The sequence below is a fragment of the Cyprinodon tularosa genome, unplaced genomic scaffold, assembly GCF_016077235.1.
Source record: "Cyprinodon tularosa strain WSP-4 unplaced genomic scaffold, ASM1607723v1 ctg504, whole genome shotgun sequence".
In the NCBI taxonomy this organism is placed as follows: domain Eukaryota; kingdom Metazoa; phylum Chordata; class Actinopteri; order Cyprinodontiformes; family Cyprinodontidae; genus Cyprinodon; species Cyprinodon tularosa.
Window position 1 is genome coordinate 319,370 of NW_024039235.1, and position 137,496 is coordinate 456,865.

The 137,496-nt window shown below is 39.2% G+C and overlaps 2 protein-coding genes and 1 long non-coding RNA gene across 10 annotated transcripts; 1 reads left to right on the forward strand and 2 right to left on the reverse strand.

Annotated features, from left to right (window-relative positions):
• The first annotated feature begins 455 nt into the window (after positions 1-455).
• Positions 456-26,750, forward strand: LOC119795233 (protein arginine N-methyltransferase 8-B). 6 transcript variants are annotated; one of them, XM_038303118.1, is made up of 11 exons: positions 456-997; positions 1,194-1,283; positions 6,889-7,134; positions 9,703-9,858; positions 13,615-13,678; positions 14,670-14,812; positions 15,107-15,194; positions 16,325-16,440; positions 20,834-20,984; positions 24,302-24,423; positions 24,850-26,750. In XM_038303118.1, exons 2-11 carry the CDS (start codon positions 1,215-1,217, stop codon positions 24,931-24,933), a joined length of 1,239 nt encoding a protein of 412 aa, XP_038159046.1. In that variant the 5' UTR covers positions 456-997; positions 1,194-1,214; the 3' UTR covers positions 24,934-26,750. The 6 variants fall into 6 exon arrangements, with proteins under 6 accessions (XP_038159046.1, XP_038159047.1, XP_038159048.1 ...); XM_038303119.1 differs by having other exon boundaries at positions 1,209-1,283; XM_038303120.1 differs by having other exon boundaries at positions 457-997; positions 6,892-7,134.
• A 924-nt stretch (positions 26,751-27,674) lies between these two features.
• On the reverse strand, positions 27,675-47,499 carry cracr2aa (calcium release activated channel regulator 2Aa). 3 transcript variants are annotated; one of them, XM_038303115.1, is made up of 19 exons: positions 47,389-47,499; positions 46,891-46,958; positions 43,790-44,197; positions 41,164-41,275; positions 40,885-41,071; positions 37,616-37,762; positions 37,377-37,467; positions 37,172-37,267; positions 36,628-36,815; positions 36,100-36,171; positions 35,536-35,581; positions 35,361-35,443; positions 34,943-35,270; positions 34,693-34,825; positions 32,692-32,773; positions 32,395-32,509; positions 32,092-32,193; positions 31,843-31,919; positions 27,675-28,099 (listed from the first exon to the last, which is right to left on the reverse strand). In XM_038303115.1, the coding sequence occupies exons 3-19, from the start codon at positions 44,012-44,014 to the stop codon at positions 28,015-28,017; spliced, it is 2,169 nt and encodes a 722-aa protein (XP_038159043.1). In that variant the 5' UTR covers positions 44,015-44,197; positions 46,891-46,958; positions 47,389-47,499; the 3' UTR covers positions 27,675-28,014. The 3 variants fall into 3 exon arrangements, with proteins under 3 accessions (XP_038159043.1, XP_038159044.1, XP_038159045.1); XM_038303116.1 differs by having other exon boundaries at positions 46,865-46,958; XM_038303117.1 differs by lacking the exon at positions 46,891-46,958 and having other exon boundaries at positions 47,389-47,481.
• Positions 47,500-133,318: 85,819 nt separating this feature from the next.
• Positions 133,319-134,277, reverse strand: LOC119795230. The gene is made up of 3 exons (XR_005282307.1): positions 134,188-134,277; positions 134,029-134,111; positions 133,319-133,485 (listed from the first exon to the last, which is right to left on the reverse strand). It is a non-coding gene; the product is annotated as an uncharacterized LOC119795230 (long non-coding RNA).
• Positions 134,278-137,496: the final 3,219 nt, after the last annotated feature.

The window sequence follows — 137,496 nt, forward strand, 5'->3', positions numbered from 1 at the left end:
AACAGTGTGTTTGTGCAAGCAGCCATATACAAAATTTAAACAAATGATATGATAAAACACAGTGTAAAGTTCTGCCCCCATGGGTTAATAATCAATAAACAGCTGTGGACATTTTTTGCAGTAATGGATATGTGAAAAATAGCAGCAACATCAGAGATGATCAAAATGACAGCAGCATATTGTTTAAGTGACAAAGAGAAACTGGGCAAGAATCAGCATGAATGTAACACGTTATTGAGGTTGTTGGGAACAGTGATGGCTGTAAAGTCTTACAGCTGCTGGAAAGAAGGATATGTGATCATGCTCCCTGGTGCATTTAGGGTGCAGCAGTCTGTTACCAGGCTAAATTGGAAGTATAAATAGATTGACAGGGCTCACCTGATGTGAACAAATTTAACACAAGTTCCTTTGAGACAACCGCCTTCTCTTCCTCTCCCACTTGTGGGTGTGTGTGAGAGATATAGAGGGAGACAGAGGGAGATAGAGAGGAGATGTAAATGTGGACCCAGTGCAACTTTCTGCACCCACCGATGGAGAGGCTGATCATCTGGAGCAGATATTCAGATAGACTCTGTTTCATTAAATATGACATTAACTGTGACGCGAGCTGATAAGAAATTCTCCGACTAATTTCTGTACGCAGTGACTAATTTTCTTTTCTCCGCTCTCCATGAAGCAGCAGCGACAAGGACTATTTTTAGACACAATGTAGCGGTGCAGGAATCAATCAAACTGGAGAAGAAACATCCTGTTGGTGTGAATCTGCTGCTTTATTTTATTTTTTTTTTAATGTTTTTTGGGGAAGATTTCAGTGTGCGCTCTGCGGGCCATGGGACAGGATGCTGCTGCTCTGTCACTGCGCCCGTTTCTCTTCAAACTTTTGCTCCTTGGAATCCACCACACTTTATAGAAACGGTGTTAAGCTTAATGGGACTTCTTTGACTTTTCTTTTTCCAGCTGGCATTTTGACGTCAAGTCACCGTTGAATCAACATCAGGTAGTGACATTGAATAACCGCTGAATGTTCTTTAGATTTTGCAGAACTAATCAATGTAAACTTTATTTGCCTTTTTCAAAATAATAACGCACGTTCAGAGCATTGCCGTTTTGGAAATAACAGATAGGTATTTATCTGTGAGGAACTAAGAAGACTAAGAGTGGGAAGCTGAAAGGCTTTTCTTTCAACTTTTAAGTTTACATTTGTGCAGGCTCTGATGGGAATTAAGCATTCGTCGCGCTGCATGCTCCTAGGGAGAAAAATGGCGGAGACTGAGCGTAGTGAGGTGAGTGCACACCGTGAATTTGAAAATCCTTACAAATGTTGCAGAGCTCCGTTTGCTAATTCAAACCGGAAAGTTAAATGCAGCAAGAGTCCTGCGGTATATCCTAGGTGTTGCAACAGTCTAATCATTGAGGGCTGACTGTCCGGGATCAGACTGGCTGCAGACTGACTCTCCCTCCGCAAAAATCTTAATAAAGGCATGTTCTGCTAGTCTTGGCAGATTTTAAATAAATTGTCACATTATTTGCATATTTAAGATGCTTTGCAGTGGTTTCAGTAATTTAAAATGAATGTCGTATTTCTATAAAACCTTGCTGTTGTAGCTATACCTTATAACGTAGGACATTAGCAGAACAGGGTTCTACTTCAATCTGCTGGGAAATGCGTGCGCTGTCCAAGGTCCTGCGGTACTTTGCGGTCCAGTCAAGGGGATTGCTGTTAGTCATGGAGTAGCTCCTGAGGAGGGTGGCAGATCTAAAAGCCATCTAAGTAAAAGTATAGATGTTTTACAAACAGCAGAATTGACCTCCAGAGAAACTGATCAAGTGTATTTCACCCCTCTTCTAAAATATGCTGGCACAGCTCATTTAAAGATAATCTATAATGTGACCTTCGGCGAGTGGTGTTATCTGGATGTGAACCACCCTTTGCTTAGAGTCAGTCTTATGTAGCTTGTAATTCCCCCCTCCTATGAAATTATCTTAAACAGTATAACTGCTCTTGATGGCAGTCACATGCTTGTGATATGATATTCAGCCCTAACTAGTTTAAGAAGGAGGTGGTCTTTACTGTCACAACTGTTTAGTGTTAGGTTTCTGTTTCTGTTATGTTTTTCTTTTGCTCCTTGATTTCTAGTGTTTAGTTTTCTTTTCACCATGTTTCTTTATCCTAGTTATTTGATTATTATTTTGTTGTTGTTTTCTTATTAGTTCCTGTCTTCCAGGTTTTCCATTCTGTCATGAAATTGTGTTTGTTGCAGAGGACCCAAATGCAGTGACGAGTTGGCAGAGGTGAATTTAAGTGGTTTAATAAGGTTCACAGGCACTGAGGCAGGAGGTTCACAGGCACTGAGGCAGGAATAAAAAAATCCAACAAAAAATAACTCACGAACCAGAACCTAGGAGACATCAGGGGAAAACCAAAGTCTAGGAACCAGGAAGAGACGAGGAAGGCAGACAGACGATAGACCAGGGGTTAGACGAGAGGTTAGACAAGGATCCAGCAAACAAGAACTGAAGAGGGAGGGCTTTTAAAGGGGACAGAGACAGGGAGAGGGCTAATGAGGGAATTGAAAACAGGTGAGGGCTGAACAGAAAACAGAGCAAGAGAAAGAGGACACACGAGGGCAGCAGAGGATAACAAATGAAAAGCTGGAAGACAGGAACTAATAAGAAAACAACAACAAAATAATAATCAAATAACTAGGATAAAGAAACATGGTGAAAAGAAAACTAAACACTAGAAAACAAGGAGCAAATGAAAAACATAACAGAAACAAAAACCTAACATTTAGTGTCTGTATGCAGAAAGGAAAGTTGTTTTAGTCTTTACGAAAATACTTTTTGTCCAAATGTGCTCTTACCTGCTTTGGGCATATCTGTTTAGAAGGTCTGTCTAATTTCAAATATTGATTATTCTCCCAAACAACAATAAACTACAATTAGAACAGTTATACTTTTGGAATTTATTTTATTTGGCTTAAAAATAATAAAGGTACCATACTTTCCGGATTATAAGCCATTACTTTTCCCCCCATGATTTAAAACGTGGTTTATACAAAGCTCGAAATCAAAGAAGGAGCTAATTTTCATTCAGCACAAAAGCAGCAGGCATTACAAAGAACAGATGTCTTGAAATTCATACATTTTAACTTTAATATGCTGTATTAAAGCTGTCTAACCAATGACGAGACTGTGCAACTCCTGCAGAGCTGAAATAAAGAGCTGAAAATGCCCCATATTTCATTAGATGCTCTTACGTAGAGCAAAGTGCTGAAAACCTTCCATTGGCTTCCTGTAGCTCAGAGAATATACATTAAAATCCTTCTATTAGTCTATAAATCACCGAATCGATCAGTGCCTCAATACAGATTTTTTTCTCAGTGTATGAACCTCTCAGACCACGCAGGTCCTCTAGTTCCAGCCTACTCTGTCTACCCAGAACTAGAACCAAACATGGAGAAGCAGCATGTAGTTCCTATTCTCCACTTATCTGGAACAAATTCTCAAAAAACTGCAAAGGTGCTGAAAGTCAGAGCTCTTTTAAGTCTAATTCCATAAAAGTATAAAAAAAAAACAATCCACTGGACTTGGAAACCAAGTCCAGTGGATTGTTTTACTGGATTAATGGTGGAGTAGTGGATTATTTTTTAAATTTTCACGGAATGACTATGACCTGGATGACTGAGAATCTTCATCAGCACTTTTAAGTCCAAGTTAAAAACCCCATTTGTTTAAAACTGCCTTTGACTGTTGAAGTTAAACTGTTAACTGAGGTGTCATTATTTTAAGGTTCTGGTCCAACTGTTTTATTTTCTTCTTTACCTGCTTTTATCATGTTTTGTTTACTTGCTTTTATTCAGATTTTTTGTGGTCCAATTGTTTTATTTGGTTTACAAATGAGTTTACTTTTCTTCTACTTTTATTTTCTTCTATTTTATTATCTAATTCATCTAAAGCATTTTGAATTGTCCATGTACGAAATTGTGCTATACAAATAAAATTGCCTTGCCTTGCCTTACTTCCGCAAGCTAACAGGAGATAGCATTCTTGTTCGTCCCTACTGTAGGGGTGACATATAGAGCTCCACCAACTGGTTTGATGGTGGACAGTTCAGTGGGTATCAGCTTATAGCCCGGTGCGGCTAGTATATATATATGTATGTTTCTATTTTTTAAAACTTAGTTTGTGCAGCCTATAGTGAAGAGATTGAACGAATCTTGTTTCTGTTCAATCTGCAATGGGAAATGTTATAGGGGACCCTCTATAACCTTTAACAAAGATGCTTTGGGGATGTGCAGATATTGACAGCTAAAGAGGAAGAAAGTGTTGACCACACAGATTATAGTTTTCTATGCCCATAAATATGTTTTTAGACTATATATTTTTTGTTATAGAGGGATATGATCACAGCCATTAAAAGCAGGGCAGCAAACTTGTAAAAATAGGAGGTGTGTTCAGGTGCAATCTTCTAGAGAATGCTGGTGACAACCTAATGCTTTGGAGTCCCTTTTCTTTGGCAGATATAAGTAAGCTTGGAGTCTATGTGAAGAGGGATGGAGCTAAATACAGGAAAACAGTGGAATTATATGTTCAAAGGCATAGTAAAAGTTCAGCTCAAAGTCTAAATGGTTACAGGTTATAAAAAAGACTCGATGTAGAGATTGCAGTGCATGTTAACCCAATGTGACCTGCATAAGAATACACATCACAGATTTATTGTAAAAAAAAAAAAAAATGTATCATTTCCGTATTTTTTAAATGTGTGCTACTTTGTGTTGATTTATCACATAAAATTCATGGAAAGCCAGGTGAAAAGTGTGTCTGTAATGTGACAAAATGAGGAAAAGGTTGAGTGCTATGAATTCCATTTCAAGGTACTGTATTTAGAGGATTGCTTTCCTGATGAAAGGATGAGATCCGCATAAAAACATATTATCTAAAGTATGACAGTTGTTTCATTCAAAATTAGACTCATGTGTTGATCATTTCTAGATTTTAACAAGTATAACCTTAACAGACAAAACTGTGTCCTCTGTATTGTAGAAGAAGGAGGGACAGATGCATCCTTCTCAAATAGCAAGCCTCACAGAAATAGAAGCACAAATGTGTTTATCTGTTCCCAGGGCCAAAGGCAGACTGGATCTACAGTTTTCTTTTCTGTGTCCTCTCAACTGTCTCCCCAACTGCTTTCCTCTAACTGTACTAAACCACTCAGCTTGTTTGAATTGCTCACACAAAATAATAAGACACAATAGATTGTCCGACTTGGCTGACTCCCGAGGTTGTTCCGAATTCTTTGGCTGGTTCAAATAAAACATATTTTGTTGTGCCAGGTTACCAGAGTTGTATTTAAAGTACTGTATTTAAGGCTTTAAATGAACCGTGGGTATTGCATGTTGCTTTGTGACTCCAGCTTAGAAAACCTCACCAATCTAAGAACTAAGCATCCTTTGCAGCTTTTATCTTGATGAGGTTATAATAGACTAATTACTTTGGTTTTACCCTTGCTATTTGACATCAATTAGGATCATATATAAAAAAAAAATTCACACATGGATGTGTGGCTCTCTCTCAGTACTTGCCTTTCTCTGACAGTCCAAAACATGATGGCAAGGTTAACCGGGCTCTCTAAATTGTCCTTACAGTAGGTGTGAGCATGTGTCTGCACATGGTTGTTTGTCCTGTGATGGTTGTTTATATTGATGATAAACTCCAGCCTCCCCATTATCCTGCATGAGCAAGTGTGTATAGACAATAGATGGATGAATGAATGCATTCATTGATAAAAGGTGTTTATTCACCTTTACTCCACATCACTGTGCAACTGTTTCCTGATGCTGAAATAAGATACCGATCACTATGGGAATATATGAGACCGTTTCACTTGACAAAATAGGCTGAATCATGAGGGAAGAATATTATGTGAAAGTACTGAACAGAAATCTAAAGACGTCTGCCAGAAAGTTAGGACACAGTGAGTCCTTATGACCCCAACAACACCACCAGATTAGTTACAACGTGGCTTTAGGACAACAGAGTCAATATTTTGGAATTCCCCATGACTTTGCCCAGATTTCAGCCTCAGAGAAAAAATGGGTGATGAGGCCTATGACTCTGTCCTAGTTCTAACAGTGCTATCAGGAGGCATGGGCCCAAATTCCAAAAAAACACTATAAGAAGCTTCTGGAAGGATACTCAGAATATCTGACCCAGTTTAAAGGCATTTTAATCCAATGCTCAAAAGGTGTATAGAGACGTCTCCTTTGAACAAGGATTAATAATTCTCAAAAATAGTTTATTATTCTTTCATTTAAATAATTTAAGCCATCAAAGGCATTTGTTTTTTATGCCACCTGGAAAGGTAACAATACCCTTACAGACTTTCTTTCTCTGCTCCATACCCTATTTATTGCATTCATTGTCTTTTTATTAATATTTTTATGTTACTGGAATAATCGGACAGAAATAATGTCAAACTTAGAAATTACAGTTCTTACGATCACTTTTAATCACTGTTAGACTTCTGAACACCAGAAAATCTAATTTATCTTGCCAAATGTGTGTTTTTCCAAATATATTTTTAGATGCCTGGTAGTTGGAATGAGAAGAAAATCAGAATAGTTTGTTGGCTCTCCGCAGACAGACTCTCTGTTTGTTTATCCGTCTCTCTATCTTTCTCATTAAAAAAAAAACTCAGACACCTTCCCAACAGGTGATAGTCCTGTTCTGCCTACTGCTGCAGACAGGTGGACTTCATGTTTGCTTATTCTCACAAGTCACGGGGATTTCAGTCAGTAATAAAGGGTTTTATGATGATGAACTGATTGGTATAAACTGTTGTTGCCGTTATGAAATGACTACTTGTCTTTGTTTCTTTTTTTGAAGCAGCCTCAGACCCAACCACGGCCAGTACGCATTATTCCTTCTCAATCAGTGCAGCCGACTTCCTTGCCCAAGCCGGTGCCTTCTGTCCAGCCTACCCCTTGGCCTTCTCTCACACCACACACCCCCCATGCTGCAAGTCTCCCCAGCTGTCCGGGACGTGGCAGGATGGCCAAGTTCCACAGCCCAGAGGAGATGACTTCACGAGACTACTACTTTGACTCATATGCCCACTTTGGGATTCATGAGGTAAAGTTTTATATTAGTGCTTATAGGAAAGCAGAAATTATGCTAATCACAGTTAAGTCCTGACTTAGGAAGTGATTACCATGTCACATCCAGCCCATTTGGTTTGAGTTGATTTTCCTTAAAGCAACAATAAGTAACTTATATATGCTTTTTTTAAATCAGATAATACGCAACATAAGGTTTGTATAGATGTTCCATGTGTGCTGCACTTCTCAAAAACGTGCCTAGAGAGTCAGATCCATCAATGAATGAGCTCCCATTACATAATCATCATTAAGATAAAACTTTTCGAAGGGACCAAAACAGATATGACTCTTAGACATAGTATGATTGATTCTTATGTTGTAGGATATAATGTTGAAGGTGAATGTGGCTTTGTCTTATTCTCTAACTAATGATCCAAAGAAGTCTGGCATCAGGCTCTCAAACAAACTAGTGCCCCTGGAGGCTAAAAGTTACACGATGCTGCTTTAACAATGAAATAATTATTATCCATCCATCCATCCATTTTCAAACATGCTTATCCCAAGTGGGGTCACGAGGGGTGCTGGTGCTGGTCTCCAGAAGTGAAATAATAATTATTTGAAAACAATTTTTTTTAAGGTTATTACAAGTTTTGGTGTCTCAAGTCAGGTTTTCTTAAACATTAAAGTAAGAACAAAAATGCAGAAAGAGAAGAAATATGTAAAGGTCCTGTACAGTACCTTTAGACAACTGTTTCACTGCCCTCAGCTAAAGCCGGACCCAGTGAACTGTAAAGCTATTGAAAATAAAATGAAAACATAGAAGGGGGTACTCACAAAGCAGTTGGATGCCGATGCAGCCTAGGTGGCAGATGGCTCTTCAAGACTGTGAGGCTTCGCAGATGTGGCCTTTTGCGAATATTTCTGCATTAAGTTGCACTCAGGCTTAAATTTCAAATTGCATTCATTAGATTAAAATATATGTTTATTGGTATTACTAAGAGTAGAACGATTTACAGTGTAGCCATTACAATTGATTGGTTTTCAAAATGCAAAAGCATTATTTTAACAATCCTATCAGATTTTTACAAGTATAGAGAAAACACATTATCCACCACATTTTAGATATTGTGTCACAATAATTAAGAAATTTTCTGAATATCTTTACATATTTATATAATGTTAACGTAAATATATATTTAATGCATTGAATGCATTTAGCGAATAACTCCCTCCCCTTTACTTAGTTTTGTGTCTAAATTATCGCCGGTTTGTAGGAGATAATGCTACCATTTACAGGAATCAATAATCAAGTTGGGAGGAAGCAGCTTCGGATCAAATATAGTTAAAGGATTGAGAGATGGATTCGCAAACATTTAGGGCTCAGAAATAGCTGTAAGAATTGATTTAAACGTAGAGAGAGAGCAAAAGTAGCAATGCTGATTTATTGGAAAGGTTTAGTACCAGTTTTATTCTCTTATAATATTTTGAGACATCTAAAAGAAACAAATACAAAGATCATTTAAACCTTTTTTGGGGTTTTATGTTGGTAAAGCAATATACATTTTCCTCAGCAGAGGAGGCCTTTTCGTGTCTTATTCAGGAATAATAATCTCCTTAAGGTCAATCTTCTTGGCAGCCTCCTCTCCTCCTCTCTTATGTTCAGAAGCTTTTAACTCAGACCTTTATGACAGAGAGGGTTTTAGAGATGGTTGAGGTTATAGCAGCGCAGCCACTTTAAAAGGCAGGAAATCTTCACCTTTCCTGTGGGAAAGGTTCTGTTGAGTACTGGAATTTATCCTTGTTGAGCGTCTGCTGAGTCAAGATGAGATGTGTTCTCTATAATACTCTTTATGTATTTGATAAAAGAAGGATAACATAGCCAGATCATTTCTAAAACATATGAACTAACCAAACCTTATTGTAAGAGTAACCTTTATTTTGTCATTGCAATTTGGAACCTTGCAATGGGGTCTCGCTCAGGAACGCAGGCTGTGGTTTTAATTGGGTTCTTGCAGTTTTCAAAAAAGCAAGCCCCCCTGGTCTAACCAGTAGTTCTCCACTCCTCCTTCCATATTCATTTATTTCATGCATTGTAACCATTGTATGTATATCACACATATTCCTCTCTTTCTCTGCTAATCTCAGATCCTCTTCCTGCTGATATTCTTCAGTTTTATTCCTCAAAGTGAAAACAGGGAGTTGTGAAGCAAGCGGAAATAAGACTTTGTTCCTTCTGTGACCTGTAACATGATTTGGTTTTATATTTTAGGAATGTAGGTCACATATATTTTTGTCACTTCGGCATAGTCTCTTTGCATCAGTGCCGTCTCAAGCACAATAGAAGAGCACAAAGGCTGAACCTGCTGGCTCTAGTGCACATCCAGATACATTAAATATGGATTTAAGTGAAGCACACAGCTGGGAGGAAACAGATAGAGATTAGCTGAAAGCTGTGTGTTATTTCTAAGTGCTCTGCTGTACATCAGCAAATCCAGCCTTCACAGACCCAATGGACATCTTCAGTTTGGAGCAAAGCCCCCCCCCCCCAAAAGTTTTCAAACAGTAATACGTTACTTACTGTATGTTGTCTTGCAAAATTCAGGAAATGCTGAAGGATGAGGTGAGGACACTAACCTACAGAAACTCCATGTATCACAACAAGCACATCTTCAAGGATAAAATAGTGTTGGATGTTGGAAGTGGGACTGGGATCCTCTCCATGTTTGCAGCCAAAGCAGGAGCAAAGCACGTCTACGGGGTAAGATATGTTCTTGTCTGTCATCATACTCTAATACCATTGGATCTGATCCTATGACTGAGTATTAAGTGACCAAATCACTTAATGTTAGTCATTAGGTTTTCTGTAGGAGTCAAAGAAAACCATGATACTAAACCGTTACTGTATATTCCTGAATTGCTTTTATATAGACAGCAGATTTGCTATATCAGACCTTGTTGCACATTTTAGAGCTTTCTTTGACTGATTCGCAGCTAATAAAAGTATTCAGGTTCCTGAACAGGCTGTGATCCAAGAATATTCCCTGTGCCAGTGTTCTGTTTATTTGCAGAAGTAATTTTGACTCAAGGCATGTCTGAAAATAAATGGTGCATACTCCCCCTCAGCTTGAGGTGATCATGTGGAGCTTATTTTTTTGACTCCACTTCTATTCACATGCTTCAGGAAAGATGTGATTAAGTCTGAACTGCCAAGAGAATTTTTGTTTGTGAGATGCTGGTGCATTTCTGGTGTTTCAGTGTCTTTACCTAAAGCCTGGGGTTTGGTTTCCTTCTTCGTCTTTTCGGGTCTTTGCCCTTGTCTTTTGCCCCTTGTCTATGAACTTAAAATGCTTTCCACAGTCCTATCAATCTGACTGGGTTGTGTCGACCCCTATGAACTGAAGACTTTACAAATGAGTGCATCTTTAACGGAAAGGATATAGCTTTAAGCTCTGAGCTATGAAGTGTTGAATCTTTAACAAATGCAGACGAGTAAGTGAACTCCATGGAGCCTGAGGGCCCAATGTTGTTTTTATTTGGGCACTCTTTGTAAAAATGTCTTATTGATTCCTGGCAGATTTAAGTTTGACGATAATAATTCTAACACAAACCGGTTTTATGAATCTCTTTGTCGTATACAAATGAATCAGGTGAACATCATCACCATGATATAAGACTTAGACAGACTTAGACAACTTTTATTGTCATTTTGTTTACACAGAGTGTATACAAAACTAAATCTGGTTCTATAATCCATATCAGATTCTACTGAATACAGATTTCTTTAAACAAATTTTTTTTTCTATGACCCTTGTATTTTTTGATTGTTGTTATTTCTTGTGCTTTGTGGAATTTCTGTTGCTCTATGATTCATATTTCGTATATACCTTTGTTATGCAACTAATAACGTTGTGAGCAAATATTTTGTTACTGTAGATGTTTGGATAATTTTTATTCGGTGCTTTGCTTTTAGAATTACAATTTTTAGATTTTATTTTTTTACTGATGTAATATATCTCACCAATCAACACACGGCATCACTCAGTGGTATGAAGCATTAACCAGTATGGTCCCTGTTTGCTCTGGGACCATACTGGACTCTTAGAAAGTCAAGCTATAGTATCTTGTAGTTTGGTGGTAAAGATCTGTTCCTTACCTTTATTAATGTGCCCAGGTTTTGATAAAATTTTCAATGCCTCTCGTTCCTAGAACTACCTTTGATAGAAAAAGACCACCACAGACTGGACACGACCATTAGGAGCTTCAGTTTTAGAAATGTTCTGCTTCGTTTTCCAGTCATGACATTTTAATCATTTTTTATATAAAATAATCACTTTTGTTCTACTTTTAATGCCTCAACACTGAGGAAAAATGTTTACCTGTTGCGTATAATATATCTCACCCATACCAGGTGTTACGGTTCTCCCCTTTGGACTTCGAGTTTTTACTTTTCAGTTATCTATGTCATTCTGTTTTGTTGATTTTCAGTTTATTTTCCATTCAGTGTTATATTTAAGCTGTGTTGCTTTTTTCGAGTTACTCTGTTGTCCCCTTGTTTCTGTCTCCTTTCCCCTAGCTCCCATCTAGTCACTCCTATCCACATCTGCTCCATATCAGCTGATTACCGCAGCATATGTTCTGTCTCCCATATATAGGGTGTGTTCGATTTCGAGGCTGCATCCTCCAAGGACCCAGTCTATCTGAACTGGATCCTTCAAGGTCCGTGAAAATGAGGAGACCGGAAGAGTTTTGGCTGTGAATTCAAACGGGTCCAGCCTTCTGTGACTTTTATCACCGTATGCGCCATCGCCTGGAAACCGTAACAGTTGACACATAAAGCAGGGGAAAAAAATAATACTGAACTTCTCACTGCTCTTCTGGGTGTTAATAATATTTTTGAGAAGCTTCAACAGCTGCATCATATCAGATTTATAGTCCCCAACACTGCCGATATATATTAGAATCTGTCCTTAAATTACAGCTTAACCCATTTACACATGGACAGATAAAAAAAATTCAAAAACCAAACATTACCCCCACATATCTGACTCAATAACCATTTAATATAACTATTTTAATTAATTTCAGATGATGCTATTCACATACTTGCATTATATTAAGCTGACCACTGTTTGGCGCCAAGTACCTTTTTCCTCTGAGCACGGAAATGCCGGCTTTCTTGGATGGAAGGCTACATAGGATACACAGGACTTGTCCTTCAAAATGGGCAAAAAGAAAGATGTATTTGTCAACTGTAAAATGAGTCTTGCAATCCGAACCGACCTCGGCGCCTCGCTGTTACGTAATCAGCCTACGAATCTGGCCTTCGGAGGAAGCAGCCCATGAATTCAAACTCAGCAATACTCTCCCTGTGCAGTTTTTCAGTGCTGGATTCTTGTCTTTCCAAGGCTCCTCGTGTGTTTTCCCCTTGTTTTTTGGTTTCTTGGATTTTGTTTCTGTTGCACTTTTGATTTCATTAAACCAGCAAGAACTTTGTAATTCATTTCACCCATCACCCATTTCTTTTCTTAGTGTTGTTTGCTTGAGTCTTTTTGACAAAACAAGGATTTGAAGATGGTAGAAACCTAAAAGTTATTTTCTGTGAAATTACTCAAGTTAATCTTATAAAATTTAAATAATTAACTCGAGTTATTTCAAAGAAATTAAGCTGAAATATCTGTAAGTAAGATCAGTAATTACTTCTCTCTTCTGAACTGTATTAAGACTGAGTCGAATGTTAATAGCCCAGATAGAAGGGAGGCATGACATCAGGGCAAAGTTAGAAACATGCACTTGCTACTTCTATGCACTGATTCATTCATCATGAGTGGGACCTTTCAGGCTTGACCACAGTGACAGTGACTCTTCCTGGCACTTGTTAAGTATCTCTAAAAGAAACGTGTAATAGAATGCTTCTGTCATCATGTCTCCAGGTTACTGAAGCGAGAGCCTAATGGATTCATACCAGATATCCATCTCTTTCAAGTGAGATTTAGTAAGAAATGGAGATGAGGAAATATTCAGAAGCCCTGACATTCTTGTCCTGATTTTTATACTTCAGCAGTACAAAAACACATGCAAACACCTTGAGCACGCTGTATGCATTCCTGATTATTAATCTAATTGGTGCAGTAATATTTATTAAGCACCAGAGGCAACAGAAGCCATTTGAACAGTCCTTGGCTAATTACCACCAGAGGGTAGAGCAGCGCTACTTCAAGATCCTAATGCATCTGTGTGCATCCTCAGAGGGAAAATGTATGACCTCTGTTAAAAAATATAGCCAGAGTTTCATATCTTTATTTATCACTCACCAGATCACACTTAAATCAAAAGGTGAGATATTTAATATGCACAATCCTCAGTTTGTTGCATATAAAACATGTCAAACTCTGCAAAAAAGTAATAAAAGAAAGATCCAGTTTGGTTCAGTGCAGTAAACTTGAACAGAAACGTAAACAAAGTGAATGCAGAGAATGTTGCTTTAAACATCTTCTTATGTTCATGTATTCAACAGATTGAATGTTCCAGCATATCAGAGTACTCAGAAAGGATCATCAAGTCCAACCACCTTGACAGCGGTAAGAGCTGCAGCTGTTCCTCGGTGCCTCCTGATGACACTGAGCACAAGTGGAAAAAGCCCTAAAACTGCAATACGGAGTTTTTAGGGTAGTAGAAAGTACCCTATTATTCTAAACTTTACTTCCTTAAATAATTTTCTGAAATAAAGACCTGTAAATAACATTTATGTCAAACAATTACACCTCTATAACTTTGTTAGGAAAGACATTTTTTTGTTAATTATGGTTAAGGGAGCATTAGATAAAATGATTGTCATAAAAAGGAATGAAAGAAAGCAGGAATAGAAAGTAGGAAGATGAAATTTAAAAGCAGACAGAGTGTAATCCCAGTAGATGTGAATTCATAAAAAAAGAAGTTTTTGTGTTTCACCTTTGCTCTGTTTTTCTTGGATGCATCAGTTTGCAATGGGGTGTTTTTTTAAATGTATGCAAAGGAGTTTAATCTCTGAAGTCCTGCAACAACAACAAAAAACTAATTTCCTGCAAAGCCACTAGCCCCACAGCAACAAACTAATAGCTTCATAAACTGTGCTGCCAGCAAATGTCCTATCTGTATACCTATGAATACCAAATGCACTGCTGTCATTTAGAAAATATGAGCAGTGTTTGCAGTGTGTTGGACAGTGAAGGAGCTGGAAGCAATCGGAGAGCATGGCTCACATGTCATTGTGGCAGTCGCTTGTTTCAACAAAAGAACTCTAGTAACTTCTCACTGAGGCAGAATCTGAAGTCAATTATTTTCCAGTAGAGCAAAGATCCAATCCACTGAAGTCCCCTACTGAGCCAGATTCAATTGGTGCTTCATCAGAGCTGCTGTGGAAGTGTTTTTCCCACCCACTCTGTTAATTGTTATTCTGTATGTACAAAAACTCTTTCAAAATACCAAAGGCTCTAGTTCGACATCTGTTATGGCCAATCTCTAACAATCAGTGATTCTGTGCTGTATGTGCATTATGGTTTCTGATTATTGCATTCGTTCTGTGTGTTTCAGTTGTCACCATATTCAAAGGGAAGGTGGAGGAGGTGGAGCTTCCTGTCGAGAAGGTGGACATCATTATATCAGAATGGATGGGGTACTGTTTGTTCTACGAATCCATGCTCAACACCGTCATCTTTGCAAGGGACAAGTGGCTGGTACGACACCCAGGTTGTCTAAGTGTTTTTAGAAGAAAATGCATCTTATTTTGATGCAGTGGGAGTAAAATCCAGCCAAGCTCAATCAGCTGTTATGTAATAACATTTTGAATGAATGATTCACAGCCTATTGTTAAATATTTAGCTTTTTAATTGGGGATGTTGGGGAGGTATTATCGTTATCTGTTGATCTGGATTTTTGGTTCTGTTCAAGTTTTCAGTTCAACTTTGATTATTTCATTCTGTATTTTCTAAGTCATTTGTTTCATTTTCTCTTTTTTTTTTTTTAAACAGAAGACTGGTGGCTTGATGTTTCCTGACCGCGCCTCCTTGTATGTGCTGGCCATTGAAGACAGGCAATACAAGGACTTCAAAATACATTGTAAGTGCATCATTCAAGTTTGTATGTAATCTAAAGTTTCACCTCATGCTTCCTGAGTTTTGTGTGACCTTTGTGGCTCTATGTGACTTTAAAAACAGCTGGATGATGAATGGACACCTTTAGAAAAAGCATGGTTGTGGTTCTCATTCAGAACCATCTCTTGGGCTCAAGACTGGAGGCAATAACTGACATCATAGATCAAAAATACCCTCCATCACTGATCCCACCCAGACCTGCCCAGGAGGACTGTGGGTGAGTTTATTGGAGGAGAGTCACAAAACACAAGAGCAGCACCGCCAATGTGTTTTTTTTTTTTTCCAGAATGCAGCAGTCAGATAAACAAGAGCTGAAGGTCTCACATGTGCCCTGCTGGGTAGTCAGAGAAAAGTCATGTGGCCCTAGACCCTGAAGAGTCTCCTTGTGAATTTTGGTGACTTCACTGTGATCTGCTGTGATTCTGGAAAGTCAAATGTCTCACTCTGAGGTGTGAGTCATAATGACTGTAAACATTTATCCCCCTGGCAATGTGCCTGAGAAAAAACCTTTATGCTGACTAAACAGTGGTCCCTTAAAGGATTTCTGTATCCTAAGAGCCTGTGGTGATCATGCTGCTCCTCTTGGCTGCACAGACTCTCAGATAAGCCCACAGCAAGAATTGCAAATATACTAAATCTTAAAAGTCCTCTGGCCTTTTCTGACCTGTTCATCATAACCTGTCATCCTAGGCACTCATGTTGGGCACGCCTTTTGGGTCATGACAGAGCTGCTTGCTCACATATTTATCGTAAGAGCCTGTATGAATAATGTATAGGATGATTTACGTAACTCAGGCAACGTGGATTTGCCACCCAGGATTGAAGTCTGACTTTAATAAGGCTCATAATAAAAACGTGTTGCCTAACAAAATATGACTTTTAGTGCAACACACTTAATCATTCTGAATATTTGGGGGTGTATCTGATGGGTCGTAGATCATATGACTCATGGAGCCTCAACCAGGGATTCCTCCTCCTTCTTCTCTTCTCGCTTGGTTATTTCTGGAGCCAGAACAAAATGAGTTCATGTGTTTGCAATAAAAGCTAAACACAGCAAGTGAAAACATGCTGTGTAAATAACTTTGTCTTTAACAGGGTGGGAGAATGTGTATGGCTTTGACATGACCTGCATCCGCAACGTGGCAATGAAGGAGCCCCTGGTGGACGTGGTGGACCCCAAACAGGTGGTGACCACCTCCTGCCTGGTCAAGGTGGGTAATATGATGGCTAAATTCTCACGGTAAATAGTTTTGGGCATTAGAATGTAGATGAAGATTTAGATTGAAATATGTATTTTTTGCCACGTGGGATCAGGACGCCTTCAGACTTTTTGTTTTCAGATCACTTTGGGGAGGAACACCAAAAATAAAAATGCGACACAGCTATTTCAATTTCTGCTTTCACTTTGCATTTTATATTTATTAACTGTCAATTTTAATAAATTAATCCTAACATGACCAAAGCTGCACAACAATTTGAGACGGAGAAAAGCAATGATGCTCTCTCCGGTGGCATTTTTCACAACAGGCATCTTTATTACGTTATTTATCAGGAGCAGCACACATGGACTATTTGTTGTTAATAATTAGAAAGAAGCAGTGCCATAAAAGCCTGTAAATCTGTTTTTTAAAACCTACTTCAGACCTGATTGAAAGGTTGCACAGGCGTATTATTTTTAAACAGCTTAAATATTGAAGCTCAAATATTGCATCACCCTTTTTTGTAGTTTTTTGTAAAATTAGAGCAAAAAAATTTGGAGAAATATTGTTACAACTTTACAGCCTGATTGTATTTAGACCAATTTTTTAGACATTTCTATGACATTTAATATGTTTTAGATGCTTTTATGAGGAAACATATCCAGGTTTATAGAATGATTTGCATACCTGGGGAGTTTCTTGCTATAGACTGAACATTTTTTTTTTTTTTATTTTAATCCTGTTTTAAAGCTGCTTCTTCATCACCTTTACTTTGTGATACGATTCTGCATCATGCTGGAAAATGAATCATCCGTCACCAAGCTGCTGCTTTAAAGTCTGGCAAATTTGCTCCTGAGGGATGTTTTGATCCTATTGTTTCCTCATGGAGGTGTTTATATAGAAAACTATGAGTGGATCTACTTTCTAAGACAACAGGCAGCGTCATATGCGAGTATTCTCAGGATGCATTACTGTCAGCAGGAGCTTTTCTTAAAATCTGTTTTTAAAAATGCCTTGAAAGATCCAAAGGCGCCTTCTGTGAGTCAAATCCAGATTCTTCCTCCTGTGACTCAATCTGTTCTTGATGTCTATATTATATGTCTACTTTGCTACCCTTTTACACACCAGTGTCAAGAAGTTTCCTGTATGTGCAGAAACACTGACCCCTGCTGCTTCTGAAAGCTTTCTTCTCAGCAGTTCAACATTTTTTATTAGATTTTCTGAGCTTTATATAATTGTATGGCTGCAAAAATCTGTGAATGTGCTGTGATGCATTTTTTTCTTGAAAGCCACCATAGTTAGTAAAAAAAGAACGATCTTAAGGGTCCCCGCCTTTTAAAGATGTCGTACTGTTCTTTTTTCTGTCAGAATAACATTACGATACCAGCTGACTAAGAGCCATGAGTATAAATAAATTTACAGGCTGGCAAAGGGAGGCCAGCAGGTATTTTTTTCTCAGGCTAAAACCAAACTGTTCTGTGATAAAGCTAACATTAATTCATTTAACATTTAAGTTTATTTCTTCTGATTACTTTTAAGCAATTTTACTAACTGCTTAAAAGGTAACTGTAAACATAAACGATAAAGATCAAAAAAGATTTCTGGCCGTTTTAAAGCCTTTGAGTCAAAGGCTTTGACCTTGATGGCACCTAACATAACAATCATACAGTATATATATATATATATATATATATATATATATATATATATATATATATATATATATATATATATATATATATATATATATATATATAAAAAGAAAGGGTTGAAAATTTTTCTAATATGAATCCTGAATCTTTAACAAGCCTTTAAACAGCAATATACAAAAATATATTTAGTATTCATTGACATAAAGAGCTATCTATAAGAAATTGCCCTATTGTAGAAGCCATTCAAAATTTCCCCGCTTTCCTTGATGGGCCCTTGGCTGGTCCTTCTGCCAATCCTCCTTTTCAATCTTTGTACTAAAATATTCTTTCTGTCATGATTTTTGGACATTAAGATGCAACAAGGAGTGTCTTCTCCTGGTCAGACACTGTAATTCAGTTAAATGGGGCAGTCAGAGTAAAAAAAAAATGCATGCCCAGGAGAAGGCCAGTGGCTGGAAGTTGGAGGGGATATGGCTGGGAGTCGCAGGGGAGTAGGCTGCCATTCGGCTGGTGTTTGACTGGGAACTGCTAATGTATGTAAAGAAATAATTGCTTCTTTCCATCTATAATTATTAATTACAATAGCCACAGGCATGCCAGATTTCTTTTTGACTCCAGAGAATTACAGTGGTGGTAAATACATGGCCAGAAGCTTTAATGAAACTATTATCTCTGCTCTTTTTATGAAACTACTGATTGAAAGTGTTTTAAGTCATTTCGTGACTTCACTGTAAGTTTAAAACTGAGGGTTACAGCTCCAAAATAATGAAAGCTACAGTAAAACTTTTAAATCTGTTTATAATGATATGACCTGACATTAAAAAAAAAAACTCATTACAGTTGATTACCTAAAAAAGGTAGATAAATTTAAGTGTTTTTTTTCAAACAGTGGGTCAAAAATCCTTCAGAGTGTCATAAAGGACTTATTGTCAGTCATCAGCAACAGTTGCTGCCAAGGGACATTTTCAAACAGGTCTCTCTTGAAAATCATCCTGGATGAGTTATTGGATCTCATTAAGTTAGCTATATGAATTCAGATTATAAATAAAAGAAAAAGTCCAATAAGTTTTCTAATCTGCTGTTTTAACCAGGATTGTTCAAAGCTTGTTTTTCTTTGATTTATTTAAAAACGTTTGTGTTGTCGTTTTAGTTACTCAGCCTATCTGTGTTTGAGACTAAGCCCCACGGCATAAACTAAAATATTTAATTGTGATAAAAAAGCAAAAAGCATGAACAGAAGAAAAGAGTCAACATTTCTACCACCTAGTATGTCTCCTAAAAGAGTATCTTTTTCATTTAAGCATTTCTTGATTTTTAGCAATAAACTTGATGTGCTATTTAGCCAAGTTTGAACTCACATCCTCGAAATTTATAATTTGCCATTTTTTAGGATCTAGCATAGCTAAGTATGTAGAAATGAATATTACCATTATTGATCTACCATTATAGCATCATTAGTGAACATGTCTGGCACCAGGTGTTAAATACACCTAATAAGTAATAACATCTGAATGATGAGCTTTCTGTCAGAGTGCACATTGGGGAATGAGTCTGACCTTGATGTTTAGTGCATGTCTATTCCCTGATAAGGCTGCTGCACCGTGCATGACAACAGCTGCCTGTCTACCCAGTTGTTCTCATCGAAACCCCCTTATCGCTGACATTGATTACAGGTTTTTGTCTGGTCTCCCCTCTATCCTGACTGATCTTTGCTGCGTGAAAACACCTTGACTTTTATCAGTCTCTCCTGTGTGATAGAAAAACAATCCTTATTGCTTTCTGCTCCATCTTTAAATGGTCACTGCTTGACCTTCTAAGAGTGGTGGAACTGTGCAGCTCTACAGAGAACCGTTGATTCAATGAATTAAAACTCAGAAAAATGGGTAAGAATGTAAAGAAAGAAATTTAGAACAATTGCCTTCATGTTTTGTCATTTTAGTCTGTCAAGAATTACTTAAGAAAAATAAATAGACCTTTAAATATGACCATTGGTTTTTCTTTTCCCAAGCAGATATACAGTAAAATAAATATATTTTCTAACATTTACAGCTAGGACCAAATAATTGTGCATCGATTTTAATTGCCAGCAGCTATAAGGCTTGTTCCTCTACAGTAAATATTTTATCTGCACTAATGAAAGCTTTAGAAGTGAGGCACTGATATATCAGAAACCCAGCACTGCAGTGCAGGCCTTGGAAAGATTAAAAACGTTCCATGTCCTCTCTATGCTGGGATAACATAATTATTTACAGTAACCAGAGTGTGAAATATTTTCTTCATGATCTTTAAAAATCACCAGATAAAATAAACAGAAACATAGTTTTTTTTGGTGTCTATTTATAATCGTCATTTCATCTTTTGACAAAAGAGATACACATCTAAAAGGTATAGTGGAGGATTTTTGCAAATTTTGGAAAAGACTTAACCTCTTCAAAAAAAAATGCACATGCAGATTAAAGAAGGATGAATACGTAGCACATTGTCCAAATTTTGGAGGTAAACATTTTGAAAAGCAGTTTTTCCTGTTTGGTGTTTTTTGTTCTGCTGCATAAAATCCCCCCAAAATATTGAAGTTTTGGTTTTAATATAAATTAATCTTGAGTTCAAGAATATTTCTGCTGAACAGAATTCCAATGTGAAATATTATAGTCATACTGTTCTCAGTTTCTAAGGAAAATTCATACAGAGATGTTTAGAAAAGAGCTGCAGAAGCAGTTCTGTATCTTTGCTGATTTTAGAAATCCATTTTTTAGGAGGTTGACATCTACACAGTGAAACCAGAGGATCTCTCGTTCACCTCAGCGTTCTCCTTGCAAATCCAGAGGAACGACTACATCCATGCACTTGTCACCTTCTTTAAGATCGAGTTTACCAAGTGTCACAAAAAGACAGGATTTTCCACAGGTAAGAGCTCAACTATTCCTCTGCTAGGAGCTGGATATTAAACATGCAATGTGTGTAGGATGGCATCAGTCTGCAAACATCAGAGATTCTTCTTCCAAACAATGATTTTTCATCTAAACGGATTATGAATCTGTTAAATATAAAGCTACAGAACATCAACATTAGGTGCAGTGAGGAAATTCTACTCTCTGACATCAAAAGACATTTAGAGATCAAAATGTCACGAATAAAACCTTTGGCCAGACAGTACCGTTCCATTGTGGACGAGATGTGAAGAGAGAGCTGAGCCAAAAGGCAAAGCTCTCAATTTACCAATCGATCTATATTACAACCTCTTATCTATGGTCGTGAGCTTTTGGTCATGACCGAAAGAACGAGATCCCGGATACCAGCGGTAAGATGCCTGGATGGATAGAGTGATGGATGGATGGAGGGCCACACAGCTGATTATTCCAGCTATGAAACAAAACAAAAAAAATCTAGGTTATATTATGATGTAGTTAAGAGGTCCTGGCTGTGCTTATAAATTGAAGTAGTCTATTAACAGAGAAGCTCAAAGGTCTTTCTTTCTTGTATTGGAGTTAAAAGTAAAATCGCTTCATCAAAACCGGTGTGTGACTGACCTCTAGTGGCTGATGTAAACAAAGATGATTAGATTTCTTTAAAAAGTGACTCTTCCAGCATTTTTATTGTCACAAGTACAGTGCAACGAATTCACTCTCTGCATTTAACCCATCCGCTTGGGGAGCAGTGGACTGCAATTGTGCACTGTCAGGGTGCATATTGGGTCTTTTGCTCAGGGAGCCAGAGTGGCGCTCTGTGGGAGTGGGTTTTGAACTCACAACCTGAGGATGCTAAGCCCTATGCCCTAACAATTAGGCCGCCACTCCTTTACCGGAAATAATCACAAATCCTCTTCTTGTCCTAAAATAACCCTCAAAGAGACCTTTCATCTTCAACACAAAGAATTCAATTCTTCCTTTTCTAACGCCAGATTTTCTTTTCTGTCTCTTCACTTCCCTATTGATTTTCTGTGAACATGTTTGTCAACCATTTTCCCAGGGTCAGATGTGAAGACTAACCTGCCAAAAATCTTTAAGATAGAGATCAAAGTTTTACACACAGAGTGTCAAGAGAGAAACCCTGAAAGCAAACTGCATCAGACTTTTGATCTCAGCCGAGGAAAACAATCTATGAGGAGGTCAAACACTCCATCTCAGGCCTGTCAATGGAATGCCATGTCATCGGTTGCATTTGCGCAAGAAGCAGACCTCTTTTCTCAGCATCTGTTTGGAACCATCCCTAAATAATGTGAGCTGAGCCAGTCCTGCTGTCAAACTGACTGGCAGCTCCTTTTATCTAAGAACTTAAAGAGAGTTGTCCCTAAAGCCGAAACAACCAGGGCGCCCCAGGAAGACTGGCAGATATTCAATTCGAGTGTCCTTTAAAAGCTCCCTGAAGTCATCAGTGACTGTCAGGACTCTGGAGTAAACTTACATGTTTTAATGCAGATGGCATTAAGTGTTGGCCACATCTCCTCTGTCTCCCTGCACAGAGTACAAGCAGATAGAAGGCAGCGTAGGAAAACGTATCACTAACAGAGGTCTGGGAGATGTTATTCAAAGCTATAGAAATCTGAGTCTGATTTAAGATTCTCCTCAGCTTTCCCCCTGACCTGTCTGCTGGGTTTCTTGGTCTTGATGATGGATTAAGTTCACTTATGATCTCCAACAAACCACTGCGGTGAAAAACAGGAAATTTTAAGTAATTTCTATATATAAAAACACACATGTTCGACCTAATCAAATGACTCTGTATTCTATTTAAATAATTAAAAAAAACAGATATATCAATCACTTCATAATAATGCTCTGCTTTGTGTTCGTCTGCACCTTAAAAACCCAATAAAATCCACTAGTGTTGTGTTTTGAAGTAGACAAAATAAAAAATGTGGTTATTACTGTTCATAAGCTTTGCTAGAAAAAAATTATTTTGAACACTTTTCTAAAATACTTTCAGAAACCATCTGAGTTCAATAATAAAAAAAACAATTATGAATTATATCATAAGACAAAAAAAACCAGCATATTTATTCGCTGTTGTATTTAAATATTTAGTTACAAACATACGTTTGTAACTAAAGGTAATGAACCCTTTTTCCCCAAAAGAAATTCATGACAGCACCTCGGTTTTTAGTTAGTCATAATGCTTTAGTTAAACATTGCTGCTGTAAATGCCTCACATGATTGGTTTCTCTGTGCAGGCTTCATGTTGCAGTTCAGATCCAAGAAAATTATTTCTACAATAGAAACTTTTAAAACCATCCATACATCCGCCTTTCTTCAGCCGTCTTTGGGCCACTACTATCAAATCATTACCTCATTTTGCGGGTCTTGGAATTCCCCCCCTGCTTTAGGATCTACTGTCCAGGGTTCGCCCCCCCTCGCGCCTTTTGTCCTTAGACTGCTAAGGTATGGTCACCAGCTCCACCATGACACTGATGAACAATTAGGTATAGAAGATGGATGGATGGTTTCTGTTATTATGCATAAACTAAACAGTGATTGTCCTTTAGACATCCTACTGTACATCCAGAGCAGGTTCATGGGAGGGGCCAGCCCAGCACTTTCTGTCTGTTTAGTGTTAATGATGTCATTAACTGCATCACAGAGTCCCGTCAAAGGAAGGCGTTTTCTTACAGGGTTTCCGCGGGTCATTAAAAATCATTAAGTTATAATTTTTTCAATTAAGGCATTGATTGGCAATAAAATTCATTAAATGTGTTTATTGTGGCATTTAAAATGCTTACTTAAAAAAGAAAGTTGTTTATATAAACAATTTCGTCAAACATATTATATCACGATATATTTGTGTGGAACTGCTTCTGGTTGATCGTAAAGTCGTAGGTTCAGAAAAAGCTACAAAATGGGGGGGGGGGTGATGCCAAGTTGTATGTATGCAAACCATTTAGTCGTTAAGATGAGTTATATATCAACAGTCTTATTAGTGTTTCATTGTTGACATTCTTTTATTTGACCTATTTTCTAATGACTGATGACTTTCATGTGTTTCAATTCTATGTTTTAGGAAACAGGAGCTTACTAAAATATAAAATTGTTAAAATGTATGCATAATTTTCCATCCAAAAAATAATAATGTGTGTGAAGAAGCTCAAAACCCTGCTGCAAAGCTTCAGAAAACTACTGAGAGTTGAGGAGGTTTTTATTATTCACCGGCTACAATAGACTGTTCACTAACCAATTATAACTGAGATATCTGATTAATGTTGCAGAAGTGCTTTTGTTTGTGTTCTGCAGCTCCAGATGCTCCCCACACCCACTGGAAGCAGACCGTTTTTTACCTGGAGGATTATCTGACAGTCCGAAGAGGCGAAGAAATTACTGGCAGCTTTACAATGAAGCCCAATGAGAAAAATATTGTGAGTTCAATGTATATCTAATGGTTATATTGTATGAGTTAGAAAAAATGCATGCCCTTTTCGATCAATATTAGAGGTGCTGTTAAAGCAATCACCCATTCCCTGTACAGTCTGCACACTGCAGGTTGTTTTCTCCTCTAGGTTTTGGTGCAGCAGCACTGCGGCGCCTTGAACAAACAGCAGGTTTTAATGTTGACCTTGTCAGTGTCCTCTCCACCCTTTAAGGAACAGAGAGGCAGTGTTTACCTTCTCCTGTTTCCAAATGTAAAAGCTCTGACGTCCTGCTGTTTGGTCAAAACATATAGCCTAATTGTTCTGCCTAAGGCCTGAAATCTTTTGTGCTCTTTGCTGAGTGTTTGATCGGTTGTTGTCTCAGTTTGACTGAAAAACTCGCTCTCTTTTGTCTCTTTCCATGCTCACCCACAGCGTGACTTGGACTTCACTTTTGAACTGGATTTCAAAGGGCAACTGTGTGAGGCAGCGATCTCTCAGGACTACAAAATGCATTAGAGTGGAGAGCGTTGGCCGACAAAGTTTAACACAGAGGAGGAAGATGAACATACTCCTCAGCACAAACTAACTCACAGCAGGAGGACGGGAGGGTCCGCAGCAACAGAACAGGCCAAAGACCAGATCAAGATGACGTTACCCCTGCAATAACAGTAAAAGTGTTGCTTTGTTGTGTAATGAGAGCAGGAAATCGTTTTTGCAGACTGTTAAAATAATTCTGAATGTAAAACAAGCAGTTCAGTAATATTTCTAGCACCAATGAATGTTCTTAATAGCTGTGTGATAATGTGAGGTGGAGTGATGTACCTGTGGATTGTGGTCTGTATTTGTTTATAATTTGGATGGGTTACTGCTTTTTTTCCACATTCAGTTATGAACAAACAGTAAATTACATCATTAGATTGATGTAATTTTGTCATGTTATGTGCAGTAAGGTAGGGAATGACCGAATTGCAACTATTTGTGTAAGTGTAGTAACTGTTCAGTAACTGAACATTACAGCCAAGGACAAACAGATGTACACTGAACAGTTTGTACAATTTCCCTTCCTGCCTTTGTGAGGGTGCAGTATATAGTGACCAAATTGACATTGTGGCTCATTTTAATGTTTATTTGCGGTTTAGGGTTGTACCATCTCTGATGTCACTTCTTTATCACAACTTTAGAAAAATGCATATTTGTAAGTTGCCTGTACTTTTATAATGCTTTATCAAGCGCTATAAAGCACTACGTTTATTCATACACAAATTCACCCTGATGGTGGTAAGCATCAGGCAGGGCTGTTATACCAGCTGCCATCTCTGAGCACCAAATGGCCTCAGTCATCTTCCCCAAGCAGAGGCTCAATCAGCAACCTCCCGGTTAGGGGATGAACCCTGACCTCCCTAGCCACTACATGTATAAGCCAACCTTTTAAATATGTGCGTCCCTCAACATGCAAGTTATCCCAGATGTTGGTAAATTGCAAGTAATCCATACAAAGTATCCAAATTGGTTTGGTCTGCTCTAATGTTAAAGGGTCTAGAAGTGCTATTCCTTCAGCAGTGGAGTCGATCAAAGTGCATAATATTTTCATGATGTGTTTTAGTTTCCAGCTCTTTCTGTGGGCCTTCTCCATTTCAGTCTTGCCTCATGCATGCACATGGGTCAGTTGTTGAATGCTCCTCTTTAGAGGCAGGAGGCACGCCATCCTGTCTCCATGGCAGCCAAAATGGGTGCTAAAGTGACCTCTAAAGTTTTGAGGATGCTATTTTTTTTCTTTCCGCCTGTGCCCTTCAAAAAGCTCTGTGCACTCAAATCCTTTGACTTATCCATCAGGAATGTTGGTAGGATCCTAAAAAGAAACTTTTTTTTTTTGGCCCTCTAAAAAAAGACCTTGTGTTTCAGTTTTTTTATAATAATTTACAAATGTATTTGTGTCGACTCCCCTCATACGGCTTACATGGGTGGCTACTTTTAATAGCCTGCAAAATATATTACACATTTCACATTTCTTTTTTAGTTCTGACCCTAAGTTTTAGTTAAAATGTTAACCAAGCCTTGTTTTTACCATTTTCGTCCAAATCATCCTGAGGAACTACAGAAAAAATGCAGCATTTTACAAACTTCAAACTTATTTTAGGACAAACACAGAAAAATTAAACATTATAAGCAGCTGCTGTACTACTAATGCATGGTGATATGATGAAACAATAACCAGGCTACTTGTAGTTTATACACTCCCTATCTTTAGGCTCTGCATTGTTCCCAATTTACCTGTGATCTTAATAAGGCTGTTGCCAACACTATTCTTTCATTAAAAAAGTGAATGTACATTATTTGAGGGTGTTGCTCACTCAATTTTCACAGAGTTGGCTTTTAAAAATGGATGACATTGCTCTTCACCACAGGGCACCGTGATGATGACAGAGGATGACGAGTAAGATCACAGCACGGCTGGAATTAAAATAAGAGGTTTGAGTTTTAATTCTATAATTCCATTAGCATTTCATAGTAATTTGAAAAGAGTGCTTCAATAAAAATCTTCCATTTTTTTTTTTTTTTACAAAGTTTGTCATGTGATCTAAAAATGGAATAAACTTAACTTTGTAATACTGTAAAGCCATTTTCTTTTCATGATGCAAGGAAGAGTAACATTGATATATTTCTCATTACATTTATTTTCATTTCAATATATACACAAAAAATAACAAGTAGTGAAACAGTTGTGACAAAAATAGGTTTTCCATACACAAATTAATTTTCATAAAACACTTGGCGTTATCAGGTATATTAATACAGAATAATTTATTTACTTTCAAACAGTTTTTTTTTAAAATGACAATACATCTGAAAATATATACCAGACACATGTTCAAAAACATCAGTTAATCAGTTTCAATGGAGATACATTTATTTTTAAATAACCAACCATCAAGAAAAATAACTAGGGAAAAAAAGACAATTAAAAATGACAAACCTGAAACAAATACTTGTAAATATGTGCAAAGTACTTCTGTAAATCCAAACTTTTTTTTTTTCAAACAATTGTGAAAAACTTCACATAATCTCATAAATAGTATTAATCAGCCTGTCAGCTAAAACCTGACCAACAAAGTATGAACAGTATAAAGTTTAATATTAGCTTGCTAGAATTATGGTGTTTTAATGCAATTGGGTGTTTTTTTTAACACATAAAATCTACAGCAAGTGAAATAACATGTTAATATAATACACCTTAATATATATATATATATATATATATATATATATATATATTTGTAATTATAACTGATAAAAATCAAAGAAAAAAAATTATCTGGCCTTCCGACGTGAAAGAGTAAACATACAGCATAAATTAAAACAGACGCTACGAAATTTCTATGAAAATCTAGTTTGATTTTGTATCCTGCTCAGCTAGTTTGATATCTAACCTCCCTTTATTCAACCGGACAGGTGGAGATAGTTTTGATCCTGCTGACAGGGTTAAAGACTTGCTGACAGTCATATATCAATGTGTTTTCTCTGGCACATGTGCTTATACTAGGACATGTAATAACTTGGTTAAAGGGTAGTGCAACTTTGTATAAAGTGTCTTATCTCTTAGCAGCAGGATCTCTTCTTTGTGTGGCTGCTAATCAGCTGGACCGTCTTCTCCTTTTCTTGATCCTCTTGTTCCTTCAGAATTCTAGCAAATATAACTAAGAATCAGTTCAATCAGGACAAACAGATGGTGACATGAAAACTTTAAATATAACGTATTGCCCTAATAGAGGACTTCTTTTTTTTTGTGTAAAGAGATGTGGAAATGCGGCATCTTGTAATCGGGGTCTAACCAATTATACAGGCTGACAGTCGTCTGGGGTCCGACACGAACAGAACAGCAGAGGGCGCCATTTTTTTTTTGTAAGCTAACCTCGTTGAGGCTAGTGTCATCTTTCTATCACTACTGAGAAGAAATGACACAGACGCTACAATTGGAAAGTCGCTGCCCAGAATGGAGTGAATCAAAAGTCAGACAAGTTTGCAAACATTTAAGGCGGAGTTATTACTCCAATTTTAAAATATGGTGGTCAACACAGCAGAGGCATCAAGGACCAGTCAGGCAGCAAAGAAATAAGGAGTTAAAGAGTGCAATGTCAGAAAATGGCACGTTCAAAAATACCAGAAAATGCGATCAGGAAAAGAAAAGCTTATCAAAAAAGTGCAGAGCTGAAGGGTGTGACTAGGAGTGACAGCGAGCTCAACAAAGCACAGGACGCCTGTGAGGAAAAGCTTTGTGCAGGTTTCAATGCAATATTATTTAAAATAAATTGTTAGCATTTCAATATAAAATAGTTTCTTTAAACCAAATAATTTTGGTTTATCAGTCTTTTTGGTCTTCTTGTTTTGTTCCTAAAAACTGGTCCTGGAAAGAGGGGGTTTTCTTATAATCAGGGTCGTCTGGTAATCTGAATAATAGTCATAAAACATTCTCACTTGTCAAGTGATGGATTGCCAAGTTAGATACAATAAACATTTTCAAAGACCAAGAAAACAAGAAAATGTTTCTACTTTAAGTTAAAGAGCAAATTGCAGGTAATTTTTTTCCAAAAAAATCCAAACCAAGTGCTGGCTAATGGGCAACATAAAAAGATTGTTTAGGATTTAAAGCGTCTAGGCTGTCATAACGAAGTAAATTTAGCAACAAAAGTGACATCATTTAGCAGTGACTCTAACAATTGCTTTTTTTTTTTTAACAAGTCACGCGAGGTCAAATAGAGCTGCTTCAGTTGTGTGTGGAAAGTAGGTACCGTATTTTCACGACTATAAGGCGCACTTAAACGTCTTTTTTTCCCCTCAAAATGTGCGGTGCGCCCTATGGTGCGGTGCGCCCTATGTGTGTTGTAACTGCGACTTTTGAGACCACCTCATTGAGGAGATGATGAAAGAGTGGCTGAATGTAAGGAGACCAGGTGTTTTTTTTCCACTCATCACCATTAATCTGTGACTCCATGCGTGCCCATCTCACAGCTGATGTGAAAAACATGGGGAAACAAATTAACCCTGTGCTCGCTGTTCAACCGCTCGACATCGGTGTGAACCGGACCCAGCAGGTGCAGCAGAAGCAGCGAGTTTACATGCAAAGTCAATGGTTGACGCGCGTATAGGTGCAGCAAAAGGTCCCGCAGCGCGTTTTGGTGCAGCACGTCGGGAGCGTTTAAGCATCTGATGCACCGCCAACGCGCTGCTGCTGCTCAGATGGAAAAATTGAAGTTTTGCTGCTGGACGCGCCGCATCAACCAATCAGAGAAGCTGATCTGGGAGCTGGCAGCGAGACAGACAGCGCTCTGATGACATATGATATTAACGCAAATGAAAAGGCTGGATGGATGGATGAGGAGATGATGAAAGCGTGGCTGAGGCAGGTGTATGTGAGAAGACCAGGTGCTTTTTTCCACGCATCACCATCGCTGCGTGCCCATCTCACAGCCGATGTGAAAAAAAGGTGAATCAAATGAACGCTGTGCTCGCCGTTATCCCGGGGGTCTGACAAAGGAACTTCAACCGCTCGACATCGGTGTGGAGCGGCCGTTCACAGTAAGGCTGCGAGCGGCGTGGGAGCGATGGATGACAGACGGAGACCACAGTTTCAGGATAAATGGAAGGCAGCGCCGGGCAAGTTACGCCACCGTTTGCGGATGGATTGTAGATGGACTGTGTCTGCTGGCTCTGTTGTTCAAGCTTTCGCAAAAGCCGGCATTATTTCTGAGGAGCTGCGCTGAACGGAAAGTGACTCTGACAGCGAAGAAGGGGAAACTGGCATGTCTGATTTAGCGCAGCTGTTTTATTCAGAGGAATGCTGAGGATAACAGAGGATGATGACTTTGATGGGTTTGATTAATACTTTGTAATAAATACATGAATAAAGCACAATCATACTCAGGTTTGCTCCCGCTCTATTTTTCTACCTGAAAACTTAATTCAACAGCTGCCTCTGAGCGCGTCTCCTCCTCTTCAGCGCGGTGGCTGGCAGGTGTTTTTTCATCTAAATAATCTAAATCTTGCAGCTATATTTGCTGTGATCAGTGGGAATAAAGTAGTTTTAATATGTTTTTAAGTGAGAAAGGCCACCTGAAAACTTAATAATTGCAGTCAGTTCATCCAGATTATCTATTTCTGTCGGATGCGCTCAGACCCCCACATACCAGCGGTGCGCCGACAGTAGAAATCCTTTCGTTCACCGCGGCTGCTGGCAGGTGTTTTTCATCTAAATAATTTTAGCTGCAGGCACCAGGATACCGGTAATAAAAGCGAACATATTCCATCGGCAGGTTTCAGGATTTTAAGTTAATTTAGGAGTGACCACAGCGCTGTGTCATCTGCGATGTGTCTGTCTCACGGCCAGCAGCCAGGTTTGATTAATACTTTGTAATAAATACATGAATAAAGCACAGTCATACTCAGTTTTGCCCCCGCTGTATTTTTAAATACGCAGTAGAGGTATTTAAAGGTAGTAGAGGACATGTACCTGTATATAAAAAACGCGCCCTATAGTCCAGTGCGCCTTATGTGTGTGTTAAATACAGAAATGGGACACATAACTGAGAGTGCGCCTTTTAGTCCGGTGCGCCTTATGGTCGTGAAAATACGGTAGTTATCAAATAGAGAGAGTTGTCCTGATCATCAACATGGTCAAATACTGCATTTATGGGAGCTGCACAAACTCTGCTAGACGATGCTAAAATGAATGAAACTTGTTCCTCAGTGTGACTGAGATACCATCGGTGATCCAGTCCCGATGCAAGTCTTACCAAAGCAGACGGCTCAGTAAACAGACCTTACACGCACTTGCTAGTGGATGGCTGATTGGGATCGATATGAACCCTGGAAAAAACTTTAAATTAACGGAAGAAAACTGGATCTATTCCCTCTTTCAGCGCACAAAAAGCAGCAGACATTACCCCACCAACAGCTGGTGTTTCTCCCTACTTACCATCCGAGATTTTGCAATAGGATCCGTTTACATCATGCAAAACATTGTATCTCAGAGTGACATCTGCAGTTTAGATAAATAGCAGGATTCTGCTGGACTAATCTATCGCAGTGAAATACTTTCACTCATAATTATAAGGTTGCAGTTCATCATATCAGAAGTACATTTAAAGTCTCTGCCTTTTCTAATTAGCATTGGTATCCATTGTTTACTGCTGTAAAGCTAAGCTGACTCCCCTAGGTCACGTCACTTCCCGTGTCCTCTTTTAGATATGGAAATAAAATTTGCTCACAAAAACAACCCAAAAAGCCAAAAAAAGTTCATATAGAAGTACAAGTTGAACCACTTCCTCATATATTGTTTTAAACACTGACAAAAGTTGGTCTTTGGTCTTGAAAGAATAACCATGACCTGCTTTATCATTTTGTTTTAGTTTTTGTGAATAAACTGCTTACCTGGCTAAATGCACCATTGATTCTGCCACATTGTATCCAGAACATGCACTGCATTCAAAGAAGGCCATCTGACAGTCCTTAAATGAAACATTATATGATTAACAGAGAGCAGAGCAGATGCCAATAGATATATAGATGGATATTGACATAAAAATAAAAGACAACTACAAGTAATGCATTTATCCAGTTGCACAATAAGTATTACACAGCAAATAAATCAAACATGTAGGGGTATATCAAAATTAAGACCTTGGCAAGTCTTTCGCCCATTTCTTTCTGAACTTCTCTCTCACTCTCTTTGTCTGTTTTGTTACCCAAGAGCATGATGGGTATGTCCTCACCGGTGCCTTCCTGAGAAGGAAACAGAGGTAAATTCAAGCAGCCCAGAATAGAGAAGCAGATTATTATGGAGGCTTAAAATGAGCGGTTTATATTTCCTAGGTGATCAAACAAATGTCTATCCATTCCTCTATCAATTAAAAACAGACCTGCTGATATTCTGAGGTGAAGCAGATCTTTATAAAAAGAAAGGTGGAACTGCTTATCTGTTACCTTGACACTTGCCAGCCACTGTCTGACTGCAGTGAAACTCTGCTCAGCAGTTATATCATACATAACAATCACACCGTCAGCTTTACGAAAGAACTGCTTGGTGATGCTTCGATACCTGGAGGAGGAAAAGCAAGAAGTGGACCAAGGGTTTATTTTTTGTTGCATGCGCTGGGACTCATGGTGCTTCTAAGTTTTATATTACAATTCTGACAACATGTGCCATTAAACCAAAATCATTTCCATATTTTTTACAAATGAGCTTAGAAAGAGGATTTCTGTCTGATTTTGCAATCTTACCTTTCTTGCCCTGCTGTATCCCACACCTGCAGCGCCACCTGGCTGTTATCCACAGTTATTGTCTTCACAGTGTAGTCTATGCCTATTCACAAAAGTTCAGAAGTAGATTAAGATAATTATTTCAGCTTATGAATGACTAAGAGTCAAGTAATAAATTATCTTATTCAATCAATGTTTTTCCTTTTTCCCTAAAAGTTTTTTTTGTCCCCACACAACTCACTTTCCTCAAGGTTAAAAAAAAGGAAAAATGATCTGGTCATTTATAAATAAATCTCAAAGGGGGAAGTATTTAACAGTTTGATTTACACTCACCGGCCACTTTATTAGGTACCCCATGCTAGTAACGGGTTGGACCCCCTTTTGCCTTCAGAACTGCCTCAATTCTTGGTGGCATAGATTCAACAAGGTGCTGGAAGCATTCCTCAGGGAGTTTGGTCCATATTGACATGATGGCATCACACAGTTGCCGCAGATTTGTCGGCTGCACATCTATGATGCGAATCTCCCGTTCCACCACATCCCAAAGATGCTCTATTGGATTGAAATCTGGTGACTGTGGAGGCCATTTGAGTACAGTCAACTCATTGTCATGTTCAAGAAACCAGTCTGAGATGATTCCAGCTTTATGACATGGCGCATTATCCTGCTGAAAGTAGCCATCAGAAGTTGGGTACATTGTGGTCAGAAAGGGATGGACATGGTCAGCAACAATACTCAGGTAGGCTGTGGCGTTGCAACGATGCTCAATTGGTACCAAGGGGCCCAAAGAGGGCCAAGAAAATATTCCCCACACCATGACACCACTACCACCAGCCTGAACCGTTGATACAAGGCTGGATGGATCCATGCTTTCATGTTGTAGACACCAAATTCTGACTCTACCATCCGAATGTCGCAGCAGAAATTGAGACTCATCAGACCAGGCAACGTTTTTCCAATCTTCTATTGTCCAATTTCAATGAGCTTGTGCAAATTGTAGCCTCAGTTTCCTGTTCTTAGCTGAAAGGAGTGGCACCCGGTGTGGTCTTCTGCTGCTGTAGCCCATCTGCCTCAAAGTTCGACGTACTGTGCGTTCAGAGATGCTCTTCTGCCCACCTTGGTTGTAACGGGTGGTTATTTGAGTCACTGTTGCCCTTCTATCAGCTCGAACCAGTCTGGCCATTCTCCTCTGACCTCTGGCATCAACAAGGCATTTCCGCCCACAGAACTGCTGCTCACTGGATGTTTTTTCTTTTTCGGACCATTCTCTGTAAACCCTAGAGATGGTTGTGCGTGAAAATCCCAGTAGATCAGCAGTTTCTGAAATACTCAGACCAGCACTTCTGGCACCAACAATCATGCCACGTACAAAGTCACTCAAATCACCTTTCTTCCCCATACTGATGCTCGGTTTGAACTGCAGGAGATTGTCTTGACCATGTCTACATGCCTAAATGCACTGAGTTGCCGCCATGTGATTGGCTGCTTAGAAATTAAGTGTTAACGAGCAGTTGGACAGGTGTACCTAATAAAGTGGCCGGTGAGTGTATTTTCCATTTGTAACCACAGAAAATTTCTCTGAATCAAAGTGATCCACATAAAGCTTTTCTTTACCCCTCTTTTTTTTATGTTGTGGCATACATTTACAATTAAATGAGGAAAAATAAGAATTACAAAACAATTCCAAAAAAAAAAAAATTAAGTAGGTTAAAAGAATTCAGCAAATGAACAATTCTTAGCAAATACCTGATTTCATAAGTGTAAATTTAAAGCCATCCATGGGACAAAAAATAAATAAAATAAATTAAAATTAGGGATCATGCACATTGTGCAGTACTATGCTTTTAAATTTTAAATGTGAAATCTAAGAAAACGATGCCCATCATTCTCACTTTTGTTTTAAAACTACTATTTTTCAGCTCCAAGCACCAAGGCATAGGTTAACCACATAGCTCTGCTGTTTTGTCATTAGTCAACTCGCAGGAAATGGGGGAGCTCTGACTGAATATTTGCACCACGTACCAACTGTGGCAAAAGTGCCAGGGTGGAAGTGGTCATCACAAAATCTCTGGAGGAGGGAGGTCTTCCCGACGCTGGAGTTCCCCACCAGGACAACCTTGAAGAGTCTGTCAGGTGCTGAAGGAACACTTTCCTCCTGAGAAACACGTGATAGAAAGATGGAAGGCTCTGTAAACCTTAGGCTTTGGTTAGATCATATTAAAAACAAAACTCCACCTGCACTTGGATGGATTTTAAAAGTGGTAATGCTTACATTTATGGTTGTTTCTTTGCCCACTGGCTGACCCCTTGGAGATGATGGAATCTGCCTCTCCTCAACAATGTCCTCAGACTCTTGCTGAGGGAGGGGGGAACTCTGATGAATATTGCTCATCATCACATCCACATCGTGTTCACTGTCTGAAAGTCTTTGTTCTTCAGCACTCTTATGGGGAGCGTTTTCATTCAGTAAATAGGGGAGGTGGTCTTCTTCGATGGAGATGATCCTCTGGAAACGACACCTGGCTTCAGCTGCAAGCGATGGCTGGTATAATCCGTTAACAGGGGTCTGCCTGAGAGCAGTTGGTTCCTCTTCATCCTCACTGCAAAAACATTCATGTTGAATAAAGCCGCTATCTAGCTTACAGCACCAAGTTAAATACTTCTTAAGCCATAAGCTCTGTATGAGCTACCTCTTAAAGATGTCTGTGCTGGTTTGTTTGACGCCATCAAGAAAAGTCCTCTGCTTTAAACTCATTTTGGTACTCTTTGGTTTCTGCCAAGTGCACATATAATTTAGGATGAAATTATTTGATTCAAAATACCAGAAATACATGTAAAATATCTTTAATACTTATTTGAACACACCTGAAAGGACATGTCTCTCTCATCCCGTAAATGTTTGTTCATTTCTCTAAACAAATAATAAAAATAAAAAAAACATGACAGTTAAATAACTAATAAAATATTCCTGCATATACATACAGTATATATCTATTTTACATATACATAAAGCCCTTAAGCCAAAGTTCACAAATTCTCTGCCACAAACACTGGCAGAGAATTTGTTCTTGTTCCTCAGATAATCTGCTTGTCTACTAATAAATCATTAAGAATTGGAACATTTATAAGGTTGTTAATGAGTAGAAGTGTCTAAATATGTGATGCCTGTAAGAATGTAAACCAGAATACATAAAAGCTCAATTATATCATACAATAGGCATCTCTAAACCTCTCTTTTTCTATCTTCTAACCTTCCTGTTATTGTATTATCCATGTTTTACTGGTTTAGGAAGTGATCTACCTTTGCACAGTACAAAACATATACAAGGTAAACAACACTGACAGAAGTTTAGAAGACTTTAGCTGCCATTAATAAACATTTAATATCAGCTTCCGCATTTCTGACGAGGCTATTTTATTGAGTCATACCTCAAAAGATCGAGTTGTTTCAGAAGGCTTGCTCGCTCACGGTGTAGTCCTTCAGTCAGTCTGTATATTTCCCTGAGTAAAAAGAAATCAGTTTTCGTGAAAGAAAAAACTTTATGCTCTGTGGTTTTGTTGACAACCAAAATTGAACAATTAATAATGATACTGGGCAGAAAAGGAAAATAAATATATATATATATATATATATATATATATATATATATATATATATATTTTCCTGTTTATTTACACGATATGGCCAGGAAAACAATTGCCTTTTTACTATTCTGTTCCTGATTCTGTATGATGACAAAGCTCATGAGGAGGTCCTGCATGAAAAGTCTCAACTGCACTAATGCACTAAAACGGCAAAAATAGTAATGATGAGAAATGCTCAAAAGGATGTGTTTGCAGAATATCTTAAACAACTATGAATTCAATAGTTGAAAGAAAGAAGAGAAAAAAAGAGATTGCCTGATTGCAATTAATGACCGATGCTCAGCAGTTTCCTGGAAATGGAAGATCACTCACATCTCTTTCTCCTCATGAAGATGTGCAGATTGTTCTTGCAGCAAACTCAGCTGCTCCTGGGCCAATGTTAGCTCCTGGCTGACGAGCTCCAGCTCTCGAGCCAGATCATCGTTTGTCTGTTTCAGCTTCACGTTTTCTACTTTGGTCTCATGTTGCTCGCTGTGAAGTTCCTGGCACTGATGCTCCAACTGAAATGAAATTGTTGTTCAGCAGATCTAATACCTTTATTCAATCAAAAATAAAGGCACCTTTGGATGAGCCTGGAAATGTTCATGAATTTAGTGTGAAGACACTAAATTCATGATTGCTGCTGCTTATCTGAGTTCCTGTGCTGCCACATTTCTATTAATCACATCCTGTTTTTGTGTGTTTTCCTAAGATTTTTGGTAAGATTTTTACTTTTTACCATGATTTTCACAGTAAAACAGACTGCACTGGCCGTTAAAACTCCCTGTTTGTATCACATCCAGTGTTCAGATATCTCTAGATATAGAAATGGTAAAAGAAAGCCATTCAACATAAAGCTTAGTATGTTCCCGCTGACCTTTCTCTGTTTTTGGAAGATGTGTTCCAGCTCCTTCTCTTTACTGGACAGCTGCAGCTCCAGGTCTTTACTCCGTGACAGAAATCGCTCATAATCCTTAAAACACAATTTTTGAAACACATAAAAAAAAGAAAAAAAAAAAAAAGGAAATATTTAACATTTGTCAAGAATATGAAAATCTTAAAGTATTTTTGTCCAATTTCACCTCCAGTAGAATTTTTTCTTTTTCGTTTTTTATTTGCTGCTCCATTTCTTCATATAGGCGATGGATCTCATTGTCATGGGTTGCCGCTTTCCTGATTGTTTTAAAAAAAAATCAAGTATTAGTGCAAAATAAGGATTTAAGCTTGTAGTAGAAACAATATTTAACAGCAAACTAACAATAACCAATCAGGCGTCACTAACTGGCGTCACAAAAGTCATTAATATATGTTCATCTCAAACCTTTTAAGAGCACTTTCCATCTCCCTTTTCTCCTGGTCAGCTTCTCTGATTTGTGCCGTCACTCTGGCCAGGAAATGCTCAAAATTTGTCAGAAGGTGTGGTTCGTCGCGCCGCAGCTGGGCCCACAGACTCCGCACTTCTGCAGGACTGAATGCAGAAGAGTTGGAATCCGGAGAAAATGAGATTTAGATCAGTTATCTCTGCCAATATAACACAAAACTTTGCATATCTTCACCAACTGTGGTGAGAAAATAAATCTTGAAGTTTAACGGCATTTTGCAGGTCTAAACTTAAAAATACTTATACTGCAATAAATAAATAAATCTTAGGCAGAGCAAATTTTTAGCCAATGACTTGCAGTTGGACTTTGCTAAGAAGTTTAACATCCAAAGTCAGCATGGATGTCTCGGCTGCTTCTCTAATTAATGCTCTCTTTGTTCAGCCTGTCAGTTTAGGTGAGCATCATAGTTCATCATCTGTCCACATTCAAGTTATTGATTGAAGCTCTGAGAGAGGTTCAAGGCTTTTATATCGTTTTAAATTCTAAACCTCTTATACATTGATAATATCAGCAGGCATATTGATCAGTTCTCAGGGCTTGTAGTTAATCAATATCCTCATCCTGTGCCGTTTGTTTTATTTTAAAGCTACATGGAGGTTTGTACTCTTGAACAGTGGGGGATCAGGGGGACTTTTCTACTTCCTTAATAGAGAGTAGCTGTAGTGCATAGAGTGTAGTAACAGAGCAAGTTCCATACAGTAAGGTTTTCAACTTTTGTTTCTTTAGGCCAGTGCAACTTAGGATTCAATCATTTTCTCAGTTCCCCTGAACCACTTTTGCAATTGCAGGCTTAGGGTGTTTTCACACCGGCACCTACATCTGATACCGTTTAGGTCAGTAAGAAAGTACAATCATACTATAACTCACACCAAACTACAGTTCGGCTCCAGCCGGACTCTGGTGCACTATTTGATGTTTGAAAACAACCATGAGATACTATAATATATTGCGAGCATAAATTACCTTGTGAGTGGTCTATCCTACGATCCTGCTTAGGTGCAACATAAGGTTGTGTGGTGCAGATAATATTTTGTTCTTAAAGTACAGAATTATGTAGTCAAGACAAACATATGCTGAGTTTGAAAAAATAAAATATAAGGGAAATGTATATTTAAATTTTCTTGAAATCTTGTTAAAGGCTGGTACTGAGTTTAAACATTTCATTCATAATTTTGTTGTACAATAATACCAAGATTTCTATTGTACTTAAAATAAATCCTTGAACCAAGTTGATTTTTGTTTCCCTAGGCGTGCCTACATGTAGATCTTACAACACAACTTGCTGCACAGGTTCTCACCATAAGAAAGAGATGTCCTGATCCGATATCAGCCGAAAAACATAATCGGGTTATTTCTGCCAGCATGTTAAATCTCAGCTATAGGCATGCTGATGTGAACACTGCTACTGGTTAGAGTGAATCAGGGGTTAGTATTGTAGCACATGGGTCAATTGTTCTCATACCCATTATACATGACTGCTTTCTTTGTAATGTCACTGATCTATTTGTGCTGACATTGAATTAGGAAATCTAAAAAAGTTGTATTGGGCCCTTTTTTTCCCCCCACTTGAGCACCTGTCCAACAAAATGTCAACACTGATCAACTATTGAGGGAGTGGCAGCCTAGTGAGGGAGTAGCAGCCTAGTGGTTAGGGTATATAGCCTTGAACCCAGAGGATCTGAGCTCAAGCCCCACTCCCACAGACTGCCACTCTGGCTCCCTGAGCAAAGACCCTTAACCCCACACTGCTCCCCAGGCACCCCACACTGGCAAGCCCACTGCTCGACAACAGGATGGGTTAATTTCACAGAGTTAATTTGGTTGCTCTGTACTTGTGACAGTGTAATGACAATAAAACACTGGGGAAAAACTGTAACCGCAAGGGTTCTCTAGCAACATGGAATGCTTCATGCATATTTCATTCGAGAGGTAGAAAAACTGCTTTGATGCAGTGAATTACACATTAGATAATGCAGTTTTGGTTCAACAAAATTATAAATGAAAAACAAAAACTATAAACACACACACAAAAAAAAATTAAGGGAAATTTGTTTTTTATACTAGTCTAATGAGTAGCAAATTCCCTGCAACTTTTTTTTAGGAATGTTAAAAAGATCCTTCAAGCTTTCCATGACATCTAACCAAATGGCCAATCAATTTTTGCTGCACTCTCTCAACTGAAATGATTCCAGATGTCATTTTCCTTCCCGTTATGCGGGAGAGAATCAATGTGATCTTTAAAAAGCAGCATCCGCCTCTACAATTTGAAAAAAATATATATAAAAAATGTTTCATCTTAAATTATTGTCCAGTCCTGCATTGCTTGAAGGAAACCAAGAAGCCACAAAGACTGTTTTGGGATTCTTAACAGATACATTGAGAAAATATGGAGGTTAAGATTTTTAAAATGCTTCTCTATCATTCCTTGCAGATTTGTTAGTCTGCACACCCTCATTGACTTCCATTTATTTTCTACAACCTATTATACTCATTATACTTACAACCCATTATACTTACCCTTAAGTCAACCAGTACTTATGCTGTACATATCTCATCCTAATTTTAACCTAAATCAAGGGCTGCAACTAACGATTAATTTGCAAATCAATTAATCTGTCGATTTGTTTTTCATTAATCTATTAATAATTGCATAGCCAAAGGTTCCTTAAAGAAGTTTTGGCAAATTAAAACAGGTGAAACTAAAACGTTTCCACTTGAGGAGTTCTGGATAGAGCATATTGACAGACAAAAGTTGTTATTTATTTATTTATTTATTTTTTAATCTTGGTATAATTACTGCTCTAAGTGGGTCGCTCTGTCAGCTAAAGGCATGTTTTACCATCTCCATAATACGGTTAACGATTAATCGATTAATAAATTAGTTGACAATTATTCAATAATCCATTAATCCAATTGTTTCAACCCTACCTAAATCACACCTTAGTCCTAATCTAAGCCAACAAAATAAGGACCAGTGAAAGGTCCTCACTTTACTTGTAAAATCCACCAAAGATGTCCTCAATTAGAAGCAAGTTCAAGTACACACAAGCAAAGACATCACTAACAGGTAAAACGCATGCTGTTCTATAAGCAGATGAGGCTTGAATAGTTTATGAAGCCAGTTATAGCCCCAAGCCATTTCACTGAGAATGTAGCACACTCAGCAGACAAAGTCCCAATCACCAGCCTGCATACATGAAATACTCACTTCTCTAGGATGCTGCTGGCCCCTAGGCTCTCCATGAGCATAGCAAAGTGCTTTTCCTCGTCATCTTCTCCATTTCCTTGACCCTCTTCCCACTGGGACTGATATAGAACCTCTGGGAGGCTTTGACTGAGGGTTTTCTCACCCATGACATCATCTACAGAAATCCTCCGACCAAACAAAAATGCACCTAAAAGAATAAAAAATACATAAGTAAATAAAATGGAGATCTCAATAAAAATTTTGCAGGTCAGATACGATAATTAAGCGATGGAAACATACTAAAACCAGAGGAGAACTCTTCCAGTGTGAGGAATCCATTGCCATCAGAATCCAGCGTATCAAACACGTTCTCCAGCTCCTCTGCACTAAGAGGAAGCCAACTATTCAGTCTCTGTCAGAAAGGAAAAAAAAAGACAAAAAAAACCATTGGTTTAACAGATTTCAAGGACATCAACATTTCCGTAGCTATAACAACTGTCATGTGCGAGTTTTATGTGCAGTAGCAGATAGAGTGATTTTTTAAAAATACATTCTTTCTCCTTTACTGTGTGACCTCAATAAAAGGTTAACCAGGAAGCTAAATAAACATGAACACCAGATCTGCAGCTCACTGATAATCGCTGCTGCATCATGAAAAAGAGAATCAGACAATGACAGCTGGCAGAACTTCATTAACAGCAACCCCAGTTCACATATATTGATTAAAAAAATGGAAAATATCATTTTATTAATCTACTCTGCATTTTTTACTGTTTTGTCTTCAAAACAATACAGTCCTTGCCATAAGGTTTTAAATGTTCTTGCAAGTTTAGTTTAGAAGAAGATGCAATAAGATCCTCCTGTTAAGCTGAAACAAACTGTTGAGCCAGTGTAAAGGACAGTCAACATGCCACACCTTTGTAACCAGCTTGGTTTCATACAGTGTTTGCTCTGTTGAAGTGTTGACGGAAGCCGCCCTTAGGATTAGAACCGATACCTTCTGCTTTGGGCAATCAGCTGTTCTCATGAAGAGTCTTATCTCTTCAAGGCATGCCCCTTAAACAAACACAGAGCAGACCTGTGAAGCTATCCTGTTGGAGGTCCTGGTTTGAAACACTCAGTTGTGAAAATTAAACTGTAAAGATAAAAATCTGCTTCCACTGACCTCGAGTACGTTTTTAAACCTAAATATTATAGGTTCCTAAACACATTTTAGTAGACAATATACCCCATGAAAATACAGGGGAAAAAAGTGTTAAAACAATTACTTTTTTTAATTTGGTGAAACTAACCATTATTTTGCAGAACGATTAATCTGATAAATCTGATTATTTTGTTGATTAATAAAAAAAATTAAGCCAGCTGAAACTAAAATTGTTCCACTTGAGGAATTTTGGATAGAGCACATTGAAAGACGAAAATGTTTTATCTTAAATGCAAAATGTTTTGGTTTTTTTTTTACAATATTGATATGATTGCAGCTCTAAGTTGGTCACTCTATCAGCTAAACTTATGTTTTGGAGTCTCTATACTCCATTTAACAATTACTAAATTAGTTAATGATTATTTTAATAATCAATCTGATTAACCCTATGAATTGTTTCAGCTCTAAATTTAATGACAGAAGGGAAAAAAAAAGGTCTCTAAACCAACCTGGTCAAAGTACATATATATTGTCTTTCGTGTAAAATTAACTATCTACTGTCATTAAGCACATTTTTAGAAGAAAGAGTTAAATTACACCAGCCATACCAAGAACTGAACAGTGTCAGAGCAGCAGTATCAGGAAACTACTTGCATAAAATCTGCTTGACAGCATGAAGTAGGCTAAAAGATCTAAAAGGGTGGCGCATCATACCCTATCTAAAGAAATTCAAGGACGGATGAGAAACAAAGAGGCAAACATTAATCTGGAAAGGGTTTCCTTGGGTTTATTTTTGGTTGTTTCCTTCTAAAGCAGCTGAATTAAAGCAGTTAAGCCACTTAGATTGGATGTATTTCCTCCACAATGATCTAAAAACCTCATTGCAGATTATCAAAGGGTTGATGATTTTTTCCTCCATTTATTAATTAAATTACTTATGAAAAAATGCTTTTTGTATTTACCCAGGTTATTTTTTCTAATATCAAGATGTGTTTCAATAAAATAAGATTAAAAGGAGAAAAGTATTCAATAAAAATGAAAGTTTAAAAGAAAATAAAATAATAATTCATATAAAGGGAAATTGCTTTTTAAAGCTGTTTTTTTTCATGTGGTATTGGGTATAAAACATTTCACAAAGCATTTAGTGGCAGTTTGCTAATATAAAAAGTTGTCTCAACTGAAAGGTCTTTTTAATTACCTACTGATTCCCAGATCGTCATCCTGAACAACAGATCAAAGCTTATCCTGTATGCATTTATGCTCTTTAGACACAGAGCGTTGAAGTGCCTCATCAAAGGATTGGATGGGCATTGGATGGACCACTGAATCTGCACAATAATGTAGGTACAGGGTTGTATGACAAAGCTCCCATGTGTCCAAGTGTGTCTCAGTCTCTTTTATGTCTCTTTGAGTGAGGCGTGCAGCAATATCACGGTCAACTCTGACATCATTAATGAGCACACAGGACCATCCCTGTATTATGTTCTTATTGAAGTGGCGGTGTGGATTTCAACAAAGCCATAACAAACTCTAAAGTGATTCTCTATACAGAGAGGTAACAATAGTCCCATAAGAGAGCAAACACTGAAACAATCAAGAGGTTTTCCAGTTTCATTAATTACATATTTCCTTTCTGCTTCATTTTGAGGTACTTTTTTCTTAATTATTCAGTTATTCTGTGTATCTTTTAAAAAAGAACAAAACAAACAAACAAAAAAAAAACACATTTAGAGCATAAAAGTAATGAAGATTTTGGTAGTGATGTTGAATCAGCAGCCTCACCTGCATGTCCCGGCGGTTAATGAAGCCTTTGTTCTCAATGTCGCACATCTGGAAAAACTCGTGAGTTTTCCCCAGGATAGTGTTCTTTTCAACGTCCGAATTCCCGCTCCTTGTCAGCTCTTGTGCACACATGTTGTCGGTGCTTCCTTTCCCTAGGCATGTTGTCTGGGCCATGCTGCAGCCTGTGGTATTGATGTCAGGACATGGGGAGGTGAAAGCTGCCATGGTATCAGTGTCTTGTTGTAGAAGTGTGTTTCTGCGTCCTTCACATGAGCCAGTTGTAGACAGAGTGCTAGAGCAAAGGGAGCCCAGAGAAGTGGAGCTTCAGACTGCTGGGGAACCGAGGCTTTCAGCAATGTCACCGATTGTCATCTCTTAGCAACCACCTCTGTAATTAGTAGATGAAACCTATGAAAAGATACAGGAGGAGGGTCTTAGTTACAACCTCTGGTCAAGTAAAGAGAATTAGCAGGAAGATATTTTTTTATCACTCTTTACTGAATCAGAAAAGACAAATAGTGATTTTTAAAAGTACTAATGTCCATTAAAGTTTTAATTTTTCAAACCAGGTTATTTCATGTTAGAACCACAAACAAATGATGGATTGAACAGAGTTTTCTATAAAAACTCCAACATATTGTAGTGTATCAAAGTGGAGGGGAAATAATGTTTGCATGATTCATCTGAAAAGTGTGGTGAGCATTTGGTTTCAGAGACTAACATCATCTGACAAGTAAACCCCAAAACCTTTACTTTATCGACTGACCGATGTTACTCAATTTTTTTTTTTTTATAGGCAGCCTGGATGCACTGGTTTGGAAGATTTCCTCCCACTATGTTATCCTTAGTATGCTTGGTTAATTCATTAGAATCAGAAAGGTGTGTGATGACCCATAAAAAGGTACATATAGTAAACAAGCAAAAGACCAAAAAGGCAGTCATGCATTTAGGGTGATGGATAGAGAAAATTGGTTACGTGGCATTTCACTACAGGTAATGCAAATAAATACCCTTAAATTTAAAAAGTATTTCAATTCAAAGTCTAGTATTATTCAAATATTTTAAATTCGAATTGCACGGTGAGATCAATTTTCCAAAAAAAAAAGAAAATACTGTAAATACAAGATTAAGTAAAGTTTTTTTTTTTTTTTTTTTATAGCAAGTCATGTTCTGGTTGAAGCAAAATATTTTGCAAGCATGATGAGCCTCATGAGGAAAAAAAAACAAGTCAGAGTGAGCAAGACACAAGAGGATATAAGAAAAGGAACTATCTAAAAACAAAAAAGTTCTTTCGAAAGAGTTATGTAGGATCCCTACATTCGCTGTAAACGTGGATTCTTCAACAGAATGGAAGAACAAAAGCATCAAATTTCAAATGTTGTGTTTGAAACCCAAGGCTTTTCAAAATGTTAGAGGAACGTTTTAGAAAAACTGGAGGTTTAACTGAAATTAGTAAAAATTTTCAAACAATTTAGGATGAATATAAATTGTCAGTTTACATATTTTACTCAAACATTAATTTCAAGTCAATTGAAAAAAAAGTTTTCAAAAAATGTTCTACATATAGCTTTCAAAAAAGTTAAACAAATTAGCCCTTCTTAAACTTTGCTTACACTTACTATAATTTATAGTTGAAGAAAACGCAGTTTGCTGACCTTGTGATCCAAATAATCAGAGGTGTCAAGTAACGGAGTACAAATACTTCGTTACTGCACTTAAGTACACTTTTTAGGTATCTATACTTTGCTCCATTACTTATTTTTCTTCCTACTTCTGACTTCTACTCATTACATTTTCACACAAGTCTAGTCTAGTTAGTCTTGGCTTTGATTTTATGTTTACAAATACTTATTTCACGTCATGTGTGACATCCAATGCAGATCATTGGCGTCCACATCTAGTGAAAACTAGTGTCATTGGATGAGTCATATAACACAAACACTCAATGGTTAGCTAAAGGAAATCATCCGAAGCAAATTTTCTATATCATGGTAAATGGTAATGGCATGTACTTATATAGCGCCTTTATTCAAGTTAGGAGACTTGACCAAAGCGCTTTATACTACATTCATTCACGCACTCACACACTGATGGTGGCAAGCTACATTGTAGCCACAGCTGCCCTGGGGCTCACTGACAGAAGCGGGGCTGCCGTACACTGGCGCCACCGGGCCCTTTGACCACCATCAGTAGACAATGCAGGTTAAGTGTCTTGCCCAAGGACACAACGACACTGAAAGTCGGAGTAGGGGCTTGAACCGTCAACCCTTCGATTTAAGGGCAAACTCCTACATCCAACGCAACTGTCGCCCCTATGCTACATAGTTGGATTCAGAAAAAGATGTTAAAATGTCTGAAAGGCCAGAAACAGGCGAGAGCGTATCAGGAGATGGAGACCAACAAGACCTCCCTCATCCTTGGCCCTATCTCAAAGAATTTTTTCTAAATAGTCGGAAAATTGAGCTTTCAATTCATATAGTGGCATCTGAGTGCTTTTTGTTTAAAGGTTACTTTATACTTTTATACTTTAAGTAGTTTTTGGAGCACATACTTTTTCACTTTTACTTGACTACAGAGGTCAAGTTGATACTTCAACTTTTACCAGAGTGTTTTTAAACTGCAGTATATACTTCTACGTAACAAATGTGTGTACTTTTGACACCACTGCAAATCTTCAAACTGCCACTTAATTGTTGTAAGATTTGTGTTTGAAGACTTAATTTTGCAGATCAACAAATGTGAAATGTGTGCTTACTCCCAAGTTCACAGGTTCCACTCTCATTTGCTGAGCTGCTCTCTGTAACTTCAGGAGCAATGAGTTTTGTATGCAGACCTTATCAGTTTTTGGACTTGACATGGGCAATGTTAAGGTAAAGAAGTTAGCACCACTGTGGTCAGAACCACAGTGAGAGAAACTTTTTGTATAGTCCTAACCACAACCACGCTCTGCAGAGCATGTTGCAATGACCTAGATAAGAATAACCATCCCGCATCTGATCTGTGTCTCAAACTCTTAGAATAGATGTGAAAAAACTGCAAATATATTATTTTAAGCAGGTATCAAATGAGACACACCTGATCTCTTATGCTTCCTAACTTACCCAAACTTTGACAAGCCTATCGCCACATGGCCCTGCAGGAATCCAGAGACCGAGATGCAAAGATAAATCTATATAAAAAAAAAAAAGTTAGGAGAGCATCTACTTCCCCTCCTTTAAACATCACACATGTAGTCTATAAATAGAAGATCCACTTAACAAGTCGTGGGCCCTTCTAAAACACACATAACAGACGCAACATCTGGTTACTAAATGGAAACAAATCAGCAGAGATAAGACTGAGAAACAATCAACTATGGTAGAAAAAACACCTGCCAGTGAAAAGACATTCGCTTCCTCTTTGTTATTAAGAAACTTCCTGCAACAAATATCACCTAATGGACTCATGAAATTGTTTAAACAAACCTTAAAGAGCGCCCTTCCTTAGAGAATACTTCGGACGCCTGAAAGGTGCTTTTTCCACTAAACGTCAAAGTTTACTTACTTCTACTAGCTGAAATAAACGTTGTTGCAAAGAGGAAGCAAAATAACACTACTCACCGCTGGACGAACAGCTGGACTGGAGTCGGTCTACGAGAGACTTTAGAAGTTTAGCGTTAGACAGGTGGCGTCGCAGCTCAGCGAGCGCAGGAATTTCACAGAGCGGTTGTGACGAGGCAGCGGAGGGAGGAGGGGCTACACAGCAATGTCAGCGACGGTTGCCCTGGCAACGGCCACGAGGCCGACAACGCTGAAAAGACAAGCCCTGTTGAGGAAAATCCAGCACTAAAATATTCTCTTTAACGCTGAAGAATGAGGAAATAACTAAGTTAGATTAACCACAGTTCACAAGAGAACCACAGAATAATGTGCCCAGTCAGGTAAATCAGAAAATGGATTAAAAATACACACATGCAGAGGCGTAGCCAGAAATTTTTATAAGGGTGGCCAGGCAATGTACTCTGAGGGATGGCCTAAAATAGTTGGACACCAGAACCTCAGGATCAATCTACACTGTTCGAAAAGGACAATAAACAACCACAACATCCATATTTTTTTTAAATAAAGACAAACTATAATTTTGCATATATTTAAACATCTATGCTGTCTAAATTAAAGGTGTAGTGGACAAAATTCTTTCAGTTTTAAGTTCTGGGGCGAACATCTTATGGGCTGCACAGTGGGTAGCACTTCTGCCTTGCAGCAATGAGGCTCTGGGTTCGATTCCCGGCCTGGGGTCTTTCTGCATGGAGTTTGCATGTTCCCCCTGTGCATGTGTGGGTTCTCTCCGGGTACTCCAGCTTCCTCCCACAGTCCCAAAACATGACTGATAGGTTAATTGGTTTCTCTAAATTCCCCTCTCGCCCATACTGCTGGAGATAGGCACCAGAACCCCTCGCGACCCCACTCAGAATAAGGTGTTTTGAAAATGGATGGATGGCGAACATCTTATTCATTGTCATTATTTACCTAATTTTATTATTAATCAATCTGCATCTATATTTACATGTTCTAATATCTACATTAAATGGATTACTTGCTATTAAAGTAGTTATTTATCTCTGACTTCAGTGAAGTTTCCTAGATGACTTGCAGAGACATCATTTCCTCTCTACCCCATAGACAAAATTTAGTTCTGAAAAGAGCATGAATTCTGTATTTATCATCTTTAATATCAGTATATTGATGTGCATAATTAACCACAGCATTTTTGTTGTCAGGTTATTGTTTACATATATAATATTAAAATGTTAAATAAGTTAAAACATTCAACTTGAGAGTATTATTGCTGCCACCGTCTATATTAGAGGTAAAGAAAATGGTAGGGGTGGCTAAAGAGGTGGGTTAGGGTGGCCATGGCCACCCCTGGCCCCCCATCTAGCTCCGCCCCTGCATACATGTAGAATAGAATAGAAAATTCATTTATTGTCCCACAATGGGGAAATTATGGTGTTACGAAAAAGAAAGGGAAAAAAAACAACAGGTGGACATTGTTTTCAAAGTTTGAAGACGTTTCGCTTCCCATCCAGGAAACTTTCTCAATTCAAAATTTGGTCTTTACAGCAGCCAAGGGTTATAGCAGAAGTGGTCACACAATGTGGACCTTAGAAAAGTGTATAAAAATAACTGATAAACAAATAAAGTGTTGTGCTGTACAGTGTTTTTACAATAAGAATACTCTGTAAATGGAGAATAAAAACTCAATAACAGCATTTTTACAGTAATGGATATGTGAAAAATAGCAGCAACACCTGGAATGTGCACAAAACAAATGACAGCAGCATGTTATTTAACTGACTAAGACAGAAACTGTGAAAAAATCAGTATCAGCATGAATGTAACAACCTATTGAGTTATGTGTGCATACATACAGTACATAAATGCATAAATACAGACAAAGGGACATCTAAGGCCAATTTAAAGGGCACAAATTTTGGTCAAAATGTTGATGTTTAAGTCACCAAATATAATTAGAAGCTTTTATTTTTTTTTTTTTTTCCTCGCAACTACATAATAAGTTTTATTGAAGATAAAGGTTCAATAGTCAAAGATGCACCAAAAATAAAGGATAACTCAGCCTTCAGAAGTTTGTCAAATCCTTTCAAGAATATGTAAGAATATAATAAGGAGGTAACTGAGGTTGCAGTTATTTCGTTCAGAGCCACTATGCACAGATGAATCTGTATCCATAAACAGTGATCTTTCATTTCTTTTCCAAGCGCAGTGCATTAACAAAGCAATCTTTTCAAGAAGATCAAAAAGAAAGATTGCTCTTTGCATTTTTTTCCGCCATGTTTTTTTTCCCCTCCCTGCCTCTGTGTTGCAAGATGCAGAATATTGATCTTTGTTGAGTTGGTACAAGTGGGATGAATGCAATATGGCTGTTTAGACACAGTTTGCAATTGAAAAGATTAGATATGTATTGGATTTCGGACCACATAGCCCAGTGGCCTGAGTCACATTTGAAGAAATCTGATCTTATGCTCCCCCATGCTGACAAACTTAAGAGATGTTGATATCATCTTCACACAGAGGCTAGAGGCAATGGAAGATGTGTTTTGCAGTGAAGGAAATCCTGGCATCTCTGCTTAGATTACTTTCCTGACAAGTATGAGGATTACGGTCAAGAGGAAGAGTAAAAGACACCAGAATTTATAACCTCATGGTTGCTATAGAAGCAATTTGGCTTTCACTGCATCTAGACTGATGGCCCTAATGCCGAACAGCATTAATGCAGTTTGCAAAGGAAATCCCAATAAAGTACTCAGGGTTCTAGACAAACACACTTTTCAAATGGTTTACTTACTGTACACAGTTTACTTTTATTTTTCTGGCTCTTTCAATTTTCTGACAGCATCAGTCTTATTTGGTTCAAGATTGAATCCAAGTCAGGACTGACTCCAACTCTAATGTCTCACTCTGCTTTCACATTTATTTAGTGTCATACCTGCTTCTTGAATTTTGCTGAAAACTGCACCCAAACAAGAAACAAGTTCCCCCAGTGTTTTTTCCACACCAACACGTCGTCAATGTGACAAGAAACTCCCACTGTAACCCCTCGGTGACCTAAGTTACCGTTCTGTTTTGAAAATGCTCAGGAGCAGAGGCTATACCAAAAAAAAATAAAAATAAATTGAAAAACTACTACAAGTTGTGTTAAAAGTTGTATGCTGTATCTCCAGTCGAACGTATTTGTCAGAATTAACTAAATATTTTTGCTCATTCAAGACTAATTTGGTTTATAAGGCCATTACATTTACATAAGGAACCATTTTTTTTATACCACCACTGCACTAGAGCACAATTCATTTGACTTCTCCACCTTACAAATCACCCTCATATTTTCCATACGAGACTGTTCTTGTTTAACTCTGTCCATCAATGGAAGATTAATCTTGCTGGATGTCTTTAATAAAATAGATAAGCCCCTGGTTTCAGTAAGATGACATATGGCTGCCTCACTTCTCCAAGACCGCTGCAGATCTTTGGGTAGTATGTCATTAGTGTTGCTGTAGCTATTGCATACAAGCGAGTCCCAAGCTCCAGCTTCTGAATGCCAGGTCAACCTAAAAGTGCAGTAGGCAGGTGTCTCATAACATATACTTTTTATATTATCTCTTTTTTCTACCTTTGTCATTTTCATTGTAGCAACACCCAAAATGTCCAGTGAATTTCTAATACTGGGGGCCCCGTTGTCTCTGTAGATCTTCTCAGACAGGGTGTGTGGCCCAACTGTGACAACAGCTCCAGGTTCAATCTAGAGAGAGATGCTTTTATTGTTTATTTCAAAATCCATCTTCCAGAGCTCTCCCTCATTTGACATGATACCTAAAAACGGAGAATCCTCATTTCTTTCCAGGTTTATGCACTGTTTTAGACAATTGCGTACTGTATAGTGTCCCTTTGTCCCACATAAATAACATTTCTTCCCATTAGAAGGGCAATCATGTTTAGGTGTCATGATTGTGGCCTGTGAACTAGTTTTCCTTCCCATTCCTCTAAGTATCATCCAAACCTGCAGAGATGCCACAGCTGATCTGAGATTTGCAGTGGAATCAAAAACCTCTTTCCTCCTCTCCCCACACATCATTACTTCAGGTTAATGTTCCTGTCTCCACTGCTTAGCATTCCTGCAGCATCTGCTAAATTCTTTGGATAAAACTTGGAAATGTTCCTTGCTGTGTCTGACTGAATTTTGGGTCCTCTGTCTGGCATTTTACAGTGGGATGATCTGGAATGCAGCCACATTTAAAACACTGGTAACCTTTACCTTTTTGAGTAACTTGGCTTGATGTTTGGTCTTGACATGCTTAAAACTGTATTTATACACCATGTCAACTGATTTTCCATTCTCTGTTCTGACATCACCATACCGAGAAAATTGCTGCCGCATAACATTTTTACTTAATTTGCCATATTTATAACTTTTTCCGCACAATCAGTTACGTGTTTCTGTCCTCTTCAGCTAGTCCATCATCTGCCTTATCTCCCATGCAATAAAAACTCCATGTTAACCTCATTCTCCTCAGAGATAGAATTCAAGTTATTTGCCAGAAGAAACAGTTTGTAACATTGGACCAACCTAACCCACTGCAGCTTTGTGAAGTTGATAGGCTCTGGCAGCTCAAACCTCAATGTCCCATATGCATGACTCTCTGTGTGTTTTTAGCAGCAATGTCTTTACCCGTTGCAGCCTAACAAAAATCACTCCTGTGCAACCTTGAAGTTCTAACATACAACCTGATCATATTATTACCACTGCACAATGCCCTGCTGCTTCTGTTCATTTGCTTCAAGGTTCTCTAATTTTGTGCTTCCATACACGGCGTTCTGCAAATTTTGATATAACCACTGCTTTTTATAGTTGCTATTGCTGCTGACATTACTAAAGTGCAAAGGTATTTTCTTTTTTACAGAATACTCTCTGTAAATCTGAGAGATGATATCTTTCGAGTTTTTGAAATACTCAGAGCAGAATGCATGATCCCGTTTGTCCTAAATGGAATTTAGGCTGTTTGGTTTATTTGTTTTATTTTAATTTACAAAAATAGACTCAAACAACTTTAGTACAGAAAGAAAATTATAAATAAATATGCACATCTCATAGTTTCTGCGTTGCTCTAAGAATATCAGAGGCACCATAGGAAATTATTTGAAAAATGTCTGTAGACGCCAATGCTCATTTGTGAATTAAATATGATTAAACAAAGACAGTCATCAGTACTGTATAACTACATTTGTGGATACTGCAACTGCATATGAAGGAATTTCCTTGTAAGATGATTTTAGTGCCAATTTCAGCATGTGGTAATATTATTGTACAGAATTTTTTTTCACTGGAAAATATGCATTAAATCTCCAACCAGCTTAGTGTTCCCAAACATTGAATAAACTTATTCAAAAAGCTTTAATTTGAAATTTTTGAAATATATTATATTTTTAGAAAATCTTATATTCGTATGTAAGCCTACAACAGCAGAGCTGCCTTGTTGATAGTACATGATGGAGTTGTTATGTTGTTTTATTACGCTATAAACTGTAACCAATATGGTGGTGTCTTTTTCATTTTTGTGTGTGTCCTGTTTTGGACCCCCTAGCGGGGACCCCACAGGGCCAGGAGTCTTAGGCCAGGCATGAGAAACAACACCCTGTCGTGTTTTTGGTACATTTTAAGTTTTCTTTTTTTAGTTGTCATTGGTTTTTATTTTCATTTTGTGTTGTTTTCTGGTTGTATTTGAGTTCTGATGTATTGCATTAGCAGACACAGACACCTGTCATTGGCGGGGAGCATTAGGAGGGGGAGGAGACAGGCCCTGCTCATCCTTGGGAGGGGGGGTGTAGGCAAACACTCAATCTGACAAGTAGACAAAGAAGATTCATATGCATCTTATCACACATTCCTACCCTTACGCCTGTACGGACATACACAAGCACACAGGGGAATTACCTAGGAATTGCCTCCCTGGTCTGGAGGGCAATTCCCCTGGAGGGAACAGGTCCACAGACTCAGGAGGAGATCTGCAGACCCCCAGTGTGGAAAGAAGGCAGGCAAAAAGAGAGGCTGGGACAGGGCATTATCAAATAAGGACAGCAGCGTAGCCCGGGTTTAGCCCGAAACTAGGTAGGTAGCCAATGTGTCAAAGCATCCACCCAGCACCAGCCAGTCACAGCCGCTCTGAGCCCGCACATCCATATGTTCTTTTCCTAACCATGGCTACCATGCAATCGCAACCCAGGCAGTCCATCCCCCTTTGCCAAGTATGACTGCAGGCACAGGCCATGTGCAGGGTCATTGCACACAGGCAGACGCACATCACAAGCTTTTACCACCCTTGCTTGTTTTACAAACACTTAATGTTTCAGCAACAACCTTCTCTGATACGTTAAGTTTATCCTTGTGTGGTAAATCCCTGATGTCTTCCCCCAAGCTCTTTTTGGATGTTTTGGGAATAAATCATTTTGTTTTCTATTCTGAAGCACTTTGACTGCATAGCTGAAAGGCTACACAAATAAATCAGTACAATTACATGTATTCTCACAACCAGTTTATTAAAATTAAAGCTTGATTAATTGATTCACACTCAGTGTTACATAATTGACAGGAAACAAATTTTACATTGCTAAAAAGAGTTGTAACAGTAAAAGAATATATATATTTTTGCATGTTTTATTGTTTGTGGGGTTGCAGTACTATAAAGAGACAGGTGAGGGCAGCAAAACATAGGTTTTAAAATCACACAAGGAATAAATTGCCTTTACAATACATTTTGATTTTTAAAACAAACAACCATTCAGTTGTGGCTTTAATAGATTTCATTCTGTACAGATAGGACCAGTTAGCACACAGTGTAAAGGAAGATTAACAGTCATCCACGAAATGACTCTTCTGATTTTAAAAAAAAGAAATAAACTGGAAACTTTCTCTTAAGCTAAAGGCTTTTTCTTTTCTGATCATGTGTTTGAAGAATCACACTGACTACAAAATATATTTCTAATAGCTTTTTTTTTCCCTTGGAGGATATGATAACCACTATTTTTTACAATTAAACCCTGGATGGTACACATGTGTTGTGTTTAGTATGTCTGTTAGCTTTGAATGTCTCCCCTTCAAAGTGTTTTTGAAAAGCTGATTTGCAGGGAACAGATGTACAGACCATGCTTCCGCTGAGGTTTTATGTCCAGATGTGTTTACACTAGCAGACACGCAGTGATTATTAACATGATTGCATAAAACAAAAGAAACACATCATAACCTTGTATTAGCAGTAAAAGTTGCATTTATTTGTCATAGTTCTAAATAAGTGTTCTGTTTTCTTTCATTTAATCGCATTTGGGGGGGGGAAACATTAACTCTAAAGCCATAAAAATTTCCAAGTAACATGTGGAGCCAGTGTCACAGCCCCCCTCAAAACAGCTGACATCACATCCAGTTGGTTTTATTCAACTTTGAATATCCAAGAATGACGGAGAGTGTAGAGGGAGTCCTTAAATCATCCATGTCTTCACTTTACTTATCGCAGAGTGTTTCTGTGATTATGCTATGCGTTTATGATCAGATTCATGCTGTGCTAGAGGATGTGTCTCTTTTGCAGGCAGATGGCATGATTTTTTTCACCCCTGTATTTTTTATTTAAAGCTTTTTTTTTGCATACATTGTCTTGTTTCTGAACTTGTTTCAGAAAATGTCAAACCAAACTAAAAAAAACCATATTGTTCCTGCTAGTATGAGGTTGGATCTCTCCAACTCTTGCGGACCTCAGATTCATTTTCCTTCAAGAACCTATAGGTGTCGTCCTTCTTAAAGTATGTCAGAGAGGAATGAATTCAGTACAATCCATAAGAGGCTATTTATAAAATCTAAACCTTGCTGTGAGTGGCTCTGGATATCTTAAAAACAACATAAAGACATGGTTTAACATTACTTCACAGCAAAACTATAGTTTGAAGAAATAGTTTTAGCTCCTACAGTTTATCCTTTGCACATATTTGTAAACCATAGAACAATTCGAACCACTCTGCACTGTGGTAGTGCATAAAGTAATGTGGAAAAGCTGATTTCTTTTATTAGGTATTGTCTGGGAGTTATAGCAAAGATAATTTGCAGTTACAACAAAATACCCCATTGATATTTTTCTGTCAAAAAGAACTCTCTTCCTCATGTATTCTCATTTAATTTGTTTTCTCCATGCATTTTTATATTACAGAATGTATGAGGTAACCTAAAGAGATTAATGTTGATTAAACCTTTTGATATGAAGGTATGTATGTGTTATCCTCGCATCTTACTCTGGCCAAGTTGGGCTCACATGGGATATGTGCAGATCCAAGTGGCTAATGGCATGGCATCTCTTTTATCACTAATTTTGAACAAACCATTCCCTACTTTTCTATCTAAAATTAGATAGACATTTTTTAACCAATCTGATTGTATGATCTGATTATAATTTCTGCCAGTGTTGTGAATTGGCCCTATGTATACACAAAACTGATTTACCGACACACTGAGAAGAAAGATTTGATTTTAACAAAAACTTGCAATGCTGCCATTATTGCGTCACCACAACCTTAGAAAGAACATTTGTAGATTTTATAGTTAGAGTAAGTTTTCATTTCCACGAGTATCTCCCCAGAGATTTATACACTATCTTGAAAATGGATTTATACCATGAGACACATGAACCAAAAGCAGCAAGGTAGGAAACATTTTTTTTTTCCTTTTAGATATTTACAGTAACAACAGATGATTTTTTTCAGATATCTATTATTTCTAAGGTGTGTAGTTCTATTTTTGCTCTTTTCTATTATGATCCTTCACCTAACATGGATTATTTTAAGAGTTAAATTTAATTTTGGAACAGAATCAGAGTATAATAAAATGAACTAGGAAAGGGAAAGAATAATTTTCATTTTGTCTTTCCCCCTTTTAGTTGGTAGAACAGACAGTATAAGGCAGCGAGTCAATATTTTTCCTCAATGCAGTTAGAAGGAGGAAATATGAGCAGCATACGCATTTGTGGCAGTTTAACACCAAGGGCAAAGCTCTTATAGTTTGATCTAAGCAATTTCAAAATTCTAACTTAACCTCTTGACATCCAAATCTCTGTTTCTTCCTCTCTTTCTCTCTCTAAATATATACATACTGTATTGGTCATGATTCTTCCCCTTTTAGACTTTTAGGTTCTGTTTAAAGGAATAGTACACCCAAAACATGATTAGCCTTCATTTTCTACTCACCCCCATGCTGAACAACACTCTGGAGTACTTTTTTGATATCTCAAATGCATCTGGAGATCTGGGAGGCTTCTTGCTGTCTGCTGACATTCAAATAATGGAGGTCTATGGTGACCGAAAACGAAAGGTCCATAAAAGTCCACAAAAAACGTGTCAATATTCCTCCATACTGCTCGTCCAATGTATTCCAAGTGTCCTGAGTGGGTAGCATCCAGAATTTACTCGAAACGAAGTCATTTAGAATGTTTTTAGAGCATAAACAGTAGTGTATAGGATTTCCTGAAAGCGCGCACATGCGCGCTCACGACGCTACGGAAGCCGGCAGATCAAACCAGATGAAAGTGCGCATTCAGCGTCTGCTCTGCCAATAATGCAAGCGTAGAAGAAGAAATGTGCTGTTTACCTGTGCAAAGACAGAAACAACGAAAGAAAAATGTCTGAGGACTTCAGTGTTGAGGAAGAGCATGAGTTCTTTGCCGAGCTGAATGCGCTGGTTTGGTCTGCCGGCTTCCGTAGCATCGTGAGCGCGCATGTGCGCGCTTTCAGGAAATCCTATACACTACTGTTTATGCTCTAAAAACATTCTAAATGACTTCGTTTCGAGTAAATTCTGGATGCTACCCACTCAGGACACTTGGAATACATTGGACGAGCAGTATGGAGGAATATTGACACGTTTTTTGTGGACTTTTATGGACCTTTCTGTCTCGGTCACCATAGACCTCCATTATTTGAATGTCAGCAGACAGCAAGAAGCCTCCCAGATCTCCAGATGCATTTGAGATATCAAAAAAGTACTCCAGGGTGTTGTTCAGCATGGGGGTAAGTAGAAAATGAAGGCTAATCATGTTTTGGGTGTACTATTCCTTTAAGTTCTCACTTTGGGTTTTCAGTAACACTTTGATTTATGTCATTCTGCATTTTCTAAGTAATTTGTTTAATTTCCATTTAGCGTTATCCAAGTTATTATTTAGCCAAATTTAAACTTATAAAATGTCTCTTACATAAAAATGTAAGTATATTACAAATTTGTGACAACATTGAAAACAGTCATTGATAACACAGTTAGGGACCAGTTGTAATGGAAACAAGAGCTTGCCAATGGTTCCTAGGTGCACACTGAATGTGTAAAAACTAGAGCTGGGGGTATCCCTATGCTATCTTGGCTGTGTACATAAATCAAAAGGGTTTGCTGCATATTTGCAACAATAGGTATAAAGAGAATAAGGCTCATCGATGCTTGTTGGGGATGCTTCGTCCAAACCAGTACACAAGTCACAGTAGCCAAAGCCACTGAAGGCATTAATGATGGTTTTGATCTGAAGGTGTTAGTGCATCACAGCCTTTGGTTTAAGAGTTTATACACCCCTTCCTTCATTTACGACAGACTAGAAATGTGTGCAACTAAGTTCACTGTGTATTACATAGTCTTCTCTCCTGTGTTTTCCTCCTTAGCATTCAGGACTCCCACCTGTTTCACGTTCTGCTTACTAGCTCACCTTGATCCATTGTCGTACCCCACTCTTCCCTCAATATAAAAGCTGACTTCTCTTGATTTAATTTATTAGTCAGCCATGCTTCATGTTCTGGTCTTCTTCTGTGATCTTACCTGTAATTTAGTTCTTTAGCTCTTTATTGCTCCCTGTTCTTGTGTTTTAATATCCCCCTATTGAGCCCCAGCGGTGCACTGAATGATCATTACACAGGTAATGTCTCTGGTCAAGTATCTTATGCCAGCATGGTCACATATGTGCCAGCATAGTGACATGTGGACCCTGTCCCGATACCGTTGATTCTGTATTATCACATGACACTGGGAGCTCAGTCTCTTCATCTTCTCTCAAATAAAGAAAACTCTGAAGGATCAAGTTCTTCGCTAGTCATTTGGAACTTGTAGGACCATAGTTACACTTGTCACCGCCATTCTTTATAAACCCTGCAAACATGACTCCAGAGCTTAGTTGCAGACCATGTACACCCTATACAGAAAAAAAATTATTTTTTTTTAGGATCTGGAGATCTGCCACCTGTCGCCAGCAGAGAGCGCTGTGGATTCCTGAGCTGGAGCTCTCAGCACACCTAGGAGTCATCAGCTCATCAGAAGACCACACTACTTAAGCAACAGTCAGACCTTCCTTCAACGCCTCAGTGTTGACCCAGTTTGGTTAGCGAACCTGAGTCTCTGATTATCTTTTGATCACTAGTGGACTCTTGAGAGTAACTAGTCATCTAACCTGTTTTTGTCTTCTTTGCTCATAGAAAAAGCCGACTGAGGTCTGAAGCTCTGGAGGAGCTTAACCTGGAAGATTGCCTGCCTGCCCAAGTAAGCCAAACCTGAAGATCTCAGCCTGGACTCCAATCAGCTCTCTGGGAAGAGCTAGGAAACAACTCAGATCCATCAATCCCTAGCTAGAGGCTAGACGCTGCTGCTGCTAAACTCTCTCTGGCCCCTCTGTGTCTGGACCCAACCGGTTCCCCCTCTCAAGGATCTATCAGAACCTCTTCAAGGTATCATCTGTATTTAACTCACCAGTCCAGCCATATAGGTCCCTGGCTAACCAAACTCTCATCTCCTTCAGATAACTGTGAGACCTGTCCTGGACCAGCACCTGAACCAGTATTAACTCTGTGTGTTCTTCTCCAAATAAACATTGTTAAACTTCCTTCTGTCTCCGTTAGTGTTCTGCATGTGGGTTTAACCTAGTGAACCAATCATGACAATTTTCTGATTGCTATGGCCTCTTTCAATATGATGCTGCTTCTAGCCTACCAAAAAACAAAAACTAAAAAGTTCAAAGAATGACTTAAAGAACCTAAAACTGAGTTGATGTTTTGATATCCTAACATGGACCGTTTCAGTGAATTTGGGATTTATATTAGTACTTTAGTATTTTTATTAGTATGTTTTAGAAAAATAATCTGCTGCTAAAATCTTGTGTCAAAATATTGCAGAACACCTACAAAGTTCTAGGGGGGTCCATGCATAAATAGGCCAGGATTGTTCAAGAAAATGAGGAAGCAAAAGCATGTCAAGGACCCAGAATTCAGGCAGACGGCAAACGCTTTATTGACTGCTCAGTACACTGTGGCTCGTCAGCTGGGGCTGCCTTACTGGAATCTCTGTAGAGATACAGGTGCTGGTCATAAAATTAGAATATCATGAAAAAGTAGATTGATTTCAGTAATTCCATTTAAAAAGTGAAACTTGTATATTATATTCATACATTACATACAAACTCATATATTTCAGATGTTTATTTTGTTTAATTTTGATGATTACAAATGACAACAAATGAAAATCTCAAATTCATCATATCAGAAAATTAGAATATTGTGAAAAGGTTCAAAATTGATGGCCCCTGGTGCCACACTCTAATCAGCTAATTAACTCAAACCACCTGCAAAAGCCTTTAAATGGTCTTTCAGTCTAGTTCTATAGGCTACACAATCATGGGGAAGACTGCTGACTTGACAGTTGTCCAAAAGACGACCATCGACACCTTGCACAAGGAGGGCAAGACACAAAAGGTCATCGCTAAAGAGGCTGGCTGTTCACAGAGCTCAGTGTCCAAGCACATTAATAGAGAGGCGAAGGGAAGGAAAAGATGTGGTCGAAAAAAGTGTACAAGCAAGAGAGATAACCGCACCCTGGAGAGGATTGTGAAACAAAACCCATTCAAAAATGTGGGGGAGATTCACAAAGAGTGGACTGCAGCTGTAGTGAGTGCTTCAAGAACCACCACACACAGACGTATGAAAGACATGGGTTTCTGCTGTCGCATTCCTTGTGTCAAGCCACTCTTGAACCACAGACAGCGTCAGAAGCGTCTTGCCTGGGCTAAAGAGAAACAGGACTGGACTGCTGGTGAGTGGTCCAAAGTCATGTTCTCTGATGAAAGTAAATTTTGCATTTCCTTTGGAAATCAAGGTCCCAGAGTCTGGAGGAAAAGAAGAGAGGCACTTCATCCACGTTGCTTGAAGTCCAGTGTAAAGTTTCCACAGTCAGTGATGGTTTGGGGTGCCATGTCATCTGCTGGTGTTGGTCCATTGTGTTTTCTGAGGTCCAGGGTCAACGCAGCCACATACCAGGAAGTTTTAGAGCACTTCATGCTTCCTGCAGCTGACCAACTTTTTGGAGATGCAGATTTCATTTTCCAACAGGACTTGGCACCTGCACACAGTGCCAAAGCTACCAGTACCTGGTTGAAGGACCATGGTATCCCTGTTCTTAATTGGCCAGCAAACTCTCCTGACCTTAACCCCATAGAAAATCTATGGGGTATTGTGAAGAAGAAGATGCAATACACCAGACCCAACAATTCAGAAGAGCTAAAAGCCACTATTAGAGCAACCTGGGCTATCATAACACCTGAGCAGTGCCACAGACTGATCGACTCCATGCCACGCCGCATTGCTGCAGTAATACAGGCCAAAGGAGGCCCAACTAAATACTGAGTGCTGTACATGCTCATACTTTTCATGTTCATACTTTTCAGTTGGCCAACATTTCTATAAATCCTTTGTTTTTATTGGTCTTCAGTAATATTCTAATTTTCTGATATGATGAATTTGGGATTTTCATTTGTTGTCATTTGTAATCATCAAAATTAAACAAAATAAACATCTGAAATATATGAGTTTGTATGTAATGTATGAATATAATATACAAGTTTCACTTTTTAAATGGAATTACTGAAATCAATCTACTTTTTCATGATATTCTAATTTTATGACCAGCACCTGTAGATACTCAGGTTGGTGACCAAGAAACTCAAACAGGGAACGATAACAAGCATGTGAGTCCTGGTTCTTAAGTTCTGTCTGTGCCCACAGGAAGGAGTGGAAACCAGTGAGATGATTTCTCCACATCATGTAACTGGAGCCACCCAGAGAGTTCCAGGAGTAAGGCAGAGCTGACTGACAAGTGGAAGCCAGCCGACGTGGAAGAGCAGAAGAATCCAGAGGAAAAATCCAGAGCAGGTGTTGATGCAGGAGCGGATGTGCAGGCCAGGAGATCAGAGAGATGAAAAGGTCCCAAAAAGGAATCCGAAATCTGATTGGGGGACAGATCCAAGTTCATTAACAGGCAGAATCCAAACAGCAGTCCGAAGACAGGAACAGGCAGAACCAGACTGGGTGCCCTAGAGAACTCTTGCACGCGGCTTGAATAATCTGGCACTGATGGCTGGAAACAGGCAGCTTAAATAGGAACTGGAACAGGTGGATCAGATGAGAGCAAATGAAAACTGGGCAGAGCCAAGCAGGTGGAAGAAATTAACTAATAATCCAGTCATCAGTGCCAAGATCATGACAGTCAGGTATGTGGCCATAATGTTATGCCTGAACTCTATATGTCTGCTTGATCATTTTGATTTTCACACAAACAGTATTTGTGAAAGCATTGTTTAGAGAACTTGTCAAACTAGTAGTTAACCCATATATTTTGCTTCTGCTATTTTGCTTTTGACAGGTGTGATAAATAAAACGAGATCGGATCAAAAATATTAATTTCCTGTCAACCATGAAAATTTATTTTAGTTAGTAAAATATAGCTATAATGGCCATGTTTGAATGTGTTCTGTCTGATTTCTTATAAGTGACTTTGGTAACCCGTGCATGTTGAAAACCTTTTTTTCTGTCTTTTATTCGACCCAGGCTTTCACGTGTCAAATTTTACAACCCACAGTAGTTAAATGAGGGCCAAAACGATAAAAAAAAAAAAAGAAAAGGTTTTCAAGCCTGCAAAATTGAGCATAAATACTACTTGCAAATCTAAATTGCAGGTATTATTTCATCATGCCAGAGATGTGTTTTGGGGATAAACTGTATGAGACTTGCATTTTGGTCGACGAAGCAAGGACTTCAGGAGATACAATGAAAGAACCACATCCTTTATCTCAGTTTTTTTTTATCATTTGGGGTTTAATTTTTTTGCCTAGGTGTAGAAACACACTGTGAAACAGACACAGTTTTAACAGTTTCATTATACATGTAGAAATGAACTCACAAGAGCTAGGCTCTATAGACAAGGATTCTTTCAGAGTTCAAGTGCAACAATAACAATTTTTATGGTTCTGACCTGCATATATGGCTAGAACAAAAAAAAGAGGTTTTATAACTAGGCCTATGTCTGACAAAGCTTAAAGATTATGTATAACTCCACACAATAAGTAGTCTTTTGCTGCAAGAAAGAGAGACTTCACATTTTGACCTTTTAATGCAGACTCACCAGGTTAGTGAATGAAGGACTACACTTTTTTCAGAAGGATGAAGAAGTCTAGCTTTGCTTCAGTAATTCTAGTGTTACGATATTTTTAATTAGGCCGCTGCCTTTAATCGATTTCACGAAGTGATTAGTGATAAAAGGTGTGTAATTTTTTGGTTGAGTTCTGAGATCCAGAGATCAACATCACATTGCAAAGTAGAAAATAAAGGCAGATGAAATTAAATTATACATCCTTCAGTCTAATTAAACAAGTATACATCTCTAAATTAAAAATCACCAACATACTGAGATTAAAACTTTATATAGTGAAAACCAGATGGTTATTAAAACAATTTCACTGGGAATTTTGTCAAGATTTATATCAAAGTTAACTTCAGTTCAGTTTTTTTATATAGCGGCATTTCCAAACACAAGGGTTTTTACAGAGAAAATTCAATTAGAGCATGCTTGTAGCGACAGTGGAGAGGAAAATGATGTCTTAGTTCATGTAAAAAGGATATTTCTTTACTACACCTCAATTTAAATCTAAGAAACAACTTCTAACTGTTATGATCCCTAGCTCTTTAGTTGTGGTTCTGATGACATGCCCTTGTTTTCGGTATTTCCATATTATTATTCTCTACAGTTTTGCCTATCACAACCTTAATTCTTCTTAGCTGTTGTCCATTTCTCACCTGAGAGCTATTTATAGGACGTGTTTGTCCTGATAGTATTTTGAACTGAATAGAATAGAAAACAATTTAACTTTATTGTCATTACACTGTAACAAGTACAATGCGACTAAATGTAGTTTGCATCTCTCCAGAAGTGCTATACTGGAGATAAATATCTATTTACATGTGCACAGAGACTATGTTTGCATGGACTATAAATGGTATATCTAAACAGAGAGTAATTGTAAGAGGCTATATAATACATAAGAATGAGAAGTGAGAAGAGTGTGTGTGCAGGGTAAGTAGAGTCTTTGGTGATTGTGCCGTTCCTTTTCAGACAACGCTTCTGTAGATATCCTTGATGGCAGGGAGCGGTGCCTGAGCAATGCGGCGGGCAGTTTTCAACCCCTCTGGTATAGTCAAGTGTACTTGACTATACTATTGTTTACTTTATTGTTTACTAAAGTATACTTTAAGTATACTTTAGTAAACTTAAAAATGTCCCAATTTAGTTCGAAGAAGTATTATTTTAGTAATATTTCAAGTACACTAAAAGTAGATTGTTCAGTATACTTTCTAAACTTATACTTAAGTATTCTTAATGGAATTTACTTCAAGTATACTACTTTTTGCTAAGGGTGATGTGGATAGGTGGATGTGGGTCAGCGTTCCTCCTGAAGTCCACAATGAGCTCCTTGGTCTTTTTGGTGTTCAGCTGCAGGTTGTTTGTGTTGCACCACTCAGCCAGACGATCCACCTCCTCCCTGTAACCGACCTCATCATTGTCTCTAGTGATTATCCTGTTTGAGCCCAAATAGAACCCCAGCCCAGGGTGCAATGAGCTGACATAAATTAAATGAAATTAAATTCTGTTTGTTTATTTCACAACATGTCATCTCAAGGTACTTTACCGAGACAATTCAGCCAGATCATTCAGTCAAACTGACTCTAAGTTTTCTATCTAAGGAAGACCAGTTGATTGCATCATCTAATTGACTTGAAGGCAATCCTTCATACCATGCATGCCTGTAATGACAGTAGAGAGGAAAAAACTCCATTTTAACAGGAAGGAACCTCCAACAGAATTGTGGTCAGTGTGAGCGGCCATTTGTGGAGGCAGAATGGGGTTTGAGAAGACAGATGCATACATAGAAAAAGAAGTAGAGATACTAATGGCAACTGTCAGCCAGCTCCACAGGCGGCCCCTTGCAGGAAAATTACAGCCAGGCAGACGAGCTCCGAGCCAGTTTCCATGTCAGAGGATGACAGAGAGCACATCCAGCCAGTCACAGTCAGAGAAACAGGACTAAACTGAAAAACAGGCCGAGCTCCAACATCTATAAACAAAGGTGTTGATGGCCAAAGCACAGCTGATATTTATCTCCAGGATGGTGTCACAGCCAAACAGGAACACACAAGATGAAGCTACTATGAGAAAAAGCAGAGAGAGCATAACGTTAGAGATTGAATTAAGAAATTTTGCCAAGTGACGGAAAAGAGAATGAAGCAGAATGATGAAAAGGGGTCCCTATATCCTCCAGTAGCCTAAGCCTATAGCAGCATAACTATAGAGATAGCCCAGGATAACCTGAGCAACTCTAACTATAAGCTTTATCAAAAACGAAAGCTTTAAGCCTACCCTTAAAAGTAGACAGGGTGACTGCCTCATAGGGTTGCCAACCTTCCCTTGAAAAACAGAATCATTCCGTATTTAGAAATGGAAGTACCTGTCCCGTTTTTAGTGGAAAAGGAATGCACTTTGTCCCGTATTACTGTTAGAGTAAAAAAAATGTCAGTAAAAAGCTAATGGAAAATAAAGAACAAGGGTATGTTAGATACAAAACTTATGGTAAACTTGTTCCCGTGCCCTGTCCTGCGTTGTGACCACAGAGTTAACAACATATATGTAAGGATCCAGAATACCCTCATCCCATTGGTCAAGCCAAGTGTTGCTCACGGAGAAGATAGCGACAGACAACAGAGCAGTATAGGGGACGAACGGAGTAGCTTTACTCTGCTGCACTCAAAGACAAACAACTTCTCACTGCTGCAAAGTTCAAAGGAAATACAAGTGGAAGAAACTTTTTTGTTTTACAACCGTAGCCTTCAGTCATTGCATTTAAGGCACAAATATGTTTACAAGTTTGCACAAGTTTGTTGTTGCACAAAACATGTGCACTATTTATTTATTGTTTTACATTCATTTTTACATTATGAGGTTAAGCAGGCCAGGCTTATGTTTAAGATACTTATTTTATTCATCAAAGTTTGTTATTTTGTATTTAATTGAATTGCTAATAATAATTTGTTTTCCATGTGTTCATGTCACTCACAAATATGCATCTAATTCAATGCAGATTTGAGTCAAATAGTAAAAAAGAAAATCAATCCTTTCGCACACAAAGGGGGGCTAAAAAAAAATCACCACACCAGGAGGTGTCCCTTTTTGTTGGCAACCCTACTGCCTCACTAACTTAAAGATCTGTCTCCTATTCTACTTTTATAAATTCTAGGAACCACTTGTAAAGCTGCAGATTAAGTGCTCTTTTAGGAACATAAGGAACAATCATATCTCTGTTGTAAGATGAAGCTTGGCCATTTAAGGCCTTAAATGTGAGAAGGAGGATTTTAATTAATAAAGAGATGTGGCCCCATCTACTGGCAGTGCCGCTGAACTAATTGAAAGTCAGCTGCTGGCTATTGACACAGCTGCTAAACAAGTCCTACTAGCAATGGCAGGCGTCCTGAGCATTAGCTTCAGCTTTGGCACACTCCAGCAGTCATTCTGCTTTCCCAGCGCAACTGTAGTTGTATCCCTTTTAGAAACAGACATCTTAAGTGCCTTTTAACACTTCAATTTTCCTTTTTATTTTTTTAAGCTAGGAGTTCTACACTTGCCAACCTTGTTGGACTAATTTTACACATGTGCAGTGATTTAATCCCAGGCACATGATGTTGTCATGGTAAATATATAAGTTTTAAGCAAAAATTTAAGAGACAAAAGCTTAAATATGCCAGCAGAACACAATGTATCATAAAAAATGATGTATGTAACTAGAGTGAATTACTATTGTATATATTTTAAAAAATTCAAACATGACTATGTACCTATTTAGCATCTGGTTTTTCATGTATTTTTACTAGAAAATTCTGTTTGTTTTCCTTCTCTGTAAAAGGTTTTAGTGGTCATCATCATCTAGGTCTTTGTCAGCTGTTCTCTGTCAGTTCTCTATTTGAGTCCTCCTTTAAGCTAAACATGACTTAAGAAGTATAAGTTCTGTTTTGCAGGCATAATACCACTGATGCTTTTATTTGAATTCATCTTCTGGGAATATTGATTAAACACAAATTTCTTTAAGTTGCTTAAAGTCAGATTATAATATATGTGTAGCAAGAAAAGTATAGTAGAGTGCTGTGCACTGGTTGTGTAATGGTAACTCTTATTCCATAAGCTGTTGAGTGTCCAATTTTTTATATATATATTATGAATCTTTTAAACACATAGAGATAGATGGTTGACCTCATTGGAAAACATTTATACTGACGTAGGAAGAGGCTGGACCTACTACTTATAATAGCTGTGCTGGAGGGGGACTGCTGTCGAACTGGGTGGTATGTTCTGTCAAATGTCTGCTCTGACCAGAAGTCAAACACCTCCGCAAGGCCAGACATGTGTTTGGCCTGGCTCACTCAAGGTCATCAGTCACAGTAAGGAGCAGGAGAAAGAAGGAACGATCCAAAACCTCACCCAAGGTGAAACTCAGAGTGAGCATTTTCATCAAAACCATCCTGAGGTTGCATTTAATAACTGGGTACAGAAAGATTATCATAGGTCTACTTGGATTCACACAATCACCAAATTTAGTATTTAAATTTTATTAGCATTTATCTTTAAATCAAAGTTGATTAAGCTTCAAGCAAAGGCTAATTTACAATCACAGATAAATTTTGTCAATCCAATATGTGCCTCCATAAAGCTTGTTAAAACTGACAATCAAAGACCTTAGTTAGAACCAGATGAGCCCAGTCTATTTTCCAAAAACCCCCTCCATGGCAACCAATGTTTTATCAGTTCAATTCATGATTTAAGCTTTTGCCTCAAACCGATGAATCAAACTGATTCCCAGTTTAACATAGTCATTGTAAATTTCAATTGCATTCTTGAGTTGGATAATCTTGGCAAAAAGGATATGGAGAATTTTCAAGATAGGAAAAGATTTTCTATTAAATTAGATTTGTCTCTGTTTTAATTGCTTTTAAAAACTCATCAATGAAGCTACTGATCTTTACCATAAAATGTAAGCCATTGGATTCAGAGATGGTAGATGGTGGCACACTTTCCCATAGATCCTGGCCATGGATTTTTACCATACTAGGATTAAAGGAGGATTATATTTGCGCATAGTGTCAGACTACCTTCTTCCCTAACATGCTATTACTAAAGATGTGGGTTAAATAGGAACCTTTACCACAGAGATGACAGCTCTGTAAATTACCACTGGGAAAATTTTATTTGGTGAAATTTTCACAAATAGAAAGGATAAAATAACACTAATTCTGTTCTACAGCAGCTCTTAGCAGTATAAACATTTGTGCTACTTTATGTTTATCATGAAAAGATTTGATGGAAGGAACTTTACTGAACGTCAGAATTATGTTTCCAAGTGGGGAAGAAAAACTGTTTCAGGTAATCTTTTATTAGTTCTTTCCACCCATAAAATGCTCCAATAATAACCTTTATTTCATTTATATTTCCACTCTAAGATCAGTTATTTGAATTGACTTTTGACTCAACACCCATCTGTGACTATGAATCATAGTGATCCATCTAACTGCTAGTGAAAAAGCAAGCAAATGATCTGAAAATAATAAAACAGTTCGAGCAAACCTTTCTCAGCTTTAATTGTTAAAAGGTCAGACAACTAATTAGACAGCTAATTAATCACTCAGTGCTCTGCTTTAAAATTAAGTCAAATTCAGTATATCAGTAGTTTTGCCAATATAAAGAAAAATGTAGGAATTTAAGTTTCTTCAGTTGCTGCTTTAAAGTGTGTTTAAAACTTAACACATGCGGTTGTTTCCTTGTAGGACATGGACTCCTAGTGTCTTTGAAACCAAAAAAAATCTGCTGGACCTGCATCTAATGCTTTGAAGTCTCTCCCCAGAGGGCAGCAGGGAGAACAGTCCCTGGTGGGGGTGTGAGGGCTCATTTATGATGTTACGGGCTGGGGACACGCAGCACTGGGATGAAATGTCTTTAATGGAGGGAAGAGGATCTTCTTGTCTGTTGTTCTTACTACTCTTCTCACCTTCTTCCAGTTTGAGGCACTGCAGCCTCCACACCACGCAGTGAGACAGCTGATCAGAACGCTCTCTATGGTGCTTCTGTGGAAGGTGGTGAGGATGGGTGGGGGCAGGTGGGCTCTCCTCATCCTCCGCAAGAAGTACATACGCTTTTGTGTTTTTATTTTTCAAAGTGAATCCTATACAAACTAGAATAGTTTCCATCCATCCATCCATCCATCCATCCATCCATCCATCCATCCATCCATCCATCCATCCATCCATCCATCCATCCATCCATCCATCCATCCATCCATCCATCTTTTTCCCGCTTTATCCGGGACCTGGTTGTGGACGCAGCAGTCTAAGCTGAGATGCCCAGACTTCCTGATCTACACTCACTTCCTCCAGCTGCTCCAATGGAACCCCAAAGCAACAACAGGCCAGCTCAGAGACATAGTCACTCCAGCTATCCGGAGCCTTCCATGAGGCCTCCTCCCAATGGGACATGCCTGGACCACCTCCTGAGGGAGGCGACCAGGAGGCATCTGAAACAGATGCCCGAGCTACCTAAGCTGGCTCCTTTCGAAGTGGAGGAGCAACGACTCTAAGTAACTAAGCGCCTCACCTGGTCTAGAAGGGTTTGCTCAGCCACCCTGCAAGGAAACTAATGTCGGCCGCGATCTTGTCCTTTCACTCATTACCCAGATCTCATGACCACAGGTGAGGGTGGAAACATAGATTGACAGATAAATCGAGAGCTTTGCCCCCCCATTCAGCTCCCTCGTCATCATGACAGTCCGATGTAGTGAACGCATCACTGCCAACGCTGCACCGATCCCTCTATCCATCTCACGCTCCATCCATCCGTGAACCAGGCTGAAAAAGCTTTTCCATCCAAAGTGACTCCTTTTTTCTGTTGTCACCACTCAAAATTACAGATTGCTGCAAAGAAGTGCAACATGTTTTGTTCTTTAGATAGAAAAACGTGTCCATATTTTGCTGGATCACACAAGGGGTTGGTGCCGGACATGTTCCTAATCTATCACAGATAGGTTCTACTTTATAAAAACCACAAGCAGGACTCTCTTTATACTGTAGACATGAATTTCCCCGACTCTAATTGAACAGCTACAATCGTTTTTGCAATATCTTAATATTTTGAAACCCTCTGTACTCATTCCTTGTGATGCTGGTTTGGCAAATTTTTAGACATAATAAACGCAACCTAGATGGAAATGAGAACCTTCAAATTAAAGGAATAGTACACCGAAAACATGATTAGCCTTCATTTTCTACTCACCCCCATGCTGAACAACACTCTGGAGTACTTTTTTGATATCTCAAATGCATCTGGAGATCTGGGAGGCTTCTTGCTGTCTGCTGACATTCAAATAATGGAGGTCTATGGTGCCCGAGACAGAAAGGTCCATAAAAGTCCACAAAAACGTGTCAATATTCCTCCATACTGCTCTTCCAATGTATTCCAAGTGTCCTGAGTGGGTAGCATCCAGAATTTACTCGAAACGAAGTCATTTAGAATGTTTTTTGAGCATAAACAGTAGTGTATAGGACTTCCTGAAAAGCGCGCGCCGGCGCGTTCATGACGCTACGGAAGCCGGCAGACCAAACCAGCGCATTCAGCTCGGCAAAGAACTCATGCTCTTCCTCAACACTGAAGTCCTCAGACATTTTTCTTTCGTTGTTTCTTTCATTGCACAGGTAAACAGCACATTTCTTCTTCTACGCTTGCATTATTGGCAGAGCAGACGCTGAATGCGAACTTTCATCTGGTTTGGTCTGCCGGCTTCCGTAGCGTCATGAACGCGCATGTGCGCGCTTTCAGGAAGTCCTATACACTACTGTTTATGCTCTAAAAACATTCGAAATGACTTCGTTTCGAGTAAATTCTGGATGCTACCCACTCAGGACACTTGGAATACATTGGACGAGCAGTATGGAGGAATATTGACACGTTTTTGAGGACTTTTATGGACCTTTCTGTCTCGGGCACCATAGACCTCCATTATTTGAATGTTAGCAGACAACAAGAAGCCTCCCAGATCTCCAGATGCATTTGAGATATCAAAAAAGTACTCCAGAGTGTTGTTCAGCATGGGGGTGAGTAGAAAATGAAGGCTAATCATGTTTTGGGTGTACTATTCCTTTAAGTAATTTTTTTAATTCATGATAGATGGTAGAGTTGTGACTAATTTGTTTTGCTTTGATTTTCTAAATGGTAGCGTTGAGCTGCCCCCTCTGTGCATATTAATTATCAGTGTTTCTAGTTCAGGGAACATTTTCAGAGCTGTCCTTAACTGAACTCCAGTTCTGGCAGAATAAGTGCACTCACTCTCGGAAAACACTGCTGGGAGTTATATTCTGATATATAGTAGGCTGCTTTGGCTCAATCAGAGGAAACCTGGGACTATAACCTGTCAATTCAGGAGATATACTATTAAAGATAGCCATAATTCTGTTTTACAGTTTCAATGACGTATAAAGCTCTGTGGAAAATTGGTGAACAATTTGTATTAGTTAGTATAGGCCACTCTGGATTATTATATTTCATCATTTTTGTCATTGGTTTTGGGGGCTTTTTTTACTACATAAATTGTATCTGACCCCACAGCCTCTTTCAGGCAGTGGAAAAGGACATACTTATTTTTGTACAGATGAAGTTATTTTTATTTAGCCTTGGTATAAACAAAAGGTTCACAAAGTTGAAATCCTATCACTTTATGAATATACCAATGAAATATTAATTTTCAAACTCTGTGGGGTTTCCTACTGTGGCAATTTCTGCTAACCTGTTTCAACAAACAAACAGCCTCTGTAACAAAATGTACAATCTAAAACTAGTGTCATGTTGCAGTTTTGAAAAAAAAAGAAAAGAAAATGAATGATGCAGGTCATAAAAAGGAATAAGATTAACATATTTTATTCTTCATAATTGCTTCAATGTCTTTTAAAGCACTCTGGATTGCCTTCTGTATGAATGGTGCATTTCAAAAATAAACTTGCTATGCCTACATAGGGCCTGTAAAACAAAAAACTATTTATACACTGTGACTGCCAGGACAGATCTGCATTTAAAAACACTGACAATGGTTCAACCATGACTGCACCTGTAACATAGGCATAATGGTGCTATTCATTACTCCATAAAGAATGGGGTATATGGTATCAATTTAGAAATAAACAATAAAATGCATCCCTGCATGTTTAAGCTGCAAAAATAGATAATCTGCTCTATTTGTGGAATTTGAAAATATAAGAGTTTGATTTTTACTTATGAAACAGTGGATCTGTGTGTCAGCTATTAAAAGAGTCATAATTAAAGCAATAGCAACAGAAAGCAGTGTTTACAGGTAACAGCAATGCATAGAAATACGTTAAACTGAAAAGTAATTCCTTCCTGTTTAAATTCTTCAGACTGTCATTGTCCTTTCCACCACTAGCTTCAGCCTCAGCCAACTGCCTAAAGTTAAGCATGATTTTTGAATGATCAGAGTAATGTATGGCTCTAGTATAGTGATACGGCTGAACTATTGGCTGCATCATTCCTTAGGAAAACTCATCAGTCAGAATTCATCAAAAGTCACACATCTGGCGGAGTTTTTCCTAAAGCCAGCAAATCATCCTACATCTTGCTAGATGGTTGCGAGATCTGCCATTGCTAGCAAACAGGTAACTTACTGTACCTGTCCAGAAAGAAAGCGGGAATCTTTGCTTGGCTTCTTCACCCCGAAGCTTTCTTGAGTTTGCACCAGTGCTCAAAAGCTTTATTGATGTTCACTTTGTTTATTTTTTTGGCTTGAATCTGAGAAATGTAACTCCAAGAAGAAGCCATATCTGGGTGTCATTGCAGACAATGTCCACACTCTGTCTACTCCTATTGGTGTAGAATCCTTTCATGATTATGTTGATATTGCAACCAGAAGTAAGTATTTATAAATTTGTGACTGTTTAAGGTTTATAGAATATATATATATACCCTATTCTAAGTATACATTTCTCAGAAGAAATGTATGCTTTTGTTCTGCACCACTCTTGACGCTCTGTGGATGTATTTGATTTATTTTACATATCAGACGATGTCCTTTAAATTTGCTTCAACTTATTTATTTAGCACCATTTCAGAACAAGTCCCACAGCTCCCTTATTTTAGATGATCACATGCTCACAGTCAGTTTTTTTCTTAATTTAACCATTTAAAAACATTGAAGAGTTCTTCAATTAACTTTAACATTATATACCTTGCTCCATTGTCATAATTAGGTTCAGAAAAAGCTTAATTGCCAAGTCGTTATTTATGCATACAAGAGCTTGCTTTGGTGATAAGGTGATAAACATAGTTATAAAGTTGACATGAATACAGATGGAAATTGAATGTGGAATGCCCAATCTCTAAGGGAAAGTATCCTTTGGCTATCTACAGAAGTAGCCATTCAAAATTTCCCCTTTTTTCTTGATGGGCCTTGGCTGGTCCCCTAAAATTCCTTTCTAAATATCAATCCTTGTAATAAAATATTCTTTGTTGGGATCTGGAGGTCTGTCCACCTTTCTCCAGCAGAGGGCATTCTAGGTCTCCTGGAGCTGAAGCTGACCACCACACCTGCAGCTCATGAGCTCATCAGGAGACCAGCATTTAAGGAGGGGCAGAGCTACAATCCAACGCCAGAGTGTTTGCCAGTTATGGTTAGCAAGCCTCAGCCAACCTGCCTGTCTGAATCTCTGACTCCCCTGAAACCTGAACCAGAACCTAATCTGCTTTTTGTCCTCTCTGCTTCTCAGGAAGAACCTGCCTGGAAAACCTGGAAGAGTTTCTCCAGCGTGAAACCAAGCTGTCTGTTCTCAGAAGAACCCTGGAAATCCAACTCAGTCTGAAACCTGCCTGCCTGCTCTCAGTAAGAGCTGAGAGAGAAGCTCTGAACCTGCTCAGTAAGATTTACTGCTCTGCCCTGCCTCTGCCTAGCCCTCTGCCTGCCTTCAGCCTCTGGACCCTCCTGGTTCCCCCCTTCTACCGCTCTGCCCATCTCTGATCAGGTATAGACCTGCAAACTCCCAACCTGCAAGTTCACAGAAAGACTGCTAACCAATCTGTCCCTCTCTGCAGTGAAAACCAGTCGTGACCAGACCCGGACCCAGTTTACCCCAGAAACCATTGTTCTTTATTGTGATTGTTCTTCAATAAACTTTGTGAACTTTTTCCCAGCCTCTGAGTGTTATGATTTGTAGACATTATGATGTAGAGAGAAGTGTTATCTCCTGGTCAGACCCTGTAATTCAGTGAAAGGGAGGAGAAATATGCACGCCCAGGAGAAGGCTAGTTGCTGGAAGTTTGAGGGGATTTTGCTGGGAGCTGCAATGAAATGGGCTGCTATTTAGCTGGCATCTGACTAGGAAGGGCCATTTTGAAAGTACTTAAGCCTGCTCATCTGTGATGTACCTGCAAACACACATCTATAATTATACCCAGTCTGCAATAGACTTCAGCACTATGACAACAGAAGCAAGTAGTTTCAAAATGAACAACGCATAAGTCAATGCGGCCCCTTCACTAAAGCACATGAAGGTTAAGGGTATTTCTGCATGCCATAAATCAGTCTATGTGACCAGCCAGCAGCAGAATTTACAAGCATGGGCCAGACTGAAATAATTTTCTTCAAAAACGGTAAGAAAACAACATATATCATTTAAATATTAAGGATTTGCTCCAACAAGACAAGCCAGATTGATGATGTGTACTCAGGGTTATGTCCTCATGCTCTTTTTGGTTCAGCTGTGGACAATTCTTGTTTGTCACAGCTGTATGCCCTGCCTTAAACCATAATAATGCAACGGTATTGGCAGACCATTTTTTAGGACAGTCTTGAATAAATGAAGTGGAAATAGGACTTGATGAATTCTAGTGTATTTCTGAACTCACAAATATCATGAGCATTCAGCTTGCACAAAAAGTAAAATTTGCTCAGAAAACACTAGAGGCATGGTCTACCTTTGGTCTACCTTTATTATTGTATACATATGTGTATACATATAATGTGAGGAAAATAAGTATTTGAGCAGATAGATAGATAGATAGATAGATAGATAGATAGATAGATAGATAGATAGATAGATAGATAGACTCACCGGCCACTTTATTAGGTACACCTGTCCAACTGCTCGTTAACACTTAATTTCTAAGCAGCCAATCACATAGTGGCAACTCAGTGCATTTAGGCATTTAGACATGGTCAAGACAATCTCCTGCAGTTCAAACCGAGCATCAGTATGGGGAAGAAAGGTGATTTGAGTGACTTTGAATGTGGCATGATTGTTGGTGCCAGAAGGGCTGGTCTGAGTATTTCAGAAACTGCTGATCTACTGGGATTTTCACGCACAACCATCTCTAGGGTTTACAGAGAATGGTCCGAAAAAGAAAAAAACATCCAGTGAGCGGCAGTTCTGTGGGTGGAAATGCCTTGTTGATGCCAGAGGTCAGAGGAGAATGGCCAGACTGGTTCGAGCTGATAGAAGGGCAACAATGACTCAACTAACCACCCGTTACAACCAAGGTGGACAGAAGAGCATCTCTGAACGCACAGTACGTCGAACTTTGAGGCAGATGGGCTACAGCAGCAGAAGACCACACCGGGTGCCACTCCTTTCAGCTAAGAACAGGAAACTGAGGCTACAATTTGCACAAGCTCATCGAAATTAGACAATAGAAGATTGGAAAAAACGTTGCCTGGTCTGATGAGTCTCGATTTCTGCTGTGACATTCAGATGGTAGGGTCTGAATTTGGCGTCTACAACATGAAAGCATGGATCCATCCTGCCTTGTATCAACGGTTCAGGCTGGTGGTGGTGATGTCATGGTGTGGGGAATATTTTCTTGGCACTCTTTGGGCCCCTTGGTACCAATTGAGCATCGTTGCAACGCCACAGCCTACCTGAGTATTGTTGCTGCCCCTCCCTGAGGAATGCTTCCAGCACCTTGTTGAATCTATGCCACGAAGAACTGAGGCAGTTCTGAAGGCAAAAGGGGGTCCAACCCGTTACTAGCATGGGGTACCTAATAAAGTGGCCGGTGAGTGTAGATAGATAGTGCAACCGTTTAAAGAATACAATAAAATAAGGATAAGAATGAAATAAGATAAGGATGATATGCGTGTGCTACCTAAAAATATGTCAAAGTAAGGTTTCTCAAGCCAGGTGGCGCGTTAGACAAGGTGCTCATCTCCTGTTTCCAAAATGTATCACACACTTCTTGAGACCTGACACAGTGGTTTCAAACTCTTTTAATACAGTCCTCGGTTGAACACCAAAAATCCAGCAGAAAAAGGGGTAGCAAAAACAGAGGCAAAGACAGGTCCAAATCAAAGCTGGGGTCAAAACACTAGGAAGCTAAACTCTAACAGGCAAAAGGCTGGAACACTAAGCTCAAAGAACAAAGACGAACTGGCAAAGGAAAGTTGCAAGGCTGGGAACTAAATACTCTAACAAACAAAAGAGAGCACATACACCAGGTGAATTGCATTAGGCTGTGGCAGATCCTGATTGCAGGAAGGAACTCAGGAAGTGATGCTGCCTAAAACGAGAGAGGAACTGAGTACCAAAATAAAACAGGAAGTGAAAAGACAAGGTAATACAAGTGACATTTAACTAATCAGGACTGCCCCTGACAGTCTTTAATAAGTGTTAATTCAGATAAAATATATATATATTTTTTCTTCGTCAGACAGTGTCCTGTCTGGCAATGTGGCAATAAGAATAATTGTCTTGATGCCAAAAAGAGCCCAACAGATTTTACTTTCACAAGTGGAGCAGTACGGCTATCACCATAGTGTTCCTCTTGATTTATGCATATAAATTGCTTCATTATAATTATGCAGGGAGTTTTACAGATTATATGGACACTGCAATGTAAGTATCCAGTCCTGATGGAAAGGAAAAACAGAAAAAAAGGAGAAAAGATGAAAGAAAGAGGAGAGGAGATAAAAGGGAGATAACAATTAAAACATCAATAACATTTTTTTTGTCATAACAAGATACTGATAACAAGAATTTTTTGCCCAGTTTATCATTACCATTCATCTTATCCACCTGCTCCAGCTTCTATTTAAACAGCCCTCTTACCAGTAATCAGTGCCAAATTATTCTTAGACCTGACGTGAGAGTTTCTCTAGTATATCTAAGTATTTCTGATTGCCTGATCATGACCCGTTCTGCCTTTGTGTTTTTCAATATTTTCCAAACATAATAGTTGGCGACAAAATGTTTTTATCTGCTTCTGCTTTAAAACTTTGGGATATATTCAACGCAAAATAATATTTTATTCCAACCGTTTGTTCTTAATAGAGAGCAAAACTCACAGGGGTATAATAATGAATTTTTCAAGTTCTTCTTTCTTAACAATAAGCTTTGTGCACAACTCATCACATAAAAAGGCAAAAAAAATAATGTATTATGCTTATAAATCAATAAGATCTCTGGGAAGAATCAGCCTACTATAATTTATTTCAGCAGAACAAAAGAAAAGATTCAACATTTCTGTAAACCTTAGGGAATACCTTCTGAAGTCTGTATACCAAATCTTTTCTCTCTTCATAACTCCATAGAAAACCCAAACCAGGGATTATGGGGAGCACTCAACTCATCCTTTGTACCCATGTATAGTTTATGTTAAATAATTTATTTACCATGTGGTCTGCAGATTTACACAGTACTTTATTTTGGACTAGCCTGGAAAAGAAGACATTTGATTAATGTCTTTGGGTTCAGCTTAATGGTTCTTATCTTTTTCACAGAACACATGATCTTTCTAAAGAACAAAAACATCAGAAACCAAAAACATATGAAGACATGGAATAAACTCAACAAAATGTTCTCTTCGATGATAGACTGCAATATCTGGTGATTGATGTCTAGTGTGTTCTTCATCTAAATCAGTTCAGGTTGTTCTTTTATGCAAATGATAAGTATTCATAAAAGGAATTAGAATGAGATCAATGTAATTTCTACTGATGAGTACTTGAATTTTGTGTGTGCAATAAAGCTGTGAACAATCGTACTAAGTCACAACACTTTAGAAGAAAAAAGCATGTCTGCCCAGCGGGCTTCTATGATGTACAGTACACCTGCCTTCCTTCGATCCTCCACAGTTAGACTTTGGAGCCAGTAGTGAAGTGGTCCCTTGAGAAGTGGGTATACTGGCACTCTTTTTTTAATGGAGCCCAGAAACAATGACATGTAATACTGCTCTGTGTAGTTTACCAAAAACTTCCTTTGTAGTATTTACTTAATGTCACATAATTTCTGCTATTTGATCTTAGGGAGGAAGGATTATGAAATAATTAAAACATTGCCTATGGACTAGTGAGAAACAATTATAGATTTTGAGTGAATTATTCCTTATTTCTGAGTCCATCAACATGGATGATACCTATTCTCTCACTTAGCAAGTCAGTAGTTATTTTTTAAACATTTATTTAAATAAAACATTTTTAGATGTGACTTTTTTATATTTCAGCTTAGATTTAAAAATAAAAATCAAATGCATCAAAACAAATATATAGATAAAGACTATTTTATATAAATAAAGACTATTTTAGTGTAACTCATTAGATAATAAATACTAACGTATATCATATGATGATTTGATTTCATTATTCAAATTATTCATTGAAACAATATCTAGCATAACAATATTTGACATAAAAATGCATTTCCAACATTTACAATTCTCCTAACACATTACTGTAGAGCCCTGACATATTGACCAAATTTATGAGGTCCAACAGTTAAATTGTCCTACGCCAACCTAGCGTAGTTGACGTCTTCATCCACAGTTGTACCGACATCCTTTAAGGCGAATTGTGGCCGGGCAGAGGGGACATCGCCGTTAGGCTTAACTGTAACGGGGTAGCATCGCTACCATTAGCTGAACTGCTGGCTAATGTCAATTCACAAGGATGTTTGTAAATAGGAAATAAAAGTGTTGTTTGACTAGCTTGCTTCATATGACCGATTGTTTGCTAATCTTTAAAAGGCAAACCATTGAAAGTAAACGTTTAAATGTTATTTAGTATGTGAGCAATATTAATCTTAGAAAGAATCGCCCTTCTCTGCCTCCGATTGGCTCACTGTTCGTAATGCCTACAGTTAACCAATATAATCATTAACGGCAGTGAGTCCTAGCTGATTAGTGCAGGCGATGGCTTCACCATCCTAGGAAAAAAATGGGAAATTTGGCTGGGAGATTCTGTTAAATAGTGTGGATCATTTAGAAGTGGGTATATGCAATGCTGAATGAAAAATAAATGGGTATATGCCATATACCCGCGTATACCCCGGACTAGACTACAGTCTAGGGCTAACCCAGTCTATTATTGCTGTTTGGCAGAAAACTTTGATTTATAGAATTCAAATAAACTTTTATTTGTGGCATTGTGCATAAACTTTTACTTTTATTTTATGAATAATGCGCCCTGAGATGGACTGGCGACCTGTCCAGGCTGTACCCCGCCTCTTGCCCGTAGACAGCCGAAGATAGGCACCAGCACCCCTCGTGACCCCAGCTGGGATAAAGCATGACAGAAAATGGTTGGATGGATGGATGAATTAATGGCCTACTATATAAAAAAATTGTCTCACAACAGCAGGAAAAATAGCAGATCTACCGTAGTTCAATACATCATATTGTTTACTGTAGCAGACAGACAAGCTAACAAAATGTACAATAAAGGATGATTTTAGACGTACAAGGTTTCCATTCATTTCTCCCTCCCCTGTGGTTTCTGTTCCTATCACTGCTGTTATTCAGAGATCTTTAAACTGATCACATTTGTGTCTGGTCAAATTCTTTTGGTCTTCACTCTGACTAATTGTTACAGTTAACTATTCTGTTGTTCATTGCAACCAGTTATTAATGTCATGGTTTTGGTTCTGTTCAAGTTTTATCTCTGAGTTTTCATTTGTCATATTTCCATTTTTGTGTTCCAGTTAGTTTTGATTGTATTTGAGTTTCTTGGGCTACGTTCACACTGCAGGCCTTGATGCTCAATTCCGTTTTTTTTGGGAAATCCGATTTTTTTTGCGTTGCCGTTCATACTTCCAAATATATGCGACTTGTATGCAGAGATGGCAAAAGTACTCACTTTCTGTACTTGAGTAAAAGTACAGATACTTGTGTTAAAAAATACTCTGGTAAAAGTGGAAGTACTGATTAAACTTCTTTACTCAAGTAAAAGTAACAAAGTACAGGCTTGTAAATTTACTTAAAGTATAAAAGTAAAAGTAGAAACCATTTTTTTCATGCCGTTGCCTACATTTTAAATGGATGTCTGCCAATAGGACTAGATCTCAGTTGTGTTCATTTTCAATCATCTCGTCGTCCATGCTACTATGCTAATGCCACCGCCACCAAGCTGCAATGATTTGCTGCCAATGAATACCGCCAAATATTTTGATTCATCTTGTAGTGGTGCGTCAAATGCAACAGATTCCCATCCAATTAAATTGAATTTGGTATTGATGACGTGAAAAATAATAATGGTAACTCCATTGAAATGATTCAAAACTAAAGTAAGGAGCCAATTTTTTTAAATGTAAGGAGTAGAAAGTACAGATATTTGTGTAAAAATGTAAGGAGTAGAAGTAAAAAGTCACTATAAAAATAAGTAGTAAAGTAAAGTAAAAATATCAGAAAAATCTACTTGAGTACAGTAACGAAGTATTTGTACTTCGGTACTTCCCATCTCTGCTTGTATGTGATCTCCTGTGTGAACGGCAGTCATACAACGCAAGTGTCCCGCATGCGCAGAAGAGGACGCAATGACATCACAGTCCAGCGTGCTCCATGTTTACGGAAGTAAACATGGATGGTAGTGCTGGTGCGCATCTAGCGGACTTTACCAACCATAAAAAAATCAATCTTTTCAGTATGTTTAAACATAAACACTGCTCTCCGCATCATCATCATCTGCCATGGTTGTTCTTTTTCTTGCCGCTTCTGCGTAGCAAGACGCAGAATAGTGACCTATGTCGGGTATTAATGACATTCAGCTTGGATGAATCAGACCTGGCTGTTCACACACAGGTCTTATTTGTAAAGATCAGATTCATATCAGATTCAGGTCCACATTGCCAAGTGGCCTGAGACATATAGGGAAAAAATCGGATCTGTGTTGTTCAGACTGCTGTGAAAAGATCAGATCCAGGTCGCATATGGGCAAAAAAAATCGGATTTGGGTCACTTCAGGCTGCAGTGTGAACGTAGCCTTAGTTCTATTTCATCCCTACTGACTGCCAGAGGCGGTGCTTAAAGCACTGAATGATCACTCTTGCGCTTGTGCAGGTCGAGAATTAGTATCAACAAAGTCACCTGTGACCTACCGGTGGTTAGCGGAAGCCTATATAGGCACGTGACACCGGTAGATCAGTCCCTTCTCATCTTCTTGCACGCAGGTTTGTTGTGAGCGGTTTCTTTCTACAGACGCGTGAGTTTTTCTGTATAACCGCTTCCTCCGTCGGCTTGCTGCTAGTAGCCCTGTAATCATTTGTGTGATGGTTGTTGTGCCTACGGATCTCATCTGGTGTCCGGTGAGTCTGTGTTTCTTTTCTTCCGAATAGTTTGGCGGCTGGTGGTTTTCACAGCTGATACTTCTCATTTATTTACCTCACCAGTGGCATTTTCTGCCCGTGCTGAATTCTTTGGTTTATCGGAATTAAACATATGTTTTCTGTTATTACTCACCTCACCAGTGGCATTTTCTGCCCGTGCTGAGTTCTTTGGTTTGACTTGACAACAACATATGGTTTTGTTTATATTACCTCGCCAGTGGCGTTTTCTGCCCGTGCTGAGTTCTTTGGTTTGACTTGACTATAACATATAGTTTTGTTATATTACCTCGCCGGTGGCGTTCTCTGCCCGTACTGAGTTCCTTGGTTTTGCATAGCTGGAACAGCCAGTTGCTGTTTGCATTTACCTCACTAGGGGCAATTTCTGCCCTGTCGAGCTAGCACCAGGATATGGAACATCGATCTTGTTCCACCTGCTTGGCTCCTCTGCAACCTGAGGATGGTCATGACCTGTGCCCACCTTGCCTGGGTGTTCACCACCTAAAGGAGGCACTTACCGATGCTACATGCTCCAATTGCACCGTTCTCCCCCATGCGGTGCGGCTGGCCCGGCTGTCCTCAGTTGAACAGACCGTCCCCTGGATGGGCTCTCATCATGAGGAACAGTTGCCCCCTGGCCAGGGGGTACGCCACAAACGTTCCGCAACGGATGTTCCGTTTACGGCAGCAAAGAAGTCCCGCCATTCGGACGGTGGGCTGTCTTCAAGGGTGGATCAGCTGTCCTTGGAGCTGGCCCAGATGAAGGCTCTGCTCCAGTCCTTACAACCTCCCCCTGATCAGGGGTTGGTTTTGTCTCCGGCTACTGATGAGGCTTCAGGCCTAAATGAGGATGCCCTCTCGGTGGCGGCTTCTGACACCCTTTTCCGAGGGGAACCCCGGGTACGTAGCCCATGGGGGTCAGATGCTGAATCGAGCATCTCTATGGGAGGCATGGGGGAGCCAGTGGCCACTGCTGTGAGAGCTGCCCTGGCACAGTTACGGGTGGATTCTCCACAGGCCCAGCCTCCCACCTCCAGCGCCTTTTTTAGGCGCTGTGAGACTGGGACGGCCACCTTGGCTGTCCTGCCTTCAGAGGAGTATATTAGGGAACTCCATGCTTGCTGGTCCGATACTCGGGCTCTTTCTCGCCCGACGTCAGATGGGAGAGCCCTTGCTGCTATGCGGGAGGCTTCAAGGTTTGGCTTAGGACAGATGCCGGCTGTGGAACCTGGCATTGCCTCCCTTATTGTTCCTCCGGAGGAGGCCCTCCAAGCTGGCGCCCGCTGTCCACGGCAGCAGTGTCGCATCACGGACGACCTGCTTTGCCGAGCCTACAACTCAGGGGCTAGGATGGGGCGTATTGGTAACTCCCTCTCCCATTTGCTCCTGGGTCTCGCGTCTGCCCTGGAGGGCCAATCGCTTGACCAGTCAACTATAGGCATGCTGGATATGTCTCTCCAGGCTTTCGCCTTGATGTCTCAGGAGCTGGGTCATACGTTGTCCACCCTGGTCCGTGCCCGGCGCCAGGTGTGACTGGCTCAATCGCCACTCACTGAACCCTGTAGACGGATGCTTCACGCCTTGCCGGTGGTCCCAGGGGAACTTTTCGGCTCAGCTGCGCTTGAAGCCCTAGAAACGCACTGCCCTGGCCTCTCGCACCAGGCAGCAGCTTGCAGGGCTCCATAGGCGTGACCATCAGCCCGCTAACGCTTGGGCAGCTTCTGGCTCGGGACGGCGCTCCTCTCACTCGTCCAATGCCCCAGCCTTGCCTAGAGATCCCGCTTCAGGGGTCACTCAGGACCAGACAGTTCGGTCAGGGGCCCGGGCTTCGCACCCCTTTCGGGCTGCGGAACCACTTCGGCCCACCCCTAGAAGACTGGGGATCTCCGTCCAGTTCTGGACCTCAGGGGGCTCAACACCTACCTGAAGGACATGCCCTTCCTCATGCTTACCACCAAAGGGGTTCTACAGGCGACCTCCCTGGACGATTGGTTCACATCAATCGAGCTGAGGGATGCATATTTCCATGTTCCCGTGGCACAGGTTCACTGGCGGTTTCTCCGCTTTGCGTTCCAGGGGCACCACTATCAATTCAGGGTACTCCCCTTTGGGCTCACCCTGTCACCCTGGGTGTTCACCAGGGTTGTGGCAGCAGCTCTATCCCCCTTGCAGGCGCAGGGGATTCGGATCCTGCCTTATCTGGATGATTGGCTGATTTGTGCCGCAACCCGCAGTCAGGTGATCCGAGACACTCAGTTGGTGTTCTCCCATGTGCACCGGCTGGGTTTGAGGGTGAACTTGGAGAAGAGCAGCCTCACCCCCTCCTGGGTGACAGTGTTCCTGGGTGTTCTCCTGAACTCTGCTACCATGACCGCCCGCCCTTCCCCCCAGCGGGTGGCTGGTATTCTGAACATGTTGCCTGCCTTCTGGCGTGGCGCAGCGCCATGGTTCCTGGAATATCTGCACCTTCTGGACACGCTGACCGCAGCTTCCAGTGTGGTTCCACTGGGCCTTCTTTCTCTGCACCCTCTGCAGATGTGGCTGAAACGTGGAGAAACGAGTCCTACATTGTGGGAGGAGTTCCGCTCAGCCCCCTCCCATGCCGGAGGGAGGCCATGTATATGAAAGCTTCCACCCCGGGTTGGGGTGAAACCTGGCGGACCCGCACCGCGCAGGGGGTGTGGTCCACACAGGAGCAGAGGGCACACATCAATGCTCTGGAGCTACTGGCTGTGGCCCATGCGCTCCGGGTCTTTCTTCCAGGATTACAGGGGAAGCACATGTTGGTTTGTTCAAACAACACCACGGTGGTCTACCATATCAACCACCAAGGTGGGTCCAGGTCTCCAAGACTGCTGTCCCTGACACGCCTGCTCCTGGTATGGCCCTCATCTCGCCTCACCAGTCCCAGGGCGGCCTATATCCCGGGCTGGCGCAACAGACCTGCTGACTTTCTTTCCCGCACGTCGCCTCTTCCGGGGGAGTGGCGGCTCCACCCCGAGGTGGTAGATCACATCTGGGGGACATTCGGCAGAGCGGGCGGGGATCTCTTCGCCTCTAGAGACATAGCCCACTGTCCCCTCTGGTTCTCCGTCAGAGAGTTTCTGTCCTCTGGGGTGCGATGCGCTGGCCCACGACTGGCCCAGAACTCTCCTGTATGCTTTTACCCCGTTGGGCCTGATTTCCCAGACCATCCTGCGATTTCTCCAGGAAGGGCACAGGCTCCTGCTGGTAGCCCCGTTCTGGCCGGCGAGGACTTGGTTTCCTCTGCTGCGCAGGCTTTGTTACAGCTCGCCGATGCGTCTCCCACCCAGGAGGGACCTCCTGTCCCAACTGGGGGGTCGGGTTCTCCACCCCGACCCAGACCGCCTGCAGCTCTGGCTTTGGCCTCTACAGGGTCTACAGGTTTGGCCTTCTCCCGATTTGGGGGTGACGTGGGCCACACAATGGGCACCATCCACCCGGGCTGCTTACACTGCAAGACGGGCGGCCTTTTCTACCTGGTGTGACGATAGGGGGCTGGACCCCATACGTTGTCCCATTAAACCCTTACCGGCCTTCCTTCAAGGGTTACTTAACCGGGGTCTGTCCTCTTCCACCTTGAAGGTCTATGTGATGGCCATTTCCCATTGGCACACTGGGTTCAGTGGCTGCTCTGTGGGAAGGTGTAGGGACATAGCGCTGTTCCTGAGGGGCGCCAGACGTTTCCGTCCTCTGAGGCGCCGGGTGGCTCCTACCTGGGATCTTGGCTTAGTCCTTCAAGCTCTTCATTCCCCACCCTTTGAGTCGATTACGGCAGTGGACCTAGAACGGCTCTCCATGAAGACGGCCTTCCTGCTTGCCATGGCTTCTGGTAGACGACTGGGGGAGCTGCATGCTCTGTCCATATCCGAGTCTTGTTGTCGGTGGAACCCAGATGGCTCCAGAGTTACCCTGTGGACCAATTCTTCCTTTGTTCCGAAGGCCCCCGCGGTGGCAGGTACAGTCTTGCCGCTTCAGCTGTCCCACTTCGAGCCCGGGACACCTTCTGAAGCTCTGTGTCCAGTCAGAGCACTGGACTCCTATGTTTGCACCACAGCGACCATTCGGCTGACTGACAGCCTCTTTATATGCCATTCTGGCCCTCGGCGAGGTCATGCCCTTTCCAAACAGAGGTTGGCACGTTGGATCGTGGGGGCGATATCTGTGGCATACTCTCTGCAGGGTCAGCCCGTGCCTCAGGGGGTGCGGTGCCATTTTACAAGGAGCCTGTCAACCTCGTGGGCCGCATTGATGGGGGTGCCGCTGGAGTCCATATGCGAGGCGGCCTCATGGTCTGTGCCGACCACTTTCATGAGGTTCTTTAGAGTGAACATGGCTACGCCTCATCCTCTTCAGGGCATCCTGCAGCAACCACCAGCTGCATCCCACTGAGGTAGGTGCTGCTGCAATGGTTTGCTCCTTTCTTCTGCATCCCTCGGGACCTAGTTGGCATTTGTCATTCAATGCTTTAAGCACCGCCTTTGGCGGTCAGTAGGGATGAAATAGAACGAAGGTTACATATGTAACCACGGTTCTATGAATCCCGGATGACCGCCAGAGCGTTTGGTCCCTTGGTTCTGCTGGCTCATGAGAATATCGAGGGACTGGACTACCGGTGTCACGTGCCTATATAGGCTTCCGCTAATCACCAGTAGGTCACAGGTGACTTTGTTGATACTAATTCTCGACCTGCGCAAGCGCAAGAGTGATCATTCAGTGCTTTAAGCACCGCCTCTGGCGGTCATCCGGGATTCATAGAGCCGTGGTTACATATGTAACCTTCGATATTTCTTGTTTGCCCTTTTGTGTCAGTGTCCTTTTCCCTAGCTACCTTCTTGCCCCTGTTCACACCTGCTCCTTATCTGCTAATTAGCCTGGTCTTTGTTTCTCTCTCCCATATAGTCTCCTCTTGTTCAGGCACTCTTTGCTGGTTTGTCATCATTTCTTTGCTCCCTTGTGCATATTCCTGGTTCAGTATTTTTGGATTTTGAATCAATAATTAACCAAATAATTACTTTCTGCCTGAAGCATCTTTTAGTAAGCGAAAGAATTTTTGAATTTATTCATAAAACTCCTAACTTTAGGACAGCAGCTTCAGATGGCCACATGAATAATGGTTCAAACAACATCCTTCATCACCATTCCGCTCCACCCCACTAACGTATGTCCTGCGGAGAACTTGTGCAGTCATGTTAATCAATGAAAACTGTTCCATACCCACCGCTACTCCTCCGAACATCACCGTCCACATACGTCTTCTCCGTCCTTCACCCTCAAAATACAAAGCCAAGCTATTTTTGCTCCCATCTAGTCTGTTGGAAGCCAGCCAGGTAAAGATCCGCAATTGCACCAAACAGGCATGGATGAAGAGATGCCGAGTTTTGAAGTAGAGAACAGATAAATTTTGTATGATCCTAATTATCCCCATTACAAAGTCTTGAAGAAAAGAAAATGTTTGGGCAGAAACGTGTGGTTCATTTTGAGCGTGAATTTTAATTATGTCATAGTATATTAGGCACTCGGTCATGATGTTACAAAGTACTGGCCCAAATATGCAGAAAACCGAACAGAGAGACCAGGGGAAAGGTTTAACGGTTTTTATTGAAGAAATAAAACAAGGGGAGAAGTGTTGCTCTGAATACAGCTCAACCGGAACTGCAAAGTGAGGGGAAGTGGTTAGTTCAGGCTCAGTGGGGAATTTGACCAGAGAAACTTGGAGAAGAGGTTTTGGTTGCCTACTCACGTTTCCAGAGAAGACTCCTGTCGGTGTGCCGTGGTTCCAGTGTTTGTCCGATTCGGTGGAGGCGGAACAGGTTTTACCCAGAATGCGGTTGATAGTTGAAGAACGGAGAAACTGACTGCCACTCAGATTTCCTGCGGTACTTCAATGGGTCGTAGAGGAGAATAATCCCTTTCTCAGTGGAAAGCTCAAACGATCTCTTGGGGAAAGTGGATCCAAACCTCCTGTTTGAATCCCAGCTCAGTTTGAAGCTCAGTTTATCCTTCCAGGGTGCGAAGGTCCGAGAGATCCAGTTAGCAGGACAACTTCCTGCCAAGAGGCAAAGACAAAACAAAGTTAAACTCAGGTTGACAAAAACTCAGCTTGACTCAGCAAACTCAGCTTGGCTAGAGTACCCGAAACTGGCAAACGCTCTGCCGTCGAAGTAGTGGCAGTCAGCAGCTTAAGAACATTCCGTCTAACGAGGAAACCATCCGCAGGTGTGTGAGGAGGCGGACCAGAACCAGGCGCCTCCTGGTGGACGAAGGGAGACAAACACAGAAACACAGACACAAAACAGGAGTCCTGACACACTCATTGTTTTCATGTTTCGGTCCTATGAATTTAATAATAATAGTATCGTGCATGCTCTCCTCAAGCTCCAAGGAAGTCGGAGCGGATCAAGACGGGAGGAAGAGTACAGGCAATGGGCTTTGCTTTTACGCAGACGGTCTGGAACGGCATGGGACGGAGTGAAGCAGGGTGTTTACGGAGGATGTGGGATTTCAGTGTAAGGCAAGCAAGTTTTGTATGATGTGTTAGATAAAGAGCGACTCAAGAAGCCCTTATGATACCTAGAAAGTAGAGGGATGTGATGTCTCCCTGTACTGCTTAGCAGTGACCTCACCTTGGAGCCACGCATACCACCTGCAAGGGGAACCATGAAGGAGTGGTGCAAAAAGTACTGGGCAGATATTAGAAAGGCCTTGGCAACCTGATTCATGGGCTCTAAATGAAATGTTTTGTCTCTATAAAATAACACTGGGTCAGGTGCTCAAAATGAGGAAAATCGTTTTATTATAAAGTTTTTTGGTTTTTTATAGAATTTGAAATATAAATTACACAAATTTGACTGATTTCAGGCTTAAAGGAAAAGTCGGGTCATATTCAGAATTCAAACTTCTGAAATACTTTAAGCATGAAATTATTACATACTGTTCAATAAATGATAAGTGTTTTTAATTAGGAGTAATTTCATTTGAATGTACTTTACCAGAGACATCCACTACTGCCCAACAGTTTGTGACATCACCGTGGGGTATTGGCTGTTGATCAAGTCCCAGTGCTGTACCTGGTGTTTGTCACAATAAGCTATTATCCAAGTCATCTTGAAAACATTGTTCTTTGAAATGTTGGCTACATATGAAAGTCTTTTCTCTGGCCAGAAGTTCAATGCCAAATCCTCCCTCTTCAAGTTGACAATCCAACGATGAACCCATCATTTGGGATCATGAATCGGAAAGGTGAAAAAACTTTTTTTTTTCACTTTTACCCAATGTATTAGCTCCCATTGATTTTGCTTGTAAAGCAGGGAGAATGGTGCTAGGCTTACCACACCTTGAGGTCACTGCCGGAAGATGTTAGGATTGTGGTGTTACTATATTTGGGCAAAAATGTCTGGTCCCAGACTCACTGATCATGATAAAAATTATTATTTTTACTTACTGCATTAGTTTTAGGTATAGATAATGATCAACTGATCATTCCTTGCGGACCGGACTTTTCCTTTAATCATGTGTATCAAGACAGTCAAGCTGAAATGGCTCTTGGATTTACAGATTATTTAATAAAAATGTACAGTAACTGCACCTTAAGGAAATACAGGAATGGCAAATACTATTCACCCATAAGGGGGGATTGGATCCAATGAGTAAATGAAGAACTTTGGCAGGTGCAAATAGGCAAACTGATTAGTGAATCGGGTGGACTGGATTATACTGATTATGGTGGCAGCTTCTGAGAACCTAAAGGAGTAACAGAAACAGGGACTTAACAGAAATATTTCAAGCTAAGAACTTAAATCTAGGAGGAAATAACCCAAGAAAAGGGAGCTAAATCAAATCAATAGTTAAAGATTAGAATCAAATAGCATGGAGTAAAAATATTTAACACTAAAAAGAAAGTCAAATACCTGAAAGAACTCTGAGCCATGACAAAATATTTGCTGACACAGCGGGTGAAGAGTTTTGTTTCCCAGTAGCAGATACTGTTACCACTACATCATTTATGGTTGTTTTCCAGGCAATCTCTGCTCACACACATGCAGAGTTCCAGGGGTTTCAGATGTCAGTCACTAAAGGCAAAATCCCTGTTTGTGTGGAATTGATGAGTTTCACATGGTATCAAAGGAACTGTGGCTTTTATTGTGAGGGAAGCAAAGCTCATGTGAACGCCCTCTGCATATGTTCAGCAGACTTCTTTCTTTTAGTCATCATCACAATCAGAGTAGTTTATTTGTTATTATTAATGTGCCTTGTTATGACACAATTTGAAAGTGAGGCCTTGTTTATTAGTTCTTTGGTTTAATATAATCAATAGAATAGAAGATTTCAAATTTATTTTAATTGCTTTAAAGTAGTATATATATATATATATATATATATATATATATATATATATATATATATATATATATATTAGTATATACTTAGGTCAACAGCAATCAGAATACTAGGATCTGTGTGTCAAGTTTAGTGGATGTTCCTTGAGAACATACAGAGGCAGAGATGATTTCATGCAGATTTAATGTAGGTAGATGATAACAGAAGCACAAATGTAATAATAATAGACAAGGAGCTAAGCATCTAAAACTGGGAGAAGCCAGGGAGAAACATACATGAGGAGTAATTAGGAACTGCAAAGGAGGAGTATATATGGGAGAGAACTATGAATGGAGTGATTAGCTAATTGGGAGCAGGTGTGGACAGAAGAAGCCAAAGGGAAAGGAGAGGGCAACAAGGAGTAAACAAGGCCTAACTAAAACTAGAAAAGAACTTAAATGAAGCAAAAGGAAATTAGACTAATGACTAGAAAATAAAGCATGACAAAGGGGTAAACTAGAGGATAGGGGAATGGACTGATATAACTGAAAAACCATCAAGCAGGAAAAGTAAAACTGATAAGTAATTCAAAGAATTCTATAATTCTCAACAGTAAAAACAGAATAACAAATCCAAGGCCAACTGAAGTGAAAACAGAAAAATACTAAAAATCACATAACAGCAGATCATGCTGTGTATGCCAGACAATACATTTTCCAAAGGATAAGGCAGCGAATTTGGAACATAATGACTACGGTTCCTGTGGAACGAACTTCCAGTTTCCAGGAATTTTCCAACTTCAATTCAGCCTACTTTTAAGCCTGGGCTTAAAATTTTTTTGATAAAGTTTTTGTTAGAGCAGCTCAGGTTACTCAGAGCTATCTCTGTGGTTAAGCTGCTATAGGATTATACTGCTGGAGGACAAAAAGACCACTTTCCCTCACTCTGTCACATTCTGCAAGCTAATCTTTAACTCCACTAAAACTTACTTCTTTTTATTGAACTGTGGTTAAACAGTTTATGGATACCCAAAATAACAAAAATTTTCAAATCTACTGATGAAAAAAATGTTATTGTATTTTCTGGTATTTGCAGATATTACCAGAAACATTTAAAACAATTAATATTCACTTCAAGTTGCTACGAACGGCAGCAGGAAATCCCCAATAGGCTGGCCACTTCAGAAAGCTTTCACTGGGAATTCCCAGTGCTGCCATCTGCTCGTATGCTGGAGGACTGGCGTTCCAAACAAGAACTGAGTGCACAGAAGATGTTTTGAGGTGGACTTTCTTGCCTATGTTAAAACTTTTCCAACTCATCAAAGTAAATAAAGCTTGCATGATAAAACAAAAGAGATAAAAAAAAAAAACAGAGCATTGAGCATCCAGAGCTCTGACAAATAAGTTTACAAACCGTCAGAACCCTCTAATGACCGTTAAGACCCCCAGGTGACCTCCATGGCCAATCCAGTTGGAGGGATCAGAGTCACCCTTTGTTCCCCCTAATTCTTTGTTACACCTACTGTATATTAATGTTAGTGCTCCCTGCCACTAGCCAGAACTGAATTTTCACAGATATAATACACTGATGACTACTTCACCACCCTTCACTGCACAGTTTATGTGGGAATTCTAGGTGAATCCACCACGCCTCTGCTACAGCCAATGACTTGTTAAGCTCTCATTCCTCCACAACCAACCATTCAGTAAGGTTCTCTTTAAAGCCCTCCAGTCACAAATTCACCTCGTCTTCAGCTTAGCTTTGACCCACCTCCACTCCATATCCTCAAAATCCTTCTTTCTTCCTTCTCTTCTGGCCTCTACTCCACCAACAGTGACCGGATCCATCTCACAATGATCATCCAAGTTCATCACCCTTTACAGCTTCCGTGTCTTCTGTGTCCGAGCTCGCAAAGAACTGTCAGAGCCATCAACGTCAAGGTCAGAACAGAAGGATCCAGTATTCAAAGTGGACAAACAGTTAGACCTCAAAAAACGTTTATTGAAAACTGAAGCGGAATGAGCAGTGTCAGTGTCTAAGGCAGGAACCTCTGTGGGTGGGGATAGCAGGTTAATGACCACATTTTTCTGGATGACAACATGTTAGTCCCTATCCTGGTCTTATAGTTAAGTCTAAATCCAGAGGGTGAAAACGTTTCCAGCCAGCCTGCTGCAAATGCGGTATGGCATTCGCCACACAGAGGGTTCCTGACGCTGATGTGTCAGTAGTCAGCACTGCATGAAAAGTGGGATTTTCGTCAATATGCGGCACTGTAGATTGTTGTGGAACTTCAGGTTAGCGGCAGTTTACGACAATTTGCAGGCTTCGCCGAAAACTCCCGTAAATTGTCAGAAATTGACGTGGACTCTCTTAGGCAGTGTTCCCCCCATGCCTCCCCCCCATGGAATTCTAGGGGAGGCTTTAACATGTAAATGAACATGCTGTGAGCTATACAAATGCAAACCAGGGTTGCAGGGGGGGTTTTACCCCAAGTGACATCTTTCTGGGTAAGAAATTCTCTGATACAAAGAGATCAGGCTTAGTATAGCCTCTTACATTTTAGCTTGAATTGATTTATTTAATAAAAGTATAGAGACCAAAACAGATCTTTAGCTGACAGAGCAATACATTTAGAGCAGTAATTATAAAAAAAAAAAAATTGCATTTAAGATAAAAAATAAAATGTTGTCTGTCAATATGCTCAATTCACAATTACTTAAGTGGAAAAGTTTCAAGAAATGAGTCTGAGATGATTTACTTTATAACATGGCGCATTATCCTGTTGGAAGTAGCCATGAGAAGATTGGTACACTGTGGTCATAAGGTCCGGCCAGGTCAAGATCCGCAATTGCAATCGCACCAAACAGGAAAAAGAACATCGACAAATTCCGGTTCGTCAAATTAAAATATAGCAGCAACAGATCGGTGACTAGAAATTATAGCACAATTCTTATATATATATATAAAAAAAAAAAACTAACACCGTTTATTTAAATGATTGGATCCAAACTATTGGTTATTCACCAATGAGGAAGCAGATTTCTCATCTCCATCAAAATATTTATTTTATACCGAGGGACTTAAACTTTAATCAAATCCATTCAAAAGAAACTTCTTATTACAGGAATGAAAAGAGATGCTGAGTTGTAGAGAACAAGTTCATAAAAAAAAAAGCAGTTTTGAATTATCCTTATCCCCGTTACAAAAATCTACAAAAATATATATATATATATTTGGGCAGAAACTGAACATATGCTGGATGATGGTGGGATTTTTTTAATATGTCATATTAAATTAAGCGCTCACAGGGTTCATACAGGAATGAGTGACTCTAATTTAATGCTATTTTAATGCTATTTGAAATGATTTTAATGCCATCAACAAGAAGGAGCTGCAAGCAGAGTTCCATGACTCCTGTATGTATATAAACACACACACATACACACACACACACATATATACGTATATATATATATCCTCTAGCTTTTTCTCCGCCTGGAGCGATATAATATATCTGACGAAATTGTTTTTATAAGCAGTTTTTATTAAAGAATTATAAATACTTCGATAAACATATTTAAATAATTTTAGTGCCAATTAAGGCCTTGATAAAAAAAAAAAAAAGAATGATTTTTTAATTATTTTTATTGATCCGCGGACACCCTGGTTCATCTCGCGCATGCTCTGTACGATCTCCAAGAAACCCAGAGCGGCGGGGCTGGATCCACAGTGGAGGATGTATGCTTTGCTTTGTGCAGCGGTCTGGAGCTTCTGGATTTCGGGGTAAAACTCCTCTTGGACGCGATGGCGACTCTGCATCGAACAAGACGAACTCAAAGAAGAGATGCTAGCGGTAAATATATGTTCGATTACTGCCTGCTAAGCTAAAAGCGGCCTAGCCTGAGCTACGGCTAATAGCGGCTAATAGTAGCCTTGCAAGAACAAGCTTTATTAAAGTGTATTTTTTGTGATTTACAGGTAGCAGTACACCGTCTTAACAACTCGGAGACTAATTGCAGGCGCTATGAACCGGAGCAAGGGTAAGATTTAAAGAATATGCTTTCATTCTGCGGTAAAAGGCAATGGGTACGGATGGATACCGATCATAGCTTTACATTTTGTTTTCACAGACCTCCCATCTCGGCAAGTCCAGATTTGCACGATGTTGATAAAGACGACATTGTGTGTAAGTGACTTGTTTTAATGTTTTCTCCTTCCTTGTTACTGTGACTTGCGTTTGATTTTTTATTCATATCACTCTCATTTAATTGTTTTCCAGCTGCCTGTAAGACGTATTTTCAGACGGTACGCAGGAGCTTCAGATATACGCAGCCAGCCACACGCTGCGTGCGGAGGCAATCTGCTCGGAGTCGGGCCAGAAGAAAGAGGGTAAGACTTTATTTGGTGACTATTTTTCAGGTGCATTAATAGATGTGTTGTGTCCATACGCAGTGCGCTGATTCATTGTTTTTTTTTTTTCAGCTGCTGAAAGCGAGGCAGAGTGTGCCAGCAGATGAGGAAGTGGAACTCTGGAAGTCCGCCTTCCTCGGCGGTGTCTCTGGATGGATTGTACGGTCGCCGCCATTTCGTAGGCCGGATCCCTCTGAACTCTGTGTTAAGCTGCAGTCCCGGTTAGAAGCGATGCCGAAGTATAGGGCCACGCACAGTAGGTGTCTGCACATCGGACCTGCCTCGGAGGGAATGCTGCCAGTTACCTCCAACCCCGAGGAAGCAAACGGACCGTTCACGGAGTTTTAACTTTTAGAAACGCATGTGTTTGGATACGCGTTGTATATAGTTGTGTGTGTTTTAATAAAGCTCTTTCTTTGCATAAACAGCTTCCCGGCAAATCTTCATTTCCTGTATAAATTCATTTATGTCCTTGATGGTAGCATAATAATTGTGTAGTAGTGTAGGATAACATAAATACACACCATATGAATGAATAAATATATGAATGAATAAATATATATATATATATGAATAAATATATATATGTAAATTTATATGTAAATATATATATATGCCAACCAATCACGAGCGACTTTACTTGTTTAAAAAGAAGTGGTTCCGTCCAATACTCAGTAAGAAAATTAAAGCCTGGCGTGGCCACGTGTGGTTTTGCTGCCAATCACGAGCGATTTTACTTGTTTGAGAATAGTGGTTTCAGCCAATACTGAGAAGGTTATTCAAGCCAGACCTGGCCAGCCGCGCGGGTTTGCTGTATTCATATGCTAATTAGGGCCATTAGTACAGCTGATCGCTCTCCACATACGTCATGGTACGTTTTCGACAATTTGTGGCACGACAAACGCGGACAAGCACGGGTTGCAAATTGTCGGAAACTGACGAAAATCAGGCAGATCTGCGGGAGTTTACGGGGGTTTACGGGGACGAAAATCTCACTTTTCATGCAGTGCAGAGGACAGGCAGGAGAACAGAACCAAGCTGATGAATGTAAGCAGGATAATCTTTATGGATAATCCATAATCCACCTACTTAGGTGGAAAACTATTGTGCAGTCTCTCTGCTACCATTTCTGTCTAAAACTAATGAAGGGGCAGTCTTGAGATCACATAATACCGCTAACAAAACTATTTCTTTTATACAAACCAATCTGGATTTTAAAAAGTCCACTCCACTGAAACTGCTCTGTTATCTGTGACAGAAGTCTTGAAAGAGGCGAGGCAACAGGGAAGTTTGCTGCTCTTACTTTGCTTGATTATTAGGCTGCATTCGACACAGTCAACCATGACATCCTTCTGTCTATACTCTCGAGCATTGGCATCAGAGACCACACAGTCTCAGCATGCATCTCTGGCTGTCTCTCTAACATATCAAAAAGGATGAAAGCCCATCACCTCCAACTGAATCTCTCAAAAACTGAACTGCTTGTTATCCCAGCCAAAACAACCATACTGCACACATCCAGTCTGGATTCCTGTCTCTGACTCCACGAAATGCAGTAAGAAACTTGCGTGTCATGATTGATGACCAGCTGACCTTTAAAGATTATGTTCCCTCCATTTCTTGATCTTGTCACTTTACACTACTAAAAATAGGAAACATCCGGCCATACCCAACATGCTACCCAGCTCCTGGTGCAATCTATGGCTATCTCCCACCTTGACTATTGTAACATACTCCTGACTGGTCTTCCAGCCTGTACAATAAAACCGTTACAAATGATCCAGAATGTGGCTGCGCGGCTGGCTTTCAATCAGCCCGAAAAGTCTCACATCACCCCTCTTTTCCCGCATCAAATTCAAGTCCTTGATGCTAGCGTACAAAGTGTTTAAGTGTACATCTCCAATCTACGGTACTTGAACTCTCTAGCATACAGTAGGCTTATGGAACTTGAATTCACTGAAGTGGGAATAGTTAAAAAGAGAAACAAAACAAACTGTGCATTAGTTTGATTAACAAATATCCAAAGAAAAACATGCTGAAATTCACTGTAGCCCCCTTATGGCAGTTTCCTGCAAAAGTTATAGCTTGAAATTAACGTCTTCTAAACGCAGGAAATTACAACATTTGGCTTAGATTATATCCATACACACAGTTCAAGGTGTGATGTGCAGCTAATGAGCTAGTGGGGGTGGGGGCTGATTATAAACCACACCATGAAATCTGCTAGATCAACCACAAGTTAGAGAAAAGGACCCCAGGCTCTTGACTGACTGACATGAAATAGTGTTGTATACATAATACCCTCTGCATGTGCAGCAGTACATGCAACACCAATATACTTCACACATAAGCAAAACCTTACACTGGTTTCAGAAAGAAATAATAATAATAATAAAAAGAACAATGTTTGGATTTATTTAATATATTGATAACTATTATGTTTTACTTTGTCATAATTTTGTGCACCTTTAACAACATATAGTTTCAACTGTTTATTTGATACATAAACGCAAATTAGGTAAGAGTAACAAACTAAATTAAAATCAGATAAATGAATAATGAAAACTGTGAAAGGGAACCAGTGACTATGTAATATATAAAGGTTCAATTAACTAAATTAAAATGTCATTTCATGTTCTCAAGGAAAACGGCTTACTCCTGCCCTTTATGTAATGGACAAAACGCAGTCCAATATGAGGCTCCTCAGGACAAACCTCTTGCCATATTCATTATCCTAAACCCACAAAAATATCACAACATTATCATTGACCACAGAGAGAACCTGTCTGTGAAAATAATTACAAAAACCAACAAGCTGAAGGCCAAATGGTAAACTAGTGATAGTGTTCTAAGTATTAGTCATATGCATTTTTGTGTGCCATGCAGTGGAGCAGTCTGCACTGATTGTGAACTAACCACATCCTGTAGGAGAGTTTTTTGGGATGGTCAAATGCTTTATCATATGCTGATTTTAGATTTTCTTTGTATTAAAATAAAGTCTTTTTTCAGGTTAAACACAATGAAAGTGAAACAGTGAAAATTTGCTCTCTGTGTTAATAAAGTAAAAAAAAAATTGTTTTTTTTCTCTAGCCTGCCTATAGATGCTCAATTCATATACCCTACATGCTCTGTAAAGTGAGCATTTTAGGTTAACCTAAATCAAACTAGCCAAGCTGAAACTTATTCCTAAAAACCAAAGAGCTGGCTTCATAAAATATGTAGACTATATGGCATCAGAGCACATTCCCATCTTAATAATGCAGCATGAATCATTTTTAGCTTTAAACTCACTAAGCAATCATGCCCATGGGTTTCAGAGCCACCACTGAAAAGCCACATGAGAGCACTTGGTGGAGGGGAGCACTGGGCGGCAGGTGGGATGCAAAAGCCCAGATGTCAGACTGAAGCAAAAAAGTTGCTGAATGTTTTCCAACTGATACACCAATCATTTTATTGGGCCGATAGTGGAGGGTTGCCAGTTTGAACCCCAGCTTTGGCTTTCACTGTTGAACCCTTGGGCAAGACACCAGCACTGCCTACTGATGGTGGTCAGAGGGCCTGGTGGCACCATTTGACAAGTTGTATGCCTCGCTTCAGTTAGTAAGCCCCAGGTCAGCTGTGGCTATGTAGCTTGTCACTGTCACCGTCGAGTGTAAATATTTGTGTTGAATGACTGAATATAGTTTAAGTACACGTTAAGTACATGGTATTTACCAATTCCTTGTGGTATCAATCAGTTTAATCTGATTTTTCTGGTTTAAGTTTTTGACCCACACGCAGAATCCTACATAGATGCCACTCAAAATGACAAGATTTATTTACTAATAAAGATTTTGCCCAAATGAATCTTCTTAGTCTTCCTGGTAATGAGGAACATTACACGAATGGTTTAATTTAGTATGAGAGGAGAGTTAGTAGCTTGCAGGCAATGGGGTGATGAATGAGGAGAATAACGGATTACTTTGGGCTGGGATGGGAGTAAGGAGGTAACTGGCTAGGTCTGTCATGATGGGTTTAAGGTTCTTAGCCCACATGCAGAACACAACGGAGGGTGGGTAAAAGTTTAACAGAGTTTATTGAATGTTTCACAAAACACAAGATATTGTACTGTATCAGGAACTGGTCCGGGCTGGTTCACTGAAGTCTGCAGAGATGATAGTTTGATTAGAATGCAGGCAGACGAGTTCTGAGTCTTTCATAATTCAGGATTATACCTTGACTGAGTCCGGGCTTCTCTTTGAGAGAGAGAGGGAACCGTTGGGTCCAGAGACTGTTTGTTCAGCAGAGTTCAAGAGCAGCTGCAGCGTCTAGCTTCTGACTCAAATGGCAGACCTTGATCAGAGTTTCCAGCTCTTCACTAAGAGCAGCAGGGAAATCCACATAGGAATCTTCAGGTTAGGCTCTCTAGGGCAGACTTGGCAGGTTAAGCTCATCCAGAGCTTCAGGCTAGAGACAGGTTTCCTAAGAGGCAAAAACAGAGGAGAATTACAATCTGATCTCTCTCAAGAGACAACTAAGATTCTTCAGGTTCAAGGCTAAGGTTGCTAACCAAACTAAGGTCAACACTGCTGCGTCGAAGCAAGGTCTGGCAGCTGATTATAAAGGAGAGGTCTCCTGATGAGTAGATGCGTCTCAGGTGTGCTGGAAGACTCCAGCTCCAGGAGACCCACGGCGCACTCTGCTGGAGTACAGCTCCAGATCCCAACAAGGTCCAGTTACAGTCAGTGCAAGTTTGATAGAGCAAGGTGGAGAACAAAGGCAAAGGAGAAGGCAGGTAGGTAGACTTTAGTCTAGGATCATTGATGAAAGATAGGGGAGACTGGATTCTTCAGGTCGTCCAGGAAAATAAATCTGAAAGCAATGAACACAAGGAAAGTTCAATCTTCAGGTGAGAAGATAAGGTACAAAGCTAACTAGTAACGAGAGAAAGACAAGAGAGGAGGCTGAGAGACCTGCGGCAACATCAATCATCCAGTGAAAACTCTACACCTTCTTCATCCCAAGTTCCCTGGTGAAGCTGATGAGTTCCACCTGCGCTGGCTGCTCAGACTCTCCAACAGAGATCTTTTCTGGTCCAGATGCCTTACTCTCACTCAGCTTAGCCTCTCACGTAGTTTAGCTATTTCCTATGCAGCTGAGGAGCGTTCAGACCTCCGCATTGGAACCAATAAATGAATGTCAGATTTTATCTTTCTAACACCTGCTCTGCAGCACTGACTTAATTCCCCAATTTTTTTTTGCAACATTCAGACATTTGACCAAAACACCTTGCTTGACATAATTGGGGATATGTTTAAAACATCAAGCAACAATAACCTATATTTTTTAGCTGTATTGTGTTTACAGCTAAATAGTGATTCAAAACTCGAAAGGCCATGTGGATGAGTCTAAAATGTCTTCTAGAAACAGGAGGAGACCTGCTGCCTTCTATTTAAACATGTAGAATATCCCAGATAGAATCAGTTAATCAGAGAAACGTGCCTTGTAAAATCATGAATTTCACAGATTGTAGAGACTTCCTGAATTCTCGGGTGAATATACTTCTAGACGTTATTGAGTAATTGTCCCCCAGGAAGGTGAACTTCCACTCCAGCGTTAAGCCTTCTGCAGCCTCTAACAGGTACTATTTTTTCATCCATCTCTCCAGTAACTCTGACCACCTCCTCGTTGTTGAGAAGAAGAGCAGCCCTACATCGTGAAGCTACTGCAACTGTTTTTCAAGGTAGGGATTATTGTTCTGGGCGATGTTAAGGATTAGTTTATTTTTACTTGCTGGTTTGTGCTAAAAAGTACAGACCTAAGTTTTGTCCGACATGATCAGAGCACCTCCTTATAGCCCCATTTACACTACCCTTCAAAACCGTGGCGAGAACGGTCCAAGCATGGTAACCGAGATAACTATTGAGTGTAAATGGAATGCAGCTGAATTGGTCCGTGCCAGACACAACTGAAACACGCTTAATCTAGTAGTAGTTCAACAGTAGGGCTCCGCAGGGTTTAGTTGTGGCTTGGTTCTCTGATAACAAAGAACGTATGAGGAGACCACATCATCTCCTATTTAGTCAGCTGACTCCTGTTGCTGGTTTTCCGCTGTGTCCGACTTTGCAGTTCACAGATCTTGTCACCCGTTCACAACACAAACTTCTTCTTAGCTTATTAAAAATAAATGGCATCAAAAGAGCGTGGTGTTACCTGGGATGATGCCAAGCTCTCATTGAAATTTGGGCGGAGGATGCTTACTAGAACACATAAGTTACTGAATGTATGGGTGCCGACATTTTTGTTTGCAAAATTCACTCCTTGAGAGCTGTAGTATCATGGATCGTGGATAGGAGGCACAAAACCATGCTAGTGTGATGTTTAAATAGTAGTAAGAACCGATCTCGGTCCGAACTTACTACAGGTGCTGGTCATAAAATTAGAATATCATGAAAAAGTAGATTGATTTCAGTAATTCCATTTAAAAAGTGAAACTTGTATATTATATTCATACATTACATACAAACTCATATATTTCAGATGTTTATTTTGTTTAATTTTGATGATTACAAATGACAACAAATGAAAATCTCAAATTCATCATATCAGAAAATTAGAATATTACTGAAGACCAATAAAAACAAAGGATTTATAGAAATGTTGGCCAACTGAAAAGTATGAACATGAAAAGTATGAGCATGTACAGCACTCAGTATTTAGTTGGGCCTCCTTTGGCCTGTATTACTGCAGCAATGCGGCGTGGCATGGAGTCGATCAGTCTGTGGCACTGCTCAGGTGTTATGATAGCCCAGGTTGCTCTAATAGTGGCTTTTAGCTCTTCTGAATTGTTGGGTCTGGTGTATTGCATCTTCTTCTTCACAATAGCCCATAGATTTTCTATGGGGTTAAGGTCAGGAGAGTTTGCTGGCCAATTAAGAACAGGGATACCATGGTCCTTCAACCAGGTACTGGTAGCTTTGGCACTGTGTGCAGGTGCCAAGTCCTGTTGGAAAATGAAATCTGCATCTCCAAAAAGTTGGTCAGCTGCAGGAAGCATGAAGTGCTCTAAAACTTCCTGGTATGTGGCTGCGTTGACCCTGGACCTCAGAAAACACAATGGACCAACACCAGCAGATGACATGGCACCCCAAACCATCACTGACTGTGGAAACTTTACGCTGGACTTCAAGCAACGTGGATGAAGTGCCTCTCTTCTTTTCCTCCAGACTCTGGGACCTTGATTTCCAAAGGAAATGCAAAATTTACTTTCATCAGAGAACATGACTTTGGACCACTCACCAGCAGTCCAGTCCTGTTTCTCTTTAGACGCTTCTGACGCTGTCTGTGGTTCAAGAGTGGCTTGACACAAGGAATGCGACAGCAGAAACCCATGTCTTTCATACGTCTGTGTGTGGTGGTTCTTGAAGCACTCACTCCAGCTGCAGTCCACTCTTTGTGAATCTCCCCCACATTTTTGAATGGGTTTTGTTTCACAATCCTCTCCAGGGTGCGGTTATCTCTCTTGCTTGTACACTTTTTTCAACCACATCTTTTCCTTCCCTTCGCCTCTCTATTAATGTGCTTGGACACTGAGCTCTGTGAACAGCCAGCCTCTTTAGCGATGACCTTTTGTGTCTTGCCCTCCTTGTGCAAGGTGTCGATGGTCGTCTTTTGGACAACTGTCAAGTCAGCAGTCTTCCCCATGATTGTGTAGCCTATAGAACTAGACTGAAAGACCATTTAAAGGCTTTTGCAGGTGGTTTGAGTTAATTAGCTGATTAGAGTGTGGCACCAGGGGCCATCAATTTTGAACCTTTTCACAATATTCTAATTTTCTGATATGATGAATTTGAGATTTTCGTTTGTTGTCATTTGTAATCATCAAAATTAAACAAAATAAACATCTGAAATATATGAGTTTGTATGTAATGTATGAATATAATATACAAGTTTCACTTTTTAAATGGAATTACTGAAATCAATCTACTTTTTCATGATATTCTAATTTTATGACCAGCACCTGTACTGATACTTTCAGAGGGGTAGTATAAATGGGGCATATTTTTACCATGTTCTCTATGTGACCTAAAGCAATATTTTGAAAAACGGTTATCTTTTTTACTGCCTGAAATAAATGACTGCATCTAAGTGTGTGTTATATTTGGTGTATTATGACCTCATCTAATAATCAGATACATTTCCATTAGGGAAGAATTTTATACTGGTTAATACAGTACATAACCTGGATAACTGTTTGTGAAGCACCATGAAAGTCTGCCATCTTGAAAGTACAGAAGATGGTGAGGAATAAAACATTACTATGAGGGATAAAACCGTACTACGGAAAGAATAATGTGGTTTCCCTTGCTCGCAGTTCAGTGTATTTGAGGTGGAGGTGAAGATTATTTGGAGATGCTAACCCAACAACTAAAGTTTGCACTATTGTAGTACAAGCAGGACCAGGCATATGCAGGAGCAGCACAAGCAACAGTTTCACCAGCCCCAAGAAAGCGAAAACGGCAACATAAAAGACAACAAAACCAGGGACAAAAGAGGATAAACATCAGGTAAGCCTTCTTCAGTTGGAAGGAGCTAAAGAAGGAGACATTTTTAAAAAGACCCTGAATCTGCCATGTTTCTCCCTGACAATGAACTGTACTGTACACTCACCGGCCACTTTATTAGGTACACCTGTCCAACTGCTCGTTAACACTTAATTTCTAAGCAGCCAATCACATGGCGGCAACTCAGTGCATTTAGGCATGTAGACATGGTCAAGACAATCTCCTACAGTTCAAACCGAGCATCAGTATGGGGAAGAAAGGTGATTTGAGTGACTTTGTACATGGCATGATTGTTGGTGCCAGAAGTGCTGGTCTGAGTATTTCAGAAACTGCTGATCTACTGGGATTTTCACGCACAACCATCTCTAGGGTTTACAGAGAATAGTCCGAAAAAGAAAAAACATCCAGTGAGCGGCAGTTCTGTGGGCGGAAATGCCTTGTTGATGCCAGAGGTCAGACGAGAATGGCCAGACTGGTTCGAGCTGATAGAAGGGCAACAGTGACTCAAATAACCACCCGTTACAACCAAGGTGGGCAGAAGAGCATCTCTGAACGCACAGTACGTCGAACTTTGAGGCAGATGGGCTACAGCAGCAGAAGACCACACCGGGTACCACTCCTTTCAGCTAAGAACAGGAAACTGAGGCTACAATTTGCACAAGCTCATCGAAATTGAACAATAGAAGATTGGAAAAACGTTGCCTGGTCTGATGAGTCTCGATTTCTGCTGTGACATTCGGATGGTAGGGTCAGAATTTGGCGTCTACAACATGAAAGCATGGATCCATCCTGCCTTGTATCAACGGTTCAGGCTGGTGGTGGTGGTGTCATGGTGTGGGGAATATTTTTTTGGCACTCTTTGTGCCCCTTGGTACAGTACCAATTGAGTATCGTTGCAATGCCACAGCCTACCTGAGTATTGTTGCTGACCATGTCCATCCCTTTATGACCACAATGTACCCAACTTCTGATGGCTACTTTCAGCAGGATAATGCGCCATGTCATAAAGCTGGAATCATCTCAGACTGGTTTCTTGAACATGACAATGAGTTCACTTTACTCAAATGGCCTCCACAGTCACCAGATCTCAATCCAATAGAGCATCTTTGGGATGTGGTGGAACGGGAGATTCGCATCATGGATGTGCAGCCGACAAATCTGCGGCAACTGTGTGATGCCATCATGTCAATATGGACCAAACTCCCTGAGGAATGCTTGTTGAATCTATGCCACGAAGAATTGAGGCAGTTCTGAAGGCAAAAGGGGGTCCAAACCGTTACTAGCATGGGGTACCTAAAAAGGGGCCAGTGAGTGTATTTTAGCATAAAGCAACATTTTTCAATTTGGTTTAAGCAGACAATGTTGCTCATAACATAGACAGCAAATCAGTAGATCCTGTAAACATATTCCAATCTTGTTGGTATTAGGTTTATGTGGGTTTAGTAGCTTTCAAAGCCATGGTGAATGATAGATTTTTGTCACAGCAAATGCCATTTTGTAGAAACTTCCCTTACCTTCAGATGGTTTGGTTACTTCGGCTTTTTGACACATGAAAACTACTGTTGCCACACTCCGTGTTTGTTTGAGACTAGTGTTATTTTGAGTTAATTAACGCTTTTTCACCACTAGATGAAAGTAATTCTTACAAAATATAATTTTAATACAAAGTCTAAAGTGGAATCTCTGTGCTGTTCTTCAGCCACTTTTAAACAAATGACAGTTTCATGGAGTTTGTGACGAAAGTTACTCTTTCAGCTCATTCCATTAGCTGTGTTTCACTGCAGCTCTTTCAGAGTTATCATGACCCTCTTGGCTGTGTCTCTTAAATAATTCTCCCCTTGTCTAACCTGTCAGTCTAGATGGACGTCCATGTCTTGGTAGGTCTGCAGGTACTGTAGTCTTTCCTCACCCCTTGTTCAGATGATGGATTAATCAGAGCTACAGAAGTTGCTCAATGCTTTGAATATTGTTTCAGAAACTAACCTTGCTTTAAACTTCTTCAAAGGTTTCTCCCTTACCTATGTGGTGGGAAAAATCGATCTCCTATTAATTCTCTTATACATACATTGCATTCGGGCCTCAGAGCTGCAAGGCCACAACGTGTCTAAGAGAGACGGGGTTGTTTAACCTATTAGGGAGTGTTTTGGACAAGAAAAACTATTCCCATAACAAGGCAGATTCTTTCTCAACGTTTATGCAAAACATGCTGCAGTTTAACCAAAGTGTCTGTAATGTGTTTTGCCACACAACATTCACAGCTTTTCCATCATTGTACAGTAAGTAAGGGAGACAAAATCTGTCTAGTCAGAACACGGCTGAATACCATACAAAGTGGTCTGTATGATGTCTTGTTCTCATTTTACTGTGCAAAGTAAAATAAAATGCAGACTGAGTGAAATCCAATGATTTCTATTTACTTAACTGGACATGTAGAGTTGAATACCTTTTCTCGACAACATCTCTCTGCTGGGTCTTTTGCCTTCACAGTTCTGATTATTCTATTATCTCTTGGGTTTCCATTTTTGCACAAAAAATTGGCTACAACATAGTTGGAGTTTCTTTACTGACTATGTGACTTCTGAAAATGATATTTGGATACCAATTATGCGTTTCTAATAAACCCTTCTTTGTACCACTAATGAAACATCATTAAAAGTGAACATTGTTCTCAAAATAAATATGTTAAGATCTACATTCCAATCATATTAGCAAGCTTACGTCGCAGTTCACCCTCCTGGGAATCCTTATTAAAAGAACAAAAGATTCTTTAGCCTACAACCCCAAGAAACTATCCTCAAAAGGCTAATTAAATTAGCTGTTAAAAATCCACCCATGAATGAAAATTTTAGCAACAGACAACAGGAATGTTTTAAAAGAGAATCTGTGCTTAAAAAGTGGTGGGAGGAAATCCTTTTCATACTGTCTTCATTCAGTTCTTTCAGCATTAAGCATTGACGGATGTTTACAGGATAACAGAGCTTAAATGGGGGAGATTAATCTATTTTCACACAGGGAAAATAAATTAATCTGATACAGGGAAATTATTACCAGCATAGTGTCAGAGGAGAATCAAAGCTTTAAAAGCTCAAGACACAGATTGGTACTTTCTGTGATCAGTTTCATCTGTTCTTAAATGCCTTTACTCAGACCATGTTGCTCCAGGCTATTATCCCTAAAAATATGTTTCATGATGATCGACAGACATGTCATTGTCTTATTGGCTTTATAAAGACCACACTGCATTTCTGCATGACTTCAGATCATCAGCACAGATGTTTTATGTATCTATCTATCATATTTTCCAGGCAATGTTTTCACAGATTTTATAGTATGGAATTTCCTGCAATAAAGGACAGATATGAACTGCAGAAAGTTTGTTGCACAAGCTTATAAGATTTATAAAGTATACAATGCATGTTGTAAGTAATAATTATGTTCAGTGGGACATTAATTTGTCTTAACCCCTTCTTGACCTCAACTTAGAGCACATCAACTGCAATGCTATCAATGCTAACTATTAATGCTTTCAAGGATGGAGGTGACAACAGAACAGGTCGATCAGGTCTGGTGTGCAGAGGGAATTGTTTTAGAGTTTTAACAGTTAAATGAACACTCACATCCTCCCTCAGTGTTTCCAGACTTGGTGGAGAAAAGTTCAATCAACTCAATGAAAAAGTCATATTTCACTTCATGTTCTCCAGGAAAATGGCTTACTTCTGCCCTATGTGTTATGGACACAACACAGTCCAATATGAAGTCCAGGAGTTCCATATGTGTGTAATTTGAAATACCTCCATGGATTACTTCACCATTACCCTGTCAGATACCTTAATACAATTTTGAGAATTGGTCACTCCAAATTCAAAGTATGAAGAACATACTCTCTTCACTTGAAGCTTTTAAAGTTGTATCTCAATGAAATACAATATAATGAAACCATTATTTATTTATTTTCTGTTGTTACACATAATAAGCAAAAAACACAAATTCTGCTGTCAAGACACATTATGTTATTTAGTTACTACATTAACATAAATATGCCAGTTAATGATTTAAAAAAAAAAAAAAAAAATTGTAACCAAATCATGGGGAAGTCTGCCGCACAAAGTTATTCTGACTGAGAAGGGGAGTAAGATGGCTACCAAAGACCATTGGTAATGACGCTGGTCAAAAAAAGAAGGATGAGGTTAAAAGCCATGGAACTTTAGGTAGTAACATATTGAAAAAGAATATTTATAATAGTTTCATATTATAAAATAAAAATAAATAATATTCCAATTCAAAATATTTAAAGAGAACTTCACATAGATAGCCTATCATGTACAGTAAGTGCCATCAATAAAAGTAAAAGAAAAAAAAGAAACCTTGCAAAGAGATTTTCCATTTTGATTGTTAATTTTTACTAATGCATTCTCTGTGGCAACACAGGCTGCAGGTATTGTGTCAGTTTGCACTTGAATTACAGAAGTATTAAAATAAAATAAATCGGCTGCTGCAGTTGAGATAGGGATTTGGAAAATTGCTTTACATGTGGTAAATGTTTAAATTAGCATATTGTTTCCCCATGAATTTGCAATTTTGCAATTCTAAATGCAAATCCTTTTGCAGCTTCTTCGAAGTTCTGCTCGGCACATATAAACATGTTTTCATCTGTTTTAAGACACTCAAACTTTTTGACAGATCAGGTCCTAAGTGTGAACACCCCCCCCCCCCCCCACACACACACACACACACACACACACCACCACCACCTTTCTTTCTATAATATTCAATACTAAGTTCTAAAAATATGAAAGTGTACTGATGTAAAGCTTTATAGAACACAAAGAGGAGCATAAAGAGACACAATATAATACAATATAATACACAATGGCATGCAAACACTCCGAGCTTACATCCCAGATCCCAGTTATTCAGCAGGACAATGATCAAAAGCGCTGCAGAAAGACCACCTCTGAATGGCTAAAATCAAATCCAGCTAAGATGCTGTGGCATGAGCCTACGCATGATGGAAATCCCTCTAATGTGGTTGAATTAAAATAATTCTGTAAACATTTTTGGGTTAACCTTCCTCCACATAGTGAGTTAGCAAAAACACTTGATGAATCAAGAGTGGAAGTACAAGGTTAGGGGGTAATTATATTTATACTTAGAGCCAGGTTGGTTTAAAAAACATTTTTCTTTGTTAAACAAAACATAATTTGAAAATTACTTCAATGTTTATGCAGCATTTGTTTGAGGAAAATTTCAGGAGCCGCAGAGGGAAACAGAAAAGTTAAAATCTATTCATAAATGGAAATGAAGGACTTAGGTTACTAGTCTTATCCTTAAAAAACTTTAAAGACTCTGGTTTTGTAGAAATTAGTTTTAGTGGATAGCTGTTTTTTTTTTAATCCATTGTCTTTGTTTTACTCTTCTGAGTATTTACACAATCACCTATGCTTCACGTTTTAGACATTTTATCTGTTTATGTCCTTGCAGCTGGAACAAGAGTTGTATGTGAGTGCTATGGGTTCCCAAGCAAGAGGGTGGTGTGTCAAAAGTATGAAGATGTGAAGCAGATGGTCAGAGTATAAAGAATTACAGATGAACAGCGGCTTTGTGACGTGAATATGAGAGATCTGTGATTACTGATTTGTGGATCTGTTCACCAGAGTTGCTCAGCTTGGGGAATCAGTGTGGTAACCAACTCATGAGGTCTTCTGTGGCTCATTAAAAAACAGACATAAATATTACTGCCAATGACACATGATTATGACACAATCATGAAATAAATTCTTGATATGTTTTTGGGTGTGAATTTTAGTGTGTCACTGAGGCACTGTAACATATTCTGCTCCCCTGCTCTGCCAGGTTGTTAACATCTGTCAAATTATCTATCATTTGCTGACCTCACATAAAACATGATTTAATGTGGCCAAATCCTTATCAAAGCTGCCATCACTCGCATAAATATTTGTGTCTTCAAAATAAAAAAGTTGTGAAAAATCATCCCATTAAGACAGACTCGGTTACCAACAAACTACTACAAGCTCAATAGTGTACTACAATTCAGTCTGTTAAACCATAACATCAGCTTACAAAAAACTTCCACTAAGTAAATTAAAGACTGCATCTACCATGACTAAAGACTTAATTGCATGTACAGTAGACAGGACAAATGCAAATGGTAGGGGTTTAGCAAGGACAGACTGAAACCAAGAAGCTTATAGAGGCTGAGGATTATGATCATTAGCATTGGAATTTAGTGAGCCTAATTGATAGAATGCATGGAAGCTAGGTGGACAATATTACCGGAGGAAGTAATTTCCTGTGGGGATATAGGAAGAATAGTCTCAAAGCTAAAGCTTGAACCTAATTCTGAGCACCAAATGTGATACAGACATAATTTAAAGCCCAAAGATAACAACAGGATTCTGAATAAATCGATTTGATTCTTGCTTAAGATGGCCTTGAAATAGTTTTTTCTATGTTTACTGTTTAAATAAATAAAGGGCCATGTGGTGAAGGCATTGTTGACCAGCAACAAGAACATTTAGAGTTTTGATTCTGGCCAGGTCCTTTGTCAGTTGAGTTCATTTGTTTAGCCTTTGCAAGTTGGGGTGGTTTCTGTCTCACTATCTCACTCAGAATCATGCAGAGTAGGTCGACCTACTACTACTAAACTACCCTTAGGTAGTTACCCTGTGGGCAGAGATGGCAAAAGTACTCACTTTCCGTACTTGAGTAAAAGTACAGATACTTGTGTTAAAAAATACTCTGGTAAAAGTGGAAGTACTGATTAAACTTCTTTACTCAAGTAAAAGTAACAAAGTACAGGCTTGTAAATTTACTTAAAGTATAAAAGTAAAAGTAGAAACCACTTTTTTCATGCCGTTGCCTGCATTTTAAATGGATGTCTGCCAATAGGACTAGATCTCCGTTGTGTTCATTTTCAATCATCTCGTCGTCCATACTACTATGCTAACGCCACCGCCACCAAGCTGCAATGATTTGCCGCCAATGAATACCGCCGAATCTGTCGATTCATCTTGTAGTGGTGCGTCAAATGCAACGTAGATTCCCATCCAATTAGATTGAATTTGGTATTGATGACGTGAAAAATAATAATGGTAACTCCATTGAAATGATTCAAAACTAAAGTAACAAGCCAAATTTTTAAAATGTAAGGAGTAGAAAGTACAGATATTTGTGTAAAAATGTAAGGAGTAGAAGTAAAAAGTCACCATAAAAATAAGTAGTAAAGTAAAGTAAAAATATCAGAAAAATCTACTTGAGTACAGTAACGAAGTATTTGTACTTCGTTACTTCCCATCTCTGCCTGTGGGTAGGGAGTGTATCCATGGTTGTTGTCCGGTGAGCGTGTGACTTATCTAGGGCATGCCCTACCTTTCTTCTACTAACAGCTGTAGATAAGTGGATTGACGGATGAACAAGTGAAATCAAAGAATGAACAGAAGGACTTGGACTTTTGTCATGGAGTATTTCAAAACCTATCAATCCCAAGTTTGATTGTCAGTAAAGTTCCCTGCACTGCTCATTTAGAAATGAGCATACAGAATGCTTTACCCACCTCTCCATTCACTCTTTTTCCCCATTGAGCCCTGAGGTCAGAGACTCTTTCTTCACTTCACAACATGAAGAAGACATGTTCAGAGATAGAGATCTGCTCATCATACACAAGGACATGGTCATGGAGAGACCAGAGGCCACACGCCAAACTCCAAAAATATATTTTTGTGAGCTGTGCCTCTTCATCTGCAGTTCCGACCAATGGACAAGAGGCAATTCCTAATCCTTAAAACTGCTTTGTCTTTGTGTCAAATCGGTTTGCTGAGGCTTTAATGTGCACTTTGTCTGGGTGCTGCACATGGGTGGAGTAAGTACAGTTCAGACAGTTCACCACTGAGAAGTCACATATAGGAAAGGACTTGGTTTGACTGAGTAATTCAATATGTCCCCATGTTTGTTTAAAGCTGTGCAAGTGTAGGCAAAAGCCCCAACATTGTCATGTTATGGTTTTTGTAACTATTTTTATTCTTCCCCTCATTGCACATTTTAGTTGATAGTCACAAAGAATGCAGAAACACAACAGTCACATTATCATCACAACAGTAAACACACTCCATCACTGACCTCAGAGAGTGTCAGACATTTCTCAGAGCTGGAAGAGATGTGTCTGAGTTTGTACTAAAACCAAAACACATCTCTTTTGAGAAGAATGGAAAGCGGAGAGCTTGTTGCACAAACAGAGTGGAAAATAAGTGTTTGCTTCCAGAGGTCTTCTTCAACATCTGAAAGATATTACTTAAGCCAACTGCTCTCCAACAGCAGATGACGTTTCTGTTTTGTGTCCTAGATAGACAAAACTTTAACATTTTCTCATATTTAACAGGAACATGTTATGTTTGAGAAGAACCATTGTTTTCATTATTTTAGTTAGGGCAGGACACTGCATAATGTCACTGACACTTTAAAGGTCCGGCTTAAAATTTTGGCAGGCAGAGGAGTTCTTGAGTACTACTGTTTTGAGAAGTTCCCAATGACAGAACAGACAAGGGGAACAAAGGTACAAAAAGTGAATCACTCTAGCCTCTCTAAGACATCCTTTATTTCTTAGCCAGAAGAATCTAAACTTAAAACTTTCTCTGTCTTAGCTCACATTCCCTTGTCTTTTTCACACTGAGAGCTGCCCCCAAAGTGTTTGTTCTGTGCAACCCTAAAATAAAAAAAACTTACTCTGAAAAAGACTGCAGTCCTAACAGTACCACAAAATATTTGGAAAGTTACTAAAGACTTCCAAAGAAATGACACAATGGTAGGAAATAACAATGCCCTCATATTGCAGGCAATCAAAATGTACCAAAATATGTTTATTTCTGTTTTGACAGAAAATTGCCACTTTAAGAAATCTGATTTTCAAACTTAAATGTTTTGGCTAGAAGCTGCATAGTTGTGTGGTGTTGAGCACATCGTCATGGTTAAGATATCTGCTGGGTATTTCTAGTTTGGGTTTGGTGCTTCCACTCACTGTGTATAGCACTGTAGTTTGACTCATCTGCAATGATGATTTTTACATGGTGTCCATTGTCTCCTACTGTTTACATATTTGGACAAGCTTCATGTCTCTTACCCTGAGCAAATGAGCAGGCAAAGAGCAGAGAAAAACTGGAGTTGTTAAAAGTTGCATCAAACAAACGAAATATACATTTTAAGCTGGTAGATGTATGGTGTAAAAACACTCTTCATCTTCAAACCTCTTGCTTCTGTCTGAGAACAACAACTTGTGAGGGAGCTTTGCTAGTACTGTAGGTAGTTGTAAAGATTTTTGGGAATTAGTGACAATCTTCAGTAGATGTTGGCTTCCATAAATCCGCTGTCTGTGTGATCCCAAGCAGGATTAAGGTAGCTTTACACTACAGTAGTTAGCTTTATAAACTGCATTGATCCGCATTTTATTATTGCTAGAATCAAACTATAATATTTGCAACTTATATTTAGGCTGTTTATGATTGGATGGACATGATTATATATTTTGTATCTAAATCTGATTCACTTTTCTTTTAAATGTATATTTGCTGTAAATTTCTAAAATCTAAAAAATATTTACAAATAACCACCTCTGTGCTTCATTCTTGCCTACAGATAATCATTCTTATACTGCTGACCAGCCCCATTGGAGCATCCACAGCATTTCACACCCTCCCATCATCTCTACTTTTATTCATCACAATCAACCGAGGACTCTGTGTACTTCTTGTATAGTTAAAGTTATTGTTGAGAATTTTTGCACAATTTTAAAAGACCCATCCTTGTTCCACTTAATAAAAAAGCACATGCACAACCCTGTACCCGCTATCACGTGCAAGAGAATGAACAAGCCCATTTCTCCTTGTGCACACTCTGTTTAAAATCGGCTGTTCTCATAGCTGATACAAACTTACTGTGTTAGAAGGTCCCTCAATCACTATATAAAGCGGGGACTATATAGTGGACTTTATAGCGAACTCAGTTAACTTCCCGTTCGGACAGATGATCACTGCTTTTTGCTTCCCGTTGGTCATGTAATACCACCTCCACTGCGCGTTGCCTGTGCCATCTTTGTTATTAGTGGCCGCTTTTGGGTAGCGACAGCCTATGACAACAGTGGGCCACTGTGACAGCTAATACCCAAAATGCTTTACGAAAAGATCTTACCATGACGTATGCCCTGTGACACGAATTGTCCTTTCACAAACTCAGCTAGGTGCCAGAGTTTGGCTTTAGAAGTTGTTATGAAGCTGTTCTGTTTCTGATAATTACTTTGTTTTGGTCGTCACAAACTTAAGTTTAGCTTTCCAACAGCATGTGTAAATACATAAAACCATTTACAGCCACCAAACAGATTTCTGTCATGATGGGTATCTGAGCTAGCCCAAAATGCAGAACACACACGGAGGCTGGATAAAAGTTCAACAGAGTTTATTAAGGTTTCATAAAAACACACGAATATGAACTGATCTGGAACTGGTTTGGGCTGGTTCACAGAAGTCTTGACTGGGACCAAAGACTGTTGGTTAGCAGAGTTCATGAGGAGCTACAGTAAAGCATCTAGCTTCAGACTTAGCATTGCTGACCTTGATCTGAGCTTCCAGCTCTTCACTGAGAACAGCAGGGGATATCCACATAGGAAATCTTCAGGTTAACTCCACTTAGGAATCATCAGGTAAACTCCACATAGGAGTCTTCAGGTTAATTCCACATGGGAATCTTCAGGTTGGCTCACCAGGGCTGATTAGCAGGTTAAGCTCACCCAGAGCTTTAGGCTAGAGACAGGTTTCCGGTGAGGCAGCTCTCCCAGAGCTTCAGACTAGCGACAGGTTCCCTGTGAGGCACAGACAAAGGAGAGATTAGAATCTGATCTCACACTAGAGACAACTAAGATTCTTCCAGTAACAGAGGCTCAGGTTGCTAACCAAACTAAGATCAACACTGCGGCGTGGAAGCTTCTTCTTCTTCTTCTTGTTTTACTGGCGACTTGCAACCAAATGGAGCATTATCGCCACCTACTTGTTCTTATTTATGTTTCCTTAAATCCTTAGGTTTAGTCCAGTTTGTTGAAGATAAGATGACATGATTTTAAGTACTGTCTTTCTGGATTTATCTGAGAAGATATTTTTAATGTCCAGTTGTTTGATTCCTTCATGTTCCAGTCCTTTCCTTAAATCTATTCTTTGACTTGCATATTTAATACACTCAAACAGCACATGTTCTATGGTTTCTGGTTGACTACACATGTCACATTTTCCTGTTGGATGCTTCCCAATAACATGCAGTGATGCATTTAGCCTCGTGTGGCCTAACCTAATTCTACTAAACATCCCCTGTTCTCTCCTGCTCTTCCCAAGAGGCTCTTCTTCTCCCACTTTTTGCTGTATCCTATATAAATGTCTTCCTTTATTTCCATTATCCCATAATTTTTGCCATGGTACCTTAATTTTGCTTCGTATGTACGATATGATTTCTGTTTTGCTAATTGGTACTTTTACTTCTACCTCATTTATCGACAACCCCTTCTTAGCTAACGAATCTGCCATCTCATTCCCTTTAATGCCACTATGTGCTGGAATCCATAAAAACTGAACATCAATCCCCAGATTATGTACTCGGTATAATGATAACAAATTTTCTAACATAATATCCTCCCTACATTTAGATACCGTATTTTTAAGACTAGTCAATGCTGCACTTGAATCTGAACATATTAATATTCTCAGGGGTTTGACTTCCTCTATCCAGTATAATGCCAACATGATTGCCATCAATTCTGCTGTATAAACCGACAAATAATCAGTTAATCTTTTAAACACCTTAACTTTTAATTTAGGAATGTAAAATGCACAACTTGTTTTTCCATTCTCTGGATTTTTTGACCCATCAGTGAATATATGTACATAATACCCATATCTCTCATGAATCAAAGTGTTCACATAAGTTTGTATACTAAACATGTTATTTCTTGAATTTATCTTCTTTAATAAAGAAAGATCAACATTAGGTTGAGGTAGTAACCATGATGGTATAGCTGGCATTAAGACAGTTAGACTAACGTCCCAATTATTGATTTCTAACTCCTTGATTATCTGAATAATTCCCTTACTAAATACCTCCTTTTTAATTTTACTGCTTTCCCAACTTTCACTTAATATTCTTTTTGTTGGATGCGTTTCTTTTTGACTTTGTAAATTAGTCCAATAATTTGCCCTCAACTGTTTCCTTCTAAGACTTAATGGCATTTCTCCAACCTCCACCTGAAGCGCAGATATTGGAGTTGATTTTACTGCTCCACAACATATTCTCAACGCTTGAGCCTGAATTATGTCGAACCTTTTTAAAGATGAACTAGCAGCTGAATCAAAAACAATACAACCATAATCTAGAACTGATCTAATTAATGCAATATATACATTTTTCAACGCCATACGATCAGCTCCCCATATACAGGTGCTGGTCATAAAATTAGAATATCATGAAAAAGTAGATTGATTTCAGTAATTCCATTTAAAAAGTGAAACTTGTATATTATATTCATACATTACATACAAACTCATATATTTCAGATGTTTATTTTGTTTAATTTTGATGATTACAAATGACAACAAATGAAAATCTCAAATTCATCATATCAGAAAATTAGAATATTGTGAAAAGGTTCAAAATTGATGGCCCCTGGTGCCACACTCTAATCAGCTAATTAACTCAAACCATCTGCAAAAGCCTTTAAATGGTCTTTCAGTCTAGTTCTATAGGCTACACAATCATGGGGAAGACTGCTGACTTGACAGTTGTCCAAAAGACGACCATCGACACCTTGCACAAGGAGGGCAAGACACAAAAGGTCATCGCTAAAGAGGCTGGCTGTTCACAGAGCTCAGTGTCCAAGCACATTAATAGAGAGGCGAAGGGAAGGAAAAGATGTGGTCGAAAAAAGTGTACAAGCAAGAGAGATAACCGCACCCTGGAGAGGATTGTGAAACAAAACCCCTTCAAAAATGTGGGGGAGATTCACAAAGAGTGGACTGCAGCTGGAGTGAGTGCTTCAAGAACCACCACACACAGACGTATGAAAGACATGGGTTTCTGCTGTCGCATTCCTTGTGTCAAGCCACTCTTGAACCACAGACAGCGTCAGAAGCGTCTAAAGAGAAACAGGACTGGACTGCTGGTGAGTGGTCCAAAGTCATGTTCTCTGATGAAAGTAAATTTTGCATTTCCTTTGGAAATCAAGGTCCCAGAGTCTGGAGGAAAAGAAGAGAGGCACTTCATCCACGTTGCTTGAAGTCCAGTGTAAAGTTTCCACAGTCAGTGATGGTTTGGGGTGCCATGTCATCTGCTGGTGTTGGTCCATTGTGTTTTCTGAGGTCCAGGGTCAACGCAGCCACATACCAGGAAGTTTTAGAGCACTTCATGCTTCCTGCAGCTGACCAACTTTTTGGAGATGCAGATTTCATTTTCCAACAGGACTTGGCACCTGCACACAGTGCCAAAGCTACCAGTACCTGGTTGAAGGACCATGGTATCCCTGTTCTTAATTGGCCAGCAAACTCTCCTGACCTTAACCCCATAGAAAATCTATGGGGTATTGTGAAGAAGAAGATGCAATACACCAGACCCAACAATTCAGAAGAGCTAAAAGCCACTATTAGAGCAACCTGGGCTATCATAACACCTGAGCAGTGCCACAGACTGATCGACTCCATGCCACGCCGCATTGCTGCAGTAATACAGGCCAAACGAGGCCCAACTAAATACTGAGTGCTGTACATGCTCATACTTTTCATGTTCATACTTTTCAGTTGGCCAACATTTCTATAAATCCTTTGTTTTTATTGGTCTTCAGTAATATTCTAATTTTCTGATATGATGAATTTGAGATTTTCATTTGTTGTCATTTGTAATCATCAAAATTAAACAAAATAAACATCTGAAATATATGAGTTTGTATGTAATGTATGAATATAATATACAAGTTTCACTTTTTAAATGGAATTACTGAAATCAATCTACTTTTTCATGATATTCTAATTTTATGACCAGCACCTGTACTTCCTGATAAACACCTCATAATATTCAGTACTTTCTTACATTTATCTTCTATCTTATTAATAAGATTTTCCCACGTAAGCAAACTATCAAACCACAACCCCAAGAATTTAAAAACTTTTACCCTTTCTAATCTTTGTTTATACAATTTCAGACAAACATCTTCTTTCACTTCCTTTTTCGTGAAAAACATGGCTTGAGATTTCTCAACAGATAATTTAAATCCCCATTTCAAAGACCAATCTTCCACCACATCAATAGAATCCTGAACTTTCTTTACAACATATTCTATGTTCCTTCCCTTTTTCCAAATTGCCCCATCATCTGCAAAAAGTGATTTTCCCATGTCAGGTTTAACCTTCTTATATACATCATTTATCATTATAGAAAATGGTACCGGACTAATGACGCTCCCCTGAGGGGTGCCGTTTTCAACTAAATAAGTGTCAGAAATATAATTACCCACACGAACTTGAATATACCTATTGTTAAAGAAAAATGATTATTTTTTAGACTTTCATACAGTTAATCTTATGGCATGTGTAAACACGCTCACTTGAACATATTTCTTAATTTTGAACAAGGCTGTGTTAATGATTTAAAACTACTAATGGATAAGTATTTAGACCACCAGCCCATAGAATGAGTATCTCCTCGGGGGTGAATAACAGTTAAGCCTGCAGGAGAGATTTCTGCTTGGTTTACAGAAGGTCAAAAGTGAGGCCCCCCCCGCATTCCACAAGCTGTCTGTGAGAGCTTATCTTGTGTTTTATGACTTTAGGAATGCTAGATGCCAGGACAAGCTTTCCGCCTTTTCTTGTTAAAACAAAGAAGCAAATGACCCCAGATGTTTGCAGTAAATTAGGTGAAGCTCAGTGTCAGAGATGGCTCTGGTTGGAGGACCGAGGGCCAGCCCTTTTTGAATGGATTAGATACAAGAGGATAAAGCTTTCTAAATAGAAGTTACAGATCAGATTTTGCTCTTGCAAACTCTCCAAAGATGTCTTGTACGTCTTTGCTTTATTTCCTTCTCTCCATTCATGTCAGGTAATGGAATGTATGTCTCTGTTGTTCTGCAGTTTCTGGTGTAGGTTTGTGCATTGTCTTATTTCTAAGTGTATGCATTGTCTTATATTGGATTAAACTCTGTAATTCTGTGATGTCAACACGCCTTGCTGATTTTCATAGTGACCACACGCAGCTCGCCGAGTGGACCTGGGGAAGGGAAGAAAATGAAAAGCCAACCTTTTTCCAAAGTTAACTATGTTAGAATATTTTCTTCCTTTACAATTGGGGGCTCGTGCCGGTTTTGGAGTCTCGGCGGGCAGCTGTCTGGTCCTGATTGATCCGTCTCGGCCCGACGCTTCGGTGTGGTAAGACAGTATTTGATTATTTTTTAGTTGTCTGAAGCGCCGTGTGTCGTCGGACCTGGGCTGATTTGCTGTGTGCGGCCTCACAGAATTCAGAAGCTGCAGAGGTAGATAAAATCCCTCCTAACAGAGTCGGTTGTTTAAGGATTTGAATAAATACACATTACAGGGAACTGTGGCTAGTTCAAACAGAGCCTTTACGTTAACTCTGACTTAAGCTGGGTTTTTTAAAAGAAGGTTTTATTGATTGATTAATTGATTAATTGATTAATTAATAAAGATTAATTTATTCTTTAGCCCTGAGGAACAATGCCTGGGCCTCTAAAAAAGAATTTCGGGTGTCTGTGTATTAATTAGCAGGGGCTTGTATCAGCCCGGAGATTTCGACTCATCTCCAGTGGACTTATAATTATTTGGGTTAATTGGATCGAGTTGTATCACTCATGGAAAAGGACTAATAGCACGTTAATTGGACCGAGTTGTATCACTCGTGGAAAATAAAGGACTAATAGCAGGTTGGATCACCTTTCTTTGGCACCCTTAATCGGGTTGCTTATAGTATAAAGGACTAAAATAAATTATTTGATTTAATACGGGTTCAATCGCTCTCCCCAGCTGAAAAAGAAAAAACCTTTTGTCACTGGGCGGATTGAGTGATCGAATAAACTAAATTGAGGCTTATTTTCGCCTCGAGCTTGACCCAGCTCTGAAGTGTAGGACTGAGAAGTTGAAATGAGAATAAAAGGGATTTGTAAAATTGAAATTGGACAATTAAAAGATGCGTCATACATTCCTTTAGCCGGCACCTGACATTTTCTTTTCTTTTCTGTCTTTTCTTGACTGAACTACAACGTTGTCTGTGTTTCTGTGTTTTGTATGTTTCTTTGTGTTTGTGGCTGTGTGTCTGTCTTCCCCCGTTATACTGTAGCCTATGTCCCACCACGCGCTGCTGTCTATTCGTCTGTCTGTGTCTGAATTGTGCTGAGATTGTGCGGAAGTGATTTGTGTTTCAAGATTGTGTTCTGAAATATTGTTAAATATTTTTGCTGGATGTTGTATTACTAACTTTCTGTTAAAATGTGCTTCTGTGGGACAGAGGTGTCTCCGTTTTGGATGCAAGTTTTGTTTCACAGCAGGGGGACTGATTGACCCCCCTTATTTGCATTTTGGGAGTGCTTCAGTTCTGTGCTATTTCCAGCTCACGCTTTCAGGGTTCTTGGATTTTGATGTGAATTGCTTTAGGACTGTGTTTTGTGTTGAAATGAAAAGTACAAAATAACAGATTTACAGATGTTTTTACTTTCTCAGCGGGTGAAATGTGTTGCATCAGTTCCAGGCTTGAGCACTGGAATGATCCAATTGTTTATTATAATACTGTAACATTGACAATCACTTAAATTTCTAAGTTTCCTGACACAGGAGGGAACACCCTCACTGATTGGAACAAGAGAACATATGGATGTTTTTCTGCTTAACAGTGTTTTCTACACTGTTAATGTGGGACATGTTTAAACACTAATGAATTACTTTGTTTCTTGTAGGACGATCTTCGTGTGCAGCCCATTTTGCATATTACATGACCACATGAATGGTTTTTGGGTTTTCCTACAGGGGTCTAGGTAGCCATTTAATAATAATGGGCTATCATGAAATACGGTTGTGTGTATAATATGGAGTTTTTACAAAAGGTTCACTCAAAACTGAACAATATTGGACCTATTGGATGATTTTTTTTTTTTCAACCATGGTGTTATAATAATTGTGTTTAAGACTTTCACAGGACGAGTTTTGGTTTGAAATCTGGGGTAACATCCTGCATCTTTCTTACACTGGGGTGTTGATGAGTCTGCTTGAGTGTGAATGAGAGTGAACGTGTAGGCTGATGGCCTTTGATGGGTTTTAGGATGCTCTGTGTAAATATGACCTCAGTTTAGTGTGTAGCTCTGTGATATTTTTCTTATTTTAAACTATTTAGGTACACTGAAGGTTTTGTTTCATAAATATGTTTTTATTACTGCTTTAAGGGATAATTTTAAGGTAATGACGATTTCATATTTTGGTGTCACAATCTGGTTGAAGCTGAATCGTCTGCTTGTGCAGTGAAATTAATATGAAACGAGAATTCAGCCTTGGCTTAAAGCAGATAGATGTAGTTATTAGGAAATTGTGTTATCCACTTTGACTAACAACACTAACAGACTAACCTAAATTCTAACTAAATAAACTTGGTCTATATTTTTTATGGGTGACTGATTGGACATGTTGAAATTTTAGCATAATGGGGGTAAGTTCTTCCATTTTTGTTTTTCCACCTCTAAATTGTTTTTCTTTTGGAAATAAGAAAACACAGGGGGATGTTATAAAGATAAGACATTACAGATGGAACTTTGAAATTTACATAATCTCAGTCTAGTTTGAATACTAGATGGAAGATTTGGAGAAATGGTGGAACATCTTATAAAATTTTGTTTTTTCAGCAAATTATTATATAAAAGTGACATAGATTCCAAATTGTTTTCAAAATGATAATTCTATTATATCAACAGGGGGAGAAGCAGAAGTAGACCCTAATTCCTGGTAAATTTTTGGATATGGTTAATGGTAAATTAGTTAATCAATAATTTTGATTTTTTTCGATTCAACAATAGTGAATTATGGATTTCTTTAATGTAGAGTCATATGGCCTTCCTGCTTTGTTAAAATATGATGTATGTGATATAGAAGCTTCTACTAAATTAGATTTGATCATCTCAAATTGAACGGTTTCAAATAACATCTATGCCATGTTTATTTACATTTAAAATTGTTGATAGATTTCTGCATCACTGCTGACTTTGATTATATACAGTTGGGTGTAAATTGTTAATTTTGAGGGAAATTTTGGTTAAAACTGCTATGAAATTCAAATAAAATGTAAAGGATTTCTGAAATTTTGAAATAGGACTTTGTCTTGAAGCGTGGGACAATGATAAGGATGTTTGGTATTTAGTAGAACAATATGCAATTCATAATTATTTGACCAAGGGCAATTCCATCACCACTTTTATAAGTATCAGTACTTGGACATTTTATAGTTTGTTCTAATTCTTAAATGAGTTTGTGAGGTTGTGATTTTAGAATTTGTAGTTGATATTTGGCACAAGCAGAGTGAATGTCATCGAGGTATTGACGTTTATTGATTTTGAACAGTAAGTGTCATTATTTTCTTAATTCTGGCACATCTGATCGTGGACTATTTTAACACATATCTATGCTTATTCTTTTTGCAGTTCAGGATTTGGGGCAGTTGGCCGTTTGTGCTATAACAACAACAAATCTAGAGCCACACGGGAGGATGCATCACAAGATAAATTTTATTTATAATAGTGAAAGTAACAAAATGTGGCAAATATAAGTTTTGCTTTTTAATTACTTTGTATTATTTTTTCTCTGGCAGTTCTCCTTCCTTCTGACTTGATGGCAATCTTGGGGGAAGGGTCTTTTGAGCTCAGAGATCATGGGAAGATGTATTTGAAGGGATCTTCTTGATTACCGCATCAGACCACTGTTGTTGCTGAACAAAGACATGATGATGCTGAACTAGGCCCATCTTCTGCTGGACTGTTGTATGAAAGCCGAACGCTGTTGAGCGATTACGAAGGTCAGTGAAAGCGAACTGTTCACCTGCTGTACATGATGATGCTGCACGTGATTGCAAAGTGCTGCTCATAGGACCTGGCAACAGATGTCTCCTTTGACTGTTGCTTTTCATGCCTGGCTGAAAACAAAAGGGACTCAGGCGTTATCTGGGGGAGTCTTCTATGGCTGGGAATCAGCAGTGAGTCGGGACCACAAAGATCATAGCCTTTTGTCCAAACCTGGACGGGGGTTTCAGTAGATGAATGGTCTGCTGGTTTCTATGTCCTGCTCTGTCGACCACGAAAGGCTGACCAAAGTTCATTAAAGCGGGACTGTATCCAGATGTTTCTGCACTGCTGGAATGACTGCTTCTCTAGACACGTTCTGATTCAGCAGATAAAGAATTGGGGCATGGCAAGTCGCTCAGCGGTGGTCCTGTTGTGTGTTCTCATGTTTGATCCTGGATTCTCACCTCTGATCATGTGACCTGGGCGCCAAAGCCCACTCCTGGGGTTCCCTTCAGTCTGCAGGTTGGAGACGAAATGGGTGCCAACACAACTTGGTAGTGGTGAATAAGTTCTTTTCTTTAAATTTTTGTAGTGTGTGATGCCATTGTTCTCTTCTTATTTTAGATATAGCACTGAGGCGCCCTGTTTTCTTCACGTCCTGCAGCCCTGCAGTGTAATTCTAGGTGTTGAGGACAACCCCATCTCCTGGGGTCAGAGGTTTTTACGATGCAGTTAGGGGTTGGTGTGCACCAATTGTTACGACACTGCATTCCTCCATGATTCACTCTGTTTGTCTCACAAAATGCTAAATGTGTCTTTTTCCCTTCCTGCCTGCAAAGAATGGGCAGGGACTAACTATTGCAATTACATATTTTTTTCTTAACTATAGCTGAATTGCATTGTGTGTTACGCTTCATCTACTAAGGAAGATGATCTAAATTTTATTTACATAGTACAGAGGCTATCATTCAGTAAAACTAAATTTAAAATTTAAATGGAATTTAAAATTAAGGTGTTAAAGTGGATTGATGGGTGTCTATTGAGCTTACTGAGCAAATGACACCAAGTTCTGTGTTGATTTCATAAATTTAATCAAACATTAGAATTCTTTGATTGAGGTGTGCAGATTGTAACAGCATCTGGGACACCATGTTTGAATTGCATCCAACTGTGTTACATGAGGTTAAAGTTAGTGGTGATGGCGGATTTCATCTCAATGAGTTGTATAGGATTTTTATTGTATTCTATGACAGAACATTTGTTCTGTTATAGAAACAGGGGGACAGGAATGGAATTGATCTGATGGGCAAATTTTAGTTTGGATCTCTCTTTACTTTTCGGAAAAAGAGGTTATTGAAGTTAAATCAAAATACATTAAATGTTTTACGGTGTATTAGCAGCATTAAAGATGAGCTAACTATTTGGATATGAAATAAGTAAAAGGTATAAATTGAATATACTAAACAAAATATTGTCTATCAAATAATTTACATAGAATAGTGTTCTTAAACTAAGGAAGGTGATTGTTGGATTGTTGCATCTCTATTCATATGTTTTAAAATAAGTTGTTTAACTAAGACATCCAGGAAGGTCTAAACTAAAGATTTACATCATTTAATAAATTTAGCTGTATCGAATCTCTCTCCAAAACTGAAAAGGCATTGATAATTGATAAACAATATAAAAAGGGTAATACATTATTCAATTAAATATGTTATAAATTGTTTTTCAAAAGAATAAATGGATCAAAGGTAAAAAGGTTGAAATTTTTGGGATTTAAAACTATGATTGGAATAAAGTAGGTCATTTTTGATATTTAGTGACAAGGTTAACTATACTCATGTAAAGCAGGCTGATCATTTTTAAAGTTTAAAAAAATAGAAAAGATGATGATTGAAATTAAATTGGTCTAAATTGGAGATTTACAAATTAACAGTTATGGAACTGCTTCTAAAATACAGTTAAGTTTTGGGTTTAACATGATAGGAAACTTTCATTTCTCATGTAGGCCCTATATAAAAAGAGGGTCAAAGGATGGTTAAAATACAGCTCCAAAGTAGCAGATTTATAATACAAAAGGAAGACAGTGAAGCTGTCATAAAGTGTAGGATCAATCATTAACCAATCAACAGGGTTCTCCCCATATGAGCTCCAGACAGGACGGATGTTTCCAGGACCTGCTACCCGCATTCCAGGATGGAAAGGTAAGCTTGCACATTTATCTCATAAAGATTTCTTCAATGAGTTACAGGTCCTGGCAGCGGAATTTACAAAATACCAGACGTCACAGGAACGTCCAGGCTCGGGATCAGTTCGGGGAATCGACTGGGTGCGCCTGAAGGTCATCAAAAGAAAGTGGTCTGAACCTCGCTTCGCCAGACCATACCGAGTCGTGGAGAGTACATCTCATGCTGTCCGTCTACAAGAGAGAAGGAGACACGTGGTTCCATTGGAGTCAGCTGAGGAGCCACAACGCACGCTGCAGGGCATACAGGAGAATCTACAGTCTCAACCTGCGGTCGAGGAGTGTCTGAGGGCCATCACAGCGCGGAGGAGGATTTGCATTTCCGGGCAGAAGTCTGCCAAAACCACTTCATTTTCCTGAATTACAAGGCTTAAAAGGCCCAGACAGGCACAATAATCCTGTTCCGGTGTCCTTCCATTGAGAAAAGGAGATTGCACCCTCTCCTTAAACTCACTGTTAAATTGGCATAATACTCCAATTTTCAGTGAGCAACGGACACTCAGGTGAAAACCTGAGGTTTACAACCGAGGAGGAACACGTGAAGGATCCAGCTACAAGATCATCATTAACTTATCTTCTTTTTATTGCGTGTTTTCGTTTTTGCGAACTCTTCAAGAACATTTGTTTCTTTTTGCGCGTATTTTTGGATCGTTTCCTGACGAAGAATTCATATTCATTTTTGAAAGACTATCGAAGGAGCATAGAGACGAACTCTAACTTCTTATTGTTGAATTGTGAAAAAAAAAGAAAAAAAGGTCTTTTGTAATTTTTATGTGTTTATGATGTATTTTTTATGTTCTTATTGTTTTGTATTGACAAATTGTAATTTTTGTGGCGAGTATTGTCTTTTGAGTCTGCTGAGCATTTTTTGGTAATTTCGAGATATCTTGCTTTGGTTTTCTAATTTTATACTTGGGCTAATATTTCTATTGTGTGTTTTCTTCTATTGACATAACTGAGTTTTATGATTTTTCATGTTTGATAAGTGAAATGTATTTTTTTGTTTAGTTTTTACTGGTTAAAATTTTGTGGTTCATCAGGTGAGTATTAAATTGTTGGACAGCGCAAGATACATTTGATAAGTTTAGATTATGGAGTTTAGCTTTAGACACATGGCCTGGCAGGGGACCTAGGAGGTGCTGTTTAAAAAGGGGACTGTTATAAAATTGGGCTAATGTTTTAGTTTTTTAGTATACTAGATAGTTTTTGGTTCCTCTATTAGAAGGCTTAATCATTTTATTTGTGAGGTCTGTATGTCTCAGACCTCAAAACGGGGACTGTTAAAGAAAAATTATTATTTTTTAGACTTTCATACAGTTAATCTTATGGCATGTGTAAACACTCTCACTTGAACATATTTCTTAATTTTGAACAAGGCTGTGTTAATGATTTAAAACTACTAATGGATAAGTATTTAGACCACCAGCCCATAGAATGAGTATCTCCTGGGGGGTGAATAACAGTTAAGCCTGCAGGAGAGATTTCTGCTTGGTTTACAGAAGGTCAAAAGTGAGGCCCCCCCCGCATTCCACAAGCTGTCTGTGAGAGCTTATCTTGTGTTTTATGACTTTAGGAATGCTAGATGCCAGGACAAGCTTTCCGCCTTTTCTTGTTAAAACAAAGAAGCAAATGACCCCAGATGTTTGCAGTAAATTAGGTGAAGCTCAGTGTCAGAGATGGCTCTGGTTGGAGGACCGAGGGCCAGCCCTTTTTGAATGGATTAGATACAAGAGGATAAAGCTTTCTAAATAGAAGTTACAGATCAGATTTTGCTCTTGCAAACTCTCCAAAGATGTCTTGTACGTCTTTGCTTTATTTCCTTCTCTCCATTCATGTCAGGTAATGGAATGTATGTCTCTGTTGTTCTGCAGTTTCTGGTGTAGGTTTGTGCATTGTCTTATTTCTAAGTGTATGCATTGTCTTATATTGGATTAAACTCTGTAATTCTGTGATGTCAACACGCCTTGCTGATTTTCATAGTGACCACACGCAGCTCGCCGAGTGGACCTGGGGAAGGGAAGAAAATGAAAAGCCAACCTTTTTCCAAAGTTAACTATGTTAGAATATTTTCTTCCTTTACACTATCAAATAAGAAATCCTTTATCCAGTTATACATTTTCCCACCTATACCTATTTTATCTATCTTTATTAATAATCCTTCCTTCCACATCATGTCATACGCTTTCTCTATATCAAAGAAAACAGCTACTAACCCCTCTTTATTTGCTTGTGCTTTCCTAATATCATTTTCCAGGCATATTAAAGGGTCTAAAGTGCTCCTACCCTTTCTAAATCCACTCTGAAATGAAGATAATATCCCATTTCTTTCTAAATAATATGTTATTCTTTCTGTAATCATTTTCTCCATGATTTTACCCATATTTGACGTTAAAGCTATAGGTCTATAATGATCAGGATTTGTAGGATCTTTTCCAGGTTTTTTAATTGGGATGATAATTGCTTCTTTCCTCCCTTTTGGTAACTTACCCTCCTCCCAAACTTTGTTGAATAACCCTTATACTTTACCCATTGCAAAATCATTTAAATTTTCTATCATGGTATAACTTATATTATCTTTTCCAGGCGCCGTTCTTTTACTCTTACTTAGAGCCCTCTTCATCTCATGTATGGTAAATGCCTCATCTAGAGGACTCTGAGTATTTAATCTTTTTTCAAGTGCGGCGTGGAAGCAAGGTCTGGCAGGAGCTTATAAAGGGGAAGTCTCCTGATGAGAAGATGCATAACAGGTGTGCTGGAAGGTTCCAGCCCTAGGAGACCCATGGCGCACTCTGCTGGAGACAGGGGGTAATTTCCAGATCCCAACAGTAACTCGAGTCCTAAAAGACAACAACAAAGAGCAGAAGAGGATCCTCGGCGCCCTCTGGTGGGGAAGCCAGAGGATCCCAACAATTTCTACACAATAACTGTCAAGATTGGTTCCATGAACAAGCATCACACTGTTCAGGACATGGACTGCGTGACCACTCAGAGATGAAGAACGCGTTACTCCAAATTAAACGTCAAAAGCTAGATTACAGTAGGAAAACACAGAGAGAAAAAATAATATTTGAAACCATGTCCTCAATTCTGATATAAATAAAGCAATAGTCATTATGGCCCTCATTGCATATAGAACAAAATGAGGTAAGCTGGTAATCCTGAAAACTATCTATCTATTTAACCTGACAGACTGGTGCATACAGGTGCTGGTCATAAAATTAGAATATCATGAAAAAGTAGATTGATTTCAGTAATTCCATTTAAAAAGTGAAACTTGTATATTATATTCATACATTACATACAAACTCATATATTTCAGATGTTTATTTTGTTTAATTTTGATGATTACAAATGACAACAAATGAAAATCTCAAATTCATCATATCAGAAAATTAGAATATTACTGAAGACCAATAAAAACAAAGGATTTATAGAAATGTTGGCCAACTGAAAAGTATGAACATGAAAAGTATGAGCATGTACAGCACTCAGTATTTAGTTGGGCCTCGTTTGGCCTGTATTACTGCAGCAATGCGGCGTGGCATGGAGTCGATCAGTCTGTGGCACTGCTCAGGTGTTATGATAGCCCAGGTTGCTCTAATAGTGGCTTTTAGCTCTTCTGAATTGTTGGGTCTGGTGTATTGCATCTTCTTCTTCACAATACCCCATAGATTTTCTATGGGGTTAAGGTCAGGAGAGTTTGCTGGCCAATTAAGAACAGGGATACCATGGTCCTTCAACCAGGTACTGGTAGCTTTGGCACTGTGTGCAGGTGCCAAGTCCTGTTGGAAAATGAAATCTGCATCTCCAAAAAGTTGGTCAGCTGCAGGAAGCATGAAGTGCTCTAAAACTTCCTGGTATGTGGCTGCGTTGACCCTGGACCTCAGAAAACACAATGGACCAACACCAGCAGATGACATGGCACCCCAAACCATCACTGACTGTGGAAACTTTACACTGGACTTCAAGCAACGTGGATGAAGTGCCTCTCTTCTTTTCCTCCAGACTCTGGGACTTTGATTTCCAAAGGAAATGCAAAATTTACTTTCATCAGAGAACATGACTTTGGACCACTCACCAGCAGTCCAGTCCTGTTTCTCTTTAGCCCAGGCAAGATGCTTCTGACGCTGTCTGTGGTTCAAGAGTGGCTTGACACAAGGAATGCGACAGCAGAAACCCATGTCTTTCATACGTCTGTGTGTGGTGGTTCTTGAAGCACTCACTCCAGCTGCAGTCCACTCTTTGTGAATCTCCCCCACATTTTTGAATGGGTTTTGTTTCACAATCCTCTCCAGGGTGCGGTTATCTCTCTTGCTTGTACACTTTTTTCAACCACATCTTTTCCTTCCCTTCGCCTCTCTATTAATGTGCTTGGACACTGAGCTCTGTGAACAGCCAGCCTCTTTAGCGATGACCTTTTGTGTCTTGCCCTCCTTGTGCAAGGTGTCGATGGTCGTCTTTTGGACAACTGTCAAGTCAGCAGTCTTCCCCATGATTGTGTAGCCTATAGAACTAGACTGAAAGACCATTTAAAGGCTTTTGCAGGTGGTTTGAGTTAATTAGCTGATTAGAGTGTGGCACCAGGGGCCATCAATTTTGAACCTTTTCACAATATTCTAATTTTCTGATATGATGAATTTGAGATTTTCATTTGTTGTCATTTGTAATCATCAAAATTAAACAAAATAAACATCTGAAATATATGAGTTTGTATGTAATGTATGAATATAATATACAAGTTTCACTTTTTAAATGGAATTACTGAAATCAATCTACTTTTTCATGATATTCTAATTTTATGACCAGCACCTGTATTACAAAATAGATGGTGTCATCTGTAAAGTTCTTTATATGGAAACACCTAGGTACTTATAAGAGTCCACTATCTTAATGTCTGTTCCCTGGATGTTCACCGGTGTCAGTGGGATTGATCAGCTTCTACGGAAGTCCACCACTACCCCCTTGGTTTTGGTTGGATTTCTAGACAAAGCTTTCGATTAATTTAGACCACAGGTGTTTTATCCCCAATCAGAAGACAATAAACTTGATCAGATTATTATCTGAGTTTTTTTATATTTTTTTTTAAAATAAGCATAATAAGTAAGCTAGGAAAATGAGCTGCTAACAGGACGTTTCTCCTAAGGTACTCTCTAGCTTATATTTACAGGCTAAAAATGTTTTCTAAAGTCCTCTGGGCTTTACAGGTTGCATCAATATAGTACCTCAACACCCTTTCTACTTGCCCAGTTCTACCAGTTCTGTCCGGAGGAAGGGGCAATAATTCCAACAAATTAATGTTAGAAAAATTTGGAAGGACATCTAAATCTTTGATGGTTTCAAAGGATTTCGAAGGTACTTCCACCAAATACTAAAGACATATGTGAACACTTCTGAGTTTGAATAAAGTCTCACAAAACCCTCTAAAAATTCTGACTTTCAATATTCTGAAAATTATAAAACTGAAATAATGTTGATAGTCCTACGTTTTCCAATATAGGATAACTTCAATTTCATTTTATAACAGACAGTTATCTTTTTATTACAGTGCTTTTGAAGATCTTGTGTCAGCTCTGAATGAATGAATCGCCAAGATGACATTCATCATCTTTCAGAATCCCCTGAAATGATGCAGTTTAATCTAATCTTGAAATCTTCAAAAGCCTTCATAGAGAAGTTATAAAACTCAAAACAAAAAACCAACCCAATGACAGGGTTGCCGCCGACACAAACAACCCTGAAACTTTTCCTTGAATTGTTTCCAGATGTTCAGCACTGAAATAAACTTAAATAAACACATAGACCTTCATAAGGAAACCTCCTGCAAAATTTGACATGTTGCAGTAATGTCCAAACATTATAAAGCAACTGTTTACAAGCACTCAAAATATTTTTCTCCACATCCTCCACATCTTTCCCAATCCATGCCTGCCACACTGAGCTGCACGCTGAAGGGATGTGCAGATTAGAGGGCCCATTAGAGACTCAGTGACACCTTAGCCTGTATCACTGTTGTGAGGTGGCAGAGCAGGTCAGGTTAGTGCTCCATATTATGACCAGGATGAAGGCCTTTTTCAATAAAAAACTGCATGCTGGACTCTCTGAGGGAAAATCCTGATTAAGGTACTAACTGCATGACCCCTCACTACAACTTTATGTTAGTGGGAAGCTGCATTTATCTCATTAGCATGCTGCTTAACCAAGAGCACAGAATAACATCTGCTTCATTGGAGCTTATGAATCTGCCTTCTCATAAAAAAAAAAAAAAAACTCCTTTAACTGCCTTAAAATGGAAAGCAGCAAAAAGAAATAGCTTCAGTCTGTTTGCTTTGACTCCATACTAACCTATGAATACTAACTTTCAGTCATATCTCATTGCAAAACAACCATGGACTTAAACACAAATGCACACCAATAAGATATTTTTTTACTTTTGTTTTTACCCACGCACCCTTTTTTTTTAAGTCGCTCACTTGAATATTCATTTTTAATTTTAAAAAACAAAGCCTATTATATTTATGTAGGATTGTATGTAATCATTCCAAGTTAGCCACCAGTGTTTAAAACATAAATCACCAGGTTACAGTTCCAGGTAAAACTTTTTTTAATGATAAACCTGTCATTTTTCCACATCTAGAAAGTGAGATTGGTGTGCAATCAATGCTTTGCAAATTTTGTGGTGCAGGCTCTGTCAGACTGCATGAAAAGTGTCTGTAAACAGAGGGTTTTGAATTGTTCCACAGATTGCCAACTTTGACTGGATTACCCAAGAACAGGAGTCTGCAACCTTTGCAGTCCAAACAGCCATCCTTGCCCTCAGTCCAGCTAAATAAAACTCCTTTATGCTGGGCTCACACTGACTATTTCACGGCTGTGGTGCAGGGGCACAAGAAACCTAAAGTCACTAACATTACTATGTACACGTACTAGCCACAGTGCAAGTCAAATCACCAAGGCAGTGCTGTGGAAATTTGCAAGGTTTTGAATTTTGAAAAAAAACTGCAGTGATCCCATGTCACATTTCAGGAAATACAAGAAACAAGCAGGAAAAAAACAAGAACCAGACAGGAAAGAGTTTTGTTGAATTGTAGAAGAAAATCAACCTATCAACTTACACTAACTTGACCAGTGTAAACAAAACATATATACAAGAAAAAAGGGGGGCTATTGGAGGATGGGGAAAGCTATTTATATGCTCAGATACTGTAGGTTTTGCCATTCCATTAGGACCACTGTGTCAGTTTGAGCCTGTTATTTCAACCACAAAGGTGATCATGTGTCAAAGTGGAAATTAGATTGTAAACTAAACATTCTAAATGTCAAGGAAAAGGATACATCATGTGTTATCTATATAGAGCACAGTCTTCTACATGTTTGCTCTTTCCGGCATGGCTTTCTCCTTTCAATTTTTATATGAAGGCCAAATGTTTGATTCCCATCTGAGCTCTGCATATCTACAGCCCCTCCAAAGTCATCATGGTCCTCTTGGCTGCTTCTCTGAATATTGCTGTCCTCCTCCAGCATGTTTAGGCAGTGCTCCATGTCTTCGTAGGTCTGCAGTTTATCCTCCCTCCATGTTCAGATTAAGGATTAAACTGAACTTATAGGTAAAAAGCTTTAAAGTAAATTATAACGTCATTAACAATGTTTTACTTTGCACTGGAGTGTCACAAAAAAAAAAAAAAAAAAAAAAAAAAAAATTACAGCTTTGCTCCATGTATTTTATGTAATTTCCTAGTTGAAACTGACACCTCTTTGTTCTTAAATCCCACAACAATGATCCCAAATGTTTCTCAGCTAGTTGTTACATTTCTGGGTAATATTAATCAAGTTAGTAATGTACATTTACTCCACATCAAGAACTTCAGACTTCCAGAGTGTCACTAAATCCCAGAGTGAATCCCAAAGACACATGATCCCCATTAAGCATTTACAGGAAATTATGGCAGATTTCTCAAATTTTGTTTTATTGCTTTTGATCCAACTCATTTGTCTCAGTAGACGTTCATCATTGTTCTGTCACACATATAATGATATTATTACCAGAAAGAAGATGTTGGTTGCCTCTGAAGCGTAATAATACATAATTATACCCTTGTTCAGTTCCTCTAAAAAAAGAAAAAACAATTCTGGTATGTCGTCTTCCCAACAGTTCACCATGGTATGCAGCTTTAGCTGAACAGCGAAGCAGTCTGAGTCCTGCTGTGGTTGAAGTATTTGGAGAAATCAGAACCATTTGCTTTTGATAAAGTTTGCTGAGTGTCTATGCAGCTTAAAACATCTCTTAACACAAAATGCAGCATATGTTTTAGTTTGAACAATTTTATGAAGATAACAACAGAGCCGGCAAAGACTTAAGGAAGAGGCACAGATAAAAAGACAAATGGTGAGAAGTGGGAGAATTGTGCAGCTGAAGGGGAAAGAGAACATTAATATGCAACACTTAGCTTTGGCACTTGACTTTTCTGTGACTCAACAATCTGTTTGCTCGCTCTATGATAAATCAAACAGCATACCAATGCACCATCAGAGACCCATATAAGTGTTTCATATTAGACTGTTACTTTAGGTTTCCATCTTAAAACCTAAAGTTTATGTCTGAGCTAACGATGTTTAGAATAAAAGCTTGACAAATGATTTAACATCAGGCAGGCAATAAAGCATGTTTCCACAGTAATATTGTCCCATCAGAATTTTACTACATAAGTTGATGTTCTTGGAGAAACACTTTAGTGAAGCTGTACCCTCTCTGTGGGTCTCTGGCTAATGAGTGGCAGCTTCATACCAAAAACATCAGAGGGATCCATTGAGGGCCTTTTGTATGGGTACCACGGTGTTGAACGCTGAAAATAAAAGAGGGAGAGTTCTAAATATGAATCGGTTTCACTGACAAATAAGAAATTTGTCTTCCAATTTTTTATTTTTTTTTTTTGCAATGTAAATATTTTTAGATATAAAGGTTTTAAAATACTGCAATGGACTGGCGACCTGTCTAAGGTGTACCTTTCCTTTCGCCCATAGACTGCTGGAGATAGGCACCGACCCCTACGTGACCCTGACAGATACAGAGAGAGAATTGGATTGATGGATGGTTTGTTTAAATAAGTATTGATAAAGTTCAAGTTTTTTGTAAATATGTTTATAAAAACTGTGTTTTACAAGATCGGGATCATCATGTTTTTCTTCATAACAAGTTTCCCTTAAAACATCCAGTACATAACGAGTCAAATATGTTCCTAATGCTGTAGAACCCTGTTTCCTTTATAATAGGCAACTATGAAATGTATGAATATTAAGCTCTGACATCAATAAACTGTAAAATCCGTTAACATCCTCAAGGATTTTATAAGTAGTTAAGCTAACCCTCATCTGGCATGTCATCCTGACACAGAGAGCCAAGAGCGCACACTAAAGAGGTCTGAACTGATGCTCAGAGGCTCTTTGGATTTGGCTTTCTTATCCAGTCGTCTGCTGAACACATCAGTCCAGATCAGCTGCAGTTCTCATCAAAGCCTCTCAGGCAGAAGAGCAAATATTAAGCCCTGTAAAATATGAAAAAAAAGAAAAAACAGCTGAGACTGTTGTATAAAAACACCTTCTTATAAACTGCATGCTGGTTTAAGTGCCTCAGCAAATCATTTAGACACTCATAAGCTGTCCTTCTGGATCAACAAGACCTCTGAGATTCATAGGCAGCCAAATTCATAGATGTGTTCATTTGAGCAATTGTATCTTTGGACAGTGAAATAATTCAAGTGCAATGACTAATCCAGAAAACCCCATTATGCCTTTCTAAAATACTTTATGTAACATGACATACATCCGGGGCTGCATGGTGTTACAGGGGGTAGCACTGTTACCTTGCAGCAACAAGGTTCTGGGTTCGATTCCTGGCCTGGGTTCTCATTGCATGGAGTTTGCATGTTCTCCCCCTACATGTGTGGGTTCTCTTGGGGTACTCTGACTTCCTCCCACAGTCCAAAAACATGACAGGTTAATTGGCTTCTCTAAATTGTCCTTATGTGTGATTGTGTGTATGCATGGTTGTGTCTCTTTGTGTGTCTCTGTGTTGCCCTGCAACAGACCGGCGACCTGTCCAGGATGTACCCCGACACTTGCTCATAGACGGCTGGAGATTGGCACCGGCCCCACCGTGACCCTGAAAGGACTGGATGGACAGACATTAGTCCTCTTGAATAAAGTATTAATACACAGTCAAAGCTTTCAGTTTTGACTTATTCTACCTTCAGGGTGTTTTATGGAGATTTGGAACCTTGTAGGCTATATCGATCATATAGCACCATCAGTTTAATTCTACACAGTCTGGGTGTGCTTCAATCTGTTCAAAGAAAGGAGAGATATTTAGCAAAACCTTCTGAGCTGATTGGATGAAACAAGACCTAGAGCCCACCCACCAAAAATTGGTTTCAGCTAATCATGGTAACACATGAAAATGTCAGAAGATGCCATGAGAAACCACAAGTTTGGCTTGCAACGCTCATACTGTAACTCTCCTTTCAAAGATGAAATTGTGGAATCCGACAAAGCAGATGTGATAGCAGCAGCTGTGTGTGCATCTTCCTGCGCTTCCAAGTTACATTTGGTTTGGCTGTAAGCTCTTGTTTTCATCAAGATGAAAACAAGAGCTGTGACGAAAACAAGAGCTTGTTTTCATCACAGCTATATGTGCCGCCATAAACCATTATACTACAACTGGATTGGTCAGCCCATTTTGGGTCAGTCTGGAATTGCTGAGGTGGGAGCTGTACATGAAGGACCCATCCCCTTGGGGAGCAGTGGGCTGCCATTGTGCAGTGCCAGGGGAGCAGTGTGGGGTTGAGGGTCTTGCTCAGGGACCCAGAGTGGCAGTATGTGGGAGTGGGGGATCAAACTCCCAATCTCAGGATTCAAAGCCCTATGCCCTAACCACTAGGCCACCACTCCCTTGTAAAACCACCACTCCCTTGTAAAAGTAAAAATTGCTCAAAATGGAACACGATACCCTAAAGTGGGAGACAAATGTATCCTTTCAGCCCCATGAGACACAGCGTTGTAAGACCCGCTTCTGTTTGAGCTCAAGTATTTTGCAATATATTTCTACAAAGATTACCCTGGATTAAAATCATTCATCTTATTTTCAACTCTGATCAGCTTTACGGTGCTTTTATAAATAAAAGTATCCCCACAGCCTGATGCTTTTGTGTGGAAATCATACAGTAGGTTCAGGGTGGTGTGCAGTGACAGATTTCCATCTAGGTTAAAAAGGGCTCATCTGACCAAAATACACAACTGCTGTGTCCCCTACATGGCTTATGATCAACTGCAGGAAACAAGATAAGCCTGTTAGCGTCATTGGGAGCAGGCTGGCTGCACAGAATAAAGTACTGTAGTAACTGATGTGTTATTGCTTTTCTAAGACCTTGTCGCTCCTTAAATTGCACCGGATATACAGAAAATCCCTAATTAATCCCTTATCTTGTTTTCCTGCAGCCCGGGACTTTAGATGTTGTTGTTTTCCACCACTGCCTAAAATGATCTGATATTAGGAGTTGCTTCATCAACAGATTCCCCTAACTGAACTGTGAATCTCTCTACCTCCATCTGATAGAATACTACGAAATAAAATATGAATTGTACTAATTAGAAACATTTTTTTGTAGTTATTGACATGAACCGTAAAGATGCATTATGACATTTGAATGTGCTTGTATAGCAATTAATGTTTTTACATGTTTTGCACGGTGAAAAACAGAGTAGTAATTATTCCTTGCTCATTTTTGTTTAGCTTACAGGACATCTATAAACTGCAGCAGAACCAGTCCTTTGGGTTATGGCAAAGGTTAGAAATAACAGAGGATTCAATGACTGGCTCAGACGTGGAGAGGCTGATTCATCCGTGGAAAGACCTTACAGTGGGTAATCTTATTATGCAGATGAGCCTGAGTGCCCCTGTGGCCGTGCTGAAAAGGACGCAGGCGGTGTACGGCTGGCAGGGCACATATGGCCCAGTCATCCAGACACCACAACCACAGCAGAGATCTCTCCATCATTTACAGTTATCTAGTTTCTTTGGGTTCAGTTAAGAGGAAAACATGGCACCCAGGGAAAAAACTCCACAGCATTCCTCAGATAATGCCCATGTCTGAATAGCATAAACAGATGGGAGCTCTAAGCATGCTGTGCCTCAGCTCAACTGTAGCTTGAGATGTATTGATCTTTTTTTTTTTTTAGCTTTTATTGCAATCTTGAGTTGAACCGTTGTTTTTGGTCCCTTGGGAAAAAAAGACTCTGAATTCCTCTTGAATAAGGATACAAAAATAAAGCAGATACATAAATAACAGTTCACTTTGCAAATGTAATTAGTGCTGTTACTATAAATCATGCAATATAGTTTCCTTAATTTTTGTCTTGTCATGCATGCATTATGACCCTGTACTTTCATCAAACTTTGCATATGTGACCATTCCATCTGGCATAATGTAGCTTGCTTAATTTTTTTCTGAGAAAATCCAGAAACCAAAACTTACCTCAGAGCTGTTTTTTTTTTCTTTTTTATTTAAAGAAGGAGTACTATTCGTAACTAAGATTAAGACCTGCCTCATGCTACTGCTGCATAAGAATCAGGATCACAGCTAGACAAAGGCTGTTGGTCTCTTCATATGGTTGAAGCTATAGCAAAAAAAAAAAAAAGGAATAGAGGAAGATTAAATAAAAAGGAATAGAAAAGGTGCTGGGCAAGATAATTTAAAAGATAATAGAGGGGTGCTATATGGGCAGGGCTCATTTTCAGATCACAGGTTAATTGCTTTTTGAATTGAAAATGTTTTTTTTTTAATCTGGTCTGGCTGCACACTGAGATTTGGTTGCAGGAAAATGTAGGCAGGTCTGCAGTTAAACTCGTCTAGAAAGAGATTGCTCAGTTATATTGCAGGTATCAAACAAGAAGCTAGTGTGAAGCTTGCGAAACCAAGAATTAATAGGCCTGCCAACATGAACAGGCTGATGAACTCTGTCATTTAAAATGTATCCAAGTTTCTACAAATGAAAATGTCGCTTCTCTGTGTTTGATAGACACTCTACTCTGTGACTGCATTTAATCTGCACGACAGCATCCCATTCTCTCTGACTGCACCATTAGCTCTGAGCAGAAAAGCAATTTACTGGTGACTGTTTATTGCTGAGTAAGCCGTGTCAAAATGAATATTTCAGATTTTCACCATTACATTGTTGCCTGATTACAGACGACCAAGATAAGGCATTCAAAGAAAAAATATATAAAAACACAAATAATTTGTAAGAATTCAATTTGGTAATTTTATATTTTATACACCTAGAATTTTCAATCTGTTTTACTCTCACTGAGTGCATTAAGCATGGATTGCATAAGATCTAAAATCTTTTAAATTTAAGTTCAAGCAAAGAAATGTTTTGTATACAAGCAGTTTACAATTATAATATTACATAGAAAATATAGAAATAAAAAAAGTTTTTATCATTTCTTTATTATGGAGCCCATCAAAGATGTCATCAAGAGCACCATGTTGGATTATCTG

What these genes read in the sequence shown, in the direction of transcription:
- LOC119795233 (XM_038303118.1), top strand. Translation starts at nt 1,215, where the DNA reads ATGGGAATTAAGCATTCGTCGCGCTGCATGCTCCTAGGGAGAAAAATG. An exon ending in CGGAGACTGAGCGTAGTGAG is followed by an intron (nt 1,284 to 6,888) that starts GTGAGTGCACAC and finishes CTTTTTTTGAAG; the next exon opens with CAGCCTCAGACCCAACCACG. An exon ending in TTGCAAGGGACAAGTGGCTG is followed by an intron (nt 14,813 to 15,106) that starts GTACGACACCCA and finishes TTTTTTAAACAG; the next exon opens with AAGACTGGTGGCTTGATGTT.
- cracr2aa (XM_038303115.1), bottom strand. Translation starts at nt 44,014, where the DNA reads ATGGCAGCTTTCACCTCCCCATGTCCTGACATCAATACCACAGGCTGC. An exon ending in GCCAGCAGCATCCTAGAGAA is followed by an intron (nt 37,763 to 40,884) that starts GTGAGTATTTCA and finishes TTCTGCATTCAG; the next exon opens with TCCTGCAGAAGTGCGGAGTC. An exon ending in GATACAGCAGGGCAAGAAAG is followed by an intron (nt 32,510 to 32,691) that starts GTAAGATTGCAA and finishes TTCCTCCTCCAG; the next exon opens with GTATCGAAGCATCACCAAGC.